This window comes from Meriones unguiculatus, chromosome 12 (genome assembly GCF_030254825.1).
Source record: "Meriones unguiculatus strain TT.TT164.6M chromosome 12, Bangor_MerUng_6.1, whole genome shotgun sequence".
In the NCBI taxonomy this organism is placed as follows: Eukaryota; Metazoa; Chordata; class Mammalia; order Rodentia; family Muridae; genus Meriones; species Meriones unguiculatus.
Window position 1 is genome coordinate 67,967,312 of NC_083360.1, and position 144,179 is coordinate 68,111,490.

Here is a 144,179-nt window from a genome sequence, read left to right on the forward strand (position 1 = left end):
GAAGATCCTCATGTGTGGACTCCTGGTGGTCTTTTGGGGGGTCTTGCAAATCAGGCACAAAAGATGGGCATATTTAGCTTACAATAATATCTCCCATTTTCACTTTAAAAAATATCAGCACTGTTTTCCAGCTTAAGAGTAGATTATTGTGGGAGCTTTTGATTTCTTTTCTTCAAATTCTTGGATTCTTTTCAAGGCAGTGATTTCACTGCACTGCAAAGCATTAGAAACTTGGTGGAGTCCTCAGGGGAGGCGTTATCCTGCCTAAAGTCCGGGGTCAAGGTGTCACTTTTCTGTGGTTGGTTTGGCCCCTTCCTTTGTTCCCCACAACCGACCACATCTGGGTCAAACTAAAACTCCTCAGCTGGAAGGTCCTTCAGGCTGAGGGGCTGCTCTTGGAGTCAGAGGCATCTCTGTCCCTCGCAGAAGCAGCCATCTTTGTTCCTTTGCACATTGCAACATTAGCCCTCCTTCCCTCTCTCATAGCACTGATTTTGTATAATACCTTGCTATTTCTCAAGAGAAAGTCAATTCCCTTTTTCCTTTTTGTGATATTTGGACCTAACATTTGTTTCTCTTTGCCCACAAACTACTGGAATTTTTCTTTCTGTGAAAGGTGAGGTGAGGTGAGGTGAGGTGAGAGGGACGGATGAGGAGAGGAGGGAGGGGGACTGCAATCAGGATGTAAAATAAATTAATGAATTAATAAGAAGAACGTTGAAAGGAGAAATACAAATTTTTATCTTGAAACTTATGAAGAAAAATGGCCTAACTCTGTGCCTCTCTTTCACTCCCTTTAGCTCACGTAAATCTCAGGATGACACAGGAAGTTATACAAGAGCAGAATGACATGCCATACCAGAGCACAACTATGTAAAAATAATTTACAAAATTTATTTTATTGCTGGTATTTAAATTTAAAGTTAAAAAAGGAAAGCATCAATCTTTAACATGTTAGTTGTGGATCCCCCTTTATTGCTAGGGTGAATCAAAGAGAATCGTCTGGAATTGGTGAAGGACTGAAGGCCACTAGTTTCTCTACCATAAACTTAAATTTTGAAGATGGATGGTTTAAAATTTCTTAGAACTTTTGTTTCCGGTATTTTATTTTACTTACCAATCTTAGTCAAAGATAAAGTCAAGTTAAATCCAGTGAATTTTCAACCAAACAAATTCCAAGCTTCCAAAGCATAAGAGTTGATTATACAAGGATGAGATATGTAAAAATCCTCTTTGTTTATGTAAAGCTTGCTATACCTTATCCTCCACCAATATCCTTTGCTAATATAAACTTCTAACAAGAAACACTCTCACCTCCGTGTCCAGCTTACAAACTAAAGTAATGAAATTGTTCAATCATTAGCCAAAAGAGTTCAACAATAAAAGTTATATGTGGCCAAATTAAAACTGGTTATTGAATGTAAGAGTTTGTAATGGAGTGATTCCTTTACTTTCTCAAACAGAACACGCATTTGTCATCACCATCCGAAGGCCCTTGACATCTTTGACAGCCAGGATTGTGTTGTCAGAGAAGAGGTTGCCCTGAGAGCTAAGCACCTTCAGGCAAGAACTATAGGGTCAGAGGCAAAGATCTAGAAAGTTTATTATTTTCTCAAAAGAGAAACAAGACCCTTAAGTAAGGCCGAGAGCGTTGTTAGCTGTGATAAGCACCTTGGGAGTAGACTTTGCTGGGATGCTGACATTACTGTGGGAATAGAATCTTCATGCCCACAAGCCCCTGAAAAGAATGTGGGTTGGTTCTAGAATTATTGAGAAACGGTGGCGGGGGGGGGTAAGGGTGGCAGCAACAGCATTGTAGACCTCAGTAAGAAGATGGTGGGCAGAAGGTTAATATTAATATTTTATATATTAATATTATATGATACTATAATATTATTATATATAATATTACATATTAATATAATACTATTATTATAATATTAATATCAGCCTGGTGGCTCCCTTAAAGCACAGTCGCATAGCCCTGTATCTAAGGAGAGAGACCATTGACCAGGAGCCAGCAGGCTCTGCTGTGATGGAGACAATGAATAAAAGTCTCATTCTAAGACGTTTACCTGAGGTTCTCTTCTCTTTCTGCATCTTTCCTCCTCTCTCTTCTCTCTGCACATGGCTTTCTTTCTCTCTCTCTCCCCCTCCCCCTGAATGGCAGCCAAGAGTTGTTCCAAATATGCCCATACATATATACTTTTTTAAAGTAAGTTTATTTGACACATTTGGGAGCCTGATGGGGGTGGTGATTCCTGCAAGATCTAGGTCAACTGTAGATGCTGAGTGAGATTTTGATATAAAAAAAGAAACAAACAAAACAAACTACCCAACCACCACAGTATAAATCCCCAAACACAGAAACCTGTTAAAGTGAGAATTTCTAGGTAAAGAGCGAGGTGAGACTAAGAACCCAAAGCTTTTCATAGGACAAGAAGAGGGATATATGTGTGTGGAAAAAAAATGATTCAGTGCGTGCAAGTGTGCTGTGAGCACACACACACACACACACACACACACACGTACCTGGCCACAGGCTCAGTACACTTCTCACTGAGGTGTAACTATCCATTTGCATTGACATATTTGAAATTTACTGGAAATATCAACTTTAATTATACAGTCGGTAGCTGGAACGGATGTCATCGTCTGGGCCATATGAAAAATTCACAAATGGAAAGCAAAGTACACGTTTAGATAAATGTTCAGAAAATGCAAATTGTGTGTTCCCTGTTCACGAGCCATACTCGCACAAGCTGTCTTCACAAAACATAATACCCAGTTTACCCCCACCCCAATTCTCTCACTCTTTCCCTCTGCCACTCAGCCTGGCCAAGAGGTATCGTTTCTCCATCATCTCCTGCTCCCTCTCCTGGCCGCCCTGGTGATGTGCAGCGACACCAGATTGGATCCCTGGGCTGTGAGCTCTGCTATGTTTAGCAGGAAGATAGTCCTAAAGAGGAAATGAAACTTTCCTCTTTCTTGTGTCTGAAGGGCAGAAGGGACTTCCGATACCCTGAACCTGGCACAGGGATACCGGAAGTCCCGTGGTGGAAGAGTGAACCAACTCCTGCATTGACTTCTGGCTGCCGTTATGTGTACCGTAATACATGTGTTCACACACTCACATAAACAAGAGAACAGAACAAAACTTAAGAATGAAGGTTGGGGCTCCTGGAGGGAAAAGCGCGTCGGTGTCTCCTGAAGGTTATTTTCTTGCCTCTTCTGTGCGGTCTTTCTGGCGAGTTCGCTACCAGCAGAGGACGGTCAGCCTGGCTGTACTGAATGTCTGTCTGCTGAGTGTCACAGGCCGCTCTGCTAGAAAATGCCCGTCGGGAGCTGGAACCGCGTGGAAGCCTGGGGCGAGGCTCGGAAAGGGGAGAACACGCCGTTCCTCTACCAGGGTGATTTATGTGCAGCCAGTGATAAGCCCGTCCCAGCGCGGGGACTCCCCACGGTGCTGGCCCTGGCGCAGCTCGGGTGCCCTTCTTTCCCACCAGCTCCCTTCCCGAGCGGATCCACTCGTGCCCCTGCCGCAGTGTTTCCCCTCCACATCCCGCCCACCCGCGCAGATGTTTCGCATTCCGTCTGACGTTTCCGGTTTCTACGAAGAGTGAACTATCACAGGAAGAAAGTGAAAGTTTCTCGAGAGCAGGTTTGTGCTTGTTTGTGCTAGTGGGCGTCCGGAGCAATGTGGGGGGATGAGGGCGGGGGCAGAAGGCACGCCCCGCTGCAGTGACGTCGTAGCGGCTGAAAGGGAAAGGAAACTGCGCGGTAGCTCTCCGAGCAGCGTGGGAGAGCGCGCCCCCTGCTGGCTCCTGTCATCCACACCCTAGGAGGCCGCAGAGGCCACAGAGTCAGATTGGCTTCAAAGGACACAAGAGGCCTTTTCTTTAACAAAAACTGACCCAGTGCCGGAATATCACCTTTCTCTGGGGTCGTATTGTTTCATAAAAGACCAAGTGTCCAGCTTCTGGCAGCACATGTCTTCTTTGGGCAATGAGCAGCTGTAGGGAGAAAGGAAAGAATGGGGTTTGGGGCCTCCCGCCTGCCATGAGGTCATAGCTGACACCATCCCTTAACTACACTGTGAGAGGGAGCCTGAGGAACTCAAAGCAGGGGTTGCAGACGAAAGCCTCATATCTGATTGAGTAAACTCTCCTTAAATATCATATCCTGTCTGATTTTCATACACTGATAAGCTTTTGCTATGGTATATATGGCAGCCCTTCCTCATACTTAAACAGAAATTGCAGACACATTTTGGAAATTTTCAGTTGAGCAAATGACCTTGCTGTATGGTGGAGCATCTTTTGGGTATATGCTCAGGAGTGGATCTTAAGGTAGAGCTATTCCCGATTTTCTGACAAAGCGCCAGGCTGATTTCCAAAGTGTTTGTGCAAGTTTGCACTCCCATCAGCAATGGAGGAGGGTTCCCCTTTCTCCACATCCTCGCCAGCGTGTGTTGTCACTTGAGTTTTTGATCTTAGCCATTCTGACAGCTGTAAGATAGAATCTCAGAGTTGTTTTGGTTTGCAGTTCCCTGATGTCTAAGAACGTCAAGCATTTTTAAAGTGTTTCTCCACCATTCAACATTCTTCTATTGGGAATTCTCTGTTTAGCTTTGTACCTCATTTTTAAATTGTATTATTTGGTTTGCTGGTGTTTCATTTCTTGAGTTCTTTACATGTTAGCCCTCTGTTGGTGAAGATCTTTTCCCAGTCTGTAGGCTGTCGTTTTTGTTCTATTGACAGTGTCTTTTGCTTTATAGAAGCTTTTCAGTTTCATGAGGCCCCATTTTTTTTGTTTTGTTTTTTATTAATTACGCTTTATTCACTTTATATCCCCCCTGTGGTTCCCTCCCTCGTCCCATCCCAATCCCTTCCTTCCTCCACCCTCTGCATGCATGCCCCTCCCCAAGTCCACTGATAGGGGAGGACTTCTTTTCCTTCCTTCTGATCCTAGTCAATTAGGTCTCATCAGGAGTGGCTGCATTACCTTCTTCTGTGGCCTGGTAATGCTGCTTCCCCCTCAGGGGAAGGTAATTAAAGAGCAGGCCAATCAGTTCATGTGAGAGACAGTCCCTGTTCCTATTACAATGGAACCCACTTGGATACTGAAATGCCATGGGCTACATCTGTGCAGGGGTCTTAGGTTATCTCCATGCATAGTCCTTGGTTGGAATAGCAGTCTCAGGAAAGACCCCTGTGCTCAGATTTTTTGGTTCTGTTGCTCTCCTTGTGGAGTTCCTGTCCTCTTCAGATCTTACTGTTTCCCACTTCTTTCTTAAGATTTCCCGCACTCTGCCCAAAGGTTGCCCATAAGTCTCAGCATCTAGATTGATAGTCTGCAGGGCAGAGCTTTTCAGAGGTCCTCTGTATCAGGCTCCTGACTTGTTCCCTCTTTTCTCCTTCTTCTGATGTCCAGCCTCTTTGCCTTTCTGGATAGGAATTGAGCATTTTAGCAAGAATCCTTCCTCTTGATTAGTTTCTTTAGGTGTACAGATTTTAGTAGGTTTATCCTATATTATATGTCTATATGAGTGAGTATATACCGTGTGCATCTTTCTGCTTCTGGGATAGCTCACTCAGGATGATCTTTTCCAGATCCCACCATTTACCTGCAAATTTCATGATTTCCTTGTTTTTTTTTTTATTGCTGTGTAATATTCCATTGTGTAGATATACCACAATTTGTGCATCCATTCCTCCACTGAGGGGCATCTGGGCTGTTTCCAGCTTCTGGCTATTACAAATAAAGCTGCTACAAACATGGTTGAGGAAATGTCCTTATTGTGTACTTGAGAATCTTTTCGACATATACCTAGGAGTGGTATAACTGGATCTTGAGGAAGCGCTATTCCTAGTTGTCTGAGAAAGCGCCAGATTGATTTCCAGAGTGGCTGGACCGGAAGCTGTGTGTCCCTGTCTGAGATGTCGGCTGCAGGCACTGCTCTGGTCCGGACACTGTGGGTGCAGCCCTCTTGAAGAACCAGGGATTCCCACAGTTTTGTAAGTTTAGCTAGGGGTAACTGGTTGATCCTTGACACAGTATCTGAGGGCTGCTGGAATGGCTCTCTGGCTTTTGTAGGTCTGAGGATGCAGCTGTGTGCCCCAGTGCCCTGTTGGTACTCAATAATGGCGGCTGAGCACAGCGCTCCTGCCTGCAGTAGAAAGCTAGACCCTAGAGTCTGCGTGAATCCAGAAAGTCTTTTGGTGCTGGGTGTCCTGAGCTTTAGACCTGATAATCCCCCCCACATACACTGTGGGGTTTCCTCCTGATAGGGACACCCAGTCTTTGCTTTGGGGATAGATGTCTGTGATGGCGAGTGGGACCTGCAGGCACAGACGTAAGTGGCTCCACCTTTCTGGGAATGGGTGCCTGGGCATTTGCCGAAACTGGATAACTTTTCCCGAGACCTTTTTGGGGTGGTGGTATCAACTGAGTGCTCTGAGATCAGACCAGCCATTTCCCTCCCTGTGGGTTTGCACCCGACAGTGAAACTCAGTATCTGGTACCCTGGGGCCCACAGTTCTATCTGAGGCAGTGAATCAGGCACACAGGCAGGGCTCTGTGCTGCCGACTGGGGCTCCTGGGGCACCCACGGAACCTGAGTCTTTTCCAGGAGATGTCTGGGTGACCTAAGGTCGGTCCCAATCATTTCCTGCACCGTGGGGTTATCTCTCAACTGGAAATCTCAGTCTCTGATGTTGTGGTGCCCACAGTTCATTGTGGGACAGTGATCAGAGCACATTGGTGTGTGGCTCTGGGCTGGTGACCAAGTGTCTGGTGGAACCGGGATCCCTTCCGAGGTTTAGCCAGATGAGTTAAAGCTGATTGAATCCTACACCGTGGTGTATCCTCTCACCTGGGAAACACAATCACTTGTGTTTTATGGCTGAGAGTTCTGACTGCTGGTCACTGTGCCGATCCTGTTGTGCTGCTGCTCAGAACGAGAGTCGTCCCGGCGCTGCCATCTTGCCCCGCCTCCATGAGGTCCCATTTAGTAATTGTTGATCTTAGAGCCTGTGCTGTGGGTGTTTTGTTCAGGAAGTTGTTTCCTGTGCCAATGTGTTCTAGGCTCTTCCTCATTTTTATTTCTAACAGATTTAGTGTATCTGGTTTAATGTTGAGGTCTTTGATACACTTGGACTTTACTTTAGTGCAGAGTGATAAATATGGGTCTATTTGCATTTTTCTACATGTAGACATTTTTCTTCCAGTTAGACCAGCACTATTTGTTGAAGATGTTATTTTTCCACTGTATGGCTTTAGATTCTTTGTCAAAAATCAAGTATCCATGGATGTGTGGGTATATTTCTGGGTCTTCTATTCGATCTCATTGATCCACCATTCTGTTTCTATGCTAGTACCATGAAGTTTTTATTACTGTTACTCTGTAGTACATAGGAAGATAACCCCAGAACAACCTCTATTGTACAGGATTGTCTTAAGCTATTCTGGTTTTTGTTTGTTCGTTTGCTTATTTGTTTTTCCATATGAAGTTGGGGATTTTTCTTTCAAGGACTGTAAAGAATTGTGTTGGTATTTTGATGGGAATTGCATTGAATCTGTAGATTGCTTTTGGTAGGATGGCCATTTTTACTATGTTAATTCTACTGATCCAGGAACATGGGAGATCTTTCCATCTTCTGATATCTTCTTCAATTTCTTTCTTCAGAGACTTGAAGTTTTTTCATACAGGTCTTTCACTTGCTTGGTTGGAGTTACATCAATGTACTTTTTGGTTTTGTGGCTATTATGAAGGGTGTTGTTTCCCTAATTTCTTTCTCAGACTGTTTGTCTTTTGTATACCGCAGGGATACTTCAGTTTTATTCATAATATCCAGAATCTGGAAAACACCTAGTTGCCCCTCAACTGAAGAATGGATACAGAAATTGTGGTACATTTACACAATGGGATACTACTCAGCAATTAAAAACAAGGAAATCATGAAATTTGCAAGCAAATGGATCGATCTACAAAAGATCATCCTGAGTGAGCTATCCTAGAAGCAGAAAGACACACATGGTATATACTCACTTATAAGTGGATATTAGCCATATACTATAGGATAAACATACTAAAATCTACAGAATTAAAGAAACTAAACAACAAGGAGGACGCTAGGGAGGATGCTTAATTCTCATCAAGAAGGGAAAACAGGATAGATACCAGAAGTGGTGGAAGAGAGGGAACAGGACAGGAGCCTACCATAGATGCCCTCTGAAAGACTCCACCCAGCAGGGGATTGAAGCAGATTCAGAGACTTACAGCCAAACTTTGGGCAGAGCGTAGGGAGTCTTATGGAAGGGGTGGGGCAGTGACAAAAGGACCAAGAGAACACAGGAGTTCCAACACGGAAACCAACAAAGTAAAAAAAATCTTGGCCCAGGGGGTCCTGCCGAGAAGGATGCATCAACTAAGGACCATGCACAGAGAGGATCTAGACTCCTTGCTCAGATGTAGCTTATAGGCTGCTCAATCTCCATGTGGGTTACCTAATAAGGGGAGCAGGGGCTGCCTCTGACATGAACTCGGTTGCCTGCTCTTTGATCACTTTTCTCAACCTTGCCAGGCCACAGAGGAAGAGGATGCATGCAGTCCTGATGAGACTTGATAGGCTAGGGTCAAATAGTAGGGGAGCAGGACCCCCCCTTTCAATGGACTAGGGGAGGGGGAGAGAGGTAAGAGGAAGGGTGATGGAACCAGGAAAAGGTGAGGGAGGGGGCCTAAAATCAGGATATAAAAGCAAATAAAATATAATTAATGTAAAAAAATAAAAATTTAATTACAATCAGGATATAAAGTGAATAAATTATAAAAATAAAAATAAAATAAATAACAAGAAGAAAGAATTATCAGACAGTTCTAATATTGTAGAATGATAACCAGTGATGACTTGTCATTGACATGCATGGTGGAATTTGGGAGCTTAAACTGTAGTTTGCACACTTTGGTTTTGACATTTTTTATTTATTTACTTCTTTATTTTTATTTTATTAATTACACTTTATACATTTTGTATCCTCCCATAAGCCCCTCCCTCCTCCCCTCCCGACCACACCCTTCCTCCCCCTTCTTCATGCATGCCCCTCCCCAAGTCCACTGATAGGGGAGGTCTTCCCCTCCTTCCTTCTGATCTTAGTCTATCAGTTCTCATCAGAAGTGGCTGCATTGTCATCATCTGTGGCCTGGTAAGGTTGGTCCCCCCTCAGGGGGAGGTGATCAAAGAGCAGGCCAATCAGATTATGTCAGAGGCAGTCCCTCTTTCCATTACTATGTAACCCACTTGGACACTAAACTGCCATGGGCTACATCTGTGCAGGAGTTCTAGGTTATCTCCATGAATAGTCCTTGGTTGGAGTATGAGTCTCTGGGAAGTTCCCTGTGTTCAAATTTTCTTGTTCTGTTGCTCTCCTTGTGGGGCTCCTGTCCTCTCTTACTATTTCCCATTTCTTACATAAAGTTCCATGCACTCTGTGAGGCAGTTGGTAATCAGAATATTTTGACAGACATATACGTGAAGCAGGAACTTTTTAGGACTTGCTTACCCTGTCTTGGCAGAGTTCTGCAGTCAACTTGTCCTACATTTAAGCTCACCCATTTTAGGCAGAATTTGTCTGTTGTGAAGTGAGGGTATTTTCTTTACCCGGGTGGCTTGTTTGCCACATTTGAAGCCATCTCCATATGGAGGTTCTTCGATGCTCATTACCTTCTTTCAGGTAGGCGGGATGCTGTCAGGAAATGACTTGTCTCATTGTCAAAGAATCTTTAAAATAATAAGAACATTTTAAATGCCATATTCTGTAGGTCTCTGAAATTTTTGAAGACTACCTATCTTTATGTAATCGCTTTGTATACAAAATCATATCTAATTGTTAAACCTATAATGTATACTCCTGTGATAAATTAGACTAGTGTCTGACATGACTATGAGTTGAATAACTAACAATTAACTTGCATACCTAATATCCTAACCACCTTTTAGTAATAGTTTAAAAGTATTGGGAGTAACCTTGACTTTCTATCAATATAGTAAAGCTTATACCAATGTATTAAAAATACTTATTTTTGCATCAATATGCAAAATCCTATACCAGAGTTAAAATTAACCTTATTTGGTAATAACAAATAAAACCTTAAGTTGAGTAGATTCAATAATCTACCCTTTTTTCTATTTTTATGAAATATCTCTATATATTCCTTGTTTTACTTTGAATAAAACCGTTAATAATAAACATCTCCTAATGACAATAAAATTTTGTAGCCACAGCAAACAACCAAAAACATACCCAACCCCCTTTAAAGGAAATTGGACACCGTTCTCATGAGTTTCTTCTAGCTGACATTGTGGACATGTAGAAATCCTGTAGGGGGCCCAAATAAAAATGGTAAATTAAGCAAGCAATAACATTTGTGGTCCAATAACATTTGAATGTTGAGAAATTTCAGGCTTAATAAAAGTCCTCTTTGGAACAGTCTAAAATGCTGCACCAGTTAAAATTAGTAGCTTTCTTCAAAGTTCTTTTGGGAGCAGGCTTTGATGAGAAAACAGCAATTGAAGCAGTTGAGGCAGGAACAAACAGAATGCTGGAACATGCAAGATGCTGGAACAGATGTGTCAATTTCTCAGCATGCTGAAGAATGATTCTGTTAGGTTTGATCCAGCATCTCTGGTGTCCAGTTCTTTTGTTCTGCAAACATATAATTCCTCACAAGCATTATAGAGTTCTAAAGTTATAAATGTATGAGATGTGCAGGATGAAACTAAACTGTAAGCCATTTTTAATCTATGTCAATTAAAAGGTTAGCATAATGCATTTTGAGGATATTATAGCCAAGGATTTATTGGCCAAATATTGTTGAAGTTCTGGCTAGAGACATTTTTTTTTTAATCTCTCAGTCAGTTTCAGAGTTGTTCCCATGTAAAGGGATCAGCAATATAAGGTACCATATTAATGAACATACAATCATTATCATGTTGAAATCAAAACAAGGTTGGATAGATCAAAATATCTTTCGGGCTCTTGCGTGCCTGTTGTATTAGACCAAGCTGCTACCTATTTCCCTAGAGAAGCCTCCCATTAGAGAGACAAGCTGGTTAGCTTGAGCAATAGAAAATGCATGTTTTAAGTAAACTTTACATAAGCTCCTTTTTAATTTAGAATATAAGCATACCGTAGGTATCTTGTACCTGTTTTGAGGTTTAGCCCTAGATTTTTATATATATTGTAGCTATTTGTCCTATCCCCTTGTTTATATAGAATGGGCAGTTATGCCTTTATAGCCAAACTTTATTTAAACTCCCTCTTACCTTTAGCATTTAAGCATACCCTAGGCATCTTGTACCTGGGCTTTACAGTGATAAGCATACCCTAGGCATCTCGTACCTGGGTTTTACATTGTTAATGGCTATTTTTTGGCTTGTCCCTTATTTATACAGGATGGGCAGTTATGCCTTTATAGCCAAACTTTATTTAAACTCCCTCTTACCTCTAGCATTTAAGCATACCCTAGGCATCTTGTACCTGGGCTTTACATTGATAGTGGCTATTTTTTGGCTTGCCCCTTTTTTATGCAGACTGGACAGTTATGCCTTTATAGCCGAACTTTATATATAAACTCTCTTAGCATCAGCATATAAACTCTCTTACCCTTAGCGCTAAGTATATCCTAGGCATCCTGTACCTGGATTTTTACATTGGGTTTGACTATTCTTTGGCTTGCCCTTTTTTTGATATGGGATGGACAGTTTTGTTTTTTAAACATATGAAAATAAGTTTTGAGTTTTTAGGACTAAACTAGGTTGGCATGTACTTTGCCATCTTTAAGCCTCTTGTGTCTTTTTTACATTAAGCATGACCAACATTTTTCCCCCGTGAAAATGTTTCACGTTTAAAAGGATAAGGTAGTTTCCAGAGCAGTGTGACAGTATCTCTCTTTACATAAACCTAAAAATGATGTGAATCCAACCTTTAGACCAGTAAGGATATAACATCTATTATTAAGAAAAAAGAATTTACATGGTAACCTTAAGGAAAATTTTGTCATTTAAAATCTTAGACTATCTCTGTAAGTGGCTAAACAGCAAGAGTTGCCATCCTGGCTTTTATTATGTAAATAAGCTTGATCCAGAATTCAGAGATCTGCCTGATTCTTTTTACTTTGTGTTGGGAAGAAAGGCATGTGCCTTCACCAACTAATTCAGATATATATAGCTTCAAATAAGTATATTTGTAACTCAAAGCCTTTAAATGAAAATCAAACAAAGAGACAAGAAATTTTTAAGTTTGGAATCAGTCGTGCCAATTTTCGCTGTAACAAACAAAGTTGGTTATTTTAGTTGATGTTTCAATAAATTGGCGGACCCTTACCAGAAAGAGCTGACAAATACCTTGCAGCCAGAGAGCTTTGAATTTTAGCCGTTATTAACCTAATTATTTGGATGAGTACTATTTTCTGTAACTTAGTACCACAATCCTTGGCTTTTTCCCCATTTTCTCCTTGAACTTTCTTGGAGAAGGCATGGAGAAGAACCAACACCATTAAACATATTGCAACCAGATCCATGAATATCACAGCCAAAATGAAGCCAAAAGATATTAAAACACCCTCTGCCATGGCAATTCTTTATTTTACATGCAGTTTAGGCCAAACTCTGTCTAGAGGTTTGTCTGCCTCCAGTTTCTTGCTTTCCTGCCATGGCTGTGGAGCTGAGCCAGTTGAGCCAGCCACAGTATAAAAGATCCATGCTTGTTTACCCCTTAGTTAAACTGCAGCAGCAGCCAGTCTCAGGTCTGCCCACAGGAGGCTGTCTTTTGCTCTCAGGCTGGTTTAAGACTCTCTCTTAAAGAAACAGTAATTGACCTGGGAGGTTTTTTGGTTTTAAGTTTGGGTTTTATCACTGGGAGCTTATTCCCCCTTCCAAATTATCATAAAATGTGATTTAAAGGGTGTGGATTCTTAGATTAGTTGGGCGCCATTTGTTGTAGGAAGTTATTGATATTTGCTATTGTTTTATCTTCTGTAATGCTGCTGTTAATCCTCAGCAGCTGTATAACCAAAATCACCACAGAGACTGTGTTTTTAGTTAACCTACAACACAATGCTGGGCAATATTTACTCCCTCCTAAACCTCCAAGCCCTCAGTTTTCTAATATTTAGATTTCCCACATTATACTTGCTTTTTGTGAAATCTTAGGTCTGGTTCATGCTCCATGTCCTTCAAGATCTCTCCTCCTGCTCTGCTCTCCTCATGCTCTCCTCTCCTTGAGCTCCTCCTCCTTCTCACCCCTCCCTGTTCTCTAGCTCCTCCCCTCTTTCCTGTCCTCTGGCTCCTCCCATTGCACAACATTGTATCTAGTTGCTTTATTTGTGTCCTGTTTACACAAGAGTTGAGACAGGATGCTTATAGTGAGTATCACAATGCAATATGCAGATTGAAACCAGAGAGTTGGGGGTGGTGAAATCAGCATTTGAATTAACAAGGGTAAGGCATATACATTTTAAAAGAACATTATACCAACAGAGATCTTTCCATCTTCTCATATCTTCTTCTAATTCTTTCTTCAGAGACTTGAAATTTTTTTCATACAAGTCTTTGACTTGCTTGGTTAGGGTCGCTCCGAGGTACTTTATGTCATTTGTGGCTATTGTGAAGGGTGTTGTTTCCCCAATTTCTTTCTCAGCCCTTTTGTCTTTTGTATACAGGAGTGCTACTGATTTTTTTGAGTTAATTTTGTATTCAGCCACTTTGCTGAAGGTGTTTATCAGCTGTAGGAGTTCCCTGGTAGAGTTTTTGGGGTCACTCACGTATACTATCATATCATCTGCAAACAGTGATAATTTGACATCTTCCTTTCCAATTTGTATCCCCTTGATCTCCTTCAACTGTCTTATTGCTCTAGCAAGCACTTCCAGAACTATGTTGAAGAGATATGGAGAGAGTGGGCAGCCTTGTCTTGTCCCTGATTTCAGTGGGATTGCTTTAAGTTTCTCTCCGTTCAGTTTGATGTTGGCTATAGGCTTGCTGTATATCACCTTTACTGTGTTTAGATATGTGCCTTGTATCCCTGATCTCTCCAATACTTTAAACATGAATGGATGTTGGATTTTGTCAAATGCTTTTCAGCATCTAGGGAGATTATCATGTGGTTTTTTTTTCTTTCAGTTTGTTTATATGATGGATCACATTGATGGATTTCCATATACTGAACCAGCCCTGCATACCTAAGATGAAGCCTACTTGGTCATAGTGGATGATATCTTTGATGTGTTCTTGTATTCGGTTTGCAAGTATTTTGTTGAGTATTTTTGCATCAATGTTCATAAGGGAGATTGGCCTGAAATTCTCTTTCTTTGTTGGGTCTTTGTGAGGTTTAGATACCAAGGTGATTGTGGCTTCATAGAATGAGTTTGGTAATGTTCCTTCTGTTTCTATTTTGTGGAATAGTTTGAAGAGAACTAGAGTTAGCTCTTCTTTGAAGGTCTGGTAGAATTCTGCACTGAAGCCATCTGGTCCTGGGCTTTTTTTTGGATGGGAGACTTTTGATGACTGCTTCTATTTCCTTGGGGGATATAGGACTATTTAATTCATTTACTTGGTCCTGATTCAGCTTTGGTAAGTCAAATCAATTAAGATAATTGTCCATTTCATTTAGATTTTCAAATTTTGTGGCATATAGACTTTTGAAGTAAGTCCTAATGATTGTTTGGATTTCCTCAGAGTCTGTAGTTAGTCCCCCTTTTCATTTCTGATTTTGTTGATTTGGATGTTGTCTCTCTGCCTTTTAGTTAGCTTGGCTAAGGGTTTGTCGATCTTGTTGATCTTTTCAAATTACCAGCTCTTGGTTTTATTGTTTCTTTGAATTGTTTTATTTGTTTCTAATTAAACATTGTTTCTAATTGATTGATTTCAGCCCTGAGTTTGATTATTTCCAGCCATCTACTTCTTTTTGGTGTGTCTGCTCCTTCTTTTTCTAGGGTTTTTAAGTGAGCCATTAAGTTGCCTGAATGAGCTGTCTCGAATTTCTTCTTGAAGGCTCTTAGTGCTATGAACTTTCCTCTTAGCACTGCTTTCATTGTTGCCACGGACCGGCCCAGTCGGGCTCCCGTCGTCCATGGGTGAACAAGGCTTTGGACAGGAAGACCCGGTTTCGGCGATGAATTGACAGACAGAGACACCTTGATGGTTTTGGCTCTGCTGCACTTTACTGAAATCAAGCTAGTATTTTTATAATGATTTCACAAAAGGCACCTTAAAATTGGCATACTTCCCAGAACATTTAGACTTTTACCAAGAATACAAAGTTTACATTTTAACTCAAAATGCTGTCAAACATAAAGCAGTGCCCACAAGAAATCTTGGCCTAAAAACTTTTTGATCAGAGCAAACAAAGAAAAAGAAACCTCAAATGTAGTTTCATTATTGCTAACCAGTGAAGAGTAAAGTCAGGAGCTAAATCAGATGCCTGCCAAAATCTTTCTCTATATCAAAATCTAACTACACCTTTGTTAACCATTCTCCCATATGTCCTGCTTAAGATTCACGATCTTCCCTAGGAACAAAGCACTGAAGGGAGGGGAAACTCCCACCAGCTGCACCTCTCATGCTACTTTTTCTTAAGAAGGAGCCCATTATTTTTTCACTATTCTTAATGCCTATTAATACTAAATCTAATTCATTACTTTTTTAAACTTATTCCTTTTACATTTTATTTTTATTAAAGCCTTTAATAATCTACTATAATTTCTATTATAGTACTATAATTTCTATTATAATTTCTTTATAAAATTAGTTGTGCTCTTTCAGGAGTCACAGAGAAAGATCAAAAAACTCATTAATTTAGCCCCAGAGCCACAACTGAAAAAGCGTAGAAATCTCAGAACACATCTCTTTGCCAGACGGGGGGAGGGGAGGGTCTGCCAGGGACCTCCAGAGAGCATAATCCCGAAGGACACATATCTCTTAGTCTGAGTAGCACTATCTCTTGACATGCTACACCAGAAGCTGGAGTGGGTGTGGCACATTGTGTCCCACAAGTTTGGGTATGTTGTGTCTTCATTTTCGTTGAATTCTAGGAAGACTTTAATTTCTTTCTTTATTTCTTCCCTGAGCCAGCTGTCATTTAGTAGCAAGTTGTTCAGTTCCCATGTGTGTGTAATCTTTTTGCTATTTCTGTTGTTGTTGAGGTCCAGCTTTATTCCATGGTGATCAGACAGGATACAAGGGATTATTTCAATCTTCTTGTATCTGTTGAGGCTTGCTTTGTGACCATCTATATGGTCTATTTTGGAGAAGGTTCCATGAGGTGCTGAGAAGAAGGTAAATTCTTTTGTGTTTGGGTGTAAGGTTCTGTAAATGTCTGCTAGGTCCATTTGATTCATGACCTCTGTCAGAGTTATTGTTTCTTTGTTTAATTTCTGTTTTGTTGACCTGTCCTTTGTTGAGAGTGGGGTGTTGAAGTCTCCCACTATTAATGTGTGGGGATTTATGTGTGGTTTAAGTTTTATCAATGTTTCTTCTACAAATGTGAGTGCCCTTGTATTTGGGGCATAGATGTTCAGGATTGTGATGTCTTCCTGGTGGAATTTTCCCTTGAGTATGAAGTGTCCTTCTCCACCTTTTTTTATTAATTTTGGTTGAAAGTCTATTTTATCAGACATTAAAATGGCTACTCCTGCTTGCTTCTTGGGTCCATTTGCTTGGAAAGCTGTCTTCCAACCCTTTACCCTCAGTTAATGTCTATCTTTGTGCCTTCGGTGTGTTTCTTGTAGGCAACAGATTGCTGGGTTTTGTTTACGCATCCATTCTGTTAGTCTGTGTCTTTTTATTGGAGAATTGAATCCATTGATGTTGAGAGAGATTAATGACCAGTGGCTGTTAGATCCTTTGATTTCGATGTTGGCTGTGGTCATAAGGTTGTGTGCTTGGTTGCTTTTTGTTTTACTGTAGTGGGGTTAGTTATTTCCTATGTTTTCTTGAAAGTAGCTAGTTTTCTTGGGTTGTATTTTCCCTTCTAGTATCTCCTGTAACACTGGATTTGTGTGTAGGTATTGTTGAAATTTGTTTTTTGTCATTGAATATCTTGTTTTCTCTGTCTATGAGGACTGAGAGCTTTGCTGGGTATAGTAGCCTGGGCTGACATCTGTGTTCTCTTAGGGTCTGTCTGCATGATATCTGTCCAGGCCCTTCTGGCTTTCATAGTCTCTGTTGAAAAGTCAGGTGTGATTCTAATGGGTTTGCCATTATATGTTACTTGGTCTTTTTTCCCTTGCAGCTTTTAGTATTTTTTCTTTGTTCTATATACTTACGGTTTTGATTATTATGTGGCGGGAGGATTCTCTTTTCTGGTCCAATTTATTGGATGTTCTGTAGGCCTCTTGTATTCTTATTAATGTCTCCTTTACGTTGGGGAAATTTTCTTCAGTGATTTTTGTTGAAAATATTTTATGGGCCTTGGAGCAGGGAATCTTCTTTTTCCTGTATTCCTATTATTCTCAGGTTTTGTATTTTTATGTTGTCTTGAATTTCTTGGACGGTCTGTGTCAGGAATTTTTTAGATTTAACATTTTCTTTGACAGATACATCTATTTCTTCCATTGTATCTTCCACACCTGAGATTCTTTCTTCCATTTCTTGTAGTCTATTGCTTATGCTAGCGTCAGTAGTTCCTGTTTTCTTCCCTAAGTTCTTTCTCTCCACAAATTCTTCCATTTGTGTGTGTGTGTTTTTTTTTTAATTTTTCCAGTTCTATCTTCAGATCTTGAGCCGTTTTGTTGATTTCCTTCAACTGTCTGACTGTATTTTCCTGTTTTTCCATCAATTCCTTCAGCTGTTTGTTTGAATGATCCTCTGTTTCTTTTATTTCATTCAGTGATTTAAGCATTTCCTCTCTAAAGGCCACAAACTGTTTGGCTGCAGCTTCCTCCATTTCTTTACGTATTTTATTTGTTTCCTCTGTTATCTTCTTCATGATCATAGATGTTAGATCATCTTCTTGAATTTCAATTATGCTGGGTGTCTAGGGCTACTTGCCCCTGGATAACTGGTTTCTGGAGATTCCATATTGCTCTGGCTTTTGTTGGTTGAACTTTTAGGCTGGCCTCTACCCATTGGGCTATCTTAGGTGTTTGAGGTTAGTTTCTGGTGGTTCCTGGAATCCTGTGGAGGTGAGAATTCCGTTGGCAGGAAGATGATTTTTCCTGAAGGAAGTCTTCTCAGCTTTTTGGGTATAGTCACTGGATGGCCTGTGTTTTTCAGGTTTTGCTACAGCATAGAGACCTGGGTGGTAACTGTGGTCCTTGCTAGTCGAGAGGGCTCTCCTCCCACCCGGCGAAGTCCTTAAGACAGCTGCCCTGCTTCTAGGTTTCTTGCTGTAAATTTAGTGATCTGCTGCTGTAACCTGTGTGTCCCGTGGTTAGGTCGGTTTTGTTAGGGATAACTGGTTGCCCCTTGGAGCAATATCTGGGGGTTGGTCTCGGGGATCCTGGGATTTTGAAGGTCTGAGGTTGGGTCTATGTGCCCCGGTACCCAAGGGGTAATCTGTGGCGGGTGAGTACTGCTGTCCTGGTAACAGCAGTCTATCTGGGGCACAGCAGGTCCCTGGGTTGGGCCAGTCTGCGGGACCTTTTCCGGGGATATCCTGGGTGGTCTAGGTCCATCCCCTTTCCTTTGTTTCTTGTGAGGGTTTCCCCAGACAGTGACTCCAAGACTCCGGTGTCCTGGGGCACACAGTTCTGTCTGTGAGGAGTAATTGGTACAAAGCAGGTCTCTGGACTGGAGGTGCGTGCACTCGCCCTCTAGTCTGTGGGAGCTGGGTGCCCTACAACTCTGTGCTCCCTGCTTGGGCCCGGAACAGTGATGGCGGCGCGTACCCACTGGTCTGCGAGAAACTTTCCCTGGGGAAAGCCTGGGTGGTCCTAGTCAGCTCTGTTTCCTTCCTTTCACTATGGGGGGCCTCTCCCAACAGGTATTCCCAGTCTCTGTTGCCCTGGGGTGCAGAGCTGTCTGTACCAGTGAGCTGTGCATGCAGCTGCTCTCAGTGCTGGTGCTGGCTCTTGGAGCTCAGTTCAGTGATGGCGGCGAGTACCCGCTGGTCTGTGAGACCTTCCTCAGGTAAAGACTGGGTGACCCGTGGCCAGTCTCGCTACTTTCCTTCCCCATGGTTTTTTTTTTTTTTTTTTTTTGCTACTGGGACTCCCAGTCTCTGGTGTTTTTGTGTCCACAGATCAGCCTGTGAAGGTGATCAGGACACAAAAGCTTATGGCTCTGTTCTGACTGGGTGGCCTGAGCGTGGACCCTACTGGTTCCCACGCCATGGGGGTTTCCTCTCACCTGGGAAACACGATCGCTCTTGTTTTAGGGCCCAGAGTTCAGTCTCTTGGTCGCTGTATGGGAAATGTTGTCCTGCTGCTCAGACACAGTGTTCTGGCGCCGCCATCTTGCCCCTCCACCCAGTTTTGACATTTTTTGATCAGATGGCCGCCATATTTAAAGCACATATGATCTATATGTATGTGTCGCTCAGTTTTGGTTGACTTGCCACAAGCTAGAGTTACCTGGGAAGAGGAAGTTTCAGTTGAGCAATTGCTCCATCAGGTTGGTCTATAGGCAGGTCTGCCAGGTATTTTCCTACTTGCCAAATGATGTAGGAGGGCCCAGACCGCCATGAGCAGTGGCATTCCTAGAGGGAAGGGCCTGAGCTATAGAAGAAAGGTAGCTGAATGTGAACCTGTGAGCACACCAGTAAGCAGCATTCCCCTGTGGTCACGGTCCCTGCTTCAGTTCCTACCTCCATGCTCCTGCCTTGGCTTCCCTCCATGAGGGACCGTTAAAGCTGCCTTTAGTCTGTTTCATCACAACAACAGAAGTGGAGCGGAATAGCGCATCTTTTACATTACTCCCCAATGGAGGATCATAACTGAAAGGTATAATAGAACATTACATATATTTATATGTATATATATACATATATATACAGAGATGTATATGTATATATATATGTATATGTATATATATATATACACACACACAACTTGTGCATATGTGCAAATATATACACATGAAAAATACATGTCGGTATCATTTTAATGACTTCTTGGTTCAAGTTTACATTTCTACTGTGAAAAGATTTTCCCAGCTGGTGCTGTACTGCCACATAGACCTGCACATCTCTGTAGTCATGTGACTCCCAACACTAGAAGTTCCTTTCATGTATGGGAAAAGCTGGGAGTGCCCAGCGCCTCCTCCAAGCCCAGGTTCTGCAGTGGTTCTGGGGTTTTACCACCTCACTCACGTGGTATCTGCTGGGAAAGAAGGAGGAGAGACCTTTGCTATGGAGTGCTTGTGGGAAATCACCATACTGTGACAGCTGGAGGCAGCTGCATGGCGACCTGGTCACAGTTTGCCCATCTCTATATGAGAACCCCCGTGCCAGTGGCAAGGCCACACACGGGACCCAGCAGGCACAGAAAAACAGATGACATGGCATTTACCCTTTGTGGAAAAGGGTGTTTTCAAGGCATGTATAACCATTTCATTTTATAAAAAAACTGGATGCAACTCCTTAATAGTTGTGTGTGCTGTATACACGCCCATGCCTTAGGAAGAGTTTCCCCCTCCCCCTCCTCCTGAGCAGCAACTCTGCCTTTCCCCTTGAGATAAAGTTACTTCTTTAGGTTAGTCTTGATTCATATATGGACTTTTCATTATTGATGGTGTTTTGTTTTTTTTTTGTTTTGTTTTGTTTTTTTAAATTGTGTTTTTGGTTCTTTTGAGACAGGGTTTCACCACGTAGCCCAAGGTGGCTTGAATTCAAAATTCTCCTGCATCAGCTTTACCAACGCTGGGATGACAGAAACATGCTCACCAGAAGTGCAGTTGCTAATGATTTCTAGAAGGTGTAGGTACATGGACGGAAGGCATACCAGAAACAGTAGCAGAAGCTTAAAAGTCTTATGAGTAAGAATCTGCATATGGATTGCAGATCTGTTGAGAGTTTTGGCGTTCACAGTGAACTGGAGCATTTCCCCTGATGACTATATTATGATTTTAAAGAATATTTTGACGACATTGATTATTGAATATACTAGACCTGATGTTATAGCTAGTAGTTGGTCAACTCAACCCAAGCCAGCCATCTTGGAAGAGGGACCCCCGACTGAGAAAACACCTCCATCAGACTGACCTGTAGGCAAGCCTGGGTCGCATTTTCTTGACTAATGATCAGCATGGAAGAGCCTGGTCCACTGTGGGCGATGCCATGGTTATATAAGAAAGCATCCAGAGGGGCTGGAGATGTGGCTTGCTGTTCTTGCAGAGGACCTGGGTTTCATTCCCCGCACCCGTGTGGCAGCTCACAACTGTCTGTAATGCCAGTTCCAGGGGATCTGATGCCCTCTTCTGACCTCTGAAAGTCCCAGGTGTACATGTGGTGAACGTACATATATTCAGGCAAAACACTCATACATAAAATAAAAATCAATACATCTTTTAAGAGAGGGAGGAAAGAAGCAAGCAAGCAGGCTGAGCAAGCCATAGAAAGCAAGCAAGTAAGCAACACTCACTCCTTCATGGTTCCTGCCTCCAGATTTCTGCCCTGACTTCCCATCATGATGGTGTGTCTTGTAAGATGAAATAAACCCATTTGTTCATAAATTGTTTTTGGTAAGTGTTTAAGAGCCAAAATAGGACACCTGATTAAAAAGAAAAGGCAGATGAGTCATTAATAATTATGACCTACTGTTGGTATAATGTGTTTTTTTAATGTATACACCTTACTCTTGTTCATTCAAATGCTGATTTCTCCCTCCCACCCCCAACTCTCTGGTTTCAATCCAGATATTGCATTGTGATACTCACTATAAGCATCCTGTCTCAACTCTTGTGTAAACAGGACAAAATAAAGCAACTAGACACAATCTTGAGCAGGGAGGAGCCAGAGGACAGGAAAGAGGGGAAGAGTGAGAAGGCAGGAGATAAGTAGGAGGAGAAGGAGCTGGAGGAGAGCTAGAAGAGCAGAGCTGGAGGAGAGATCTTGGAGGACGTGGAGCATGAACCAGACCTAAGATTTCACAAAAAGCAAGTATAATGTGGGAAATCTAAATGTTAGAAAACTGAGGGCTTGGAGTTTTAGGAGGGAGTAAATATTGCCCAGCATTGTGTCCTAGGTTAACTAAAAACCCAGTCTCTGTGTGGTGATTTTGTTATATAGCTGTTTAAGATTAGCAGCAAGCTTTACTAGAAGATAAACCAATAGTAAATATTAATTTTCACTTACAACAACCTACCAGGTAAGTCTTCTCACCTATCACCAAAGCATTTGACTAGTTTTTGGCTGGTAGGAATCAAAGAACAAGTCTCCACTTTAATGCCAAAAGAGCTGAGGGCACACACCATAAGGAGTTGGATGGGCTTTCACTGATACATGTTAGGAATGGGGACTGGGACTGTGTGCATTAGTAAAACAAACCAGATATCTGAGGAGCTTCATCCACTCTTCATCCATCTCCTCCGACAGTGCTTGTCACTTAAACTGGCTTCTCTGGTTATATCCACAGCAAACAGATAGAAACATTCAGGATAGCTGTGGTTCAGCAGTCACCATTAATAGCACGTGTTTGTAGCCACGTCCAGCCTAGGAGGAGGGAGAAGTGTTCAGGTGAGGAAAAGAGCCTGCAGAGAGAAAATGCTGAAGAATTCATATGTGGAAAGGTAATGCCACTAGACTCCTCCGTGGATAATCAAGCCTTGATTGAAATGTATGTGACAATGTGAAAACTGGGTAAGCTCCATGGGAGGAGATGATGGAAGGAGGGTGAGATTGGGAGGGGATGAAGGAGGAAGCTACAGCTGGGATACAAAGTGCATAAACTGTAATTAATAAAAAATTAATTAATTAAAAAACTTGGGTAAACTAAGTCAGGATGCCATCCTGTGTCTTTTTATTTTCACTAGCCCTTGCATGTACAGATGCTGTAATGGAGGAAACTGAACAAGGTGAAAGGTATTTGGTTGCAGAAACAAATATATAAAAAACATTTATAACCTAAAAAGATTGTCATTTGATATCTTAGTAGTCCTTAAGATTGGCCGTGATTTGCTTAAAATCAGGTTGAAGCAGTCCAGGTGTTTAAAAATGTTTTTAATTGAAACAGAATAACATCACTTCCTCCTCTTCCCTCCTTCCAGCCCCTCCAGGGTATCCTCCCTCCAATTCTCCACCCCCCCTTCAAGTTGATAACATATTTTATATGTGTGTATGCACAAACACATAAATACAGTCTGCTGAGTATGTTTTGTTGTTTCTGTGTATATGGTTTCAGGTATGACACTCTGATTTGGGTAACTGATAAGGGGCTTATTCCTGGGAGAGAATTAATTCCCCCTCTCCCAGCAGTCATTAGTTACCTGTAGCTCTTTGTCTAGGGCTGAGACCGCATGAAATTTTCTCCTTCCCACCTTAATATGTCCATTGATATGGCCATGGATTTTGCCTTGTTTACGTACCATTTCTAGGAGAGGCTGTTTCTGATCCCTTTTTCTGGAGTTCCCCGAGTTGCATATGGCTGAGCTGCGATGTAGATGTTGGGGCTGATTCTCCCATGATCCACTGATATCTGCATGGTGTCCAGATATGGTGCATTTTGGTTTCCTGTGATGGTCTCCATTGCTGTAAAGAGGAGCTTCTTTGTGCACCACTTGAATGACATAACGGGCTTAACAACGTAAATATGAGACTATGGTGTTCAACTATTTTCTGCTCTTATTGCCTGACCAAGATATGTAAATCAAGATATGTAAATCAAGATATGTAAATCAAGATATGTAAATCAAGATATGTAAATCAAGATTCTAATCCTGTTTTTGTCTTGCTCATTTGCTTTAAGGGGTAAATTTCTAGTTCGAACCAGGTGTGGTTGCTCATGATTTTAATCCCAGCACTTGGGAGGCGGAGGCAGATAGAGGCAAAGGCAGGTTTGTGAGTTCAAAACCAGCGTGATCTACAAAACCAGTTCTAGTCTGGACAAGGTGACACAGTGAGATCCTGGAGAGGGAGGGAGTACAGAGGAAGGGAGGGAGGGAGGAAGGGAGGGAGGGAGGGACGGACAGGAAAGAAGGAGGGAGATTATTTCAAGTTGGTGACTCCATTTCTGGGCTGGAACCCATCTCCCTGGAACTTCCAATATTCGCCAGTAGAGGGCAGAATAACATCAGTCACTAGAATGCATTTGCTCAGGGTCAGCATTCAGGAAATACAATTGTAGGTACTCAAGTGTCCCACGGGTTAAGATAAATCCAGACTGTAGTCATCTTTAATGAATACAGTTAGGGTCTCAGTTGGGGTCAATAGTCCCACTGTAGAAAACAGAGGACAAAGCTGTTCTTAAAATGCAAGTTAAAAAAAACATTGTTTTTGTTTTCAAGCTTACCTTTTCAGCTTTCTACAAAGTATTTGCTTTGTAGATTACTCTCCGTATTTTGCTGTTTAGATCAAAAGACAAATTGTTGTTTAGTGAGAGACTAGGCTAATGTGGACAGTCAGTCAATCCACAGCACCTATGAAAAGATCCGTGCTTATTGAATTGTGGTGACACATGAATCACAAATCAGAAGAACATGAACATTCCATTCTCTTGCTTTACTTTTTCTTGTTCAACTTGCTATTCAACTTTCCTTCCTATAAAAGACCACTACTTACGTTATTATCATTCTCCCCACTTTGCTCATTTAAAAAAATGAATTAACTATTATAGATATTTCGTACTATAATGGCTATTTCAGAGTTTACAATTTCACTGCTAATTTGAACTTCCAAAGCCATTGTTCTATCTTCTTTTTAATCTTCCAGAGGCCTGTTTCCCCTTGGGACTGTTGGTTATTGAGTTGTTATTGGCCAGGACATAAAGATGTCTGTCTTTTTTTTTAAATATTATTATTATTATTACTTCATCTCTGTGGACAACATCCTAAGTACATAACCAGAAGGGAGCAAGGAGAACCCTCAGTACCACGAAGGAAGAGGCACAGTCAGATTTTAACCTCCGGCAGGCTCTCTGACCCCACTCCACCATTACCCTGCTCAGTCTCTTGTGTTACTTAACACTCGAACTTCTGACCATCCGTACAGTTGAGAACTGTGAACCCACAGACACTAGTCAACTGGGGAGGGCAGTACTGAAGCCCTACTTTTTTTTTTTAATAGATTCTTGTTTTATGCCATACACCCCAGCCACAATTTTCCCTCCCTCCACTTCTCCTGGCTCCCCTAACCTGTTCCCCAGACCCACTCCCCACTCCATTTCATCTTCAGAAAAAAGTAGGCCTCTGAGAGACAACAACCAAACAGGATAAAACAGGATGCAATAAGACAAGGCTAAAGCTCTCATATTGAGGCTGGACGAGGCAACCCACGGGAGGGAAAGGAGTCCCAAGAGTGGGCAAAAGAGTCAGACTCGCACTGTTAAGAGTCCCACAAAACCACCAAGCTAACGGTTATAACGCATATGCAGAGGACTTGGTGCAGACCCATGCAGGCCCTGTGCTTGCTGCTTCTGTCTCTGTGAGCCCACGTGAGCCATGCTTAGTCAATTCACTGGCCATGTTCTCCTGATGTTCCCCATCTCCTCTGACTCCTACAATGTCCCCCCCTTCTGTGGGGCTCTCTGATCTTCAAGAGGAGGGACCTGATGGAGGCCTTTCATTAGGACTCTCTGCATAACATCTGGCTGTGGGTCTCAGCACCCTGCAGCCCTACTTTCTGCCAGAAAGAAAGTTTAAAGCTGTGCCTGCTGCTTCTCTTTTCCCTTACTGCTTGGCCTCCCCTCCTTGCTCCTGCACTTCATTGTTCCAGTGTGAGTGGTAAGCTTTCTTTTCAACCTGATTTAGGGATGTGGGGCATCCGTGGTCTAGACAGTCAAAGCACTTTCAATCTCTCCTGAATGACTGCAGAACAATAGTTAGGAAAGCAAAAATGGAGACAAGTTTACTACAAGGGTCAAGTGTCTCCATCCTCCCCTTTTAAAAAGATTTATTTATTTTTAGGTGTGTGAGTGTTGTACCTGCCTGTATGTACGAGCAACATGTGTTCATGATACCTGTGCATGCCAGAAGAGGGCATCAGATCCCTAGAACTGGAGTTACAGAAAGCTGTTAGCTGCCACACGAGGGCTGGGAACTGAACTCAGGAACTGAATAATCTCTCTAGCCTGCATTGGTTATGTGCTCTCCTATGGCATCTTTCCAGCCCCCTTTTCCAATGTTTATGTGTGTTCTTACAGCTATGGGTCTCTCTGATGCCATCAAGTTGGGATTACATGGAAAATCAAAAGAAACAAATTACCCCCCCACCAAAATCACTGAAGCCCAAGCTTCTACTTCACTGTTTTAAAATTAAAAGACATATTTTTATGAAGTCTCTTGAATAGAGAAAACGAGAACACCAGCAGAGTGCACATCCCTTAAAAACATTTTTTTTGACAGTGAAGTATTAGAGCCATACAACTTGACTTTCGAAATTAGTATAAAACTGACTCCAGAAGAATGTTGAAATAAAATGAAACAAAACAAAACCATTACAGCTGGAAAAGTATGGCATCTCTAATGCAGAGGCATGTTAACGCAAGTGTCGCTTCTCCGCTGAATTAAAGAATAGCTCTAATGGTGACTACAACTTGGTGAAGACATTTGTGGTCCAAAGAGAACATTGTGATACTCCTGCACAGCACTACTTAGCAACAAAAGAAAGCCGTTCATTTTACTCCCAGAGGATACGAGCTGCAAGCTAAAGTGAAGAATAACAACATGAGCATCCTTGAAGACAGAGTGAGAATGGAGCTTCTCTTTCCTGTTCACTGCAAAGCCTCCCTGCTTCCACACGGGAAGTGCTCAGAACCACCTGGCAAAGTTGATCTTTTCCTAAACGTCCCGTGACAAAAATTCATGGATACCTTTATGCTAAGATTAAAAAATTTCTGTCCTTGTCTCTTCGATTGTGAGCCTAACCTTTAAATGCTGAGCCAGTTTCCACTGCCCTGGAGGACCTACGACTTCCTTAAACCCGTGGATTCCTAACTTAACCGCAGACGAGGGTATATGTCCCTCCCACACATACCATCAAAGAAGTTCTCACTCCCCCACTCCTTCAAAGTCACCCCTTTCTTACAGCAGAAGGAGACCATTGCATGCTGTGATTACTTATTCAATTCTAGAGGGCTTTTCTATGACCCAGCTGGTTCCCCAGTAGTTGAGACAGGGACATTGATTTATTTAAGTATGCCTTAAGCACAATAGCTGGGCAGGTATGATTTAAAGTAATTTTCTAAGAAATCTGGCTACTTCCCAGCTGCACCCCCCCCCCAAGTTCCTTGCCAATATGTGTCCTGTCTGGGCTGGATCTCTTCCATCACACTATGTCCTCTTTCTGAATCTTCTTTATTCTATCTCTCTCTCTCCTTCTGCCCTCTTCTCCTGGCCTCATTGTCCCTCCCTGAGATCCCATGGAAGGAAACTTCCATTCTGCCTACTTCTGTTCTGCCCAGTATTTGGCTGTCAGCAACTTTACTAACCAATCAGACATAATTGGGGAGCAAACTTCACACAACATTGTTCAGTGTACCTGAGATTGCACTCCTCTGGATTGTAACCAGAGTTTGGGGACCAGAATTCAGCATTTGAATACATAGCACCAGACCAACTCACAGCAATTGCAGAAAACCACAATCAGTCAAAATGCAAAGAACCTACTGTGGGATGCCTGGCCCCAGCTGACACATCTATAAACATCCTGCACCTAAAGTCTAGGGAACATTGCAAAAGAGGAGAAAGAAGTCGGATGTGAGATTATGCTTTCTAGATATAACATGAAAGCTACACCAGGAAATGTCGACAACATGGCTGCCTAAACTGAACCTGAACAATGATAATACATAATACAGTTGACATGCCAACATGCATAAAGGAAACTTCATGGGTTCATACCCCCGGAGGAAGCCTTACAAGCTATTAGCAATTGCTAACAGAGTTAGTTAAGACTAAAGGATTAGTCTTTCATAGGAACAACCCCTTAACTGGTTCCACAGCATTGAGTGGTGGTTTTTGTTTTGTTTTTTGTTTGTCTATATGTATCTATAAAACAACAATAGTTGGAGAAGAGAAGGCTATGAATGGAAGAGGGATGCAAGCACAGGAGGGGTTGGAGGAAGAAGGGGTGGTAAAATGATGTAATTATATTTTAATTAAGTTAAAAAATAATTTCTGCCCTCGATGTCCATTAATAAATTTTTGTCCACTTTCTTTTCATTGATCCTGTGCTCATACAGTAGTTTTAAAATAAATTAATGAAACTAAAAAAGGGTAAGTAAATTAATGAAAATGCATAAAAAATATATTGTAGCCTTTCTTTATTCAGCTGAGCACATTAGTTAAATGGTTTGGTGGTACAAGCTACAATCCTAGCATGAATTTATCTCAAAATGTGCTCTCCCCGCCAAAAAAAAAAAAAAAAAAGGAAAGGAAAAAAAGGATGAGCACATAGAATGATTATGTGAGGAAGTAGGTTCAACCATGATAGAGAAAAACTCATAGAAAGGTTGTAACAGATGAGGAGGAATGCCCCAGAGAGCAGCATCAGAGATAAAGGGGAAACAAAAATGGAAAACGTATCACTAGTGAGGGCAGGATCACTGACCGACTCACGACAGTACAACCCATAAATGTACCTACCTGTCTCAGTACCCAATAGTGGGCCATAAAAATCACTGTCTCTCTTTCATGTCCTTGAAATGCCAGCTTTTGTTGTCACTGTCCCGTCTCCACAGTGCACAGGGCCATGTGCAGCCACTGTGAAGAAGACTGTGTATGGTTTTAAGATTCTAAGCTCTGCACTTGAAGGAATTACCGGGAAGTACTGGAGAGCAGCCCTGCAGATCACGGTTTGCGTTTGTGCTTTCCCAGAAGTGTGTGTTTCTGGCTGCTTGGTCCTGAGCTGGTGGAACTGCTTTGGAAAATTGTAGAAACTGGGACACAGAATCTCCTGGACAGTCTGAGTCACTGGGATCAGGTGCTGAAGTTTGATAACCTGACTGCATTTCTATCTGTTCCATTTCCCTCTGACTCTTACTGAATGCTATTCAGAATGAAAGATGGTTTTATTCTGCACTTTTCCTCTTTATTTTCTTTTTCTTTTCTTTTTTCTTTTTCCCTTTCTATTTTTATTTTGAGACAGGGTTTCTCTATGTAGCCCTGGTTGTCCCGGAACTCACTCTGTAGGCCAGGTTGTCTCAAACTCAGAGATCCATCTGCCTCTGCCTCCTGAGTGTGGGATTAAAGCCCGGCTTACTCCACACTCTTGTAATGATAACAATTATTATTGCTCCAACTTCTCACCTTTGTTAATGCATCCAAATTCTCAGTCTGAGGAAAGGGATGCCTAGATGAGGAGAAATGTCTTCTCTTTAATTTAGAATTCAGAGGTCAAAACACAAGGTAGAATATAATTATTATCACAAATGATCATCTTCCAACAATATTACACCAGTGCAGGTGTCTGAGCTGCAAGTCAGGGTACCTTGGTGTGGAGCCTTGCTCTGGCTTCTGCTACTCTGGGGTTTGCTGTGTTGCTTTAAGCATGATGTCATCTTTGGAGTCTTGTTTTCACCTGAGAAAAATGGATAATAGCAGCAAGTACCTTGCAAGGTTGTTTGGAGAACTGAGTAATTGTTAGGTGACAGATTTGGTTCTGAAAACTTCCTGGTTTAAATTAGAAAAAACAACAACAAAAAGTCTTCCAGACCATGAGAAGCAAAACGACCTGTATTTTCAGTCAAGTGTGGTAAATATTTTTCCTTCCCTGACTCTACTACTTCCCTGTGAACTTAAAGGTAAACAGATCCTGTCCTGGGCCTCACGGTGACATCAGCAAGGACTTTTTCCTGCCTGCTAGCTTCTGTGTTTTCAGCTGTTGAGGAAGTCACAGTCAGAAGCCCATTCAGCTTCTCCCTGTGCATTTCAAGCTAAACCTAGAAGCACCCACCAACAGGTACTTGAAAAGATTAAGCCAAATTGGAATTGGCCGGTTCTCCAGCAAGCCTCCACATTCAGGAGTAACTTTCATGGCAGATTATGAAAGTAGAAATAGCTGTGGGGCTTGTGTCTGTTGCTTTGCTGCTTGTATCTGGATAACGTGGCAAAGACACCAAGTCTCAGTGGACTTCAGACATCCTGCCCCACATTGCTTTGTGATGACTTCTTAAAGGGCTTGGCTAGGAGGGAAGCAGCCCCATCACCACCAGACCTTTCCTGAAGCAGAAACCCCTCCCCATGGCACCGTCAGCTTCCTCCCAACTCTCCACCTCCCAGCAATTGGCAACCAAGAGCAGGGTGCTTCAGTCTTGTTTCCTCTGTCCTTCAACTAGGACCTTTGTTTACCAGCTAGGATCTTTCATTCACATTTCTGATAATTCTAAGTATCTAGATGCATTTAACTTACTTAATTTGTAACATGCACAGAACTCAAAATTACCCCATGGAAACAAGTGTAAAAACTCTCCTTCCCCAGTATGGCCCCCCAAAACTGCATTACCTTCCTCCATAGTAATTTACTGCTATAATCTATTTCTCATGTGTTCTTTAGTTCTACACAGACAGTAAATACAAATAGCAAAGTTATTTCATGGTTTTGCCCAAATATACCACTTAATACATTTTCCTATATATATATTTTTGCTTTTTTTTTGGGTACTTTTGTAGGGAAGTGCCCATTCATTCTCTTCAACAGAATCATCTTCCCTTATATGAATATGGCTTGTACAAACTTCTGCTGTTCTAGTAAATTATAATAGCATTTATCAATCAGTCCAGCAGTGACTAGCACAGAGAAAAAATTTCCTGCTTCTCAGCAGTCTGTCGAATCTGTGCATTTTTCTTAATTAAACATTTAAGTATTAGATACTAGGTTAAAACAGCATGGTATTTAGTTGTAATCTGCATCATTATTATTATTAAGATGAAGTCTGTTTTCATTCCTGTGCAAATTGCTTATAGTCTTTTGGCTCTATTTCTATTATGTCTCTTGTAACAGAAATATTCAAGATTTGATGCTAGTTAATTTGCCTCTAACAATTTCTGGTAAACAAGGAATTCATTGGAATGAATGTTACATGTTGAAAAAGGCTCACTGTATCTAAGGCACAGCTCATCATATCTGACTTCAAAATTATATGAAAATTTAGCCATTGAAGAACCGATTACAAAATTTTAATGAATTTAATTTACTTCTCAAATAATTTAAAGTTGCTAGGAAACATAACATGGCACGGCAAGATGAAAATTACTGTGGCTAATTCATGCAATCTTAAGACGCAGTTAAAACACGTGAAGAAACAAAACCATGTAGCCATTTTACCCCGAAAGGGTAAATAATGCTCATATATCTCCTCCCGCTCTGACACCGTCAGCTCTTGCTTCAGTGTTCAAGGGTCTAGCCCTTGTTTGCTCAGCCATGTTGTGAGTCTGAACAGAAAGAACATACAGCGATTGATTTCTACCTGGACAACGATCCAGGCACAGCTGCTGAACCTCTGGCTTTCTAGGTAACTGTGGATCCTCCTGAAGTATGCCTTAATCTGTAACCTGAGGTTCTGCACACTCAAGCCGTCACTCTTCTGCTCTGCTTCTAGTCCGGCTTGTGACTGTACGTATTCCAGCTGTCTGTGGAGCGCAGCCAGCACTTTCTCTATATGCTTTTCCTCCCAAACGCCCTGAGAAGCGTAGGTCTGGAAGAGGATGAAGACCTGTTGAAGGATTTCGTGCAGGGCAGCCAGGGCATGTTCTTTCTGGTACTGCTGATGACCCGCAGACTGCTGAGGAAGCAAGAAACTTTTCCTGTGTGCTAGACACTGCTGGATTGATGAGATTGGAAAAGCTTTCAGTAGTTGTAAACTTTCGCTGTTTATTCTTGATTGGAAGAGAATCAGTTTTGGTTCTAGGGAAAAGATAGTAGATGAAGCCAACAGCAGCAACACCATTTCAGGGAGCTGCTTGCGAATCATGGTGACAGACGAACACAACTGATCTCTGCACACACCTTGTAAAACTGCAGTTCTAGGAAATGTTTGCCTTTCATGCATCCTAGGTTATGATGGATGGCGTTCTTTTCTGTTGCATTTGTTTCCCTGTGTGTCATTTCCCCAAGTTTATGGCTTAGGTTTTCTGGTTCCCATTTCAAGGTTTTTATGGAACATTTCCTTTACTTTCCCCATTGTGCTGGCTGTTTGAGGAAGTAACAAAAGAGCTGGCCTCCCTGAACACTTTCCTTGAGACAATTACAGTTGTCCAGTCTTACCTTCTATTACCCTCATTATTTATTACGTACAAGGTTTCACTTAACACAATGTACTTTTTAAATGCTTAGTCAAGCTTAGTCAAGCAGTCTTATTGAGAGCAAGTTTATTTTTAAGCAGTGGTATTTCATGGAATATTATTTATCACAGCCCTAGCAGTACCTAGAACACACTCAGAGTTAAACATTAAAATCCACAGGCTGATAACTTTGAAACTTCAAGTAGAACTGTAAATGTGCACAACTATTTGGGCAAATTAATCTGAAAATATATCAACAATTTGGATTGTTTTATATCTCAGCCCGTTTAGTCTCTAATATTTTAACTTATAAAATAAGATAAAAATGAAAATTATTCTAAAAATGAGGTTATAGTTTCATGATAGCAGCTGAGTATAAGCAACCAACAAGTTCAATACAATGGCTGCAGATGTGTTGCTTCCTCTATATATCTATGAAATCAGTAAATGATTGGGAGAAGAGATAGAGGCTTGGATGGTCCATTTTCCCTGGGCTAGCTGCCACTACGGTGAACCAATGGTAACAGTTCTACAATAGTAATGCCACTTGAATCACAAATACCCAGTTCCACATAGCTAAGATCCTTCTGAGTAATCCCTCAGCCTTCCAAACCAGACTTTAGAGGAAGTAAAAGACTCGGTGACCCCTTGTCTTAGTTAGGGTATTATTGCTATGACAAGACACCATGACCATAGCAACTATTGCAAAGAAAAATATTTAACTGGAGCTGGCTTACAGTTCAGAGGTTTAGTCCCTGATGTACAGACCTGTGTATAACCTTTTGTACATACAGATAGGATAGCTTCTTTGAACTTATACATACAGCTGTACATAAAGTAGCTATTAGTTAGGCCTGCATCAACTGTTTGGATTTTTTTTTTCACTTGTATATTTGGGACTTTTTCTTTTGGTTTATTAAAGTTGCCACGTGTGTGAAAAAAAAAAAACACCTGCATCATGCGCAGCACATTCTGGGTTATTATGTAATTTGGTGGAGCTGATTAAGTCAAAATTGTTCTTATTCTGCAATCACCTTTTTCCCTGATATATACTTATGCTTTGTTTTGGTTAATGTTTGCATGATTCTCTCTCTCATGCACTGTTTGTGTGTGTGTGTGTGTGTTTGTATGTGTGTAAACTACCGAACTGGTTTATATTTGAAGTGGTTTTTGTTATGTAGCTATGCCTTATGTTTTATGCGATCTGATGGCCTTGTTTGTCTCTGTGTGTGTGTATGTGTGTGCATATTCATGTTCAAATGAAGTTTTCTTGTCTTCACTTTATTTCATTTATTTTTTATAAACAGTGTCTTGCTATGTAGCCAAGAAATCAAAATTTAGATGGATAATAATATAAGAGGAATAATATCACACTAAAAGTATGCTTTATCTAAACCAAAATAAAAAGAGATTTTTTTAATGTTTTAAAAACATTACTCCACATGTAACTGTTTCAAATGTCAATCTAATAAAGTATCTCCCAGAATCACTAATTGTTACATAGACATAGCAGAGGAATGCATACTTACTTGGTATGATTGGGGAAAGATACTTGATTGTGTAAGAGTCTATTGTTTCCATTCAGTACCTTCAAAAACTTTGTCTTTTTCTTGTGAAGCTCAAATTTCCCATAGTCCAAAGCACTGTTCTCTTCCTGGTATTAGGCATGGTAGTGCTTTTGGGGGAGGGAAGAGCTCCCCTGGCATTAAAGAAAGTGACTAATGAACAGGTGTGTTTAGATAAATCAGACCATGTGTGAGTACTGGGTACCTGGTCTATGTAGCCAGTATGGGTATTAGGGGAAGAAGATGAGTGTAAGCTCATGTGCATAAAAACTTACATGTAGTTATATGTATGTGCAGAGGACCATGTCTGATATTCATGGCCCTGGGAACAGACTTACCCAGTGGCCCCGTGTAAGTACTCTGTTAGGAGAATTTGCTATACACTTACACTGCTCCCAGAGTGAAACAGCAGTGAGGTGCTGAGATACAGAAAAGGCTGATGTTAAGTATTACTCAGTATGATGAAATCAATGACTGTAGTCCGTCTTTAGCTGGTATGATTTTATATGAACTTAAGTTAATTTATTGTATATATGTTTCCTTCTATATTCCTATGAGTTTTTTTAACATTACCTTTTATCCAAAAGTATAATATTTTTAAAAATTAAAATTGTGATTCTCTCTGTGTTTGGAATATATCAAAAATAGTTCTGGTTAATGAGGAAGGCATTTAAATTCAACCAAAAGATGGCAGCATAATATAGGTTACCTGGAGTCTAGTGTCAGTTCCTCAGCAGGCAAGTGAAACCTTGAGCTTTTAGCATCTATGAAACTAGGTGATGCCATGTAATTAATACATTGGTAGATGAAATGAATGCCTTCCAGAATGATCACTAATCTCCAACACATATTAAGATCCTCTTCAGTTAACATTTTTGCTTTCTGGCCTGAACAACACTGGAATATATTTACTTGTCTTCTCGCTACCCACCCACTGTTATCTGGTCTCCCTTTGGGGGATGCTGTGGCTAAATGTATCCTGAGTTCTCTGCCCCACGTTCAGATCTCATACTTACAACCGTATTCACATACGTGCCACAAGTACTGCCCTACTCAGAGCTATTTCATGCCTCACTTTGATTTTTATCTTAGAAATTATTTTAAACCTGATCATTTGTGCTGAGCATGTCAGTGTATCTGTAGCCCATTTTTTGAGCATGACCTTGTAAATTTTTGTATGAGTTTATCTACCATAGGATTTCAGGGTAACATCTAAAATCTGATTCCTTCCCCTTTCTCAAAAATTCAGTCACCATGCCAGCTGGTGGCAGAGAGGGGCCCACACTAGTGGAGCTCAAAGAAGGGGAAGTAAGTGGTCCTCTGAAGAGATAACAAGCCAGGAGAGATCAGAGCCCGACAAGAAGAGTAAGACACATACAGAGGGATGCATCCAGCAGGAGTCATTGTTGTTGATTATTATTATTGGTTCATCTTTTAGTTAAACAGCAGTTATTCCTAAACCAGCTGTATACCCAAATCATCACACAGAGAATAGGATGTATTTAGTTAACCTAGAGCACAATGCTGGGCAATGATTACTCCATCCTACACCTCCAAGCCTGCACAGATTCTTTCCATTCAGATTTCCCACATTATACTTGCTTTTAGTCATATCTTAGGTCCAGTTCATCTCTCCTGGTGGTTCCAAGTATGGTCCTTCCCGACACTTCCCACTTCTTTCTCCTGTCCTCCAGACCAGGATGTCCCACCCTATTCTCTCCATTGCTCAGCATTGGCTGGTTGTTTTATTGACAATACAGAAAACAAATGGTGGCATGTTTACACAAACTTGTGACAGGTGATGCTTACAATAAGCATCACAATGCAATGTCAGGTTGAAACCAGATAGTAGAGTAGAGAAATCAGCATTTGAATGAACAATGGTAAATTGTATATATTCCATGGGAACATTATACCAACATTTCCCCCTTTAAGTCCAATAAAAGCCTCCTTTTCTTTCAATACAATATTATAAAACAGTATGAAAATTATTAGGTAAGATTTACATGTGCAATGTCCAGTCCATGTGCATTTGGCAATGTAGGAAGAAAGTATTTGATTATCTATCCTATCTTGACAAGTTTAGAGTTCTATACCTAAATTATTTTTTATCATTATTGGTATTACCTATATGAAAACATTTTCTTAAATTCTAAACAACTTAAGCTTAATTATGTAACTATAACTATTTGGTCTTCGACCCCACCAGAGACTTGAGAAGGAATAAAATTAGTTACTGGAGTAAACAGGAAGTGCATGTTAGCAGCACTTCCTAACATAAAAAAATGAGAGAGACAGTTTGCTGCCTGAACAATCACTCAAAACTCTCTATAGCATTGGAGCATTATCTTCAGCTTTCTGGCTCAGTATATTTGACAGACATATATGTGAAGCAGAAACTATTTAAGACTTGCTTACTCTGCATTGGCAGAGTTGGGCAGTTGACTTGTCCTGCATTTAGACTTGCCCATTTTTGGCAGAATTATGTCTGTCATGAAATGAGGGCATTTTTTTTTCCCAGATGGCTCGTTTGCCACATTTGAAGCCATCTCTTTGATGTTCACCGTCTTCTTTCAGGTAGGATGCTATCAGAAGATGACCTGTCTCATTGTCAAATACTCTTTAAAATAATAAAGATATTTTTAAGTGCTCTATTCTGTAGGTTTCTGAGGTTTTTGAAGACTTACCTATCTTTATGTAATCACATCTCTCTGTTAACCCTAGGATGTATATTCCTATACTCCTAGGATAAATTAGACTAGTGTTTGATATGGCTATGAGTTAATTAACTAACAATTAACTTGCATTACCTAATATCCTAACCTTATTTTCCCTCTGAATAAGATTAACAACTTATAACCATCTTCCAATGACAATAAACATTTATAGCCCTAGAAAACAACCAAAAACCTACCCAACTCCCTTTAAAGGAAATTGAACATTATTCTCATACATTTTTTTCTAGCTGACTTTTTGGACACCTAGAAATCCTGTTAGAGGGCCCAAACAAAATTGGGGAAAATGGTTAATTAAGCAAGCATTAACATTTGTGGTCCAGTCTTTGAATATTGAGAAATTTCAGTCTTAACAGAAGTCCTGTTTACTTTGGCAGAGTACAGGGAATCATAAGAAAGAAGGGGAGTTAGTCTGTTGGGGAAAGGATAGGAGCTCCACAAGGACCAAATATATCTGGGCACAGGGTCTTTTCTGAGACTGACATTCAACCAAGGACCATGTATGGATATAACCTAGAACCTCTACTCAGATGTAGCCTGTGGTAGCTCAGTAACCAATTGGTTTCCCAAAGTGAGGGGAACAAGGACTATTTCTAACAGGAACTTAATGACTGGCTCTTTGGTCTCCCCACCCCCGAAGGGAGGAGCAGTCCTGTTAGGCCACAGAGGAGGGCTTTGCAGCCAGTCCTGAAGATACCTGATAAAACAGGATCAGATGAATGGGGAGGAGGTCCCCCCTATCAGTGGACTTGGAAAGGGGCACGGTGGAGATGAGGGAGGGAGGGAGGGACTGGGAGTGAGTGAGTGATCGGGACACGGCTGGGATACAGAGTTAATAAAATGTAACTGATTAAAAAAAAAAAAAAAGAAGTCCTGTTTAGAACAGTGTAAAATGCTGGACCAATTGAGATTAGTAGCTTTCTTCAAAGCTCTCTTGGGAGCAGGCTTAGATGAGAAACAGCAATTGAAGCAGTTGAGGCAGGAACAAGCAGAATGCTGGAACATGCAAGATGCTGGAACAGATGTGTCAATGTCTCAGCATTCTGGAAGGATGAATTCTGTCAGGTTTGATCCAGTGTCTCTGGTGTCTGGTTCTTTTGTTCTGAAAAAAAAAAACAAAAAAAAAACACTAATTTCTAACAAGCATTATTATATAGTCCTAAAATAATAAATGTATAAGAAGTGGATGAAACTAAACTGTAAACCAATTTTATCTATGCCATTAAAAAGATGACATAATAAATTTTGAGGATATTGTAGCCAAGGAATTATTGGCCATGTAATATTGAAGTTCTGGCTGGAGACCTTTTTTTATGTCTCAGTCAGTTTCACAGTTGTTCCCATGTGAAGGGATCAGCAATTTATGTTACCTGTTTTGTTCAGTCTTCTTGATTTCTCTCTTCTTGTGTGTGGCCAAGATCTTCAGGTGGTCTTCCTCTGTCATTTGTGATTTCTATTAGTTTTGATGGAGCCCATAATTTCTCTTCTTCTATATGAACATATGCAAAACTTCTTCCCAGAGTAAAACATTCCCTGTTCTCCATTTTGGAATTAGGACCTTTATATGCTGCTCTAATTCAGTAGTCCTTTCTAAATTTCATGGTGTCTTACCAGGTGTGCTACTTATCTCATTTAAACATTTTAAAACTGATAAATCATTATTTAATCTATTTTGGGGAGATATCATACTCCTCTTCTGTTTTATCACCATCTTTTTAAAATTGCTGTTAGAAATGTTCACAATTGTTTGGATTATGTTATATCTGTTTCATGTCATAATGTCTAAAATATTGTTGAATTCCAAAGGATATACAGGCTGAAGCACCATCAGCCCTAGTTGGCAAGGGTATCTCCAAAACAGTCACAATCTTTAACAAATGTGTGACCTTAGGATCATGCTCTCCAGAATTTAAGGCAAAACCCCACTGGAATTCTGAATATGAATCTTTGGCAAGGTGCATGTATTTCAGTTCTCCAAACTCTGTAAAATGGAGCATACCAGCCACTGTATGACCTTGTTCCAAGACAACACTAAACAGGATCTGCATTTCTACTTTAACATATAGAACTTCATCCAGTAATTGAACCTTGACAATACACATAAAATTGTCTGACCAAGTTGGCCTATAGCTGAAGATCTTCAGCATTTCAATGGGCTGCCATTTTGCAATACCTTTAAACCTCTGGACTTTTCTCAACTGGAACTGAAAGGGTTAGACTAACTTTGTAACCTATATGTCTTCTAAAGCCTATAGTTTTGAGTTTTAGGTCCAGGTTAAGCTAAAGCCTCTTAGTACCTTTCCAGAGAGTGAAGAAATGTGACCCTATATGTGAGGACAGATATAAAAAAAGGGCAAGCAAGCAATGACCTTCACTCAGCAAAAGAACGACCAGACCCTTGTCCTTGAGATAGCGTTTCTTAGCAACAAACCTAGACTTCTTCTGAGTAGCTTTTGACCTCCAGCCAAGAGCCCGCAGCCCTAATCTTCAAGGATGAGCTAACCACCCCCACCTTCAATTGCAGCTGCATCCACACTTGGCAGGACTGGCCAAGCTTGAGCACCTAAGACTAACCAATTATCTTACTTTATAGCTTCCTCATCCAATCCTAAATTGCCAAAACTAGAACTTCAAATCTCCCGCAATTTTTCTTTTAAAAACCTAAAGGCCTTTGTTTCCCGGTGCCACTCTTTGCTGACTGGCGGGGGTGACCCCGTTGCACAATGGTTAATAAACCTCTTGCTTTTGCAACAAGTCTGGGTCTGGGGGAGTTTCTGGGAAGGGCGCGATTGAACTCCTGAACTGTGAGACCCCAGGTCTTACAGAACCACCGCTTTTAGTGTATTGTAAGTTCCAGATTGGATTTCTCTGAAGGTTCTTTATTTTGATTGAAAGATTCCCCCAACCTCTCTTCTATGGCCTTTATTTTAGCATCTATTTTCTCAATCTCTTCTTTCTCCAAGTCTGTCTTATCCTGATCTCTCCCAAAGAGGACATACAAAACTGAAATCATCAATGAAGAAAATTATTTGTATGCTAAGAGAAACAAACTCAAATGGTACCCAGAAGAAGCACATTGTGTCTTCCTCCATTTTCAACACAGAAAATTATCTTTTTAAATCTCAATACCTTTTCCTAAGGACTTTACTTTCCTAGACCCAGCTTCCCTTTCAGACATTACCAGTTCAGATGCTTCTCTGTCTTTGGCTCTTGCTTCCAGGGAGAGGTATTTTTTCTGCCTCTTTCACTGGATCCTCAACCCTTCCTCACTCTGGGAAGTTACTGGGTCTACAAATGTTTACTCCTCAGACCGTCAAGAACCCCTTCTCAAAGGGATTTTGCTTTCTGCCTTGGTTAGCAAAGTCTGGCTTTGAGAAGTTCACTTGTTAAAGAGCCACTTTTTTTCTCTCTACCTAAAGAAACTGCCTCTCTGGGGTTTGTATGTATCAATTTTTGTTTTACTGAAGCCTGCTGGAGGCCTTGCTGCTCTGCAGGGGATCTGTCTAATCCGGAATCTGTGAGCTCCTAGTTTAGGAACTGCAGTTACTTTGTCTTTCCTTCCTTCCTTCCTTCTTTCCTTTCCTTCCTTCCTTTCCTTCCTTCCTTCCTTCCTTCCTTCCTTCCTTCCTTCCTTCCTTCCTTCCTTCCTTCCTTCCTTCCTTCCTTCCTTCCTTCCTTCCTTCCTTCTTTCCTTCCTTTCTTTCTTTCATTTATTTATTTTGATTATCACTTATTCAATTTGTTCTTTTTTATTATTTTTCTTTATTAATTACACTTTACTCACTTTGTATCCCCCCCCCCCCCGTGGTTCCCTCCCTCCTCCCGTCCCAATCCCTCCCTTCCTCCACCCTCTGCATGCATGCCCTTCCCCAAGTCCACTGATAGGGGAGGACTTCTTTTTCTTCCTTCTGATCCTAGTCAATTAGGTCTCATCAGGAGTGGCTGCCTTGTCCTCTTCTGTGGCCTGGTAATGCTGCTTCCCCCTCAGGGGGAGGTAATTAAAGACCAGGTGAATCAGTTCATGTCAGAGACAGTCCTTGTTCCTATCACAATGGAACCCATTTGGATACTGAACTGCCATGGGCTACATCTGTGCAGGGGTCTTAGGTTATCTCCATGCAAAGTCCTTGGTTAAGAAATAGAACAACAAAAAACAAAACAAAACAAAACTGCTCTATAGTTTTACTTTTTATTTAAGTTCTTGCTAGATTACTGTAAATTCTGCCACATGTCAGCATGCTATTTGTTGTTGATTATTATTATTATTTATTATTGATTTATCTTTTAGTTAAACAGTGGTTAATCCTAAACCAGTTGTATACCCAAATCACCACACAGAGACTAGGATGTATTTAGTTAACCTAGAGCACAATGTTGGGCAATGATTACTCCATCCCAAATATCCAAGCCCACAAGTCATGGACTAAGAATGGTGAGGAAAAACATTCTACAAAACCCATGTCTTGAAATGTTTCAAAATAATGACAAAGAAAGACCCAGAAACTGTCTCAGCCTAAAGAGAAACAGATGTGACAACCAGATAGGAAGCATTATGTTGTAAGGGACTCACTTGCTATTCAGGGCATCAATGAGACTAGATAGGTAAACCTAAACAGGAAGACTGGAACTGTATGGTCCAGTGTCACTGCCACGTTCTGAATGTGGTGATTCATTGTGGCTGTACAGGGGATGTGTACTTAAGGCAACAAATACATAGCAATATTGAAGCGTCACCCTCAGCTCCTCTCACTTAAGTGGTTTTGAAAAGTTCTTTTCTGTCTGTTCAAATTTTGTAATCATTTAAAAATTAAAAACAGTATATGCATACTTTTAAAAAAATAGTATCTGAGAGCGATCATTGAGGCCAAAGAGGCTAGAATATATTTTTCTCTCTATGTGCACAGCGTCATCAGCTTTCAGTTGTTTCAATTTAGGCCAAGAATGGCAAGCACACAGTAAAGACAAAGGTCATCACTCTTGATGAAAAGGGTTTAACACGATGTATAAATGTGTCATCCATAGCATGTGATAGGTAACGTTTGATTTTGCCTGCTCTACTCGCTTGCATGCGGTTTTGGGCAAGCTATTAATTTCCCTGTGTCTCAGTTGCATCAGTGTTAACACAAGGACAACGGTGGTATCTCGCTGAATGATTATGATACCTAAGATGAAACACTTAATATTCTGAGTATAGTGTGATATATGGTCCATGCTCAGTTAATGCTATTATGTTATTTGTGCTAGACACGACATAATTGATAGAGTATAGCAGTCTTCACGCTGAGCTAGAATAGTGGGTTTTTACATATTTTGCAGCATCTTTCTATTAATCAGTCACAGCCGGAATCAGGATGAAGTCTATTTTATTTCCATTTCTTCAGTAAATATCATTGTGAAAGACTAAGGACTGGACCCTAGCAAGCACGCAACCCATTCTGGTCCATGTGATTTTAATTCATTGCAACAAAATTTTATTGATTGGTTATTATGTTCTTGGCTTTGTTCCAGGTCTTTTCAGTGATCCAGAGATGGAGCTCTGTAAAATGGGATTTAATTAAATTAGACTGAACAACAGGATGGAAACAGTAAAGAACAAGCTAATTATACAGCATATTAAAAATTAAAATATTCCAGAATAGTAGGACACATCTTTTCTTTCCAAAGTCATGAGCTCCCTGGGTGTGAACGTCCCATGCACAGAACAAGAAGTGCAAATAGTCTATGAGGAGCACAGAGAAGCAGCATTACTTGATGCCCAAAAAGAAGAAATACAGTGAAATAGAGGGTCCAGCTCGGAGGAGGAAATCTAGGCACTGAGACTGGTGGTAACATGGACAGAAGTGCTTGAAGACATGTCAGAGTTAATGACATTATTACTGATGTTGAATGGAATTGTCAAGAACATTAAAGGGTGAAGCCCACATTTCAGTCTTTATAAAAAGCAATGGAAAAAGATAGACTATGAACAAAAATTTGACCACTACACAGAAAAAATAATTCAGTGGCAACGGGATTGGAAACCTTTGTTTTTCATAGTTTTTTAAATTTAAATTTTACTTTTTTATTCATTATATATCCTGATTGAAGGCCCCTCCTTCAACTCCTCCTAGTCCCAGACTCCCTCCCTTCCTCTTCTTCCCTATCCCATATTCCCATGTCTTGTCAAGTCTCATCAGAACTGCCTGGATCCTCTTCCTCTGTGGCCTGGTAAGGGTGAATCACCAGAGGGAAAGTGATCAACGAGTAGGCAACTGAATTCATGACAAAGGCAGACCCTGTTCCCCTTACTCGGGAATCCACATGGATACTGAGTTGACAATTGGCCACATCTGAGCAGGGACTCTAGGTCCTCTCCATGCATGTTCATCAGTCTCTGCAGGAACTCCTGGGTTCAGATTCTTTAGCTTTGTTGGTCTCCTTGTGGGGCTCCTGTCTCCTCCATGTCCTTCTATCCCCACCCCCTCTTCTTCTATGAGACTCCCTGCCCTCTGCCCAAAGTTTGGCTGTTCCTGAACAGAATACCAACAGCTCAGGCTCTAAGATTAACAATTAATAAATCAAGACTTCGTGAAACTGAAAAGCTTCTGTAAATCAAAGGACACTGTCAACAGAACAAAATGATAGCTTATAGATTGGGAAAAGATCTTCACAAACCCTACATCCAAGAGAGGACTAACATCCAGGATATACAGAGAACTAAAAAAATTTGACGCCAACAAACCAAATAATCCAATTAAAAAATGGGATATAGAGCTAAGAAGAGATTTCTCAACAAAGGAATATCAAATGGCAGAGAAACACTTAAAGAAATGCTCAATATCCTTTGTCACCAGAGAAATGCAAGTCAAAACACCTCTTGAGATTCTATCTTACACCGATTAGAATGGCTAAGATCAAAAACTCAAGTGATAATACATACTGGAGAAGATGTGGAGAAAGGGAACCCTCCTCCAATGCTGGTGGGAGTGCAAACTTCTACAACCACTTTGGAAATCGATTTGGCACTTTCTCAAAATATTGGGAATAGCACTACCTCAAGATCCAGCTATACCTCTTCTGGGCATACACTCAAAAGATACCCCACCATTCAACAAGGACATTTGCTTAACTATGTTCATAGAAGCTTTATTTGTAATAGCCAGAATCTGGAAATAACCTAAATGCCCCTCAATGGAGGAATTGTGGTACATTTATATAATGCAATACTACTCAGCTATTAAAAACAAGAAAATCATGAAAGTTTTTCATTTTTTTAAGTGACCAATATTCTGTTTGAAGAAAGGAGACAAAATGTTGACATGATTATTGGCTTTCTGACACAGATACTTTCAAATAAAAAAAAGAAAATAATAGCTAAAATTGAAAGTCTACTACCCATTAGATACTTCTCAAGGAGCTTTAGACATCTGGTCTCTGTTACTTCTTTTATTTCTGTTACAGTCATCAGGACTCTTTGGTCAAATACAGTAAAACAGTACAGATTCCAACATATCTAAATTGTGCTGGAAGCAGCCCAGATAGCAAGGAAAATATTTATTCAACAGATGCTCCATTCTGGAAAAATTAAAAGACCTCAGTTTTTCAACAACGACCATTAAAAGACATAAAAAGGAAAGATGTAGGCAAACATGTCCATCATGGTCTGAGCATATGACATCACATGGCCAGGAGTAAAACAGGAAGCCCAGCAGAGAAAGGCCGATTAAGACAGTGTGAAATGAGGTGGAGGAAAAGATATATATGAGACCCTGGGTACCACTTGAAATAGATTCTTAATGGATTCAAAAATATCCCATTAGGAATGGTTAAGAAGTAGTTTGCATGCTTTCAAACACCAGCTTCATTCTGTGTTTAATGATGATATTTTTCTTTTTCATAGTAGAAAGTATATATGACCAACTAAAATTATTTAATTAATACTTCATACAAGTATAATTAGTAATATAAGTATAAAGGAATTATAAAATTTCATTCATGTCATCCACGCAACTACCATGGGAAGTAAGTGTACTATCACAAATTCAGAAACTCAGATGTAAAAATATTAAATCCAGATATTGTGTGCATCATTAATTGGACAACATAATGTTATATCTAATACTTACAATGCTATTGGCAGGTAGATCTTACAAAAATAGGATTGCATTTTTAAATGGAAATGTAAACACATACACACTGATTAGAAAAGTTAAATAGTGGTTTCAAACAGTTGGCACTCTATCTCATTATGGTGTTGAGGAACTGACAGGGTAAAAAAATCATACTCCAACTATAAATAACTGTAGAAATAGACAAAATATAGGACATATCTACTTTCAGCTACTGGATAATAGCCAGCACAAGACAGAAATCCAGAGAGGTAGAAGGTAGTGAGCCTTTCTGCCTGGGGAAATTTCTGTGGTGCCAGGAGGAGAAAACTCCATCAACAGACTCACTGGATGGAGAAGGCAGAGACTGGAGTCTGGAAAGCAAAACATAAACTTGCAAGGCAGACTAACTAATGAGCAGGAGATGACTGGATTATTCCAGACACCTTCCTTCCTGAATGCCTCCCAGGTTCTCGGATGGATGGGAATGGATCAGGAAAGGCTCACAAAGGCCAGCAAACATAACCTTCAAAGAAAAAAAAAATTCAGGGCAATTTTAAGACAAACTCACAGTCTATCTGGATTTTTCTCAAGTTCCCACCAGCCACAGGGAAGAAATCTTGCTGATTATGGAGAGCATTCTGTAAAGATTCCCCCAAACAAAATTGTAAATGTAGGACTAAGTCCTAAAGTAAAACCTACTCTAAGCCTGCTCTAAAAGAACTTGAGAACAATACTTTACAGAATCAATGGTACACAGGTAACACAGCTACATACTAGAACAAGAGGGGAGTTAAACAATATAAAATTCAGCACACAAAATATCAAACTGCAGTTTATTGTTAATGTCTGTCATATTGAAGACTACTTATAGATACGATGAAATAAAACATGACTTGAGTCAGAAGATGAGTTAATTAATAGACAGTGAGCAAGAATGATTAACTTTGCAGACTGCCATGTCAAAATAGCTTTTACAAATACACTTCATATGTTCAAAGATGGAAAGGAAATTTGGCATATGCCCAATGCAAAGATGAATGGAAACTAGCTAATAAGAACCAAAGAGAGGAGCTAGAGAGCTGGTCCAGTGGTTACGAGCATTTTCCTCTCTTGCAGAGGTCTTAGGTTCATTTCCCAGCACCTACATAGCAGCTCTCAACTATCTGTAACTCCAGTTCCAGGGGATCTGATTCTCCCCTCTGAGCTCCAAGGGCATGCATATGTATGTATGTATGTTTGTTTGTTTATATATACAAATATATATATATACATATATATATACATGTATACACATAAAAACATACAACACACACACACACACATATATATATATATACATACAGGCAAACACTCATACATATAAAAATAGATAAATAATCTTTAAAAAAGAACCAAGAGAAATGCCAAAATTTGGAAAATGGTATATTTCAACATGTTGCTAGATAGGAATAATAGTCCAAAACAGCGGAAACAATTTTACCATAGGTAGAATGGAAATTCATGAATGCTACGGTCTTTCATTTTCTCACAGTGCTTCATACTTTGTGGGGTTATGTAAAATGCTACAGCCACCAATTAAGTATTAATTTACTCTTCAGAGGGGCTAGGAGTAGAAAGTTAAATGTAAACTGATAAGGGGAAGAAGAGTTTTTAGTCTCAAAACAGATATGTGAACATGTACAAATCTGAAAAAAAAAAAAAAAAACAGAAAAAGAAATAGAAAGGCCTACCTCAGACACAGTGATACTCAAGAGCACAGGAAAGAAAGTGCTATTGTTCTATTTGGTAATACATCCATTCATCTTTTTGAATAGATTGTGGGAGAAAAGCTAGAAATTATCAAATAGAAATCAAGAAGCTATGTGTGTACTACTGACTAGAGGGCCTGAACCAGGCTTAGGGAGAGTTGTAGTGACATGTGGAGGAAGAAGATGGTCCTGGTTGCCAAGAGGGCTTTTGAACTAAGTATGGGGGCGTGGTTAAAGCTATCAGATCAGATGACCCGAGGGAGAGTAGGCATAAATGAATACTATTCTTCTGGCATAAGATTAGCAGGCATTTTAGGTGGGACTATCACAGATTATGGCAATTTACCTAAGGAAAACAATAGATAGCCAACTGGGATAGATACTTTTTATTTGTCTTCTGAAACGTAAGGATGCTTTAGAAAAATCTTGGCTTTTACGTCATTACAAAATGCAGCCTGAAATCCACTAGGACACTCGGAAAATTTGTTCAATTTAGTAAGGCTTTAATTTTGTAAAAAGAAGCATTCTCATGATTTTGCAGAGTAATCATAAGTAGACAACAACTATACATTGTCTAGTAATAGTAATTTAATACTTTCTCCCACTCTTTTAGTGACCCTCCCTCCCTCCTGCCCCCTTCACCCATGTTTTCTCTAATTCTTGAATCCTAAGAAGTTCTCTTTTTGAGGGTAACTGAGCAAAATTCCTACTTGTGCCATTTCTTACTTTCCCAAAGAAATATTTGAAGGATTAAGAGAAACAACCACAGAGAAATTACTGGAACCTCTGAGGTCTTTGTCACATTTGGGATTTGTTAATGTGAGATTTGAGAAATAACTCAGTTATCTTCATTTATTGGTCGAACAAAGAGAAAAAAATAAACCAGAATACAATGAAGTATTAAAGAGCTCTGACCACTGCTGTTTGCTTTCTTAAACTAAGCTATAGTTCTGCAGGCTTTACACAATTACCAAGAGACAGAGTTGTCTGAAATCAATACTGCACACTTGTGTGAGCACTAGAAACCAGACTGCAAGACCAGTGCCCAACCTGGCTCAGAGATTAATGAGTTTGCTGAGCAATGAAGTCTGACTACCTGGTCACACCTTTTTCTTGGCACAATCAGCAGCCAGGATGAAGGCTGGAGGTTATGTGTGGAGGTTATGACCTAAAATGGTCAACAAAAAATGCTGAGATCATGTAAGTGTTATCAAAAGATTAGATGGGAAGCTGTCCAAATGACTTTTTGACCACTGTACCAGGAGCCCAAGTTCATGTGGATACCAGGTACTATTGTGAGCTAACAGAACTGCTTTCTCACATACACAAGGCACTATTCCACGCAAACAAAACCAAACAGGAAGCAGGACGAGGTCTGACTACTTAAACACTTAAAAAGAACTAAATTAAGGTAGAATGCTAGTTCTGCAAATGTCTTTGTAACCACTAAAAACGTGTGCCTCAAGTTTGCTGAGGGAAGTATTGAACATATTTCTTTTTTTTTTTTTTTTTTTTAAAGATTTATTTATTTATTATGGATACACAAGATCTCATTATGCACCAGATCTCCTTATAGGTGGCTGTGAGCTACCATGTGGTTGCTGGGAATTGAACTCAGGACTTTTGGAAGAACAGACAGTGCTCTTAACCTCTGAGCCATCTCTCCAGCTCCCTGAACATATTTCTTTAAACTCAAGTTGATTTTATCCCTGGATTAATTACATTTGTTGACACTGGGCCAATTTATCTTCACGATCAACTTCCTAAGGGCATCCTTGCTTGATGCCGTCCATCTGTCAGTGTCAGATTCACTTTGACTAGCCTAGGAAGCAACGAAACCCAATCTGTACACTTCCAGTCACACAGAAAGTCAAAAAGGAGACCATTCTAAAGACTGTTGTTCAGAGTGGCCCCAGCTGAAATTGAAGAGTCGATGGCATAGAAATGGTAACACATACCCAGTAACAGGCAGTAATTGGGACAGAGGTAGAGTAAGCTGGAAATCGGTCAGTGTCGCTGATAAGCATCTTGTATGGTAATAGTTCTGCTCTGTGGGAAAAGAATAAAGGTTCTTAACAAAATCTTACACATGGAAACAAATGTTCTCTTTGTCACTGCGACTGTGCAGAAGATACAGCTAAGTCCAATAATGGAACCATTCATATGCCTTTGGAATATAAACTGCCTCCTCTTTGTCACATCCATCCTTAAGGTCAGAACAAGATTAAGATCACTTTGGAATAAACCAACTCCTAGTTGGAGGAGTATTGATAACTTTCACGATTGCTTATAATTGTTTCTCAGGCCTCAGAATTGTTTGTTTTTTCTTTAATAATCAGTATCTTTTTTTGTGTGTACAACAAAGAAAATAGAATTGTCAAAGAAAATCATCTGTAGAAGTAGAGGCTTGGCACGGAGGATTTTTGCTTCTTGAAACAGCACTTGTAAGGCTGAGAAAGGTAGATCAAGGCCAGCCTGGAATGGGCAGTACACACACACACACACACACACACACACACACACACACACTAAAGAAGTGGGAACTAGATGCTATGTAATGACTGGTATTAAGTATTGAGATAAAAATTATTATAGTACTTAATTTTGAGGTTATCATGTGGACTTTTCAGCCTGTACAACTAACACAAGATGATGGTCACTTCTTTTGGATTCATAGTACCTTTCCACATGGCGAAAGAAAAGGTGATTCTTGTCTGTAGTTGGTGTTGTGGTGTTTGGATAGGCATGTGCATATGTATGAGTGGGGGTCAAAAGCAGACATTAAATACTTTCATCTTATTTTTTTGAGAGATGCTACTTGTAGTTTATCAATTGGCTAGGCTGCCTTGCCAGGAAGCTCCAGGGATCCTCCTGTCTCTGCTTACCCTGCGCTGCGAGTATAGTTTCTACTGCCATATCAGGCGTCCTGACATGGACATCTGGACTTTGAATATAGGTGCAGCAGGTACTTTACCAACTGAGCCATCTTTCTGGCCCCAGTGGTTATTTTTTTGTTGTTCTTTTCTTTTCTCCCCTTTCCTTAATGTTTTCATCTCCTCTCCATTCCTCTCTTCTCTTCTTTTCATCCCTTTCCTTCCCACTCCCCTTCTCTTTAGAGACAAAATCTCATGGAGCCTAGGATGGCCTCCAAGTCATAGGTGAGGCAGACCTTAAATAATGGATCATTCTGCTTTTACCCAAGACTACAACATCTGTTTCCAATCCCTTCTCCTCCCTTTAAGGAATATATCAATAGACCTGTTCACAATTATAAATACATACACCAGTGAGCAAAGACACCACATCTATGTGAGAGAGAGGAATGCTAGAAAGGGCGGAGCTAAGATTGTAGCTCAGTGGTAAGATACCTGCCTGGCATGTATGATGCTCTGGGTTCCATCCCTAGAACCACCAACGCCAAAAATGATAGGCACAAAGCAGTCTGTAATTTATTGAAGGATAGGCACAATCACCTTCTAAAAGAAAGGCAGCGAGGGAGCTGAAAAAGTGGCTCAGCAGTTAAGAGCAGTGGATACTCTTCCAGAGGTCCTGCATTAAATTCCCAGAAACCACATGGTGTCTGATGCCCTCTTCTGCAGGCATTCATGCAGATAGAGCCCTCACATACATAAAAAAATATTAATCAATATAAAAGAATTCACTTTTGGTGGGGGAGAGAGAAGGAAGTACTAACTATCCTACAAGTCTAAAACTTTTACATTGCACTTTAGATTCTTTGTCATCTTGCTTGTCAGATGGTATATCATTAAGACCATTGGTTCAGATACAGTGGAACAAAGGTTTTCTAAGTTGAAGCTAGGTGCTTTTCTGCTAACATTAAATAACAGGCTTTCTCTAGATCATATATACAAATAAGCTAATGAAAAGAGCTTTTTGTTGTAAGCATTCCCCAAGATAAAATTGTCTCAAACCACTGGCATGAACAATGGCTTGTTTATCTTGGCTTTTCCATGCGGTATATGATTTGTGTATACCATATAATTAAGGTCGTCACAGCAGTAATTTACGATGTTCAGTTTACAGTGCCATGACTGCTGAATGTGTTAATCTTTAAAAAGTCAGAAAAACAATAGACTAGGAAATTAATTTATTGGCAGGTGTGTTACTTAGGGCTCTTAAAGAAAAAGGAAGGGAACCAAGTTTGCTTTTTCATCTGGGACTTGAACAAATCGAGGGCACTGGATGTAATCCATGGACTAGAAGAGCACTGTACTTTAAAAGGTAGGTGTCTTTGGCAGTCTTTTATTTCTTTTATATTTGTTATTATTATCACCTATTATTCAAAGGAAGATGCTTGGTGTGGGGGGTTGTGTAGGGAATGTGTAGGAGTGTGAATGCTATGACACACGTGGAGGTCAGAGGACAGCTGGTTTTCTCCATCTAACTTCATGTGGGTTCCAAGGATCACACTTGGGTTGCTGGATTGGCTTGGCTGAGCCCTCTCAATGGCCCATCTTTGGTGGCCTGTTCAAGCTTGAAGCTCTACCTTTAGTGTGTGATACACAATTGATTCTGAGACTTTTCTGGAAGGCAGTATTGTCATTAATTCTTCTTTGTGCCCTTTTTTCTTCTCAGCTTACTATATCACAATTTTGTTAGTGACAGTTGAGTTTTTATTTTTTAAGGCCATAACACTTTGTTTCACTTAATGCAAATCTTCCCAGTCATTTCAACCACTGTGTGCTGAGAGCAGAGACATGACAGCAGTGATTTGACCCCCTAGAAACCGGTTTTAGGGTTACATTACATTGATCTTCCCAAGCTATCGTTCCTTTCAGTTCTGCTGAGAGGGAGAACAAATCATTAACTTTCGGATTATTTTATAATTTTGTCCTAAAGGAATGTCCTAAAAGGAATTAGGAATAAAATCCACATACCAGAACACACTAGCAAGGGATTAAAAAAAAATAGCTAGAGGCCCGAGAAATGCCAAAGAAAATGCTGCTGCTCACTACTGCTTTCTAAAACTCACTCATCTGATGTTAAAAAGTAAAGTAATAGTCACAGAGAAGGTGAAGGGTGGAGAAAGGAGCGTATCCTTAAAGGTGTTGTTTTTGGTGCCTGATGCCTTCTGCTTGCATGTCTTATAAGTTCATACACTGCACATCTTCTCCTCAAGGTAGCCTGAGACAGAATCTGATCCTTACACTATCCAGACATAACCAGAATAGCTTATATGAGAACGTTCTCTTGGAGAGCTGTCCACGGGAGTGGTTACAGTATTTCAGATGCATTGCACACGTGTGCATATTGGAGGTACTTTTTTTTTTTTTTTTTTTTTTTTTTGAGACAGAGCTTGCTATGTGGCCCCCACTGGCCTGAAACCTGCTATGTACAACCAGGCTGGCCTCAAACTCAGAGATCTGCTGGAGTGCAGGAATTAAATGTGTGCATGTCTAACCCTGGAGGGTTTTGTATGTTAAAGAGAATGTTTGGTACTCGGATACTGACGAGATAAATTATGACGCTAGAATATACTCTGGGCATTGTAAAGATCCACAAAACACCTAAAGCACCATGTTAAAGCACTTACAAGATCTGTTCCTTTCTTATAAAACAGCTGAATAATAAAGAGCTGTTCATCTATGACAGGTGCACAATGCTGTTTCATAGGCATATGTGGTTTATAGGATTAAGTCACATACAAAATACCTTTAGAAAAAAAAAAGAAATCGATTTTATTTGGGAATATCAGGGAATTTTTCATTGAGGAAAAAAATCAATTTTGGTATGGATAGTTTCACATCAAAAAGGAACATGGAAAGATAATACACAGAAGAAAAGAAAGTATGAATGAATATGAGGTTTTTAGAACAGTTGCTGAGGTGGAGATACTTGGGAGATGAGAGAGAGACAGTGCAATGATTACCATTCACTGTCAGCTTGACTGCTTTTAGGGCCACCATGTGAACACACCTCTGAGTTTGTCTAGGAGGGAGCTTCAGAGAGGTTTAACCAAGGGAGACAGGCCCATTCTCTACTTGGGCAGCACAGTTCCATGGGCTCTGGCACTGGACTGAACCACATGGAGAAAGCAAGCAGGTGCTGGCATTAATCTCTCTCTCCACTTCCCGATTAAAGATGCATCATGACGAACTGTCCCTACTCTGCAGCCACGTCTTTCCTGCCATAATGATCATCACCCAAACTGTAAGCTAACACGGACAGTATCCTCTTAGACTGTAAGCCAACATAAGCTTTGTTTGTCAGGAATTCGGTTATAGAAGTTAAAAAAAAAAGTAAAAGCGACTGACACAGGTTTTTTTGTTCAAGCTTGTGGAGAACATTGGCCAGGCTCAATCCACAATGATTTAAAACTATCAAATAAATGCTTTAGGAGGACATTTTTAGCAAGGGTATGAAGTAGATTTGGGATGTATGTGTGTGTGTTGGGGAGGGGTGAACCGGAAGCTGGAAGGACTGGAAGGTTTTACAGTGTGTAATTGGCAGCTGGGTCAGGCAATGTAAGCAGGAATAGGAAACAGCGAGTATATATGAGAGAGGCTGTAGAGATGGAACTCACAGGATATGGAAACAGGCAGTTGAGGCCAGGTGAGAAAGAGAGCAAGATGACATTTGGTTTCCAAGGTATACTGGTGATAAAGCATTATCTTAAGATGTCATTTGGATGGAGTGAGTTTTTGGCTTTCTACAAGTTGAGCTGGCGGTACCATCTGTATAATAAAATAAAAGGCTGGCGGTACCATCTGTGTAATAAAATAAAAGGCAACTGGAACTGCAAAAAAGTAATAAAACAGAGGTCTGGGCTAGAAAGATGGTGTATGCAAGAGCTGAAAAACATGACAAAGATGCCAAGGAAGAAAAAGAAATCACGATGCAAAGAAAGGGAGAGGAATAATTTAAAACATGCCTAAAGAGGAAGTGGGAAGGAGAAGGCAGGAGGAGACATCTAACTACAGTTTCGGTTTCCTTCTGGCTTCTAAGTGAAGAATGGCCCTGAAGCAGAGAGGATGCCAGCTTCAAGAAGAGTGTCAATTATAGGATATGCAAGAGGGAGGAAGTGAATGAGCCTATGGAGGGAATCTGAATATTCAAGGAAAAAAAACTTCACAGGGCCTGGTGGTACAGGCCTTTAATCCAAGAACTTGGGAGGCAGAGGTGGGCAGATCTGTGAGTTTGAGGCCAACTTGGTCTACATTGCAAATTCCAGGCCAACCAGGGCTACTTAATGAGACCTTGTTTCAAAATCAAAGCAAAACAACAAATTATAAACCTCTTCATTTAATGGGGCAATGACTTTAGATACTTCAGTGGCTCGTTGCATTAATAAAAGCTGTGCTGTGTAACCAGGCTTAGGAGACGTGTGTGGTCCCTGCTTGTATGTATATCTTATACAATCTGTTCTTCCCATCACTACTATGAACATTCCAGATGTGCGGAAATCTGCAGCTTCAGGGATCTCATACATGCGCTCTGCCTTGTGGTGACACTCCCTCACCCCTCTAATTTTAACCTCAACAAACAAAAATTCTTCTTTGGGATTATAATTTCCTTATTTCCATACATTATATCACTCTAACGCCTCACCTGGCTTGTTCATCTGTTTTCTTGGACTGAAAGTCGTGGTAAAGTGCTACGTCTCATTATAAGAGAACGGATTAATAACTTCCGGAGGAACAACTGAAAGAGTCCATCTAACAGAGGAAGCTGGGGAAAGGTTTTCTTTCTATATGTGTTCACGTGGGCACAGATGTGCATGGGGGCAGGCAGCTAACATCAAAAATCTTGCTCAGTCTTTTGTTCTCCACCTTGTTTTGTGAGACACCTTCTGTTGTGTGAGGCTTTCACTCAACCTGGAGTTCATATATTAATAGGCTAGAAGGCCCTGGTGACCCTCCTATTTCTCCTTCTCCAGTGCAGGGATTACAGGCAGGCACTGCTGTGTGTGGCTTTTTTTGTGTACGTAATCATGTGCATGAACTCGGATCCTCAAGTTTAAACGGCAAGCATATTGCCAACTGAGACAGGGTGAGAGGATTTCACACTTCTCAAAATACAGGTAGAACTATCACATTTAATTCAAGTGTTGAGACAAATACATATGTGTAAAGTTATATAGCTGAAAACAATTATAAGCACAACATGATTAACTTGCAACGTGTTTAAAGAAATGTTTAGAAAAAACTCACCTTAAAACTGGTCATTTTAAAGTGGGAATATCTTTTCTCTTTTAGCTCGAGGCTTTATCATTGTACTTTATCGCCCTACTTTTTTCTTAACCTTTCTCAAGGGTGATTTTACTTTCCAGCAAAGCAGAGTTGGATGTGCACAACTATTCCTCCTCCTGGCCCAGCCACAGATGAAATTAAAGGTTTTCATGCTAGGTCTCTCAAGTCCATTATGTAAAATTAATTTGGAATCAGTAAATCAAGTCACTCATTTTTTTCTTTTCCTGTGAAGTTAAGCAATCAGACAGGACATTTCAAGGTATGCAAACCATTAAGCATGGCTCATTTCCCAGGCACTCCATTTTCCCTTTTATTTCCTCATGCATACTTGATTCTTCTCCCTGTAGGTATTTCTAGACTACTTGTCTAAGTTTGGGAAAACTGTCTTTGATGATGTCTAATTCATGGGTCTCAAGGCAGGTACATCGGCCTCATAAAGCAAAAGCTCTTACTAGATTTTTGTTTTTGTTTTGCATGTAGACTAAGATGTTGCAAGTTTTCTAGACCACACAGAAAGGGTTTCCTGCTTTGTTGCATATTGCAGATCTTGGGCCTTTGTCCAAAGCTAGTTTGACAGTGAAGACCATCTTATCTTCAAGAAAGTACAAACACCCAGTGAATTACTCCAACTAGATTCACTAGTCAGCTTCTAAATGAACTTGCTTATCATTTATGAACAATGCTTTTCTAAGACACTTTCCTCATGATCTGAGAAGTGATATTAACCCTTACTGGCAGATCTATGTGTATGTGTGTGGGGGGTTGCTGATTGTGTGAATAATTTTTAGGCATAGTACATCAATCCTCACTTTAAAAATCTCTTCGTGCACAAACAATACACACATCTCAAAATAAACCATGAACTGGAGAAACTTTAGGTAAATTTTTTTTTTCATGTTTTTAATGAGGCTTTCCCCAGCTGCTTTACTGCATGGTTTTACCTAAAATTCAGTTTCCCAAAGTCTGAGCCATATTTTCCTAATATCCGTCATATTCACTGATCATACGTTTCTTAATGTTTTGGTTAACTTAATTGACTTTCAAAACATTAAAGCAAAGTTGCATTTTAAAAGGAAGCTTCGGTGCGTATTTTTCTGTTATGAAATACATTCACGGGGTTTAAGAAGAATGAATACATGGTTCACATCTCAGTGAAAACTACAAGCTGGATACTGGTTTTCCGTGGTTTGGAGAATGTTGATTCTTTAGGAGGTGTGCCACTGCGGTAGACACTCTGAACCTTGCCTACCATGTCTAGTCTGTGCCCCTCGAGAACAGAGCTGAAACAAGATGAGCCTCCCTCCTATACAAATGCGTCTGACCTTCCTGTTACACACCAAAAGTAACCAATTAGGGTGTCCTGTAGACAGGATTAAAATAGAGTAGTTTTGTTAAAATCTCAACCATTTCCAAAGCAACATTTTGTTGGGGGTGGAGAAAAGAGTTGGAGAGATTCATAAACAATGTAAAATTAATTAAATTTAGATCTTCCTTTTAGTTATGGAGTTTGACACTTCATTGCACTCTTTATACATCTTGTCCAACTTGAATCGCATGAGCCATTAAGACAAGAGTGAGTCACTAGTCATTATTGAGGTACTCTTGATTTCTATTTACTTCTTAAACAGCCAAGAACTGGACCCATGGCCTGGACCATTAAGGAAGTGCTCTTTCACTGAGCTACACTCCCAGCCTGGCTTTGAATGTTTTTATGTAGTCCATACTGACTTTCAAATAATGATTCTCCTGCCTCTGCCTCATGAGTACTGGCCTTTTAGGCATACACTGCTTCATCACTCCATTTAATCATTTTTGTTTGTTGTATGTTTTCGTTTATTTGCAGTGCTGGGGACTGAACCCTTGGCATACTACAGCACGGAGTTACATCTTATCTCTCTCCTCATTCCATGGCTTTCAACACTGTTTTCCCTGGGACAAAGTAGAAAAGAAGTACTTCATATTGGATGAGAACAAAAATTATTTGCCTTTGACTCAGAACTCTAGTTTTTTCTTATTGAACTGGAAAATAGTACAAAGCAAAAGAACAATGAAAAAAAAAAACCTAATTAGATCTCTGTGTGTCTGAGCATATATCTCAGTGGGAATATGGAGGTCAGAGGACAACTAGAGAAAATTGGTTCTCCCCTTCGACCCAGAGAGTCCTGGAGGTCTGACACAGGATGTCAGGCTGGGCAGCAAATGCCCTTGTGTGCTGAGTCATTCTGATGGCTTTGAAAAAAAAAATTAAATAAAACTAATTCCTACTAAAATCTGTAACTAGCCTCTTTTTATAGATTATCTCTTATGTTGATGTATAGTTAGTTTTTTACAGCTGTTATTTTTCTTTTACCCCCTTTCTTATTCACATAATCTTTTCTACCATTACCTGTACAATTAAGGGAGTCAACTAAAAGATGTGCCCCAAATCATGACTAGTACAAGAAAATGATAGAGCTGGGCCTTCCTGAATCCTTCTGCATTTCAATCTGCAGCTTTCTCTTACACAACACTGCTTCCAAGTGAAAAGATGACCTAACTCATAAAAAATAGTCACAAAAACATCAATTTAAGAAATATATTAATTAAGATATAACCCCTTGGGTTTCAGAAAGATTTACAACTGTTAAGAGTCCCATAAATCTTGGGAATTCCCCTCCCGCATAATTAGACCTCGTCTGTAGCCTCAAGGAGTTCATGTATCATTTTCATTTTGACAGAAATCCTACAGAGTAGCGCCTATATAGAGATGAAAGATTTGGGTCAACATTTTGTCAATCAGTAATGAAAATAAAACAACTTGGAAGTTGTAACACGAACCCCTGGAGCAGAGATGATGGGAGTTAAGAACTGCACAGAGGCAGCCTGGGGTGCACCGCTCCCGAGTGCAGTTATGTGGGCTGTTTATGTAAGTGACCTCAGAGGATAAAACACGGTCACAAAACATTGTTCCAGTTTTCATAAGCAAAGACACAGTGGGAAAACAGACTCTTTTCATGGCTGTGGCTAACTTCCATACTGAAAAGCGTACTTTTAAAATACACTTGCCCTGTGACTTGGGACCTAGGTTGAGTGTTTTCAAAACAGGGCATCTTCTCAAATGAAATCCAGATCAACGGGGTGCTCATCAAAAATCAAGATCCTTAAGTCTCAATGAACACTTATTAAATCCAGATCTCCAGGGGACAGTTTTGGAATCCACATTTTAAAACAAATTCTGGTGGCTAAAAATGCAGTGTCACTCAAAAATCCAGGACATGTAATAAGTGCTGGTAAAGTTAGAGCATTGACTTATTAGCATCTCTTTGATGTTTCTTCGTGTGAATCCCTCCCCCCCCACATGACCATTCACTTGGCAGAAAGAGGTGTTTATAAGTCACAATCAGACCCTTTCAAATGAGGAGAGCTTATCTAAGCTTCAAGTTCATTTCCACTTGGAACCCAGCTTATCAGCTGCCCTGAGGTCAAGGGAACACTGGATAGATATCTCTACAACTGATGCAGTCAGAACTCTGGAAAAGGCAAAAGAATCCCAAACTCCAACAACGTTTATAAGTTAAGTACGGGTGGAGATCCATTTTTAAAATCTCCACAATAAACTTACAATAAACTGTAAGTTCTGGTCTATTAATTCATCAACACTTTCTTTTCCCCATCAAAATAATAAATGAACAAAGCAACATAGCTGTCAGGTTTCAGCTGTTAATTGGGTTACTCAAAGCCTTCACGTTACATTTATAATGTCCTCCCAGCGTTGGTGGTTATTATGCTTTATATCTTTATTTCTAGAACTGAAAGAACAAAAAAGGGTGACAGATTCACAAGTACTAAGAGAACTAATACCTAAGATCAGAAAAAGTACCTAACATTTTTGAAGTCATTTAATTATCATATTGCTTTGCAAATGTTGACTACTCTTTGTGAACAGAGTATTTTTTTAAAAATGTAGAGCAACTTGCCACACTTTTGTGCTGTCCACCTCTTAAATTAAGGGCTTTGTTCAATATACTCTCAGAGGCATGAGGAAGACATAATGAATGTTTTCTGGATGCAGTAGTTACAACACCCACCCAAGAGTGACTGTTAGTTTCTTCCTTGGAAAAGCACCAAGTTAATATAAAATTTAGTGCATTAAAAGCAAAAAACTTCCTACTAAAACCTTAATGCTTTAAAATTAAAATATCAAATATTCTTATTCTAATGAGATAGCAGATGCATAAAAGGCACAAGTTGGTAGATAATGAATAACCAGAAATAAGAAAGGTGAGGAGTGTGAAAAAAGATTTGAGATCCATGGTAATAACTTTTTGGTCTCAACATTTCTATGTCTTGATATAGACACAGCCCTATAAGTCTGGAATTTACACTTAAGATCACCTGCTTCTAACTAAAGAAAATAATTCTAGGCAGTAAAATAATTAAAACTCACGGAAATTTTACCAGTATGAACACATCAAAATTTTTTGAGATAAAAATGCTTACATATGATTAAGACTAACCTCACTAACTACCTCGAGAATCCTGTGGGGTCAGTAGTATCTTGCAACAGAGAAAATTGTGGTTTAACTAAGAACTCAGAAGCGAATCCCATGGTGAGACTGGAAAACATTTATTTTGAATATGATGGCTTTTCAATACAATATTGTGTCTTCTCTGAGTTGGTAGACTCAATGATAACTTTATTGTGGCTCCTTTAAGATGTCAGGTTTGCAGGCCTAGAAATCAATACTAACTTATTTATTTTCTGTTACTTATAAACCAGTGTTTCATCAGAGCCATTCACGATATGATAAAAATCTAATTATCTGACACCTTTATTACACAATAAGTTCAAGATAAAGTTTCAAAGACACAAATTGAGGATTTACAAACGCCATGGTTAAGGGATACAGTGAATGAGTGAAGATTGGTATACTTTAAAGGACTCATAATCTGGTACAGGAAATAGGCAACAATCAAGCAAACAAACATGTTTGGGTAGTGACTGATGTTTCTGAAAAGACAGAGCAGGGTCATGAGATGAACGGTGGCTGGGCGCATGAAAGGTTTTATAGACAGTGCCACTATGAAAGAGTTCTCCTTTGAGACCCAATGATAAACAGAGGCAGGTGGGTGAAGAGGCAGGGACATCCCTGGTGTGTCCAAGAACAGCCCCCACAGGCCAGTGTGGCTAGAATGGAGTGAGGGCCTTGGTACATGTCTAGAGAGAAGTCAGGGTGAGGCAGATCAAGTCACAAAACCCCTCCACGCAGCAAGACATGGAGGAATGGCCCGGAGGTGGCCGAGCTGCAGTCAGACAGGAAAGATGGCAATATGTTGGCATAGCAGGTTCTCAGCTCAACAGCTATGCCAGCATCTTGCCTCCTCTCCAGTTCCCAGTCACAGGACCAACAGCACGCGTCTCTGTTGTTCCACTTTTCCACAATCTCTCCTTCCACCTGAGGGAGGGAAAACACAGCCGTCAGTTGAAAACACAAGCTCTTTCCTCAAGCAACAACACACCCTTCCTTGGAGTGCCCAGTTCTGAAGCAATTAATTATGCACAAGGAGGTTGTGGCTAGTTCCTATTTTGGATGTTCCTTGAATGACATGAATCCCAGAATATTGGCTGCCGGTGAAATGACAAGCAGTTCTGAAAGAAAACTAAGTCATAAACTCTGGCAATGATGATTACAGCCACACTCACAGCCCATAGCACTGCAGTGACCCCAGTACACTACTGCATGGAGGGTAAGATCTTGCTTCATTAATCTTGGCCATTTGGATGCGCCTCTCACAGTGAATGGTTACTTCACTGCCTCATGAGCTCTTACGCAGAACGCTATCTGAGGCAACAATTCTCAGGGTGGAATATTTCTCACAAATACAAATGAAAAAGCTCTATGTTCAAAGACGCTCAGCACAATATTGGCCTACATAGTGAAAGACTAGAAAGACTGTGAATGTCCATCCATACGACAGACATCAGCTAAACGAATTATGATGCAGGTATAAAACAGTGTTTCCTGGTCTTTATAGAAGATTAAGACATAATAATGACATTAGGCATGATAATTTGTATATCAAATGTATATACACAAATATTGGAGATTACGCTTATAACATTTTTCTTGAAGGGTACACAAGTGATTATTTAAAATAATTAGAATTATATGTTACTTTTGTTTTCCACTCTCATGGGTTTCTGTTAAAATACTATTTACGAGCAGTAAGTGTGAGACAGATCTACAGAGGTGAAAAGTGTTACTCCCTTGGCTATAGCTAACACCAACTATGTGTTCTAGAAACAAAAGTTCAGCATTACACATACAGCCTTCAGTGACACATGTGAAGGGCACGGTGTTTCTCTTGGTCAGCTAGGTTGTGAACCATCTACTGCACAAGCCCCCTTACTCTTTTGCCCTGGAGCCTGGTAAAAGAGTGGAATAGATACTAATTGATATAAGAATACTGAAGAGATGATACTAATTACTGTACGGATATTTAATAGCTCCTGGTTCATCCAGCACAGCGCATGGTTCAAATATGAACGTCAAATGCGTAGAGACTAGATAACAAAATACACACGAAGACTTCATGGAATAAAGTTTCCCAAAAGAGCTTTTTCGTCTTCCTAGTCTTTCATACTTGCCATTGAGAGCAAACACAGGCTACATCACTTTAGAGGGCGCATGCTACACAATTTAAAACACTGTGACTTTTCAGATTCATTTTATAACATGAAAATTTCAGATTCATTTTACAGAGAAGCATGAATGTTGGGGATTATTTGATTTACCAGAGACAATAACTATCTGAGAACTCACAGGCTGTTTGATGAGGCTCATCTAGGGGAAAAGCGGGGTAATAGAGTAATTCATACCCTCTCTCCACTTCCAGTTTCCCCCCGTATTTTAAAATGCCTCAATTTACAGTTCAAACTTCCGGAAGACAGTTCTGCACCCTGCCTCAGTTTCCCCTCTGTTGCTTGGATAAAATAACCACAAAAACTCAAGGGAGAAAGCATTTCACTGTAGCTTACAGTTCATGGTGAAGGTCCCCGTGCAGGGAAGTCAAGGCGGCAGCAACAAGAGGCAGCTGCCCGCGTGGTGTCTATTACCAGGAGGTTGCAGAGAGTGTTTCTCAGCTCTCTTCCTCCGATAGGTACAGGAAGTGGTCCTACCCAAAACTAAGCTGGGTCTTCCCACGTCAACTATAGGAAACAAGATGTTCCCCACAGGCATTCCCTGAGACTCATCACCCAGGTGATTGTATATTTTGTCGGGTTGACAGTTCACTCTAACCATTACACTACCCCTACTAAGAAAGCTGTTACCATTGTTACTTGTTGTGTGTGTATGTATGTGTGTTTTTTTAAATATAGTGAATCAAGGATACCAAGTGACTACTGGTAATATATTATAACATAAACTTCAAGCCTAAGCATAATTATGTTTCAACCAGAAAATAAAACAAGACAAAAACTGGATTACAGATCCCTGATTACAAGCCCTTCACGGTTAAAGTTGAACCTTGGAAAATGCTGGCAGTAGAATGTCCTGAAGAAGATGCACGGGCCATTTATGATTTCCTTACCCTAAAATGATTTTTTTCTTTTGTGTCTCAAACCTTTGTTAGTATAGTTATCAAAATAAAATTCAAACTAATTTCAACGTTGAGACCAGCAGCCTGATTTCCTTTGTAAGCAATTGATTCAAAGCCATTCTAGAAGCAATGCCAGCATGTCCTAGACACGTGGGAGCCAGGAGAGAGCTAACAACACTGGCTGTATTTCCTATGCAGAGATAAGGAAGGAAATCAGCTCGACCACAGTGACTAGCTGTGACTAGCTGGCATAGCTGTACTTGATCTCTCCAGAACCGGAATACAATTTACTTAATGTGTCATGTTTAAAATATTTTTTCCTAAGGAAGGCTGGGATGGGGGTTGCTGATGATTACGAATAAAGGCTAGAATGTACTATTTTTTTAAGTACAGCATTATGGAAACATTTGTGGTCCAATCAAGAACGTAACTGTGGGGGAAAATAACATTTACTGAATATGTTGGGATTGCTTTTGGGAACAGACAATTTAACAGGATGTGCTTAAAGCTACTCCCTAACTGATAGAAGCCAGATGTGTGTCTGCCTTGCATCTGGTGGGCTGCAAAAAGGAGTATGTATACATATACTTACATAGATACATATATGCACACATTAAAAAATATATATAGACATATTATATACAACCATATGCATATATATATATATATATATATATATATAGGTTACAGTGGAAACTATGATTTCTTAGATATGGGCAATGATAATATGAAGGTCATTGGAAGGGCTCAAATCTACACAAGAACACCTTGAAATAATGACAGACATTGTGTAGTCACTGTTCATTTACATATAAAAATGTCCCAGTGAGAGGGAGAACTACAAGGTGGCACGGGAGAATCAACTCCTGAGTCTGTGCCTGCACACACACATACACACGCACGCGCACACACACACACACACACACACACACACACACACACATAAACAGACACAGAACAGATAAAGGCTAAAAGTTAATACGTGAGATCTTTTAAAAGAGTTTAATTTTGGAGAAGGTTTCGTGTGCTTTCCAGTCACTTCCCTCTGGTGGGGATGCTTTGCCCCACCTCAGTGGAAAGGATGCACTCAGCCCTGATGCGACTTCATGTGCTGGGGTGGATTGGTGGAGGGAGGGCTCCCTTTTTCTGAGGAGGGAGAGGGGGAAGAGAGAAGGAGGGTGGGAGGAGAGGAGAGGGTTATGATTGAGATGTCAAGAGAATTTAAAAAACATTTAAAAAGTTTTTTTTTTTTTTTTTTAAGGACAATTTAAGCCAGGTGTGATGGTGCACAGTTGTAATCCCAGCACTTGGGGAGGCAGAGGCAGGCGGATTTCTGTGATTTTTGAGGCCAGCTTGTTCTACAAAGCGAGTCCAGGACAGTCAAGGCTACACAGAAAAACACTGTCTTGAAAAACCAAAAAAAAAAAAAAATTACAAAAGAAAATTAAATACTATCACAGGTTTCTCAGAGTGCCTTTTCAGCAGCAGGACTATATACAAAATCTTGTATATGTACAAGACACATCCATGGCTTATATAATTTTAATTTTTATGTAATTCTTTTTATGGAAGAAAACTACTAGACCGACTTGCTTTAACTTAGGAATGGTTAGGCGGTTCAACTGAGGGACTGCCCTGCCTGCCCCTCCTGACTGCTGAACGAGGAACCCATGCTCTTCCCCCAGCCCAGGCAGTATCTGTCCTCCAGCTACACACACTGGCATTATCAGGCGTTTCCTCTCAGGGAGTCTCATTTATCATTCTTGGCTTTTTTTCCTTATTGTATATGTTCTTTACAGAGGTAAGAAAGAAGAAATATATCTACCGTTACAAGAATTCAGGACAAACCAAAAATGGTAAATAAACCTAAGCCTTCACCATCTCAATTTTTAAGAGAATTCTATACAGAATTAGTTTTTGACCTGTAGAAAATGTGGAAGACATCCTAACAGGAGGAGCTCTAGGAAAGAAGGCCAAAATTATCTGGGTATGGTGGCGCAAGCCTATAATCAGCATTCGGGGAGGCAGAAGCAAGCCTATCTCTGTGAGTTCGAGGCCAATCTCGTCTACAAAGCGAGTCCAGGACAGCCAAGGCTTAAAAAAAAAAAAAAAAGGCCAAAATTAAGCCATTTTGTATTTGCCTAAATTCATACAGACAAATACTCATACTGTAACAGTATGAGTATTTCCCCTACATAATCTTCAGAAAAATGGCAGCGAGAGGTATCAGGCCCTGTTCATAAGTTATTACATTGATGCTGACAGGGTCTAGTGACGTCAAGGAAGTTAGCAAGGCCATCAGTTCAACACCGTGGGACATCTGTTACATGTGAAACACTGCTGGAAGCAGGGCTTGGGCATCTGGTCTCGGTGAGTTCCCAAGTGGGAGCTGGGGCACAGGTGAGTCCTTACCTCTTCGGCTGGACAGAGCTGGCACCAAGTGTTAGAGAAAATAAGAGCAAAGACAACATCCAGACCCTGCCCACGTGACTCTGCACTAGTCGTCTTGGCCTTGAGTGAGCGGCAGGACTTACTTTGGTCGAAACGTGTGTGTGACGTTTACACAGTTATGTTGCAAGTATCATAATCAGCGTGTGACCCAGTTCACATGACAGGACTGCAATCTCATTCCAGCCTGAAAGTGTACTGGTAATTTCATAATTAGTAAATTACCTAATTCATCTAAGCCCATGCTTACCAGAGACAAGCGATACCCACCTTTTATGGTCACGGAAAGACTCAAATGAGATGTTATCATAATAACTAAATATGATGGTGTATACACAAGTTTTCAACAACATCTGCCACGGGAAAAGATCTTTTTTTATCTTTTTTATTTTTTATTAATTACAGTTTATTTACTTTGTATCCCCCCATAAGCCCCTCCCTCCTCCCCTCCCAGCCCCACCATCCCTCCCCCTTCTTCACGCATGCCCCTCCCCAAGTCCACTGATAGGGGAGGTCCTCCTCTCCTTCCTTCTGATCTTAGTCTATCAGATCCCATCAGGAATGGCTGCATTGTCATCTTCTGTGGCCTGGTAGGGCTGCTCTCCCCTCAGGGGGAGGTGATCAAAGAGCAGGCCAATCAGATTATGTCAGAGGCAGTCCCTCTTCCCATTACTATGGAACCCACTTGGACACTGAACTGTCATGGACTACATCTGTGCAGGGGTTCTAGGTTATCTCCATGCATGTTCCTTGGTTGGAATATGAGTCCCTGGAGAGACCCTTGTGTTCAAATTTTCTGGTTCTGTTGCTCTCCTTGTGGGGTTCCTGTCCTCTCCAGGAACTTACTATTTCCCATTTCTTACTTAAGATTCCGTGCACTTTGCCTATCAGTTGGCCTTAAGTCTCAATGTCTGCTTTGATAGTCTGTAGGGCAGAGCCTTTCAGAGGCCCTCTGTGGCAGGTTCCTAGGTTGTTTCCTGTTTTCTTCTTCTGATGTCTATCCTCTTTGCCTTTCAGGATGGTGATTGAGCATGTTAGTCTTGATTAATTTCTTTAGATGTTCAGGGTTTTAGTAGGTTTATCCTTTGTTATATGTCTATATGAGTGAGTATATACAGTGTGTGTCTTTCTGCTTCTGGGACAGCTCACTCAGGATGATCCTTTCCAAGTCCCACCATTTACCTGCAATTTTCATGATTTCCTAAGATCTTTATTACCACCTAACATACAGCCCTTTGTTACTTCTACCCTTTCGTATACATGTTAATAAATAGGTGATTACTGTGGGCTGGATATTTGTGTTCCCCACACCCCTCAAGTTGAAATCCTTCCTAATTCCCAGTGTGACTGCATTTGAAGATGGGGCCCCTAAGGCAATTAAATTTAAAGTAATTAAAGCAAGGCTATAAAGGGCAACAACCTGATCCAACAGGGTTTGTTACCTTGTAAGAAGGGACACACCAGAGTGTTCGGTACACACCACCCCCACCTCACGGGAAGGAAGTGAGGAAAAGCCTGAAGAGACACCAGGAAATGGCCATGCGCAGGCCAGGAAAGCTGTCTCATTGGAACCAAGATCGCCATTTTTTTCTAAACAGGAGTCTAAGCAGACTAATGCCATGATGACAATGATCAATTCCGTCTGATAAGACTAAGCAATACTATGTACACCCCAGCTATTTTCAGTGGTTCCATCCTGCAGGGCATTTTGGTGTCCCTGATGAAGGTATACCGGCAACTTGGCTTTTCGCTCTAGTAAAATCTAATGCTCCGAGTCACCAACAATGACAGGGCAGTATTCAAATCCAAAGACCCCCAGAGCTTCAAGATGAGCTGATTCCAGATGGGGTTTCAAGAAGGAATGCAGCCCGGCCACACTAAGGAGGCTTCTGGAAGTAAAGTCAAAGTGAACAGGCAACAGGCCACTCTCGGCTGAGTAGTGGACCCAGTGGACACTCTGCAGGAGAGAACAGACATGCTTTCAGCCACAACAGCTGCCCTTAGTTCTTACATTATGCAGGCACCGCATTGTTAATCTGTTATTTCCAAGTTTCCCAAAGCCTCATAGGGTTAAGCAACCTTTCTCCATTTTATTCTCTTCATAAAACTACACAGAGCTGCATGAGGTGGCTTACACTCCTGGGAGGCTGAGGCAGGAAGACTGCTTTGAAGTCAAGGCCATGCTGACGCACATACATAGCAAGACCCTGTCCTAAAAAGCAAACAGGCAAAAAGGGCGTGTATCCTACTACGTATCTCTCTACTGATATCTAGCCATGTTCTCACCCCAGGAGGAGGTGCTTGTTCCTGAAGATGGCCAGGAAGTCTCTGCTGTGATGTGTGTTATTTGTAGAGCCAGGTATATTACTACAATTTTTTTCTTTTCTTTTTTTAATTGGCATGAAAAGTCATTCACATAGTCTCAGCTTTTCTTTTCTTTTTTTTTTTTTTTGGTTGTTGTTTTTGTTTTTTTCTTATATGGAAAATGACTGTTTTGATGATGATGCCATTCTAGAGAATGTTTGCTCTGGAAGGGCCTCTTGGAACCAAAGCAATTTCATTTCCTGACAAGGTCCACTAAAAGATTTCATAAACACATTACCTTCTTTAGGACAGAAATCTGGGATAAGGCTCTTTCCCAGTCCACTGAGGTGCTCAGCCTAGAATTAGCAATGCAGGAATTTTAGAATAATGGAAAAAGATGCAAAAGATCTATGCCTAGCTATTTACGCACTTAGGCTATACAAGTATCTTTATGAAATTCACCAAAGCTTATTACATGAAAGAAATAGGTACTTTCAGAAATAGTACTCTCTTGAAATTACACCTAGAAATCTTATTATAATTTATTATCTAATTTAGAATACTTCAGCTGAGCCACTTCAGAAACACTAAATATATGATTACTTGTGGTTAAAATACACATTCTCCCCAATAAACATGAATATTATAAATATTTATTTTTGCATCCAGAACATGCTACTCACTTAAGCCCACAATAAGACATCAGTGGGTGACTCATCAGAAACAGAACTGTACATCCAAATCACCTATGCACACAAGAATTTGTGTCTCACTAGAGTTCACTGCTGAATTTATTTCCTATTTACAAAATCTTAAAAACATAATGATAAGCAGTTTACCCAATTTCCATATCACAAAATTGGAGTCCTTCCTCAAGATAAGTAGTGTGCTTTCATTTCCCCTGGCTTTTACAGTCTGGTGGAGCTGAGAGCACACCTGTCACTGCCTGGGGCTGGAGTCAAGCTAACCTGCTCTTTCTGGGAACTTCAGCTTTTACTAGACCCCACCAGATCAGAAATTCTCAGCCCTTGCTACCTACTAGAATCCCCATGTCTAAAAACTGCTGCGCTCTGTACATACACAGCACAGTGAACAATTTAGACTCTGCAGAGAGCGCCAATATAGTTACAGAAGTTCTCAGGTTGCAATGTGTATTTGTGGTAGATATCACAGGCATTGGGCTCTCAGAGAGCTGGGTGGTTACATCACCACCAATTCATTATAACTAGCTAATAAAACAAGTATAGAGAAAGCGTGAGAGGAAACCTCCATAACCTGGGAACTATTGGGAGAGGGCTCCATCCTCAGACATGGAAGACAAGAGTCTATAATCATGAGGCTATAAACCCTGGCATGATCTCATCGCCTCATTTAAGTGCTCAGAAAAGGATGGGCACCACTCCGAACACAGAAGTTTTTGTGTGTGTTATGTTGGGCATCTTCATGGACTTTCGTTTCATGAGAGGACTCGGCGGCCATAAACAGCTTGAGTTGTATAGCAGAGGCATTCTTCACGGTCTCTACTGGGGTGGTTTGGGAACACTCATGAAAACTGGAGTTGGCCCACATGCCCTACGGAGAAAGAACTGACAGTAATCAGGGCGATGCTTGCTCTCTGTGGTTATACACCCACTCCTGTCACTGCTGACCTCTGTGGCCAGGAGGTGTTTACTCAAGGTGGCCTCACATCCGCAGTGGTTTTTCCCTCTCTGCATTTCTCAGGTATTTGATGGCCCCGTGGTTTTTCCCTTCCACCATTGAACCGGGCTACATTCCTTTGCAGACAATTCAGGTTACCTGTTAAGTAAATATAATCAACTCATATCCCCATTATAGCCTACATTTGAGGCTCCAAATTTTCATTGTGGAATTAAAAAAAAAAAAAAAAAAGCTAAATGTGTACCAGTACTCTTCTAGGCTTACCCCTCCTAAATGAACACTCTAACACTCTACCATGGAGGAAGCTTCCTTAAAAGAAAGCAGGAAGACAGTTTTTTGACTTCTTGGGCCCCGCTAGGAAAATCCTTGGTAAGAGACCAGAGGGAGAAAAGCTATAGTGCCTACTCCTTGGGCTCATTCATTCTCTAAGGGGGTCCAAGGGTCCAACTGCAAGGCAAACAGCTTCTCAAAAGGGCTTTTGTCCTTACAGGTTCTTACGAACTTACACTTAAGGGTGGAACCATTTTCTCTTCAGACAGGCCCCTGCATTCCCCACACTCTGTGTTTCCTTTTAAAATCACACCTTTATTGAACTCCTCATACAATATCCTAAGTTGCTATTTCCTGAGAGGATACCGACATGTATTTCTTCATCAAAAGATACTTGTATGTGTGTGGTAAATGTATTTTGTAGTGAAATAGTATGTTTACTACTGTCTTTTGAGAAACCCAGTTTCAAGAGGTGCCATTATTTTGGACAGATAAGTTACCATCACTACAAAACAGAATGGATAACGCCTGGACCACATTTTCCTCCCTGCACCAGAAGAAGCTCCTCAGTCACTGCTGGGTGATAAGAGTCCGGAGGAGAGATGAGGAGACAGATGGGCTAGAATGGAGACCACTTTCCAACCAATATGGTAGTATTTCCATACCTAACAATTATACCAGTTAACGTTAAATTGTATATAATGGTGTCCACCCTGAACGATTAATCAGAGCAAATAAATACAATAGGAAAATTATATCATCAATAATAACTTACAGTATGTTTGTACAATAGAATGCAATGAAGCATTAAAGTATAACATATTTATTGGTATGTGAAGACAGCATAAACTAACAAAATACCAAAGCAGTTTCAAAATAGTGTAAGCTGTAAAAATCTCAATATTGTTGAAATAAGTATATACAAGTAGTACAGTAATAACTGGTTTTAGTTTTTAACTTTAAAAATGTATAGCAGACTGTGGAGGATGCATTCCAAGACCCAATGGGGTCCTATAATACTGTTATTTCTAAATCTTTGGTAAAGTTTTAAATTATAAATTAGGCACAATAAGATATTAACAGTAACAACATTGAACATTCACAGGCATGTGCTATCATAAAGTGTATTTAAAACTCACTAGTTCTTTGCTTCTGGAATTTTCCATTTAATACCTTCAGGCCACAGTGGGCCATAGGTAACTGAAACTATGGAAAGCAAAGCCATGATAAAGGCAAGACCTCTATTATATATGTTTTCAATTTTCCTCCCATTAAGCAGAATTTTTAAGAGCAAAACCAAGCTATTGCTTTAAAAAACTGGAACATGATTTAAAAAAGGGCTACATTAATAACCGAATGACAAGAACTCTTAGAGATTGTGGTAAACACAAAATTTCATTTCGTCTCAATAAAGACTTGTAGCTTAACTTTTACATTCCAGGCCATAGAGGAGCCTAGTGCAATTCAACATTGATAGCTAACAACTACATGGAGACGGTAAGCAGAGAAAATGAACACGATTCTATAATACAAGCAAAAATAGAAATGTCTATGATGTAAAAAGACAAGGGAAAACAGAAATATTTTGACTGGAAGGCTTTACAGAGGGAGATGCCTATGCCAGACAATCGGATGCAGACTGAATGCAGAAGAATGATTCCAGAGTTTGGGAAGGAGAGGCAGGCAGATTGGGAAGACTGAGTTTGATCAGTTCACACTAATCGCATGCAAGCCCAGCAATATGTATAATTAATGTTAATCAAAACATTAAAAAAAGAGGTGGAGGAAGGAGAATCAGAAACTCAAGGTCACGCTTGACTCTGCAGTAAATTTAAGGGCAACCTGAGATGCAGGAAGCCTTTTGTCAACACCGACCAACCAACCAAATCCTAGAAAAGGCAAGATGGAGCTTTCCTAGGGAAGAATGAAGACTCACCACATGTCAACTGCTCAAGCATAAGATAGCAAGAAACTTAAAAGAGCAGAGTCTGCTGTCTTTAATCTGAAACGTAACTTGCAAAGATCTTGCATTTGACATTTATGGAATACACCATGTGACAAAGCATGAACTAATGTTTGCTTTTAACCAAGACCAGATTACAAAGCAGAAACTCAAGGATCCCATAGGAAAGAGCCAGCACTCCTGGAAGTACCTTCTTGGGGGTAGTTACTTCCTGGGTCTAGTACAGGTTATTCCTAAAGATATTTGCAGTATCTTTCTTTTTATTATAGTGTAGCAGTTTCCTGATCACACAGAAGGAATTAAGAATTACTCATGCAGTTGATATTTATCTACTTCCACACTACCATGATGTTGAATAGTTGAATATTAACTCACTTTTGGTATCAGTCCATGGTGTGGGAGAGGGTTGCAATTAGGAAATAATGTGCTGCATTAGAACAACTGCCTGAAAAGCAAAACTGTCAATGAAACCAAGTTTCAGAAGTTCACCATGGAAGTTACTTTAAAAATTACAAGCTATTTTAAACTTCTAACATATATTCATATTTTTTTGTTTTAAAAACATGCTTCAGTGCTGTTTTAGACCAGTCATTAGGATGGACTGACTGAGCTTACTACTGTTATGTTCTGCTTTTTCTCAGGTTAAGCATGAAAAAGTAATGGTCGAAAATCTAGAGCTACTTAATGCGCATATCAGGTCAAAGATCACAGCAAAGTCTCAATAGTACAGAAATCAAATTAAACCCTGTCCATTTTACTTACCCCTAAAGGATTTTATTTGGCCAATTCAATATAGTCAGTTTTCTTCAGCATGAACTAAATCATTTTTCTTAGAAGTGCATTACTTTAACACACTTAGATCATTCCTCTTTGAAGCCCAGGCGTCTTATTAATAAGGCCATTTTAATAGTTCTATTTTAGTTCAATTATAGCTCAATTTTACACCACCTGCCTCCAGTGAGATATTCACTACAAAAAGGCAAAGCTCACTTGCAGTTCCTTTAAAGTTTTGAAATGTTAATTAATATTCAGCAAACACTTTGAAGATAAAATGTAAATGTCTAGAATAATTATGTTTTATTTTTTCCTGGGCTGGGCATTGAAACCAGGGCCTTGTGCATGCTGCATAGGCTCTCCACAACTAAGCTATAACACCATATCTACTTTTATTTTGTTTATTCACTTTGTATCCCAACTGTAGCGCCCTTCCCCATCCCCTCCCAATCCTACCCTCCCTCTCTCATCTCCTCCCATGCCCCTCACCCAGTCTACTGATAAGGGAGGACCTCCTCCCCTTCCATCTGATCCTAGCCTATCAGTTCTCATCAGGACTGGCTGCCTTGTCCTCTGTGGCCTGGTAAGGCTGCTCCCCCACCTCAGGGGGAGGTGATCAAAGAGCCAGCCACTGAGTTCATGTCAGAGACAGTCCCTGTTCCCCTTACTAGGGGACCCACTTGGACACTGAGCTACTGTGGGCTACACCAAATCTACTTTTTTAAAAAAATTATTTTTATTTTTTATTGTAATTACAGTTTATTTATTTTGTATCCCAGCTGTAGCCCCCTCTTTTATTCCCTCCCAATCCTACCCTCCCTCCCTTGTCTCCTTCCTGCCCCATTCTAAGTCCATTGATAGGGGAGGTCCTCCTCCCCTTCCATCTGACCCTACCTTATCAGATTTCACCAAGACAGGCTGCAATGTCCTCCTCTGTGGCCTAGCTAGGTTGTTCCTCCCACGGGGTGGTGGGGAGGCCAAAGAGCTAGCCACTGAGTTCATGTCAGAGACAGTCCCTCTTCCCCTTACTAGGGAGCCCACTTGGATACTGAGCTACCATGGGCTACCTTCGAGCAGGGGTTCTAGGTTATCTCCATGCATGGTTCTTAGTTGGAGAATCAGTCTCAGACAAGACATCTGAGCCCAGATATATTTGTGGAGCTCCTACTAAATCTACTTTTTATGGTAAAAATAAAATCATTGAGCTGCCATTCTATAATTTTTATTTTTTTTACAACTGTACTTTTATTTTTGTATCCATGGTTCAAAATCACCTCAAAGCCAGAGGGCGCTGAAATATAAAATAATTACATTTTGTATTTCCTTTCAAGTAAATGTAGGGTCAAACCAAAGACCAAAGACAACCAAATGTACTTTAGACACAGCATTCCTCTCTCCACAGCTGTAGGGGCCTAAGCACATGTAAACACTTATTCTGAGCATGAAGAGGATAAGGTGTCACAAAGCAATGAAATGGAAACTGACCAGGAAGGGTTTCAAGTCTCACTTCTGAATCTTGAGGTCCTGTTATCCCCCCAAACTATAAATCAGAAGAAGTGGATACACCCCACCCCACTCCCCTTTCTCAGCATCGGCACCTGTGCTTCCCAAGCTACATGCTCTATCTACTCTACAGTCAGCTCGTCTCGAACCGTGATTCAGACTGACAATGGGAAGCTGATCAATTGTATAAGTAATTTTAAATACTTGTTTGAAACAGGTCTTACTCTTTAGGCTTGTCTGGATCTAACTCTACAGCCCTGGCTGGCTTTGAACTTATTTTAATCCTCTTGTCTCAGCAAGTGCTAGAATTATAGGCTTGAGCCACTGCACTGGATTTCAAAATTTTAACACACTTTTAAAAGATGATATTTCAAAACACAAATTGCCAGAGGATACAATGTTGAAAACCACATCTAAGACTAGAGTTTCCATTTCTTGTAACTACGGAAATTTCCTTGCAGGAAAATTGTGCTGTGCTGAGGGAGGCAGCTATTCACCCCTCTGCCTATGCATAAGCCTTCAAGCTAAGCGACCTTCCACAGAGTTATTTTGTTTATTTACTTGTGCATTTATTTAGTGTATCAAGTCACTATGTGGTATTTCTAAGTTATGACACCATTTCCAAATATTCTGGAAATGGCTCTAAACAAACTTCTGCTTTACATGAACTCTGTAGGTATGTGAAGAGACATCTCCACTAAAGATTATTAAAATAAAAATACAGATCAGCTGTGAGAAGTTGCTGACATGCTTTTTTTTTTTTTTTTGCAACATCAACTATACAGCCAAACTTCTTTATGTGAACACGAATAAACATACCCACTTCGTTAGTAGGAAAATTTTACTGTGTATATACTAAATGGCAAAATTGTATTGTTTTAAAATAAGTTTTTCTCTGCAGTTTCTTAATAGCTGATGTTTAATTTGTATACCTATTTTACATTTGTATACATTTGTCAGGTGAAAGGGGGTCATGAGCAGAAATAAAGCCTACTCTAGAAAAATCACTTGGCTTTTGTGGGAAATGATGCTCAGTTAACTACATCCATGGCAGACTTTCAACTTCATATGTAGATATGTATTTACATATGTGTATATGTGTATATATACACATGTGTATGCATGTGTGTATATATGTGCAATATCTATATATCTATATATATATATATATACTATTTATATAGAGCCCATTGGCAAAGCAGACACTGAATTTAAATTTTTTTTTTTTTCCCTAGCTTTGAAGATGTATCAAGACTGTAAGAACTAGGACCAGGATCCCTGTTTCTATACAGTATCTACTAGCCAGGCCTGGGATGCTACACCCAAGAAATCTCAACACTATGGCTGCCTAAACAGGGCCTGCATAATGACGCCAGTTAACATTCCAATATAGATGGTGGAGATGTCACAGGGCCCCACCTTCAGATGAAAAACAACCAGAAGCTTTGGAGAGGGAGAACAGATTTTCTCCAGGGAGGACTTCCGTAATAGGCTCAGGTTCTCAATCCCAAGGGCTCAGTCCTGAACTCAGGTACACATGAGCAACTCTCAGTGGTCTCAGCAGGCTGTGTATGTTTACATATGCGACGATAATAATTACAGAAGAGCTCACGAATTTGAGAGGGAAGAACACAGAGAGAGTTGGAGGCGGAAGAGGAAGGGTTAGGAATGAGGTAAATATAGTACTCATGCATGAAATTATCAAAAAGTTAAAGAAAATTCTTCTTTATCTTAAAGAACAACTTTTAATTCTATCTTTAAAAAATATTTTTGACTTTTTAATGTTATTTTCCTATTTCCTTTGTATTTAGTGGCATTCCCTAAAATGACAATAATTGTTCTGAGACTCATTTGAATTTCACAGTGCACTCAACAATCTGAGAGATAAATTATCAACAACACAAAGGCAGCCAGAGCTGGCTAAGGGAATAAAACACCAAAGGAAAAAGAATTATTCCTTTAGAGCTCGGAGGTGTAATATTTTGCCAATAAATATGTAAATTTTCATATATGTATTAAATATCAGCTGAAAGTCAGTAGTTCATAAAGGGCAAACATTCATTTGTAAGTTTTAGTTATTCAAAACATTTCAAATTGGAAATGAATGGGTTAAAGAATCCCAAGATCTGGGAGAACATGGAAATTGCTGCTGCCAAGTTGCTGGGCCATCGACGTCATTCTTCAGCCTTGACTAGCATGCTCCGTACTATGCTGGCTGAGGGGGAATATGAAGACTGCAACCTGAGGCCCTTCTTAAGTACGCCGTGCTTTAGACTCTTCACTGACCAAGAAGAACCTTTTCCTATATTTTCTAGTGCCACTATGAATTGTTGGACATGTTAATGTCAACATCCAAAGAGCAGACCAGAAAACACACGCCAAAGCCACTCGTGGACAGAGGTATGACACAAGGCTAGCAGTTGACGTATTTGATTGGGGAAAGTGTGGTCAGCTCTGGCTTGATAAGGATCAGGCCTTCCCTCTAAGACAAATGAATGTTTTTAAGGACACCACTCTCTGAGGTGCATTTCTCTGAGGTTTTAATAAACTGCATGCCAGAACAGGTACCTTCTTGGATAAAGGTAACATCTGTCTTGTGTTCACATGCAAATGTGGCTTGCTCTGCCTCACTTGTGGATTATTTCTTGAAAATGAAGTCCTGCGTTAAGCAATTCTAGGAAACAATGAGAGCTTATAGCCACTAATTTTGGGAGCTACAGACTGAAGACTCAGGGGCAGAATAGCTATTGGTGGGTAATGTATAAGAAAGGCCAAATCTACATGACACTTCACTGTGGCTGGACTGTGGTACAAAATGGAACGAGCAGTAAGTGGAGTTGGACGGGTACCCTCGGTGAACCCCTTTTCCTTTGCTCCCCAAACCAAGACTAAGCCGGAAGCCACAAGTGTGCAGTCAAGAATGTGGCTAACTAAATGACTATGCAACTGAGGTTTGCTTCTTAAACTTCTATGTGTGTTCAGACAGAAACTGTTTTGAAAAATGCAGATCTGACTGTGGAGGTTTGAATGAGAAGGTTACCCCGAAGTTTACCTACTAAAATACTCAGTCCCCAGTTTGTGGAACTAGGTAGCAACAATTAGGAGGCTGGCCTTGTTGGAGGGCACAGGTCACCGGGACAGGCTTAGGGTTTCAAAAGACACTTCTCCCAAGATTCTCTTTGCCTCCTGCTTCTGGATGAAGACATGCGCTCTCAGCTGTTCCTGCCACCATCATGGACTCTAACCCTCAGAAACTGTAAGCCCAATTAAATGCTTTATTTTATAAGCAGCCTTGATTGTGGCGTTTTTATCACAGCACCAGAGAAGCAAGTAAGACACTGGCTTTCTCTAAGGTTAGGGTTCAGGGACAATTAAACATCTGACCATTTAAGATACAATGAATCCTTTACTGCTGCTTATCTTCATTATCTGGATAATCACCCTGTGAAATGTGTCGCCATGTGCATTTCACATGTAAGACAATTAAAGGTCCAAGAGTACAGTGTTCTGCCAAGAGCCGCAGAGCCAGGAAAAGCAGAACCAATTTCAATCCAAACCCAGTTCTGTTGCAGGCCAGAAACAAAAGTGGCCTTTCTTACCTAGTTTCTAAGCCTCTTATTCTCAATCTTCATTCCTTAAGGTTTTCGGACGCTTCCCCCTTCCATGAGCACTTTCTTTATCCTCATCGCAGGCCTTCACTTATTCCAGAAGTGTAGAGAGAGAAAACAGAGCCAATAACTAGCTCAAATTGTAAAATGGTGTTTGTGGCTCCTACTCCCTGACAGTGGCCATGTTCCCAGCACATGATATATGGTTGTGTTTCTTTCTTCTGTTCTTACTTCTGACGATGTTTCTACAAATTCTTGCAGTGTGACAAGACAATCAGATCTGTAGCTGTAAATCAGAAAACATCAGTCTGGTGCCTAAGTGTCTAAATATGTGACTATTGGCCTTCTCAAAGAACTTACTGAATTACACATTCTCTACCCAAAGATGTTCATGAAAGTAGACTTGAAGTGTTGAAGGATGACGACTGTCAAGATAAACTAGTTGTCCAACCTTTCTATTAATAGGAAGGACCTAGACTATTAAATATGTATGTAATTACCAAAAGAACAAAATGGGAGAGAGAGAGAGAGAGAGAGAGAGAGAGAGAGGTAAGAGAAAAGAGGGAGGGGGAGACAGAGTAGTTACATTTCTTATGGGAACCAGTGTAAAGAAAGGTATTCCTACATTGTGAACTGGTATCCAATGGGTACACAACTAAAACAATGTTTCACAAAGCAACAGGACACAATGAACAACTCACTTTAACATTTCTCTATCTCCCTTCTTTCATTTCTTAAATAACACTCAGGTTAAATCAGATCCACAAAGCTGATTTCATGATATCCTAATGGGTTGGGCTGTGAGGCTGAAAGGCTGTAGCTGAAGACTATCAAATCCTGTGCTGTCAGCACCTTTATCTCTTTCCCACAGCAGATAGCATTAATGCATCCCAACATTCTTTCTGAGTTCAGCCAAACTAGTATTCCCAGCAGCGAGTATCACTTGGATGGACTCAGTACAAAGACATCACATGACCACTAATTGCTAAGGAGCCAGGGAACAGGGACGGAAACACTTACTTCTCTTGTGTGCCCTCATTATAACTCCAGGGTTTATATAGAGTCTGGCACAGTAGACATTGAAAAATGGAATCAGAGGGTAAACTTTGGCTCCACAGACCTTTCATGGACCCTTTCTGTCCTGACTTGTGCCACCTTGCTCTCTTTCAATATAAATCTTTCAGAATTCAATGATCTTGAGTACTGGACATTCCCCCGACCCCACCCCCGTTCTCCAGGCTGTACCTTGTAATAGTTATCTGCACAAAGTCACTCAACAGTGTCTGTTTTTCCCTAAAAACAACTGGTTTAGACCTATAGATCATGAAGATAAAGTCATCAGATAAGCTGGTCCAAGAAGGAATATGGGAAACTTACAGGCAGGGACCTGAGCTGGATACTGATGTACATTCTCTCTTTTCAACTCAACAGCATGATCAGTTTCACATCATTACCTCATTTTACTGGTGGGAAACCAAATCCTTAGAAAAAAGAAATACCGGTCATATGATTAGCATGTTTAGCAGGGCTAAGATTTAAATCAATCAATCTCCACCTCCCTCCCCAGCCCCTCCAGCTACTCCTAAAAATAGAATATAAAATTACAAAGAAACAATGACCAAAAAAACCTCAAACTCATTTGACTGGTGTGAATCTAACAGGTTATCACACTGAATAAACAAAACCCAATACCTCAGTAATATGCTTCATCATATAACTTTCCTTTTTCTTTACCAAATCTTTGTGAGTTATTCATTACTGGGTATGTTTTTCTTGGCAGCTGTTAATCTTGGCCGAGACATAAATTCTTACTGTGAAACAATTCAGATATGTTAAGTTCTCTATTACACAGAGAAAAGTAAGACTGTCTGTGTTTATGTGTAGATGAAGGGTCAGGTCCAAGGGGAAGTATAAAAGAGAAACAATACATGAATTGGGGGTATTTATACAGGGCAAGAAGTTAAAAGCAAATCCAAAATTGTAGCCTTTGGCTCTCACTTGAAGCAATGCGAGGAAATGCTCTAAAAGAGAGTAGAATGGGTCAGGTAACTCACATGTGCCCCAGCTCAAGTACTTTCTCATGTGTAGACGTGGGGTCTGCAATGTTCAATTTGCCTAGTCACGAACATGAATCATTGAAAAGCCCCTAAGGAGGTCTTTCAAAAACGTGTTTCTGTTACAAGTTTACAACAGTAATTCTCAACCAGGAGCAATTCAAGGGACATCTGGCTACAGCTGAGGGTATTTTTGGTTGACACAACTGAGTGACGGTCAGGAAGGTTATGGAACTGTATGATGCATTGGGGATATCTACTGCTTACAACAAATTACATGGCCAAAATGTGACAAGTACCAAGGTTGAAACCCTCTGCTGCAGACTCCTCACATCTGTAAAGCAGAGATGGTAAGAGTGCCTGCTTGGATGATGGCTTGTTGTGAGCCCTGGTCCGCTTTATGTGGAGCATTTAGAATAACCTTGGTGTTGTGAATGATGAATGAAAGCTGTTATACCTGTATCTTCATCACCTAAGTGTAGAACGTGGCAGAGATGTATTTCACGGTGTGGTCCACTTACTAGGTGGATCGGGGGGTACTCTGTGGCCAAATCAATTATGAAAATGGTGAGAAAAAAAATCAAACAACTGTAACACAGAAATTATCAAAATATTTATTTTTATTTTATGGGCGTTTATCTGCACATCACGTTGAGTGCCTGGTGCCCACAAAGGCCAGAAGAGAGCATCAGATCCCCTGAAACCGAAGGTAAAGACGGCCGTGAACATCCGCCTGGGTGCTGGGGACTATGAACTCAGGTCCTCTGCAAGAGCCTTAAGTGCTTCTAAATGCCGAGCTTTTTAAAAAAATCTTTAACAAGTGAAATATATTGCATCCAGTTTTTAGAAGGGAAGTGACCAGTGAATGCTATGTAGAACTTTATAGAAAACACTCCAAAGGAAGATGTGTTAGAAAGGCAAGATTACACATTTATAGACTCTTGAATCTACCATTTCTCCTTTCAGGAGCTTTGGATAATAGCTTACCTTCCTCAGTAGTCATTAGCCCCAACGAGAACCTGGACCCCTCCATTTGAAATCAATCTCTCTCTCTCTCTCTGTTCATGTATGTGCAGGTGCATGTGTGCACAACTACATATGTGCAGGACAAAAAAGTTATGTTTCGTTCTAATCTTATATTTTGAGACAGGGTCTCCCATTAAACACGAAGCCAGCCTTTAGACTAATCTAGCTGGACAGAATCCTACCCAGTTCCCCTTATCCCCAGTCCTGGGGTTACAGGTATGCATGGTCATGGCAGACTTTTTATGTGGGTGCTGGGGATTTGAACCCATATCCTCTTGTTGTCAGAACTCACTGAGCCATCTCCTCAGCCCCAGAAAGAGTTTTAGGCCACAAATATTCCTTGAACACATGCTTTCTCAATGGTAAGGCCACCATGATCAAACAAAATGAAGAACAATGCCAATTCCCAGGATGATTATTCCTCTAAATTTTTATTAATTGAGGAAGCTCAAATACCCAACATTTGAGATGAACACGATGTAGAAATTAAATACTAAGTTATCTGCTGTGCTTTGTGGATGAACCCTATTTCTTTAAAACATAAAGTAGGACTAAAAGAGAAGTCCATGGATGCAAAAGTAGCCCCAAAAGACACCCCAGCATAACCTTCTCAATTACTTGTTGTTAGGTGCTAAGTCAGCAGACAGTATGGCACAAGACTGAGGCTTTAAGAACTATGACAGCTGAGGACAGACACACATACATTAGGCATCCAGTGAGTGCTTGTCATGGAGGGCTGAGCAAAGGTCCGTGGGGGCAGAGAAGTCCCAGTTACTGTAACTTTTATGGGTGAAATGCACTATGGCAAATAGAATTTAAAAGCAAAATACAAGCATCTGCCTTTTGTATGTGTTTCTAGATGAGCTCCCTGACGGTTCTTGTCTGGGCATCATCTAGGTGGTCAGAAGGCATAAAGGGTGTGTGTGTCGCTTGCCTTTCACTATGACAACAGCAAGAGACAGTAGTTATTTATTTTTTATATATATATATATTTTTTTTTTACTTTTTTATTTATTACAATTTATTCACTTTGTATCCCAGCTGTAGCCCCCTCCTTCGTCCCCTCCCAATCCTGCCCTCCTTCCCTCTTCTCCTCCTATGCTCTTCCTCCAGTTTACTGATAGGGGAGGTTCTCCTCCCCTTTCATCTGACCCTAGCCTATCAGGTCTCATCAGGCTGCACTGTCTTTCTCTGTGGCCTGTTAAGGTTGCCTCCCACCCCCCAAACGCTGTTTTGTTTTGTTTTTTAATTCTGAGATATGTTCTCACTACGCAGTCCACACTGGCCTCGGGCTCATGAGCAAGCATGTACTGCCATGGCTGGCTTTTCTTTAAATGCAGGTTCTGGGATTTGAACTCAGGTCCTTAAACTTAAAAGAGAAGCACCTTCTATCTACGGAGCTCCCAAGTCCTTATGTGTGATTTTTTATTAGCAGATTAAAGACAGGCCTAACATAGTTCTCATGATGACCATCATGTCAAAGGTATGCCATACATAAATCATCCAGAACAACTGTAATGTGATATTAACGTATCCAAATCCATCATGATAAAGTCACAGTTACGGTAAATATGACTGCAGTTTCCTGCCTCACTTATAACTGACAAAATGCCAAGCTTCAATTAGAGATTAGTAAAAGCCAATACAATTTTTATAGTTTTATCAACCTCATGCCACCTTGAATTCTATCTGCAGCCTCCCCGTGATCTACGGACTTTAAGCCGGAAACCTTGAATTCAGATGATTTTCCGAAGGCTTAAGAATGTTGAGCAATGAAAAGAACAAAAACAGATTCATCACACTGTCTAATTTCTTTTCATTGGAAATAATTCCAGAAGACTCTTCCGCCACTACAGAATAAAGCTGTGCGTGTAAACAATCTCTGTGTATATGAGCTCTTTTGATATTCTTGGTGAGGAAGGCATTAGTTTAGGTAATCCCACTTAACAAATGAGGAAGGCAAGGCAGTGAGTTTTAAGTCTTGTCCAAGCTAACACATATGGAGGCTAAGTGCTGAGGTAGCGCTGGAATCCATGGGTTCATAGTCTGAGGTCTGTGTATTGTCCCTAAGTTTTGCTTGGAAGCTATGAGGGGTGGTGTGGAGCGGGATTTTATAGATATATATATATGTATAAATACATACACATATATATGTATATATACTATATATTATATACTATATTATATATCATATTATATCTATATAATTATATAGTATATATACATATATGTATCTATGTATCTGTGTATGTATACAAACACTCATACATACATACAAATATATGTGTATATATACATATTATACATGTATATGTATACATACACACGTGTGTACATATATATGCATGCACATATATATGCATATATACACATATATGTATATATACAGATATACACATATATGTATATACATACATATGTATGCATGTATGTGTACACATACATATTATATATACAGCAACTGTAAGCAGACCGCTGCTCAGACTGAGCAGTCCCAGTAGCTAACGGGCAGTATGTCCTGACTTCCCTGCTCGTTCACGAATATGATCATGCTTAATCTAGCATCAATTTTCAGAATGCCAGGTGCTCTGGGAACTCCATTTCTGATATTGTCTGTTCCAGTGATTTCTTTCAGTGCTAGAAATTTCTGTGTTGCCTTTAATAGTCATAGGCAAACACAAAATGAAAAACAGTGGCTTCCACTCTGTTTTGGTTTTTGCAAACCACCTTAGAATATTCTTTTGTATTGGGATTGGTTGTCCTTAGGATGTTTTTCTAAAACCCAGCTCTCAAGCTCTCTCAGAGGTATTGCTTTCTTGGAACATACCCAATGTGTTCTAATGAGTACCGATGAGGTGAAAAACTTAAAAATTCTAATATTCTTGCTGTCTAGATGTCATTCATACATTATGAAACTTATATTCTGCATTTATTTTTTACTTTAAATTCTCTAATCTTTTAACCTTTTTGTTCTGACCTTTGAATTTATTCTGATCTTGCTCTCCACATAAATATTAAGTCATCTATATTAAAACTCTCCTCTGTATTACAATCACTGCTTTACTTATTAGCCTGCAAGCTCTGTCCACTCTTTAGGCAGATGTTTCTCTGTTTTACCATGTCCCCCACACCGACTTTCAGACACAACAAAATGTTAGCCTTGAAAGGGGTCTTTGTGCTTGTACAAGACCTTTAACCCACCACAGAATACAAGCTAATTTGTCCCAACTTCTCTTCTGTCTCAGATAGATTCCAGTGGGAAGATTAGATGAGAACCTTAAATCCAAGTATTGCTGGACCTGAAAGTCAGGGTGTGCATGGTGTGTGTTGACACACATATGCCTCGACACACATGTGACAGTCAGAGGACAGCGTGTGGGAGTCAGTTCTCTCCTTCCACCATACAGAACTGAGAACATCAGGCTTGGAAGCAGCGGGCACCTCTCTCTACACTTCATCAGCCTTGTTACTACACAAGAACTGCATACATTAGAACTTTGAAAGTAAAAATGAAAGAAGGAAGACAGAGAGAGGAAGGAAGGAAGGAAGGAAGGAAGGAAGGAAGGAAGGAAGGAAGGAGAAAGTTATCCTTTTATTTACTTGTCAAGGTTCAGGGGAAAATGTTCCCAGTGTTTTTCATGGAATGATCACCAGAGATTTACCATCCATCTAAAACGGTACACATTGTTCCCTAACAGACCATCTTTTGGTCATTATTGCATCTTGACGGACGTGGACTGAGGCTTGACCCAATTCTAAAATTTAAAAAAGAACACACACACTATGACATAATGATTTCCCAAACCAAAAATGCTTCACAAATAATCTGCTTAAATATCATGAAATATGGAAAATCAAAAGTGGAGATGAGGCAGGAAACACACAGGGTCAAAGGATGAGACCGTGACATTTAGGAGATTTCTGACGTCTTTAACCTGGCCAGGCTAGTTTTCTTTTTTGGGCTTTGGTATTCTGCCCGTTTGTATGAGTGTGTCAGAACTGTAGTTACAGACAGTTGTGAGCTGCCATGTAGGTGCTGGGAATGGAACCTGGGTCTTTTGGAAGAGCAGCCAATGCCCTTAAGCGCCGAGCCATCTCTCCAGTTCTGCCAGGTCAGTTTTCCAGGTTTCTGGTTCGTAAAATAGAAACATCGCAGCTAAATCACTAGCACTGTGGAGATGGGTCTTCTATAGCACAGACAAAGCACAGCACACAGAAAATGATTGCCAGGCGCAGGCAGGTTAACTGCTGTAGTTGGTACTGCTCTGGCAAATAAGACAGGTGAACATTTTTTTATTCGATTTTGACAAAAAGCTTTGCATGTTGATTCCCTGGCTTAGAAGGCACTTCTCTGTGTTAATATTTGGAGGTGGGTTCTGAACTCTAAGTGAGTGATGATGGCTTATACTGTTTTTACATTTTAGCATTTCCAGCATGAATTATTTTTAGCTTAGCTAATTAGTGCTAAAGTTTGTCAGCTTGCCGTTGTTTCTTCCTGCTTCTAATTTGGAAAATTTTGCAAACAAACAAACAAACAAACAAACAAACACCCAGAAACTACTAACACTTGTGATTGGTAAAATGAATTCTTCAAAACAAAGACTGGCTTAAAGAATTTGTTTCTTAACAGAGACTTACTTTTCCATTTTCATTTATTGTTTTGATTGAGTATTAACCGAAACAGGACATTCTGGACATCAGCTGTGAACAATTATCGAATGTATTTATCTTAATGGGAAAGCGATTCTTTCAGATTCATCCTCTTTGTCATTACTTCTGATGTATGGCCATTCTTCCAGAACTTGAAAACTCCCAAACAGGAAAAAAAATCACATTAATTTAGTTCCTTAAAAATTATTACAAGTGGTCTTTATTTTACATCTTTCTTATCTTATTTTCATGTATTTCTTTTTTTGATCAGAATATTTTCAGTTAACTGGAGGTCAAAAGTGATAAGTCACTAGAAGGAAACATCTTTGGGCTAATTTGACTTAAAATTTAATAAGATAAGAGGATTTGAGTGAAAATTTCCTTTTATATAAAACTAGAAATTTGTCTCCATAAATTAAAATCTTATAAAATTTCTACCTCCTTAGTTACTGGAAGCAATCAGGAGCTAGTCCTCAGATGCCAACTTAGGCATAAACCATTATCTGTTACTTTGAAATACAATCCAAACTTTTTCTTTGTTTGCGCATGTTGCACTTAAAACGTCACCTTAATCCCATCTCCAAAGACAAAAACAAAACAAAACAAACAAACAAACGAGCTGGGGGCTTTAATCTGTCATTGGGGCTATGGAGTAGAGTGGTGTTTTAGAATTATTTAAGTCAGGCTGAAAACTGGGGTTTACTTTTATTTTATTTTTAGGTTTAATTAAGTCCCACGCTCTACTCATTGAAGAGAAACCAGTTTTGAGTTATGGCATAAAACAGGAGGAGAATCACCAGGCAACAGAATGACCAGCAGGAATGCGAAAGCTCTGGTCTAAAGCTACTTGAATCCTCGTTTAAAAGACTCCACTAACCCTGTAGGGCCAAAGAGCTCTGACTTCCATCCATCTGCCCACTCACTGCTCCTGGGTCTTATTTTTAATCTGGTTTTGTTTGCTTTCAGTGCTGAGGATTGGACCCAGGGCTTTGTGGGCGCAAAGCAAGTTTACTGTTCTTATTTAAGACTCACAAAAAAGAATCAAGTTAGTGGAGTTGAAATAATCACTAAATGGCCAGGCTTGAGTCAGGAAACAGTTAACACACTCCACAGGTGACTCAACAGCACTTTGTGAGAGGGCGTGTGCTCTGTAATTTAGCCATCGCAGGCTGTGTTAAGTTCGTAGCACTCATCCGTTTGACTTTTGGACTCACAGTCCCTCGCCCATACCGAAGCCCTAGACTACCCGCAGTGCAGTTTTCAACTTAGATGTATAACAATATTGGTCTCAGCTAGATAGTGCACGTCACATTTAAATCAGGGAGAAATAAATAAGTAAACCGCTCGGCCCACAAGTTCCGGAGCATGACTTCCAGGGATGAATTCTCTGAGTTGTTCAACACATGTTCGATTTATTAACATGGTCAAAGACTACCGGAGGTTGACAATTAAAGATATCAATTGTCACGTTTTAGACACAGAAGGCTTTCTCCCCAGCCCCTTTGCTGCCATCCTGGTTCAGAATCAGAATTATTTCCAAAGAACATCAGCTTAAAACACAGCGAAGACAATCCATCAAAGAATTACTTCAGCAGAAGAAAACATACCAACTTGAAAAGTTAAATTTACTACTTTGTTATACTTTTTCCATCTTCCAAATTGTATAAACTGAAGTGTTTCTTTCTCACCGCCCCCCCACCAAAGAACTACAATGCGATCCGTAAACAATTCAAAATAAGCAAGAAACTTAAATGTGCTCTTGAGCCCTATATAGATGCCTACGCACTACCCACTGTGGAGGACTTATAATTAAATCATACTATGTCTTGAAATTTTTTCCCAATTAGTTTGAAAGCAGTTTGAATAAGGCTACTGCCTATACACAAATGGCACTAATTTCCCCATTTGGGTATAAGTCTTTTAACTCCATTTGTTAGGCCCCCGGGAAAGGAAGCGGAGCTGAGTTGGACAGGGATGGATTTGCTGTGGAACATGAAATCCGATTTGCCAATGGCAGAGCTGACTCCAGCCTCTACTGTCTGTCAGACTCAGTAAAGGGCGTTAAACGCTCAGACTTCTTGTTGTTCTGAATTCATGCAGACTCGGGTTTATGGGGTAGGAAGAAGATCAACACGCATCGCTTGCCTTATTAATTTTCCCCACGGTGTCTAGCACCGGAATGATCTGTCAGAAGCAGCACAAAGAAAGAAATGGAAAGTGAGCCAAAAAAACACCCATAGTATGAGCACTGACAGTCAATAAAAATTGTATTTTCCCTGCTAAAAGTGTATTTTTAAGTTACTAGAATTACTGTTTTGCTCCGAAGAGTGGTGCTATTTGTGATATTGAAATAATGGTGTCTTAAAAGAGTATTTCTCTTAAAATAGAAATGACTTAGTTAATTCTGTGTAATTTGTAAGTTGGCTTCAAGTGCTCGGTAGCTAGGATCAGCTAGAAAATATAAAACAGAACATATCTGATAAAGTCAGGATCAGGGTTTCAAGGTTTTTGGATAAGTTTTCCGCCTCTACTGTCACGCATGCAATAACTATATATTGGTTAAAATGTTGATTATACAATAAAGTAGAAAATGCTAGAGAATCCAGAGACTCTAGAAGGAAATCTTGTCCTAAACTCTACCGTTTGATCTCCTTACTACTGAAGCCAACACAGATTTTCCTCATACCCGTGCTTAAATTTTAAATTCATGTCAAACCTCTTCCCGATATTTTTGATAACGTCTCAGAGTCTCCCACACAGAAGAACATAGAATGAAAAATAGCCTGAGATTCTGCAATGAGGCAAGCGCATTAGGGCACTTACATGCACAGAAAGAAGAACTGATCTTCTTTCTACACAATTTATTGCCATTCTTTAAAAAAACGCAGTGAAACTGTAGCTCACAATTCAAAAATCAAATCGGCCACTTTTTACATAAGCTGGCTGTATTAGAATCAACAAAGTTTTTTTTTTCTACATTACAGAACTATGTTATAACAAAATGTATTACTCATTAAAACTTTTGAAACATTTGGGGGTTACTTTTAAGCTAAGTTAGTCACTAACTACATCAGGAAGATGCTGAAGCATTATTAGTCCTTTTTTATTTACGATTAGAGAATTACATTTCCTAAAATGTCTTCAAATTCCATATTAACCTTTAATACTATATTTATCCCTAAAATGTTAATAATCAGGCTACATTATAGTCTTTTTACAGTTTAAGAGCCCCACAATGTTCAGATGATAAAAGTACATAGACACAGATGAAATAGTGGCAACTATTGAAAATTTAATGATATATAATTAAATTTATATATATCAAAGATGTCAATACCTCAGCAAAACACATTCTACAAAAACTTGTCGGCGAAGAAAATTATTTAAGTCAATTAATGTTCTGTAAATTACCCTAAATAGTTAACAACTGTATTTAATAGAGCTTCTGGGGTAAATCAAGAAAACTGATTTCAAACTGAGTAAAAAAATTACACACAGAAAATGTGTTTTTCTTGCTTTCCATTTTTCTTTCCATTTCCATAAGGATGTTCAAAGAGTAAACATTTCATAGCTTTCTTCTTATGATAACCTAGTTAAAATTTCAAAACAAGCTGAGTGCATGCTGTCAGTCACGTATTTTGTCACTATTACATAGGCTTCAGAACGTATAAAACTTCACCAAGCGCCTACTAGAGACTTCAGTTTCTTGCTTCTCACACCTACCATGAAACCAATAGCTGCATACATAATAAAGACCCAATATGATGCAAAGAAAAAAGTTTCCATAAGCCCTACCCCCAAATCTATTAAACACAAAGCTAAAAACGACTATCTGGGGGCCAGCCTAGTCTGCACAAGTTATGACGGAGAAAGACAGCTAACTATATTACTCTTTGGTGGGGCCGACTATACACCCTTATTTCCATCTTTTTGATGATAAAAGTCAAGGTAAAGGCCTTACCTAAGGAACTGACTCTGGAGACACTGAAAAAAAAAAAAAAAAAAAAAAAAAAAAAAACAGAAAAAGAGTGGAAAACAACCTAAAAAGTTAGCCCCTCTTCCAACCAAACACAAAAAACTCAGGAAATCTCAAGCTGGCCGTCACTTTTAAAACACTTAAAGCAAAAGTCAAGTTACCAAAACTTTCTCAAAACAAATTACAAAAACAGAGTGTTGTGGAAACTTCTGCCCACCAAGCATTTTAATCCATAGGTAATAAACTTTGCTCCAAAATCTTGCATACAGGCCCCTCACCCCCACCACCAATTGCACCTCAATGGCGCCAGAACTTCAATGAGGAAGCTGAAAGACCGGATTCGGCTCTCAGAACAGGTCCCCGGGCAGGAGGGTGTCTGGCTTGAGCCACAGCTCCAACCCCGGGCGCAGGTTCTGAGTCCGCATTCCTGTGCTATTAAGGCGGGGACAAAGCTGCCCCCGAGAAGCTTGTCCCCGTTTCGCTGCCTTTCTTACACGGCCACTGTCTGGCTTAGGGAATCCTGCAGCGGCTGTCTCTTCGAGAAGCCGAGCATTTCCAGGTGGGGTCAGGGCTCACGAACACCCTTTCCCCGCCGTACGCCCTGAAAACAAACGAATCCTCCGGGTTGTGCGCCTGATTTCGGTTCCCTCCACCGGAGGAGCCCGGGAAGTTTCCAGGCACCGGGACTTTGAAGCGGTGCGTCGGCTGCTCGGGGACTCCCCGGCGGAGAGCGCTCGCGCCCACCGCGCACCGGATCCCTGCGCGCTCGAGGATCGCGCGCGGCCCGGCCGTGTGGCCGAGCGCAGGCGGCTGTGCGGGACCGCGCTCCGCTCCCCACGCGCCCTGCTGGGCCGCCGGCTCCCTCACCCACTCCCTCCCATCCCCGGGCGGCTCGCCGCGCACCCACGCCCGCTCACCTGCTGTCTCCCCGCGCCCCGCGCGCGCGTCTGCGTCCCGCGTTGTGCGCAGGTCGAGGGCGCCGCGGGCTGTGCCACCTCCGTGCGCCCACACCTGCCGCGCGGCTCGGCGCCCCGCCCCGGCTCCGCCCCGAGGGGACCCGGCCGCGCCTCTGCTGGGCCAGCGCGGATTGCTCACAGCTCCGGAGCGCCGCGGCCCGGCGAGGTATGCGACAGCCACCGCCCGTGCTGCAGCCACCGCATGGCCACCTGCGGGAGCCAGAGCACTCCGGAGGGGGGTACTGGCGGCTCTGCCAGCAGGCGTTCTCGGAAACCCTGGCGAGTGGTACAGCCCTGGGGGCTCTCAAAGGCATTCAGGCCGGAGGGGAGTTCTCCCATGCCTAGTATTCCGGATCTTGCGCTTCAGGAGCAGCCTGGTTGTTCTGAACCTCTCTACTGTCCTTCTGTTTGGATGAATGCTCCCATGCACTGCTGGGTCTCCAAGCACGTCATTTTTATTGTCCGATGAAATTCATGTGTTAACACTATAGTGTACAAGCAGAGACGTGTGCTTCCCCAGTCCTTTCTAACTAAGTTTCAGTTACCTAAAGGTAGAGGTTAAGTTGTCCATCTTGGAAAATCTCAAGAAAAATACAGAATTATACACAGCAACATTTTTTTTCTTTTCCTATAGTCTGCAAGCACAGCATGAGGGTGAAAATTGTCTTTGTGCAAGTAAATGCAATTACATTTTAGCAAAGGGCCCATTACCCCCAAGAAAAGTTCTACAGGTGGGGTGAGGAAAGGAGATGAACAAGAATCATAATGATGTTTTATTAAGAATGTGATAACATCTCAGTGTAAAAATCGTTTCTTTAACGCAGGTGAAAATTACTCACCAGATGCTCCCTGATGAAGCGGTCCTCATTTGCGTAGCCAAATATGGAAAAGGCCAAACGGCTGATTTCTTACTCCAGTCACACTAACATGAACATCTGTCTGAGCTCAAGATTTACGCGAGAGACCCAAGTTTAATTTTTCCTTATAAAGCAGGTGCACAGAACGTTTCTATGCTCTCTCCTACACTGAGGATGTGTTGGGAGGTCAGTGACTCGGAATGGTTAATTGGGTTGCGTACACAGTAGTAGGCATCATTACATGCCATCTTAAAATGGCTCTGACTCATGAACTCCATCTTGAAGAACTGAAAACTCTCAAGCTTGGTCGACTACTTTGATCAAGAATAAGAATCAACAATGAAACACTGTTAAAATGGTCCCGCAATTTTTGAAAAAAAAAAAAAAAGTTTTAAAGTGTATAGCCATAGGATATTAGGAAAAAAAAAAAATCAAATGCTTCCAAAGCATGAAAAGCATGCCTTAAAATAAGAACCTACAGTCAAATGTTTGTTTGGGGGAAAACATGTAGTTAAATCTATCTATAGGAAACCCAAAAGCACTCTTTGAAGTGCAAAAATATTACTCTAGATTTATTTATTGAATCAGGATATCATCATATGTAGGTAGCCATTTAAACATAAACCTTTTGATAAGATGGTGGGAAATCCTTTTATATGAATCTCATCAGGAAAGGCTGTCAAACTCCAACAGAAAACTCAGTCGATGGCAAACACTTTGTTTATGGCACTTTTACAAAAGGTTTTAGATAGAAGCCTAAAATAATATTATAGATAAGATTACCTAATTGTTTACGTAAAATTATGTATCATGATACTTTGAATAAAAACCAATTAAAGAAGAGATAATATATCTCAAATTGTAAATATCAACCTAAAGAAAAACAAGCATTTGTCTTTCAGACCTTGATCCAGGCAAACAAGTTGTTTGTCCCCAAACAAATACAAATGATGGTATCATAATTTTGAACAACAAAGTGCTGCACAAAGCATGGAAAAGAGGCCCTCATCTTATCCATTAAAGTTCTGATGAACTTCTAAATGGAATATACCAAACGATTTTAGTGTCGATCATTCACCCAAGCCATTGGTAATATTGCCAGTTTCTTAGACTTTAAATATGATTAAAAAATTAAAAAATATAACAGTGATGAATAAAACACTAAATCTTTGAAAAAACAATTGTGGTTCCTTGTTCGCATTTACAAAATCTATGAAGTTTTTGGAAATTTAAAAGAATTGTCTTCTAGTTTTAATTTTTTGAAAGCTCCAATCCCATGCCCTTTATTTTTAAATAATACTATCAGATGTAGAAGGAAAGATGGGAGTCATGCATTTTGGGTTATGTGTGCAGGGAGAAATAATAACTCTAATCGAGACAACGTTATGCTTTGCACATTAAATATCACTGGTAAATATGAACAAGCCAAGGGTGTTATCTGACATTGTGTCTTTTATTCCATGCTGAGTTTTAGAATGCTACCTTAGTGTTATTTTCTCTGCACATTTACTCAAAAACACATATTTTGTTTCATCTAATTTCCATACAGAAGAATAGTAAAGAAATGCATAAATTGGACTGGAGAAATGGCTCAGTGGCTGTTCTTCCAGAGGTCCTGAGATCAATTCCCAGCAACCACATGGTGGCTTTCAACCATCTGTAATGGAATCTGATTCCCTTTTCTGCTGTGCATGAAAACAGTGTTCATATACATAAAATAAATAAATAAATCTTTAAAAAAGAACATTATGCAAAGAAATTATTATTTAAAAAAGAAATGGATAAATTATTGAAATAAACTGAGTGAGGAAGAAAATGAACCATATTCAGTTTTTCTTTTATGAATTTTTTATAGAAGCCCGTTCAAAAGGTGTTTGGTTCCATTCCATTACAAATGAAATGGGACATCCAGACAGCTCAGTGGGTAAGGGAAGTGGGTAAGCTTCATGACCCAAGTTTGATCCCCTAGACCCACATGATGGAAGTGACCAACTCCTGAAAGCTGTCCTTGGACTTTCACCTGCGTACCATGGCTGGAGCATGTGCATTTACACACACACAAACACACAGACAGACACACACACACACACACACCCCTCAAAGGCTAAATAAACAAATAAATATAGGAATAATTTTAAAAAGTGAAATAACATATTTGGATTACCTTTAGGTATGCAAAATCTATTAAACACTAAATCAGTTTGCAGAATTTTTCAGCATTGCTTACTCAGCTACCATTTTAGGGAGTGTCATGAGACTTTTTGTTATTGAAAATATAATGAATAACACCAGCTATTAACACACAGTGGTTAACATGCAGAAATCTCTGAATCTCACAAACAAATCTTTCTGATCCATGGTCTTGCTTATTTTTGAATCATCCATATTTTGAGACCACAAATGGTAACAGTGAGAAGGAAGTAGTTCTCAACTCCAAACACTCGGAAGCTAAGAGTAAGGCTACACAGACTTGACATCAGTCACAACCTGGGCTGAGATGGTGTAACTATCTGTACTATCTAACTCTGATTTCATCTCTTGAAAGCAATATCATAATAGCTTCAGCCAAGCTACAGATGCAAATCATCCATATTCATTACTTGTAATGCACTTCACAACTTATAGAGACATCAAATGATAAGTACCACAGAAGCAGAGAAGCACTGAAACCCAACTGTAATAAACTTAAGATCATTCCAAAAGAAAAAAAAGTCAGTCATTCTTCTTACCCAAATTCTGGTGATGGCTTCCAGTCTGGTAGATTTAGTTTAAGGGAGTGATGATATGGAGTGGCATAGGGATATATATGAGAGAAAATGGGAGGGGCTTCTTGGAAGTGCTTTGTGTGATAGATGTGTGGGATTGGATCCACAGCTAGGGACTTCCTGCTCCCTGGGAGTGTACCACAGACTAGCAGCATTGGCATCACCTGGGAGCTTGCCTAAAATGGCGCTGAGCCAGATTCAGCCTTCCAAGATGCTCAGTGTGAGCACACACCGACATCTGTGGAGGGCTGTCTGATGAGATGAAGAACTGAGATAAATGTTGCCTGTCCTGTGGTTTTGGCTGCCGGAAAAACAGAGAAATACTCATGCTATTAAAAATCCTTTTTTTTTTTTTTTTTAATGAGGGCCTCAAGTGGGGCAAAAGATTTCTCTAGGTAAGGATTTTTAGATGAGTCTTTTTAGATTGTATCAGCACCACAAGCAGTTAGACACATTTGTCTGGAGGATGCAAGTGGCCTTTGGTGTGTGTCCTGGATTGTTGTCTGTTTTGCTTCAAGTTCTTCAGAAGTAGGCAAAAAATCCCTGGCTCGGTCTCTTTGCAGGTTTTAGAGACCAAAAAATAAAAAATAAAAACAAAAACAAAACCCAAAAACCACGATTCTGAACGTGTACTTTCCTTAAAAGGCAGTTGTGTTTGTCATCTTCTTAAATAGTCTGTTGCTTGCTGTTTGGAAGCTCCTTTTATAACTAATCAAAATCCTGTCTGTTTAAACTGAGCTTGTGTTCTGGTTATTCACAGCATGATACATAGGTCACTTAAAAAAAAAAAAAACCTTCAAACTCATTTGGACAAACTATTTTTCCATCAAGAAATTTTTTTCTTAAGAACTGGAAAAGCACAATGGTCAAGCTAAACTGACAAAAATGTTGGGATGCCCATCTCTTAGTGTGTGTGTGAGAGAACATAGTAATCAAAGGGGGGGCGGGAATGGAACTCGTGGGTTCTTCCAGTACTGTCAGGTCAGCCCTTGAAGACTTTTAAATACCACCCTAAATTTGAATCTAAAGAACATGGCCAGTTATTTAAAAAAAAAACGCAGTTACTTGCAAAATAAAAATACAGAAGCGATGCATTGTGCTTTGAATCATTTTGAACCAGTATACACGATAATCAGCTGATTCCATTGTGAAAAAGGGAGTTCTAAAAGTCATGTTTGAAGGAACTGTTGTGTTTATAAACTAGGTCAGGCAATGGGTAACTTCTTATACTGGCGTATAGACTACAAAGAAAAACACAGTCAGGCCTCATAACACAGCAGACACCCCTGGGTCTCTCACTGTGGATAAATCCCCAAGATCCTTGTTTCTTGTCCCTTGATTTGTCAACTAGAATGAAACAGTGAAAATACCGAAATGCTGACCTCTGTAACCACTGCAAAATTAAACAGAATACTGTATGAATCGGTTAGCACAGTTTACATGGCATTGCTGAAGGAGAGCTTGGGGAGGTGTCGTGGGACACGACTCTAAAAGGTGCTGCTGTGCTGTACCGCACCACGCACATCAAAGCTTTCAGATGTCTCTGGGCTGTTGGTTTTAAGGCTAAAAAGCCAGCAACGTTTGGAACCACATCAAGGATTCCATTCTATTCCCACTCCTCATCCAGCGAATGACTAGTTAAAGGGCCATGCCAATGTACATGTCGGATACAAGAAAAAACAAGTTCATAGCCAAGGAAACCTGGCACATTCCTTAAATCCTTGTCCAGCCATGGGAAGAGAGCAAGAATCTAAACAGAAGTTCAATTAAGACACAAATTTGCGTGTATGTGTGTTAAAGAAAAAGTACAGATTATCTTTCTTTATGGCCACTACACACACACACACAAACACACGCACACAAACACCCCTCCCCCAAGGAACTACCTAAAACAAGAGCTGGATATCTTTAGAAATTATAGCCAGAGGCAGAAGTCATTCGTGTTGCTTGGATGTGATTTTTTGTGTGTGTCGGGGGGGGGCTGTCTTTTCAACACTCAGGAGGCAGAGGCAGGTGGATCTCTGTGTGTTCAAGGCCAACCTGGTCTATATAAAGGGTTTCAGGCCATCCAGGGCTACACAGAGAGATCCTGTATTAAAGTAACAAAAAAGGAGTCTTTTCCCCAATGCTGCCTGTTTAATCAATCTGTCTTACCTGACACATGCATCAACACATTCTCGAAGCTAGACTTTTCCACGAGGTCCTCACCCAACTTTGAATCTTTGCTCAGTTGTTCTGTCTCCTGTCATCTCACATTTGGAAAACAGAATAAAACAAGTTTTTCGGCTGCTCTGCCTGTCCTCTGCTCACCTTTCACTGACAAGCACTCTGCCTTCCTTTGCTTTGCCCAATTACTTGGTCCCATTTTCAGATAGCTTTTCAACAAGTTCAGAAATAAATACCTTGTCTAACAGTTTCATTTTTCAAACTTGGTATTCTATTTTATGTGTCCTATGAAGATAAAGAGAAATAGACAGAGGTTCAAGATATCTTGTGTATTTCTAATGTATTAAATACTATATGAGTCCCCAGAGCTTTTTATATTTTTTTAAAAGAAATACTACTTTTTCCCACAATTTATTTGTTATATATCATAATTGAAGCCCCCTCCCTCAACACCCCCAGTCCCACCCTCCCTCTTTCTTCCCCCATCTCCTTCCTCTAGTCCACTGAAAGGGGGAGTTCTCTACCGTTGCCATCTGCCCATAGCTTGTTAAGTCTTATCAGGACTGCCTGGATCCTCTTCCTCCATGGCCTGGCAAGGCCGCATCACCAAAGGCAAGTGATCAAAAAGCAGGCAACCGAGTTCATGATAGAGGCAGCTCCCTTCACTTGGAGATCCACATGGAGACTGAGCTGCCATGGACCACATCTGAGCAGGGAGGTCAGGTTCTCTCCAAGCATGGTCCTCAGTTGGTGCATCAGGATGGGAGCCTACTATAGAGGGTCATCTGAAAGGGTCCACCCAATAGGAGATCCCAGCAGATGCTGAGACTCACAGCCAAACTTTGGATAGAGTGCCGGGAATTTTATGGAAGAAGAGAGAGATGGGGATAGAGGGACCTGGGTGGGACAGGAGCCCCGTAAGGAGACCAACAAAACTAAAGGATCTGAGCCCAAGAAGTCCTGCAGAGACTGATGCTTTTTATATTCTTACACGCATTATAGTCCATGCCTTTCCCTATTGGACCCTCTTTCACGTGTTCTGCTCTTTAGTAATGGATAGTTTGCACAGCACAGTCATAATGAAAATGAGAAATTTATACATTAGGTAAAATTTTTAAAAATTTAATTTATTAGGGAAGATGCTCAATCTTCATTCAGAGGGACAAATGCAATAGACATTGGAAGCAGGAGAAGACAGGGACCAGGACAGAAGCCTACCACTGATGGCCTCTGAAAGACTTTACTGATCGAGGTATCAAAGCAGAAGCTGAGACTCCTAGCGAAACTTTGGCCAGAGTGCAGGGAATCTTATGAAAGAAGGGGGAGATAGAAAGACCTGGAGGGGACAGGAGCTCCTAAACGAGACCAACAGAGCCAAAAAACCCTGAGCCCTGGAGGCCCTGCAGAGACTGATATCCCAATCAAAGTCAGTGCATGGAGAGGACCTAAAACCCCTGCTCAGATGTAGCCCATAGGCTCAGTCTCCAAGTGGGTTCCCTAATAAGGGGAGCAGGGGCATGAACTCAGTGATAGGCTCTCTGATGACCTCCCCCTGGGTGGTGCAGCTTTGCCAGGCCACAGAGGAAGACAATGCGACCAGTCCTGATGAGACCTGATAGGCTAGGGTCAAATAGAAGGGGAGGAAGACCTCACCTGTCAGTGGACTAGGGGAGGGGCTCCGGGGAGAAGAGGGAGGGAGGGTGAGATTGGGAGGAGATGAGGGGGTGGGACACAGCTGGGGTCTAAATGGAATAAATTATAATAAATGATAATAAAAATGGCACTGAAAAAATTTTAATTTATTTAATGTGCATTGATGTTTGGCCAGCATGTGTATCTATCTGTGCAGACCCTGGAGTTACAGACAGTTTTGAGCTGCCATGTGGGTGCTGGGCTGGGAAATGAATCAGGGTTCACTGGAAGAGCAGTCAGTGCTCTTAACCACGGACCCATCTCTCCAGCCCAGGTATTTTGTTTTGTATTGTGTTGTTTGCGTGGTTTTTTTTTTTTTTAAATGCTCTCATTTTTTTCTTCTAAATTAGAACGAGTAACTATGAATTGCTCAGCTCCAACTGGATCTTCTGTATCACACCTTCTCCACGCGTCAGCCGGAGAATGCTGCGGAAGACAGGGCTGAAATAGTACAGAAGTCAGGGGTTGGGGAGGACTGCTGCGAGACAGTGTCTCCCGGAGATGATGTTGCTATTACATCCGGGAACTCACAGGACCTTTGGGTGCCCACGCAAAACGTGTACAAGACCAAGCCAGGCTGTGTAAGAGCAAGCCCATCCAGACTCCTGCGTGGGTTGGGGAAGACTCATAAAGCCCTGTCACTAGCTAAAGAGTTTCGGCAGTTGGAGGGTACCGGGGAAGGGAGGGAGAGCCAGTTTTCTTCAGTGGATGCCCTACACCCATGCGCATATGGATAGCACTGATGGGATTCAGTGGGCTATGGCAAGAGGTCATGAAGTCGTGAGGAGACACAACGGGATGTCAGGAAAAGGCTGTGATGGTGTAGATATAATCAAAATACATTATACACGTGTGTAACATTATCAAATATGAATAATTTTTTTTTAAAAAAGAAAACCTATTTCTATTATCTAAAATACACTTTGAAACCCCAAGCCACTATTTTGGGGAAGGTTTGAATAGAAAAAAAACCTGAAGAATTCTAGATTCATTCACATATAATCTCAGGAAGATGCTCCACACTGATATCAAAGTTCCCATTGCAGTGAAGAGTTCAAAGATGAAATTCTCTGGGCAGCTACCAACGATGAGACATCCAGTGGCAAAGTGGACTCCAAGTGATGGCATTTCGTCCACTAGGTCTTTGCTAACAAATTCACAACATTTCCTTAACATTTAAAAAATAACTACCCATTTCTATCTCATATCACTGCTAGTTGAATAAAACACAATGAGATAAATTGATGTGCAATGTACATGTTAATAAGTTACTGTGCAACTATTACAAGTTACCGTGTACCTGAGTCAAGTTTTAAAGTTGAAACGGGCCCTGATTCATAAAAAAAGTCAAAACTTCCTTAAAGGGCTAATTTGTTATGTGTTGCATATATAACAGCAGAGTAAACCTTGATTGTGAATTGGAACAAGTTAAGCCTTTTCAGCACAAACATAAAACACAAATATTTGTGTGTGTGTGTGTGTGTGTGTGTGTGTATGTTTGAGAGAGAGAGAGAGAGAAGAGAGATCGGGAGGTTACCCATTGATTGTTTGCCTGCTATAATTTCCCTTACTAGGCAGCGCTAAGTCTATAGAGATATATAAATGAATATTGTGGGATATTTTTGAGCAGGGTTAGCCTCATGTCACACAGTGTTTTTATGTCATTTTACTCCAACAGAGCACAGTAGATTATTTTCTTAGATGTGAGAATACATGTGTGCTAAAGAAAGAAAACAGAAAGAATATACTTTTCCAAGGGCTAGAAAAAGATAAAGATAAAACCATATATGAACTGAGCAGGCATATAGTTAGCATGTATAAGTATAAAAATATAGATCTAAGAAGATAATTGATGATATTGTTTTTTGGATGTTTGTCATTAAAATAATTAAATGAAGGAGCTTAGACATACTCTGTGAATTTTAGAATCCATGAAATTTGACAAAGAATAAAGACAAAAACATTATTTTTAATAAGAATCAGAAACGATACACAAACATAATAATAGTTATAAACCCCTTCCATTTTCAGAGTGATTCATTTATATTAACCATCAGTCCTGCTCTTTTACATGCTAACACACCAGACAAATATTGTTTTGATAATTGACTATTCTGGTACCACAAGAGGGCATTAAAATATATTAGCAATTTCTAGTTAACAGAATGCTATGTATGATACGGATACACTTTTAAAAGAGCTTTTATTGCAGTTTTTTTTTTTTTAAACAGAGATGGGGAATAACTTTACACATTTGTGAACTTCTCTATGAAAGAGAAAAGACTTGCGTAGGTGCAGCCTGAAAACTGAGATAGTTTGGACTTAGTTGGATCCTTGTAGTTAATGAGCTATATTGGGACATAGAAGTTCTGAGATGAGGCATCTCTAGCTTTTCAAACAAGAGAGCCACCAAGAGAGGCAAATTTCCAGGCTGAGAGTATCTATTTGCTTGTCACATTTCTTTTTCTCTTGTAAGCTCTCAAGTTTGCTACACACACCACTGCTTTGTATAAACACTCACCATGTTCCAAACTAATTAGAAAAGAAAACAGACTATATTCCTATTAAATGTATTAAAAATATATAGATTTCCTTAAGGAATCCTTTTTTTTTCTGCCTTGATCCATGTTAAATTTTGTGAAGAGACAAACCCAGAGGTTCAGAAATGATATCTCTAGTTTTCACCATTTTATTTAAGTGCATATAAGCTATGAGAATGTAGTTATTGAAACATATTAGTCATTTTTGGTCTTTTTTTCATTCTGTTGTAATTCATATGTTAAAGCTTTGTTCAAATCAGATTAAGTTACTGATTTGATATTAGCCAACACACTCTACTTGACGCGTTCTAATGAAGAGATTGTGAGCCTTGGGGGCCCTGCAGAGACTGATACCCCAACCAAGGACAAAGCATGGAGAGCACCTGAAACCCCTGCTCAGATGTAGCCCATAGACTGAATGCCCAAGTGGGTTCCCTAATAAGGGGAGCAGGGTCTTTCTCTGGCACAAATTCAGTGACAGGCTCACGATCACCTCCCCCTGGGGGTTGAAGCCGTGTTAGGCCACAGAGGAAGACAATGCAACCAGTCCTGAAGATACCTGATAAACCAGGGTCAGGTGGAAGGGGAGGAGGACCTCTTCTACAGTGGACTAGGGGAGGGTCATAGGGGGAGAAGAGGGAGGGAGGGCAGGATTGGGAGGAGACGAGGAACGGGGACACAGCCAGGATGCAAATTGAATAAATTGTAATAAATGCTAATAATAAAAAACAATTTAAAAAGGAAGAAAAACAGAAATGTAGCGAGTGCTAAATTAATATGACGTCATTATTTTTCTCCACTGGAATACAAATTCCCGTTTTTAAGTGCTCTCTTGGAAATGTGTTCTCCTCACACTGCTTCGTCAGCTTATTTTCAACAACATCTTTTAAGATGCATTTACAGTACGAGGTCATCGTCAACGACTTCTAGTTAGGGAATTGCAGAAAACTGGAGATGGGACGGCCCAGATCTCTAAAGACCAAACTCTTGCCAAGTGGAATTTCCTCTGTAGAACAGTGTTATTTGAGCCTATTTTCTTGCACATTTAAGTATTTTAGAAATTGCTGTAAGCCCTAGCACCTCTCAAAATTTTGAGGTATTTTTCCATTTCTCTTTTTGCCGTCCAACATAGTGCATGAATGTAATTAGCTAGAACTTCCTGTTTGTACTATGTGCACAGTCTTCCTGGCTATTGTTTTTGGAGGAAAAAACATTTTGCTGATATGAAATTAAGAAATGAGAAAATTGACTGGCTTTGCGATGACAAAGTAAAAATAAAGAGGAACCGAACTCTGTAGAGATGGAACTTAAAAGTATTTAAATTTCATGTCTGCTGTTCGGGATTTAGTCTTTACTGTTCACAGGGGGGCTGAAGCACAGCTATTTTCCCTTTAGAAGAGCCAGGTTTCAATAAGACAGAGCAAGAAGACTGCTACTGCCATCCACAAGGGATTCAACTACTTCCTGGAGGCGGGGGGGGGGGGGCACCTTGAGAGTGAGTGGAGGAGGAAGAGGAGCAGACTTTCTTCATACCCATCCACAGGCAAGGGCAAAGGAGAAGACAGCAGAATGAAATTCCGGAAGAGGAGCAGGGGAGAGAGTGTTGCTGAAATGGCACCACAGTTGGACGCACAAGAGTAACTCACCAGTGGTTCTTTACCCACTAGACATCTAAAGCATACTCTGAGTACAGAGGTGTAAACTAACACCCCTCAAACACTGAGCTTCCGGCTGGTGGGCTTAACTAGTTAGATCACTTAGCTAGGTAAACAGTGTTGAGCAGCGTTCTTCGTTTAGTGGTGAGATCCCCAGGAAAGTTAGAGGAGTGAAGTAGAGAGAGCTGCAAGCAGACTTAGGGCTTGAGGGTACGCCAGATTCAGTCCCTGCCGCCCGTCCTAACGGCCATTGGCCGCTGGGAACCTTATAACATCCTAAAAAGGGAATCCAAGACAGTCAGGACTGTTGCACAGAGGAACCCCGTCTTGAAAAACCAAAACAAACCAACAAACAAATAAGTAAATATTTGTTTTTTCACCTTACTCCATAGACGTATAGGGTAGGTTTGTAACTGGACCCCACTCTTCCTAGTTACATACAGTGTTTCCCAGCACCAAATTATATGCTCTCTGTGTAAATAACCTACAGATTTGCAAACTGTAGGTGGCATTATAGCAAAAAGTGCTCAAATTGGAATCAAACTCTGTAAAACTGGGATCCTGTTCAGCTTGACCCCTGACTCCGTGCAGGACCTTACCAAGTTCACTTGTTCATTGTCACGTGGTTGCTGGGCCCTTACTCTAACTCTACCTTTTACTGTAGGTACAGAAGACAAGCAGCAAGCAGAATTCTTACATTCTTCATACGTGCATTTAAAAATCAGCAGATATTGGAAGTGGTATGTTACTTTAGCGGATGAGAGCACTTTCTGCTTTTGCAAAGGACACAGGTCCAGTTCCCGACACCCACACTGTGGCTCACAACCATCCTTAACTCCAGTTTCAGGATATCAGATGCCCTCTTCTGAACTCTGAGGGCACCAGCCATGCACATGTTGGGTATACAAACACAATGGCAAAAAAAAATTCATATCCATAAAGTAAATAAACGTTAAAAATTTAACAAAATAAGTATACTGAGTATGTTAAGTGTGACGCATCTAAGGAGAAAAAGCTAAAGAAGAAGTAAGAGTGATAGAAAGTTTTATAAAGGGTGCTATTAAAAGTCTCTCTGATAGTAATAGCTATTGTGTACAGGGAACAGTAATGCTAAGTATCAGGTTTCAACGGTTTCGGATCTTACACTAAGAGCCGATCAATGAAAGTTGACTTTGTTTGTACTCACGTAAATATGCCCCGTGGCTTCTCTGTGCACTTGATGAATCAGTTCTGTTCATTTCCAGATGAGAACACTGACAAGAAACTTAACCAAAGCCACCAGCTTCGAAGGACGTGGACTTGGACAGTTTGTTCTAAGTAAGCCTTGCTTCCTCAAATCAGCATATTCTGCTTGAGAGAAGTTTTCAAGTTACATTCATTTAAATGAAATTAGGAATTGTTATGTATTTGGGACAGAATTTGTACCACTAGATCCAGACAAACCGTATTTCATTAGCACTGTGTGTCTGCTGGGGCTGGCTGCTGTTCCATATGCGTCCCCGCTGCCTCACCCTGAAGCTCATCTGTCTGTGCATGTATTTTCTCTTTTTGCTCATGGAACGAAACTCTTATCGATTCCCTTTCTACCTTTGATGTTGGTCTGGAATCATGCCTTTTGCCTTTGTCTGAATCAGGAATTCATGAGATGGGACACGTCTGTCCATACGTATGTAAAGACAAGCCTCCTAGTTCACTTTCACGTGTAAAAGGAATGTCCCAAAGAGACAGATAGAGTCAGATTCCTCGAAGAGAAGATAGATTACAGCAATCATACACTTGTGGTGATAGCTTCTAGGGATGGAGAGCACCAGCCACATCTAAAGAGCCTCAGCCACTTAGTTCCAGGGAACAATATTTGAGCTTGCTTAGCAGGATTGTCTACTCTGTTCTCTTCCTAGAGCTTCATTTTAAGTTGCCTTCGATGTTGCATAGGTTGGACATGTAGGCAGCAGTTCACGTGGCAAAGAACTGTCATAATACCATAACCAACAAGAGCTCAGAAAATGGCTTGTTGGATAAGAAGAAAAATGATGGATTCTTACAGATATTTCTGCAGAATTGGAGGCCATATCTATAAGGAAAAAAAAAAATCTCCACCTGTGATTGCTGGGCATGAAATCAGTCCTGATTCAAAATTCTTTACAGCTCCTCTACTTTGGTCGGAAAGTCCACCATACTGAGTTTGGTTTCCTTGTAAAATAACATGCCCAGAATTATTTTTATGACATCTATTAATATGCATGCACTAATTAGAACTGTTTAAAATCGTTCATGAATATACAAGTCAGTATATTTCTTCTCATGGTGATCTAGCAGACAGATCTATTAAATAAAAATGCTCCCCAAGCTAGTTAGTGTCTAGGTGGGATGTTAGGGTAGGTGGAAGATTGAAGCTGGGAGCCATGATGTTCTGAGCTCCCTAGGTAGAGATGTTGTCTCATTCAGTTCTTCATTTCTAAAGTGGATCACCGTCCGTATCATACAATAGTTGTTTTTATGGGTTATTAAATGCCTTGCCTCTGCTGAAACTCAGTAGAAAACCTGACGGTGAAGATTATCAAACTTCAAAACTCCAGAGCTAGCCTTTAACCTAGATTCAGTTTCTGTCGGAATATAATCGTTATGATGAAGATACTGATGACAATGATAATGATGCAGATGAGGAGACAACCGTCAAAGCTTACTGAGCACTTACTATGTGCTTAGGACTGTGAGCATGCTTACTAATTGTGATACCATGACACCTTCCCAATTCTTAAAGTAACAGAGAGTACAATTTATGGTGTGTACCATCTGTGAGCAGCATTTTCTTTGCTGGGCATACTTCTGTCCACAAGGAGCAAGGAGGGAGAGGATTACTGTGTCTGTGGCTACATGTCATAATTGTGCAATACTAAGCTATCTCCATGGGGTATGCAGATATATATTCTCCTCCGATTCTTGAAGACTTGAGCGCATTTGCTTACTCTGCCCAGGCAGAAAGACTGCACTTGCACCTGCATCTGAACTGTTGTTGAAATTCAGAAGCCCCACGTTCAAATTACTCAGTTCTTTGCCTGAAAAACTGAGCATCCTGTAAATACTAAATGTTTTGGGCAGTGCTCAAGACCAGAAACATGTTCTCCCTCTCAAGCAGTCCCCATGTTGCAGTTAGAAAGAAAGTCACTTGTGAACAAGATGAGGTTAAAGAGTACAAATCTGTTTTATCCTTCGCACTCTAACAGAAACATGTAGTTCTTTGTCTCAAAGAAAAATGGAAATTGTTTTTCTTTCCACTACAGTATTAATTCCCTTGGTTAGAGACTGAGAAAGCCATTGGTCGATTTCTGACCTGTGAATAAGCAAACACAAAGAGAGAGCACACGCGAGAGAAGCTGGGTTTGTTGAACAGACATTGTCCATTCCAGACTGATGACACAACTTTGAGTTAAGAATAGTGAAGAAAGACAAGGCAGTCACACAGAACTCACCACAGTCTGGTTATTAACTCCCAAACTTCTGGATTCAGGGCAGTGTCTTCTCGCTGCTGCAGAAAACCCCAAAGAGAAAGCTTGCCTTTTCTGTCCTGTACCTCTGTCCTCAGTGATTGCGGACAGGAGACTTTCATTTCCCCATCTCCCAGCTTAGGTCTCCTTTCCTTGGTGATGTCCTGTTCATTTGCTTTGTTTTGGTGTCTCTGGGAGGCCTGCTAATGCTGGCCTCAAAGATCCCAAATGATGAGATAGAAAGTTCTGAGAGAGTATTACACAGGCTCTTCTTCTCCAAAGCCTTTCTTTGCTGTGCTCCCTGCCTTGTTTTACACATTCTTTCTCTCAGGTAGTGCCTCTTCAGCCAGAGTTATTGAAGTCATGGAATCGGATAGTTGGCATGGTACTAAGAGTCCTCAAGCCCTATTTTCAATGCAGAAATCCCTCACAGCAACTTTTACTTATTCTTATGTGCCCATTCTTGGAGGGGCAGTTCATTAGACTTAGTTTGTAAAAAGAGCCTGCTCATGATTTCAGATCTTTACTCACTTATATTTCTAGCTAATGAATGTGTGCCACATGCTTAAATGGTGAGTGTATTTCTTTCTCTCCTCCCTGACATCTCTGTTTCAGGTTTGGAATCCCTTTTCCTGAATATTATGGAGAAATTAAAGTGCAGAAGTGGACAGTGACTATAAAAATTGACAGACACATAGGCTTCACTTGGTTCATTCATTCCCTCACGAACTAGATCATGCTATGAGCCAGGCTTTGCAACGAATCCTGGGCAGAGATGGTATTACACATAGTATTGTCTTCACGGAGTTTACAACTCACTAAGAAATGCAAACATGAGAAAAATGTTTGTCAACAGAATCAGTGTGCAGTGGGGGAACAACTTCCTATATGGAAGAATTGTAAGAACCACTGTGGTTAGACTCACAGCATGGGGTTGGAGTCCTCTGGGATCCATCAGGGCGATGCTGGGCTCTGGCCTCTCCTCTGACAAAATACAAAACCAGAGGGGGATCTCCATCTGTGGGTCAAAAGGTTCCAGATACTTTACCATCATTGCCATTCTCTTCTGCATGGATCCTTGGTCTCTTTCTGCTTCCAACGCTGTTGTAGCAGCAAGCACCGCCTCCAGGTAAGTCCCAGTGAATCTGCTACAGGCTAGGCCACCCCTGTCTTTGCACTGGACAGTCTACGGCTCCGTGCTGATGATTCATTTGCTTGACTGGTCAGTTTGTCACTCAGAATTGAACTGTGTAGACCTTATGGTCAGTGAGGACCAATCCTTGCTTTGATTTGGCACTTTGATCCTAGTTAGCTACACAGAACTTGGTTAAAAAAGAACCTTGGGTTGAACTTCAACAGCTAGAAATGACTATTTATCTTCCATTTCTCCACCATATATAGTCTATCTGATCAGATACTTGATTACAATGTTTTCTTTTCTCTCTTTCTTTCTATACATTTACTAAATATGAGCTTGGAAACAGTTTAAAAAATAATAAGTTAATAACAGTTCAGATTGAGATAACAGCAGCTTACCTCGCTCGCTGAGCTCCTCTGTGGTTGGGAGCAACTGCACTATACTTTATAGCTCACGTTGAAGCTCATTATTGTTAGGTCATAAGAATCTATCTTCAAATTTCATCAGATTATCTTTTATGTGCTTTTTGTTTGGGGATATTAAGGTTCCCTGGTTTTCACTTCATAAAGAAAATGACTGCCAGGCATAGTGGCATATGCCAATAAGTCAATCATGTAGGAAGTAGAGGCAGGGGAAAGGCCAGCCTGGAGTTCATGAAACTCTGTCTCAAACAGCAACAACAAAGGAAAAAGAAAAAAAGTGAGCATAGGCCACCTTTATGCTTAAATGTTTGCCTGCATTTAAAAATGTTTCCTCACGTGACCTTTAAACATACACTTAAAGCCTATTTAACACATGTATGAACTTCCTTTACCAAACCACCTGGCAAATATAAAAATATGTCTATGTTTTATGCATGTGCGTTGAAGTCAAATAAAATTTTCCCATACTGCTTTGAATCAATATTAGTATATTATTGTCTTAACTTTCATCTTAACTACTATGAAAGGCAAATTTTTAAGAAAAACAGCTTATTTCTTTTATTTAGACATCTGGTTCTCTTCTTTTTCCCATGAATGACGGTTTTATTGATTAGTTACAAATTTATACAATTTTTTCAAATGTAAAGGTTTGAGCCTCTAGATTGCCATAGAACTTATGGTATTCATTTCAGTGTATTTGTAAATTTTAGTTTTGTTTTAGTTAGTACAACACTGTAACAAGTACAACCAAGCATTTAAAACAGTCTTACCCCCACAGACACTGTTTGTCTATGACTGCAGTAAAAATTCAGCCATTTCCTCTCCTGATTTAGTTTCTCTTCAGTTTGACATAGATAATCTTAAAAAGAAAAAAACAAAAAGAGAGCGAAATAAGATTCCTGAGCTTCACTCTAAAAAACAAACAAGGCAAACAAAAGATAAAACAGAAGAACAACAAATAAAACCCACGTAAATCCTTCCAAGCACAGTTATAACTAAGTCAAGGAGAGTCTTATTTCTCTAATAAAAGTATGTGGGTATGAGTTGGGGCCCACAAAGACTAAATCTGACACTTGTCTCAGTGTGTGTGTATGTGTGTGTGTGTGAGAGAGAGAGATGAAGCAGAGCTCTGGAAAGGAATCTAATAAGTTTCATTTAGTTTATTCCTTTCGGGGGGTGTGATAACTTCTCAGCCACCATTAAAAATGTTGATATGTATTATATTTTTTTTTGTTTAAATTCTAGTTGCTAATGAATTCTTTTTAGTGAAACTTTTGGGCCCCAAAATGTCTGAAGCTCTCTGTTCATCTGTGAATGGGTGAATGTTTTCATCTTGCAGTACTTTGGTCAGGCTAACTGCTAGAGAATGTTGAACAAGGAGCAGCAGTTCCTGAGAGACTCTTGAAATGCTGAATTCTGTTCCATTTCATCATCCTGTCTCAGGTAAAAACAAACTGATTTTTGAAAAAAAAAGGTAAATGTGCATCTAAATGTGTTTGTTCCATGTTGACATGAGTCCCCATAGTGTGCATGACAAACAGAAAAATATGTGATGGGTGAATTTCACATATTATACACTTTTCAATAAACATATTTGGAAATCAACATGTCCCTGGTATTACAAAAGGTACTGGCCACACAGACTAAAACTCTCTTCATACATTGATGAAACACTATGGAACTTTGTGAGTAAACCATCTGAGAAATATTTAATTGAATTTTACCCCTAAGTCTAATTTTGCCTGCTGCACTGCTCAAACACTAAGTTTCCCAGAAACAAAGAACTCACCATCCAGTGCCAAAGTAAGGATGAAACGTCCTCTACAAATGTGCTGTATGACAAGCTGAAAGAGTTGGAGAAAATGACAAATTCTTTGAACCAACTGAGAACAGAGATAAGGATTCTAATAGCATCACAATTCCTTTAACAACTGGATACTCTATGTGTTACTGTGATGATGTAAACCAAAGAAGACAGTTCCCGGAACACTTATCTGACATTTTCCCTTGAAAGAGTTGTTGATTTGTCTCAAATCAAGTAGACTTTTGATGGCTTTGCTCTCTGCAGAACGTTCCTTGAAGTAACCATGCTTTCAACAGCAAGGCCAAATGTCATGGTTATGTCCTGATAATCTTACTATTCAGATATTTCTGTTATAATTATTTATCAACTTCCAGATATATATCCTAAAATTTTGACTGAGATAAGAAATTGATTTTAGAGAATGGAGGCAAAAGTGGTGATTGTCTCCTGACTTCTTGCTTTATTTGAGAGAATAGGAACTTATGTTCTATGATTGACAGAACTGCAGTTACTAACCATAATTCCTACAACTGGCATTTGCCTCCTAACCTTTGGCAGAATCCTAATTTGAGGAGCACTGCTAGAGAAAGAGTCATCATTTATCTTAATGACATGTTTCTAGCCTTTCACCAGGATTCTCAGAATAATCAAAATTTCAATTATTTATGCTCATTTTTTTTTTCCCAAATCAGACTTGACTCAAGCAAATCTCATCATTTCATTGGAGGCATTTTCTTCCTGAAGAAACTACTGAAACAGGTGGAATTTAGAGTTCCCACACAACCTTTCCACACTTTGATTAAACAGCCATCTTAAGCCTTGTATAGACGATTACCTAAGCACATTGGCCTGCGTTCTCTTCTCATTCACTTTTTATACACGACTTTCTGTGATCTCTCTGCAGAGTTTGATAAGTAGACCACTGGTAAGTTCACCTTTCCAGGTTGGTTCTAAGATGTGTCTATGTGGGAGACCAAATAGAACAGGAAAATTAAACAAGGAAGAAAAGCAAGTGTTGGGAAAGGAAAGGCAGCAGAAGGGTTGGGAGAAAGAAAAAAAAAAGAAAGAAAGAAATCAAAACATAGAAAAGGAAAAGTGCCAGGGCAACACAAGGGTGTTTTAATTCACTTGATCATTTTCTGAGTCTCCTGAAAGCTACGCCACTATCTTCGCACCAACACGTAGATTTGGTCTCAAGTCAAGGCGTGGGAAGTTTTCAAAGGAAGTCTGGGAAGGGACAGAAATCTGTCCTAGCTTCTGATCACAGTAATGTGACACACTTTATTGCTGGGTCATTGTTAGTTTAGAAGTAGATGCCAAAGCAAACACTTGCAGAAATGATATCACCAGTGGCAGGATTAAACCTTTTACAGCCACTCCTGAGATTACGCCACCGGTCAGAGCCATTTTCACCACCATTTCCTATCCCCGCCCGCTCCCATCACTCTGTGCTCCCAACGGCACAGCACATACATTCAGAGGGGCATACACTTCATTTAACCTCTGAGCACGTGAACAGGGTTGTTTGGGACCGTCAGCAATCAACTTCAGTGTTCTGTCCGGAGTAAGGAAAAATCCAAACCAACCAGAGAATGTGGCGTGAAATCTGAAACTGATTTTAACAGGTTGTAAGATTCAGCTGACATTCAACCCGCATATTTTTGCTTGCTGTGGGTTTTTTTTTTTAAAGCACCTTTCATGGTGACTTTGCTTCTCTTTTTTTTCCTTTAGTCTGTAGCTCAGTTTGACCCATATTGAAACGAATGCTGACTATTCCTCCCTTAAAGTGACAGCTTCTCTCTCCTTCCTTGAGCATGTGACACTAAAGCACCAACCGAGCATCCAAATAAAATGAACAGGAAGAGTTGTCAAGTGCTGGAGGAACTAAACTTCCCCCAGATTAAACCCCCAACCCTGTTTTCCTGACCTCACAAGGATTTTTCCTGCTCTCGGAACCTCTCCCAGCGCTCAGAGCAGCGTTTTCTGTTTGTGGCTTTGCTTTGCCTTTCGAAGAGAACCAGAGGGCGTCTTTAAGCCAGCAAACATTCTCAGTTCTTCACTCCCTGTATCTCACTAAATAAGCCAGGAACACATTTTACTGGTTTCTTTGAAGCGGAGGCGTGGGGGTGTGGAGAAAGGCTGAAGGCCATCAGAAAAGACTGCCTTTTTAATGCCCTCATCATCCCATGGTGAGAGCTTTACTTGAACACAGCTGCTGCTGACTTAGGAAAACAGCTTTCTGGGAATAGGGTTTGTAACAACTTGCCTCAGAGCAGACAAACTGTGAAGCAAATGCATCAGAACATTATTTTGGCTTGTAATCCATTTTCATGTCCCTTGGGTCTTACTGTTACTGTGAATTGAGATGCATTTCAAGGGCCACACTCAGGGTAACCTCCCAGACCTAAACTTTTACGTCCTGTCAGAAGACAGTGTAAAATTAATGCATGCTAGTCTGGCTGTGCCCTGTTCCCACTTCTTATTCCTGGATGCAGTATTTCTTCCTGTGTGTATGTGCAGGGGAAATGTGTATGGTGTCATTTACTGCTATATTCAAGGGGTTTCTACTTTACGTGAGGAATAAAAAAGGTTACTTTTAATTAGGAGCAAGAGTAGATCAATGACAGACTGTCCACTGTTAGTTCATTTTGAAAGTTAGAATTTAACACCTCTGAGTGATGGACTTAAAAATAAGACACACCACTATCTGTAACTGTGAACGAAACTGTGAACATCGTGACAGCGAGGCAAACCTTCAGGAGGCACTCCTCTGTTTCACTTCTTATTCAATTTGAAAGAAGCTCCATTTTGTTCTACTTTAGTCACAGGCTTTCTTGTTCAGCCCAGCAGCCCTCCACTCTTTCTCCCTTCCCTATTGCTACGGCGTGCTTTGGAGCCTCAAACAGGAAAACAAACTTTGGAAATGTGAGATAGAGTGAAGGTATCGTATAAGGCCAAACACACTAAAAAGAAACATTTGCACAGGTAATCATGTGCACTTACATGCATGTGTGTGCACATGCGCACTCACACACACACACACAATGGACTACTTTGAATACCTTATAACAGTGAAATCAGGCTGACTTTTTTTTTTTTTTTTTTTTATCTCATCGTACCACAGTGTGGATATTTATGGTGACAGGTCTTAACATTTGTGCATAAGCCACTTCCCAAATTTTAAACAAAGTGCATAGTGTTAAATAAAGAAATATCTGGCCCTAATTTTACCAATGTTATAACAGCATCAATCAGGTTTCTCAGTCCTTCATTGCAAAATTCATTTCATGAGTGTTGATCTGTTTTTAAAACTCATGGGCATACCTACCCTGTGCAAAATGCTGGTTAATATTTTATGCTTGGCTGGGAGTGTGGCTCAGTGGCAGGTCACTTGTGCAGCATGCACAAGTCTGTGGGTTCTATTTCGAGCACTGTACAGCAAAGGGAGAAGAAGAAGGAAAGAGGAGGATGGTGACAATACCTCAGCTTCTGAGGCAGCTGTGGTGATCTACACTTAGCAGCTCAGCCCTTGAAAGGCTGAGGAGGGAAGCTAATCATGAAGATGAGGCTTGCCTGTGCTTCATAATAAAGCTGAGGCCAACCTAGGCAACATAGTATGGCCTTTCTTTTAAAAAGCCTCCTTCCCCTGCCCTCCTGCCCCCTCCCCCCCAAATTTCAAATTCTGGATCCAGACTCCTAGAGTTCAAATACTGACTACAGCACCTACATGACTTTGAAAAAAGTGCTTAAACTTCTGCTTTCTCATCTGAAAAATGGCCACATCAGTAACTTCTATTTCATGGAGCTGCTGAGAGTGTTAGATGAGCAAATGCATGCAAGATGCTTCAAACTGCCTGGTGGGTAGGGTCATTCAACTCGCTTTAAATATTACTATTCAAGTGCTCAAAGGCTCACTCTTTGGGGCAGGGGTTGCATTAATGGCTATAAATTACTGGGGTTTCTAATTGTCTATTTCACTCATATAGTAATTGTCTATAAGTCTCAGGTTAGTGCAACTTAGGGACATGGTTCCTACTATTAGGAAAAGAAAATTAAAAACTGTTTCTAATTGTCTATTTCACTCATATAGTAATTGTCTATAAGTCTCAGGTTAGTGCAACTTAGGGACATGGTTCCTACTATTAGGAAAAGAAAATTAAAAACTGTTGGCCTAGGAAAATTTCGCTGCATATAAACTTATACATGTAAGTTTATGTGTTGTTGCTAACTCAGATCTAGTCATTCACTTCCTTGCCAAGTCTGTTCTTGCAAGTCTGTTTTTTTTTTTTTTTTTTTAAGGTGGTGTTTTAACAACGAACATTGATTAGCTTCTTGGCAGCTGTGGCCTCCTCTCTATCTTCTCTGTTTGCTAACATAGTTTCTGGAACATTCTCTGCCTTGTATTCTGTTCTCTATAACTCCAACCCTTTCTATGTGCGCAGACCTTCAACGCCTACTCTGTCTGTCTTTATTTTTCCTTCCCCCGTGTTCTCCAATTTCTTGTTCTGGCCTGGAAGTGGGAATAGACCCCGTAATACGGATGCAGGGAGAGGCGCTCCAGTTCAAAGAGCTGCAGAATGTAGCAAGGAGTCTCTTCTGTTTGATTATAGAAAGCATCATATAGGAACGATTAATTACACCTAAAACTTAATTTATGACCCAAGAGGAGATCTGTATGATGGTAACATTTTCCTGGAAGTTAAAAGTATTTTCATCATTCTAATTTCTTACAACTACAAGTTAAGTGGCTGGTGATATTTTCAATGTCTTACCTTCAAAAGACAAAAAAGTCTCCAAATGTTCCTAACTTTACTTTGCTCTAGTAGTTTTCGGATTTATTTGTAACATCTTTCTAGAAGTCTATGCCGTCAGAAGCTTTAGAAGATACATTATTAAATTATTCTCCAACTTTTTACTACTTCCTCAGTTTTCACTCCAATGTTTTTCCCTATCAATTCAACACTTCCATACCTGCATTCAAGCTTCATGTCACCACCATTAACCTCAAGCCAGAGGCTTGGGGAGAATAATGGAGCTTTTTTTCACTGATCAGGGCTGAGTAATGAAGTAGTTCACCTTCCCTGGGGCTCATTGCACAATGTATCCCTGCCATCTCTGGTCTGTTCTGGAAGTGGTCCAGGCCCGGCCTGCTGCCAGCATGACCTGGATGCACTGTTCTTGCCAGACCCCGAGACTTCTGTCTGGAAGGGAGTTAACACGTGCTGGTAACAGTGAAGCCTTCCTCTCTGGTCTGTGGGTTGGGAGAAGTCGTCCACTCCCTTAGCACAGTTGTGGGTCAAGTGTCTATAATTTTTGAGCTTGACTTCATGCTCAAAGTGAAAGATTTGGTCTCTGCCCTCCAGGGGCTGACCAGCTACCTGGGAAGCCAGAAAGTAAATGGTGACTGTGTAATGTGAGTCACTTCATAACTGAGGACGGATGGAGTGCTGGGAAGTACCACCCACACAGACCCCCGTGGAGTCTTTGGGACACTCTGGTAGGAGTACCTTTCTTGTGGTTGAGATTCTAAGCCAGCAGCATATCCTGACTCCACTGATGCTGAATAAGGGCAGCATCACTTGAATCCTCCCTTTACTGTTTACCAGACAGAAAAAGTCTTTCAAATTCTTCCATTTACCATTAGTGGGAAGCAATTTTCCTTCCTTAGCAAGCCCGTAAGACTCTTCCTCAACATGCCTGCGATACTTACCAAAGGCTAACTTGCATCACAGCTAGTTAAGTCTGTTCTTTCTTTTCCCTCCAAGTTAGAAATTCCCAGAGAACATGATCTCTGTTCATCTCAGTGCCTTGAATATAGCTGATGCTCAATAGACATTTTAAAAATGAATCAACAAAAGAAACACTTTCTGATGAAAGGTCCTGAATGTGAAGTATCAGCAACTACCTGCTATGACTCATTTCCTGTTGATTTTAGATTCTTCTGCCAGAACAATTTTAGCAGATACTAGAAGTTCTTACCCATGCATACTATGCAAAAGAGAAATATTACTGATTATGGTGACTTGTCTTTATTTTTAGTAAATGTACCACCCCCAGAACCCTGTGATTTTTAGTTTTATAGCTTGAAGAAGAAGGCATAATAAAAACACTGGGTTAAATCTGTTTCCAAAACTGCTTAGTTAGCACGCATAACCTTGACCTCGAAGACCAAGTGAAATAAACGGGTGAAAAGTATGAATGTACAATACTTCCTGGATTTCTACAACAGTGATTCTTAGTAATTGTAAAACAATGAGAGGGACAGGAAGTGGACATTCACATAGAATTGCATCGTGCGCTAGTCTGTGCGATTGCTGTCATTTAGACTGTTTAGTACCTGCAGGCACTGGGTGGTTCTGTCATCATTAACCCTATTTTACTGATCACAAGATGGATCAGAAATTTGAGTCCCCCAAATTAGATGTTGTGGATCTCTCATTTTAATAAACTTTTAATGTATTATAAGTAAAATTAATAATATATTTTATTACTTCCTTGATAGTTTATACAATTTTGATCATATTCACCCTTAATCCTCTCCTTCATTCTTCCCATACCCACTTCAGCTTCTCCAATCCCATGTCCTCCTCTTTCTTTCTTTCTTTCTTTCTTTCTTCCTTCCTTCCTTCCTTCCTTCCTTCCTTTCTTTCTTTCTTTCTTTCTTTCTTGTAACCCTGCAAATCTAGTTTGGGCTGCCAATATACTCCTGGGTGTGGAGCCATTCACTAGAACATGGTTGAGCTACTACATCCTCACAGGATGCTGACTTTCTCTTCCCAAGATGCCATCAACTATCCATAGCTCTTCTGTTAAAAGCTGGGGCTTGTGACCTTCACTCACAAACTAGAATGTTGACTGGCTTGGTCATGTGCAATTAGCCACAGCAGCTGCAAGGTCATGAGTACAGGGCTCCTATTATATACAGAAGACACTCAGATCCTCTGATCTCAGACTCTCATAGTCTTTCTGCCCTCTCTTCCATGATGATCCCAAAGCTGTGGCTTCACATCTGTGCTGAATACTTTTTAGACACATATTCTCTGCACTTTGGTCAGTTGTGAGTTTCTGTATTAACTACTTTCCATTGCACCAAGAAACCTCTCTGATGAGGTGTGAGAGCTGAGTTATTCTAAGAGTGCAGAGAAATAGATTTAGAGGGCAGTCTGGTGTTATGTCTATTTAGCAGAATACTAGTAGTAGGTCCAAGGGACAATTGGTGGGGAGGTAGAAGAAAATATTAAGGGTAGGGGATAGTAAAGCACAGGCGAGGTGAAGGGGAAGAGGAGAACAATGAGGAGGTTTAGGTGGAGCAAGAGATGTGCAAGTAGAGCAGATGAGGGTTTGAGGGAAGAAAAACTAACACTCATGATCGTTTTTTAAAGCCAGAAGGAAAAATAACTTTATTTTTTTTTTTGAGATAGAGTCTCACTGTGTGGTCCTGACTGGCCTGGAACTCACTCTATAGACCAAGCTAGCCATGAACTTACATGTTTATATAAAATTTGGGACACCCTGCACAGAGGAGATTACTCCTCTCAGAACCCATAAATTGCCAAATAAAAAGCCCAGTGCTGAGTGTGTGATGCCTCCTCTCAAGCTGTTAATTGAGGGTGTTTCTGAGACCCCCCAGGAATAATACAGGATATTGGAAGTGCTCTTTGTCAGCCATCAGAACTGATAGTAAGATCCTACAGGTGAACATACCACATGTATTGGCCACAGGACATGAAGAATTCAAGGTAGTACTGGTCAAGGTGCTTCTTTCTTGCAGGCTAGATTTCATAGTACTGGAAGGTGCTATGTGGACAACTGAGGAAAAATCTTCAAGAATCTTGCCCAGTGTGGACCCAGTAAACCACAATAATGACCAGTGTGGATAAAGAAGGCCATGGGTGCAATTAGTGGCATGAATGTTACTGGGGTAACCAACCACTTTCTAACTAGAATTAAGGCCCACTACATAGGAATAGATGCCTACCTGGTATGGGAAATCTAGCCAAGAACCCATGATTTGGAAGTTCACAGGCTCCTGGGGTTGAGCATTCAGTTTGTTTAGCTATAAAGTGAGTGAACTGATAGCATCTTCTTCATGCACATGTAAAATGGCATGACACGTATAAAGTGCTTACTAGAATGTCCTAATAAATATGGTGTGCTTGCCCTGTCAATTACACAAGTCAGAATTATTATCACCAATCATGAATAAAGAAATAGCTTCACAAGTAAATTACTTGGCCAAACCCAGGGAGCTATTGACTAAGGGATCTAGGATTGACTCTTGGGTTATTGGTTCCAAGGCCAATGTTTTTTTTTTTTTTTAATTACACTCCAGACATTCTTTTAAGTACTTAACATAGGAATTTCCTGTTGTTATTCTCTGTATTTTCAGAATGATGGTCTTAGAGCATAATGATGATTTGAAAAAGCAATGGATTAAGTAGCCTGACACAAGTAGTACTAAAATAAAAATATGGCAATCTGCTACCTCATTCTCTTCAATTCATTCATTCATTTCTTCAAGAGTTGGTCATGGAATCTTCTTGTCTACTCTATATTAGAGAGATATAGTAAGCATACAATTATTAGATACCGTTGTGTATAGTATATAGTCTATAGAATGTAGAAAAGAAGGAATTTATATGAAGGTGGTTTGGAGACAGGGTTCAGTGGGTAAGATTACTTGCCTCACAGATGAAGGGTGAGTCTGGATCCCTAGTACCTATGTCAGAAACACAACACCAGCACTGCACAGCAGAGATAGGAGAAGCCCTGGGGCTTTCTGATTTCCACCCTAGTTCCATGTTTAGTGGGAGACATCATCTCAAGGAAGTAAGATGAAGCATGGCAGAGTAGCACACTAAATACCCCCCACTGGCCTCCACACACCACCACCTCCAAACTAAATTTTAAAAGCATTTGGTAAGGGTCAGTTCTTGGTGCTCATTGTGCCCCACTCTTCCTTGGTGCTTTTGGTGAGGTAGTTGCCATTCCAACTACCAGAGCTCTCCACAGAGCTCTGGTGAAGCCCAAGTTCATAAAAAAGATGATCAAGCAGTTCACCCAGCACCCTTCAAGTACAACCTACAGAGAAACCAGAGTATCAACAGTAAAGCACGGAGAAGGTTCAAGACTAGATGCTGATGCCCTTCTTTGGTTATAGAAACCAAAGAAAACCAAGCATATGCTACCCCAGGGCTGCTGGAAGTTCCTGGTCCACAACATCAACGGGCTGGAAGTGCTACTGATGTGTAAGAAACCGTCACTGCACTCACAATCCTCCACCCAAGAACAGCAAAGCAGTTTCCATGGCACAGCAGTGGAAAAGAAATGCAGCTGGCCATCAAAGTCACCAATCCCAATGACAGGTTTCCCAGAAAAGAAAATGAATAACTGGCTCACAGGCATGCTTTATTTGAGTTTAAATAAAGCCACACACACACACACACACACACAAACACACACACACACAAAACCCAAAACCTGCCAATATAAAAACAAACAAACAAACAAAAAACAACCAAGCAAACAACAACAACAAAAACTTTAGTTAGATCCAATGAGCTGAACTATAGGATAACAAAGAGGGCAAGTAATTACTTCAAACAGCATGGTCAGCAAATGCTGAGGAGGTGACATCAAAATTGTGCCTCAAGTTGAGGTGATGCTTACAAGAAGATGCAAGACAGTGAACTTTGCTACAGAAATGATGTGATCCAAGGATCCAGCCGGATCTCAGTCTCTAAGACTTAAAATGAAATTACTGAGATGTCACGAAATGTGGGTAGTAGCCCGAGAAATGTCTATATGCTTTATTTGACTGGCTAGCTCAGAAATCATCACTTTTTATTTACATGCTCATCTGCCCATCTCAGGAATTTGCTGCTCTACTTTTCCCAGATGCTCCTTCCTTACTATTTCATCCTTTGTCATGGCTTTCATTCTTGGATGCATCATTAGGATCACAGTAGGGAACAGATTTTCTCTCAGATGTGTGAAGTCGTTTTAGAGAATAGGTTGTTTCCAGGGTAACAAGTTTGTTAGAAAATCTAACACATGACATTGGGATGCCCTTCCATGCTTCTGCCTGTAGCTTTATTAAAGATGAACATGAAGGAAAGCAGTGTAGAAGGGACATTTCCCTGTATGGATAATCAGAGGGGAAGAGCTGGAACCACACTACTACAATGAGCAAACTAGGAAAAATAAAAAACAAACCGTTGCTTCTTTTCCTGGTCCGCTTCATGGGTTGAAACCACTGGGATGCCAAAAGGAAAGGTATGCAAGAAAAAAGTATACAGACATCAGTATTCTTGGGCACACTCACTCACATACATACAAACACACACACACACACACACACACACACACACACGCACAAACACTCTAAAGAAAGGCTTCAAGGTGAAGATTGCCCAGGTCCAGGACAGCACTCTTGTGATAGGAACCTCCAAAATATAGCATGAAAGCAGAGAAAGTGTTGAAGAAATACCCTGGTTTCTCTTTTATCTAGCCTACTTCCAGAATCTTCCATTGGCTAATCCAAACCACAAAGTGGCCCAGACTGGGTATAGGTAGTGGTTTATAATTGTCTGAGATCAAGAGTAAGTCAGAGGGTGTCGAAGAACCAAATGGGAAGGGAGGGAATGGGTCAGGGAAGAGGAAATCCTGCTGCTTTCTAACCTTAACCATGGACCCATATAGAAACCAGCACATTAAATGGAGCAATTCCAAATGCCTAAGATGTAGTGATCCCATGTGTAACTGTCATGAGTATTTATCACAGTGAAAAAAGAAGTGGAATGGAATCTTTGATTTCTTCTGATCTTGTTTTTGGAGATGCTCATGTCCACTTCCTCTACTTCTGCCTCTGCTGAAGAGATGACTTTTTTTTTCTTCTCACTATGCCCAGCCAGCATAATGGTTTCTGCTTAGCTGAACCTGAGGACTATTAGACATTTCAGTGGTAGCCTGCAGCCACCTGTCTCTAGGTCATTTTCTTTACTTAAAATGCCTTCTTTTGAGCATCTTACCCAGGGTCCTCCTTCTTGCTGAGCTTCTTTAGGAGTACAGATTTTAGTATATTTGTCCTATGTTATGTGGATAATATCTACTTATAAGTGAGTATATACCATGTGTGTTTTTCTGCTCCTGGGATACCTCACTCAGGATGATTTTTTTTCTAGTTCCCACCATTTGCCTGCAAATTTCATGATTTCCTTGTTTTTAATTGCTGAGTAGTATTCTGTTGTGTAAATGTACCACAAGGTTTGTACCCATTCCTCAATTGAGAGACATCAGGGCTGTTTCCAGATTCTAGCTATTAAGAATAAAGCTGCTATAAACATGGTTGAGCAAATGTCCTTGAATACTTGAGTATTTTTTGGATATATGCCTAGGAGTGGTATAGCTGTATCTTGACGAAGCACTATTCCTAATGGTCTGAGAAAGCACCAGATTGATCTCCACAGTGGTTGTACAAGCCCACCAGCAATGGAGGAGGGTTCCTCTACTCCATAGCCTCTCTAGCATGTGTTGTCACTTGAGTTTTTTATCTTAGCCATTCAGATGGGTGTAAGGTGAAATCTCAGGGTTGTTTTGATTTGCATTTTCCTGATGACTAAGGACGTTGAGCATTTCTTTAAGTGTTTCTATGTCATACGATATTCCTCTATTGAGGATTCCCTGTTTAGCTCTGTACCCCATTTTATAATTGGACTACTTGGTTTGTTGCTTTAACTTCTTGATCCTCATTCAGAAAGGCAAATGGGATAGACATTGGAAGAGGGAGAAAACAGGGAACAGGAAAGGAGACTACCACAGAGGGCCTCTGAAAGACTACCCAGCAGGCTGTTAAAGCAGATACTGAGACTCATAGCCAAACTTTGGGCAGAGTGCAGGGAATCTTATGAAAGAAAGGTGAGATAGAAAGATCTGGAGGAAAGAGGAGCTCCACAAAGAGAGCAACAGAACCAAAATATCTGGGCCAAAGGGTCTTTTCTGAGATTGATAGTCCAATCAAGAACCATTCATGGATATAACCTAGAACTCCTACACAAATGTAGCCCATGGCAGCTCAGTCTCCAAGTGGGTACCCTAGTAAGGGGAACAGAGGTTGTCTCTGACATGAACTCAGTGGCTGGTTCTTTGATCACCTCCCCCTTATGGGGGAGCAGCCTTACCAGGTCACAGAGGAAGACAATGCAGCCAGTCCTATGAGACCTGATAATCTAGGGACAGATGGAAGGGGAAGAGGACCTCCCCTATCAGTGGACTAGGGGAGGGACATGGGAGGAGAAGAGGGAAGGAGAGTGGGATTGGGATGGAGGAGGGAGGGCATGAGGGCAGGGCTATAGCTGGGATACAAAGTGAATAAACTGTAATAAATTTAAAATAAAATTTAAAAAAATCTCAAAAAAATGCCTTCTTTTGGAAATGGTGGCACTAGCCTGTGGAGTGGACCCATAGTAAAGAGTGACTTTTCTTATTCCTTAGTTGGTCTTTGTTTAAGATGGCGCCACACACCCTGCGTATAATAAAGGTGATCTCTGACATTCTCGTTCAACACCTGAAAGAGTTTACTGAGGCAGATTGAACTCATCATGAGGCAGAAAACAATGCTCAATGGAAAGCTGCTCGTGCTAGGCTATGCAGACTAATATGCCATGCAGATAACAAGTCTTTAGAAAAGAGTGTAGCTACACTTGGAATCTTTGAGTATCAATTGAGCTCAGCACTGTTAGCAGTGTATAAAATTTGTGGACTCTGGACCACGCTGGTACTTCTACAAAATAAAGTTTGCAATAATAAAAGTGAGGACAGCCATTCACATACTGACAGAGTACCAATGGGAAATCAAACACTGGGCTCATGAGTTCTTGCTCTGCTACTCAAATGTTTTTAGAGACATTACTTTGCTCAGAGTCTCTGCGCCCCTAAATTAAAAAGATTCAGAAGTCTTTTGAGTACCACCTTATTGTGTTTCTTTGAGTATATATCATTTATTCAAACAAAAAAGCATAAGGCTGACATTAATAATGCTCAAAGAAATATCTAACTATTGGGAAAGGTTGCTGACTCACAGTACAAGAAGAAAAAAAAACGATAGGCTAGAACCTTCTGCTTAAATTTCCATTTAATTGCAGTCAGTTGGTTCCATTAATCAAAGCAATAATCATTCTCTTCTTCAGATTAGCTTCTAAAGCCTCTAAGCTTATTGCCCTGCCCTCTGCTCCATTCCACTTCTAGCTTTCTTTTATGGTCTTCAGAGAATCACTTACTAGACTATAAACATAAAACATTTGTATCCTGTTAAAGACATTGTTCAAGGAGTTCATCAAGATCCCTTGTGTACAGAAGTCTGAAAATGTAGTCCTTACTCAGCATATCATGCTGTAACTATGGCTCAAAGCATGTTGATGCAATATGGACTTTCATGCTACCAGACTTTCTAATCACTTTGCAATGCAATGCAGTTAGACATCAGCATTGCTACCACAGATACTGGGACAAATCCCAGGCTCTACCCAGCTCCCCTCTTCTCTGAATTTCTTGGTTCCTTTCTCTGTTTTTAATAGAGACTTTCATACATGTATATAATGTGTTTTGATAAGTTCACCCTCCAGTCTCTCCCCTCCAATTTCTCCTCCAACCAGCCCTACTCCTCCACCCCAGCCCCCAGAACATTTTTCTCTGGGGAATCTGAACAATACTGACCAGTGACTTGGCAGGCACTTCCATCTCTCAGCGACTTTACCTCAAACCACAACATGTTTGCAGTGAGATTGACAGATTCCATCTGGAGCCACAAACAGAGTGAGCGGGAAATGAGGTCAGTGCAGGTAAAAAATGCGCATACCAGACATGTGCTTTTTCTGCACATCCCCGTTTCATTTAGCAAAATTGGAAACATGAAAAGAACAGCCATGATGGGCCAGGCATGGTGGCACACACCTTTAATCCCGGCACTTGGGAGACAGAGGCAGGTGAATCTTAGTGAGTTTGAGGCCAGCCTGATCTACAAAGTGAGTTCCAAGACAGCCAAGGCTACACAGAGAAACCCTGTCTTAAAAAGAACAAGAAGAGGAGGAGGAGGAGGAGGAGGAAGAAGAAGAGAGCGAGGAGGAGGAGGAGGAGGAGGAGGAGTAGTCATGGTAAAGCACAATGCTGGCCATGAAGCTTCAGAGGCCAACAAGCCAGTACTAGTTGCCATAATCACCAGCTCTGGCTTCAACTAGACCATGACTACCTCTTATAATGTATTCGGAAGTGAGTTCTCCAACCTTCCTTTCTCTTCAAGGAGTTTCCTGGTAACCTTCTGATACCTGCCTTTTTTTGCCTGTGTAAGCTCAAATGCATTTTCATTTCTGACTAAGATGCTAACTAATATAGTTTATTTATGCAGTTTATGATTTCTCATCACGCAACAAAAGACCACTGGCTTCTAGCTACACAGCTGGTCTTATGTCCTGCCCCTTCAATTGTGTGGTGTGTGTGTGTGTGTGTGTTTTAGGTAAGAGGTTTAGCTTTTGTGGGCCTTCCCACAATATTACCCCTTCCTAATTTTGTGGTATGATAAGCTTTCTTTAAGACCCTTTCTCTGTGACTTGCGTAAGAATTCTGTGAAAATAGGCCCCTTTTATAGAGCTAGCTATAAACAATCCCTCCTGTCACTCTTACAACTGTATTTTTTTTTAACATACAGTCTTGTTTAACAGGATGGTGTTAAGCATGAGATTCCCCCTCCTTCAGCCTCCTGAGTGTTAGGATACAAGCCAATATAGTTGGTCCTCTCTGCACAGATTCTACATATGTGAAGATTCAGCCAATCGGGAATCAAATATGCATGAAATATTTAATCTGAACTAAACATGTGCAGCCATTCTGAAATTGTCACTCTTCTCTAAACAATACAATTGTTTCCACAGAGTCTTATATTGGATCAAGTATTCTAAGTAACATAGAGATGATTTAAAGTATACAAGAGGATGTGTGTAAGTCATGGGCAAATACTATACAATTGTAAACAAGAAATTTGAGCCTCTGTAATTTTTAGTATCTTCAGAAGGGATACCCCGGAACACTAGCTGTGCATGGACATCACAGTGTTCTCTATTTCCAAAGCTTTCAATAAACCTTAAGCTGTGTCCCCAATACTGTCCATGTCTGATGACCAACTACTGTGTCTTCCTTTCATGCCATGCCTTGGAACTCTAACTATGATACATATCCTTCTAAGAAAATCACTCCCAAGTCTGGAGTTATGAGTAAAAAAAAAAAAATCTCTTGGCTTTCAAGATTACTCAATCCTCTCTTTCATGTTCTGCTTTTTGCTAAGTATTCCCACGCTTCAGAACTTCACAGTGTATAGCAAGAGCCAAATGAGATCAATGAAATGAAAAATCAGATTGAAAAATACTGTATGATGATTACTGTCCAATAGTGGGCCCCCCAAAATTAACTACTAACGTTACCCTTGCCAAGTAAAATTCAGACTGGCCCTGGGTTACTATATACTATCGGGATGCTGAGAAGCAAGCCATCCTGGAAAATATGACTGACTGGGATTGCAATAATTTAAGGAACCCCAATCTAACCACATAAGTTATTTGGAGAAAAAAAGAGAAGAGGAGAGGAGAGGAGAGGAGAGGAGAGGAGAGGAGAGGAGAGGAGAGGAGAGGAGAGGAGAGGAGAGGAACCATTTTATTTCCTGATATCCCAACCAAGAGCCAGATGTTTTTATTTAGGCCCAGTAGACACAGAGAAGAAGAACTGAGAAATCCTACTGGAACAGTAATCTAAGGCACTCACTGTGCTATCACTATCACCAGTTGAGTTGCTACATATCACAGGGGCAGCTGTTTTCTCTGTGCTTTGCCAGATATTGCTTTATGGTGTTAAAATTTATGATGATGTGTTTCGCTATTAGCAACTTGGTGCTATCATTAGATGAATAGAGGGAACCTGTATTAGTTTCTTTTCTGTTGTGATAAAAATACCAACAACAACTTATAGAAGAAAGAGTTTATTCTGGCTTGTGGTTCCAGAGGGTGGAAATCCATATTGGTGGGGTGAGCATGGCAGCAGGTGACAGAGCAGAGAAGCTGGCTGATCACATTTTATCCACACAAAAGGAGTAAACAGAAATAGAACAGGAAGTGGGGCAATGGTATAATCTATCAACGTTCACCCACTTCTTCCATCAAGGCTACACCTCCCAAGGTTTCCATAAACTCTCCAACTAGGGACCAGGTTTTCAAACACATGAACCTTTGGGGGATATCTCTCATTCAAACCACCACAAAGCTAGCTGTTACTTGAAAGTGCATTTATGACAATTCATGGTAACGTGTAGGGCTTCACTTTGCAATGTCCACTCAATACAACAGAACATAACTAGCAGCTATGTAGCTCCTGCATTGCGTCATCTGCTGAGGACATGGCTAACAAAGCAGAGACATCACTCCCCTGAAAGTGAACTTCATCTGTTGTCATTGGGGTTGTCTGGACTCCAAGTGCTGTGCTGTGCACAGGTGATGGACTCTGTTGTAGTCATTTTCCTTCTTTCCTTTTTTAAAGGACCTAACTCAGATGTGTATTCAGGGTGAGTGTGATAGTTTATACCTATTGTCCCCGACCGCAGGAGTTTATGGCAGGAGGACCAACATGTGTTTGAGACTAGCCTGGAAAACATTGCAAGTTCCAGGCTAGCATAAGCTGCAAAGGGAGACTTGTGTCTTGGTTCCTTTCCTATTCCTGTGAAAAGACACATGATCAAGGCAATTTATAAAAAGAAAGCACTTAATTGAAGACTTGTTTACAGTTTTAGAGGATGAGTTCATGACCATCATAGCAGCGAGCATGGTAGCAGACAGCCAGGCAGTCATGGCATTGGAGCCATAGCTGAGAGCCTAGATTTAATCTGCAAGTTGGTGGAAGAGAGAGAAACTGTACCTGTTGTAGGCTTTGGAAACCTAACCATCTACCCCCAGCGACACACCTCTTTCAAGAAGGCCACACCTCTTTTTTAAAATTTATTTGTACTTTCTTTTTAAAATTTATTTTACATCCCAAGGGTGCACCCTCCCTCTTCTTCTCCCAGCTCCCTTTTCCTTTACCCCCTTCTTCTCTCCCTTTCCCCCAGAAAAGGAGAGCCCCCTTCAATGGGTATCAACCTTCCCTTGCACATCAACTCACAACAGGACTGAGCATATCTTCATCTCCTGAGGCCAGGCAAGGTAGCCCTGCCAGGGGGAGGTAATCCAAAAGTAGGCAATAGAGTCCATGTTAGAAACAGCCCTGCCCCCTTCCACGCACCAGGCACCCCATATGAAGACCAAGCAGCCTGTCCATTACATGTGTGCAGGGAGCTTATGTCCAGATTATGCATGCTACTTAGTTGCTGTCTCAGTTTCTGAAAGCCCTCATGGGACTGGGTTAGTCATCTCTTGTTGGAATTCTTGTGAGGTTCTTGTACTCTTCAGATCTTTCCATCTTTCCCCCAACATTTCCACAGGACCCCTGGAGCTCTGCCCCATGCTTGGCAGCAAGTCCCAATATCTGTTCCCATCTGCTGCAGGGTGGAGCCTCCCAGACCTCGGGAAAGTCCAACCAATAACTGGCCCAACCTGAGACCCACCCCACGATAGAGAGCCAGCCCCTGACACTAATAATGATACTCTGCTGTGCTTGCAGACAGGAGCCTAAGGCCATGCCTCTTAATCCTTTCCAAGGGCGGGGGGAGGGGGGACCTAGCATTCAAATATATGAGCCTATGGAGGCCAGTCCTATTCAAGCCACCACACCCTATCTCGATATTAATAAAAATTAATAATACCATATAGTTGGCATTAGGCTGAATTTTTTTTCAGACATAATTAATTTGAAAAAAATGTACTGTTAAAATAATAATTAAGAATATATCTGAATAAATTGTATTGGTTTAATGAAAAAAAGCAGAGCTTAAAAAATGTATGAAATGAGCCAGTAAGGCTAACAATAATGACAACAGAAATCCAATACCAGGCACAAGAAATTTTCTTTTAAAGTAGTTGGTCGTGTAATCCAGGTGGCTCCCAAACAATAGGAGCTACTGCCCTTGTGCTTTGTTTTCTCTCAGAGGTTGAAGGTTTGCCTCCATTGCTGAAGACTAAAGACTTTCATGATTTGAGCTGGATTTAACCTGAAAGCTTTCTTCCTGTGGTCTAACTTTCATCGTATCAGAAAATGCTATGCCAGCTGTCGAGAAAGGATAGCAACGAAGGGTTCCACCTGGCTATGACACTACAGAACTACAACAAACGGCAGCATGTCAAAAGACTGCTAGGTGCAGCGGTGGCACCTACATGTGGGCGGTAAACAATAGTTCTCTAGTTGGACTTAAGGACCACCAAACAGGAGGGAAATCATGTTTCATACTGGGAACATAGCCAAATTACCTGGGCTAGTGAGGTCATGGACCCAAACAAAAAAACTACTATTGCCTCTTTGCTAGAGCAGAATGATTCCTTAACCGTATTCTAAAGCTTATACCCACAGATAAGTGTGTTTATCACCTTTTATCAAAGAAGTTTCTCTCTACAGCCAATAGAGAGCATCACAAACAAACAAACAAACAAACCAAAAAAACCACAACTGGATACAATGCAGAGATGAGTGGATTATGGGGAGCCTAGCCCCCCTGAATACATATATATTACAGTTCTTGTATCTCTAGTTCAGGGAATATCAAGGAAGAGGGCGGAGAGAATTTTAAGAGCCACAGAATCAGGAAGTCTGCTCTGAGACAGTGTCTACTAGAGATGGCTGCACAAACAAGACCTGAACAATGACACTGTCATTACACATGCTGACCTGGCAGAGGAAAATCTCACAGGGTCCCACGCCTACACAGAAAAACCAAGAGAAGGAGAATTAGCCTGTCCCAGGCATGAGCTCCCAACCCATCATCCAATACAGAGTAGCCATCTCCGAAACCGTATGCACACAAACAACAAAAACAGACGAAGCGGTTCATTTTTATATATTTGCGCATGCACACGCGTGTGTGCAACATACATATATACAAATATTGGTGTGCAACACTAATAATCGAGGCATAAGAGGCTACCAATCTGAGAGTGAGAGGAGGAAGAGGGAGAGGTGAGCTGGAGGGAGGGGCTGGAGGGAGAAAAGTGGCTATATATGAAGCAGTGTAGAATTCCAAATAATTTAAATGTTCTGTTCAGTGTCCCCAACCCCCTGTCACAATAAGAAATGGATGAATCTTTTGTAATTAATTAAAAATAAAATACCTAGCATATCCAAAAAACATCAGATAATGGGTATAAAATAGTACTGACCGGCAGGTAGGTATCTGGAGGGCATGATCTTGATCATGTCATCATAACTGCTTGTTACTTAGTGAAACGCATAAGGAAGGCTGCTTTAATTTTTAAAAAGACAAGAAAAAGGGTTATTGTTACTCTCCATTCTGGAAAATTGAAATCTGAGATGGATTCAGATTCTAATTATAGCCATGCTGGAAGAGTCCCATAGCAGCATGGAGTACTGACTGATGTCAAAAGACTCGCTGTGTTGGGGGCTTGGGAAAGGGGAGAGGTAGCTCTCTCTATAAAGCTTCCAAGACTGAATCTTGTAAGCACTAGACTAATTACCTTCTCCAGTCCTAACCACTTTCAAAGACCCCACCTCTAAGTACTATGGACTGTGTTTCTTCTCTTTCAACAATGTAAAAACAACAACAGGTTTTGGAAATTAACCATGAGCCGCCACTGGGCAAAATACTGACTACATGCCAAAGATGCAGGTTGTTTTGGAACTTAAAGGGCAATGAGGATGTAGTTCATTGGCTAAAACGCTTGCTCAGAATCCAAGGAATCCAATTAAAAAATGGGGAACAGAGCTAAACAGAGAATTCTCGACAGAGGAATATCGAATGGCAGAAAAACACTTAAAGAAATGCTCATCCTCATTAGCCATCAGGGAAATGCAAATCAAAACGACCCTGAGATATCACCTTACACCCATCAGAATGGCCAAGATGAAAAACTCAAGCGATAACACATGCTGGAGAGGTTGTGGAGAAAGGGGAACCCTCCTCCACTGCTGGTGGGAATGTAAACTGGTACAACCACTCTGGAAAGCTATCTGGCTCTTTCTAAGACAAATAGGAATAGTGCTTCCTCCAGACCCAGCTATACCACTGCTAGGTATATACCCAAAGTTTGTTCAAGTACACAAAAAGGACACTTGCTCAACCATGTTTATAGCAGCTCTATTTGTAATAGCCAGAACCTGGAAACAACCCAGATGTCCATCAACGGTGGAATGGGTACAGAAATTGTGGTATTTTTATACAATGGAATACTACTCAGCAATCAAAAAGGAGGAAATCATGAAATTTGCAGGCAAATGGTGGGATCTAGAAAAGATCATTCTGAGTGAAATATCCCAGAAGGAGAAAGACAAACATGGGATATACTCACTTATATAGACCTATAAGATATGATAAACATAATGAAATCTATACACCTAAAAAAGATAATCAATTGAGTGGACATGGGGTAAGATGATCAATCCTCATTTAGAAAGACAGATGGGATGTGCATTGAACGTATGACAGGAGTCTACTGAGCGCATCTGAAAGACTCTAACTAGCAGTGTTTTCAAAGCAAAGACTCATGACCAAACCTTTGGCAGAGTACAGGGAATCATAAGAAAGAAGGGGAGTTAGTCTGATGGGGAAAGGATAGGAGCTCCACAAGGACCAAATATATCTGGGCACAGGGTCTTTTCTGAGACTGACATTCAACCAAGGACCATGTATGGATATAACCTAGAACCTCCACTCAGATGTAGCCTGTGGTAGCCCAGTAACCAATTGGTTTCCCAAAGTGAGGGGAACAGGGACTATTTCTAACAGGAACTCAATGACTGGCTCTTTGGTCTCCCCACCCCCGAAGGGAGGAGCAGTCCTGTTAGGCCACAGAGGAGGGCTTTGCAGCCAGTCCTGAAGATACCTGATAAAACAGGATCAGATGAATGGGGAGGAGGTCCCCCCTATCAGTGGACTTGGAAAGGGGCACGGTGGAGATGAGGGAGGGAGGGAGGGACTGGGAGGGAGTGAGGGATCGGGACACGGCTGGGATACAGAGTTAATAAAATGTAACTGATAAAAAAAAAAAAACAAAAAACAAAACAAAACAAAAAAAAACGCTTGCTCAGCATGCACAAGGCCCTGGGTTCCATCCCTAGCACCACAAAAATAAAATAAAAACCATATTCTGACACTTGCATCAACTAACAGTACAAACAAGACTTTTCACAATACCTGGAAGCACCTAGATATAGATTGGAAGAAAAACACTGGAGTGAGGATTTGGGGTTTTTTGTTTTGTTTTTAACTAAGATCAGATTTTCCCATTAGCTTTTTATTTTTTTTTTTCTACTCTGAAAAACTGTAACTAATTTAGGGGTTTTCACAGTGAACTTAGTAAGTGAATCTTCAGTGGTATCTCATCAGTTTTAGTAAAGTTTTATTGAATCCTCTAATTTGAACATTGCCATCAATAATATATTTGGAGGTTGTCGAGATGGCTCAGCAGGAAAGGGTGCTTGCCAGGCAAGCCTGGCCATGTGAGTTCAACTCCTGGAAACCCTTGAGACAAAGAGAACTGATTTCACAAAGTTGTCATCTAAACATACGCACACATACACACAAACACACACACACACACAAACTTATAATAAATACATTTTAAGCATAATTTTTCATATTACCCTTCAGCCTGTTTGTAGGAATCTTATGATTTTTGTCCACTTCCACTTTCAAGACATAATTCTTCTGTGTTGGCATTTTGTTGTCATTGTTATTTTATTGGGTTCTTATACCTCTACCTCCCTTCGAACCCTCATTCCACCCTAATTCCTTCCAGTCTCCTAACACTAGGTAGGAGAGAAAAAAAGGTTATGTAGACCTTTATAGGTTACTTCCTGCTGACATTGGGACATTGGGTTCTCTGGGGGCAACTCTAGCAAAGCAATAACCTAGCAATAGCAAATGTAATAGCAAAAGCAGCAGCAAGACAAATCATCATCATCATCATCATCATCATCATCTCATCATCACCATCATCATCTCATCATCACCATCATCATCTCATTATCACCATCATCATTATCATCATCATCATCAGCTGCAGCGGCAGCAGCCGCAGCAGCTACCTCTTTGGAATGCCTCCAGCTCCTCTTGGGGCTCGGGCATTCATACCCTCTCAAGATTCCCAGAATTCCAAATGAATATGAGCTGCAGCTGGCAAAAAATCACATCCCTGCTAGTGCACGAGGCAAATCATAATCACCTGCTGTATAGCAGCCTCTTATCCCACACCTGGGATTAAAACAAAAACGTATTCATATAACATAACTGCATTTTTAAAGAAACCGAAACTTTCACTATACTTCTAAGTCATGGACCTTAATTTCTCTTGGGAACCTGAACCATTTCACTGACCACGTTTTCTGCACTCGGGTGCTGACAAGCTACTGCCAATCATGCCCTTTTCTCTGCGTGCTTATGTGGTGCAAGCACACGCACTTCTATCTCTGTCTGCTCTTTGTCCTCTTCATGTTTAACTAAGGGAACTTTATCACAAGTCTCCTCCACATGTGTGAGGAAAGGCAGTACCTTAAGAGTGTGCACAGGAAGCAAACTGAAGGTCCTGGAGAAAGACAGTTCACAATAGCAGCAGATGCCATTTCAGACAATAGGCTGAGTAAATGTAAAACTACAGTTTTAAAAAACGAGGTGTTTTAAGACTGGTGAAAATTTTACATTCTAATTGCTCTTGCTACATAAAAAGCAATTTGAAAAAAAGCTAAGTAAGAAATTTTCAAAACTTAAATATTGTTCTACTTTTTGTGATTTTAACACATACCTCTGGCATATTACTTATATATAAAGCATTATAGATTATGTTTAGCGAAAAACTATTTCAAAGTAATTTCTTCAAAAATGAAATATAATCTAAAGTATTCTTTACTCTCTAGAAGCTAACTTTTTTCTTCTATGAAGATATATTCCTCTCCTTACAGTAACTTGCAAGCCATTTTTGGTAGAACATGGTTTCTTGGTTTCGGTACCTGGTTAACAGGTGCAATTTACACTGACAAAGGTGAGTTTAAGACAATAAATTATAAAGATGAAAAGATTGTCCTGTCTTGCTCAAGCAGCCATCTCCCCTGGCCTACATCTCACACACACCAGCCCCTGGGAACTGTGTCATACAAGACTCTGCAGCGTTTGGCTCAGTGTTTTAACTTCCATTCCCCCAAGATATGCTAAGAAACCAAAACACCTAGACACATCAACAGCATTTCAGATGAATCCTGAGTAGGCGAACATTTTAATGTCCTCCTACTAGATTCTTGCCATCCAGTCAGTTCATGTCTCTGGGTCTCAAAATTCAAGGCAAACAATATATTCCATTGCAGATAATCTCAAAAGATTTCATTAGGTGACAATGAGACAGGCTCAGATGAGGACTCTGAAGGCTGTAATTGTCAATATTATTAACAGTCTGTTACTTGGGGAGGAAACAAACTGTGACATATCCCTTTGTGAGCTTGATTGTATGTGTAAAACAGGGCAAAGACTGCTTGAAGAGCAAAACTATCCTGTAAGCACTTCATTGTTTCTAATGCTTGAGACTAAAGTAAACAGCTAGACTTTGGGCTTAAGAGGCTGGTTGCCGTAAGAGGGATTAGCTTTCTGGCAATGCCCCAGGACATTTTAAATCACATTAGTGTAGTTCTCAAAGGAGCTTTGGCCTTTTATGGAACACCGCACAATCACCCCTAGATGTCCTGTGTTCCTTTGATGTCTATGCTAGTTACCTCATCTGAGAGACGCACCTGGCTGAATTAGCACTGCTTGTCTCTGAGCTACCACCTGAGATTGACAGGAAGCAAGGCCAGAATAGGCAAGGCTATGATGGTTGTATTATAAATACAGCTTCTAGAGGGCTAACTACGTGAGTAGTGACATGTGTTAAATACCCAACGCCTGCCAAACCACTTTCTTGTCATCAAAAGGACCATTTCATAGATACAAATGAGGTCAATAGCATCAAGTTCATGTATGAATGAGTATTGATTACAAGCTGACCTAAATACTCACCATTCATCTTTCGAATTGTAGTCAGAACACTTCTCCTGATACTGTTGGTGGGTTGGTGTCTGTGAAACTGTTCCCAGGCCACTGTTTCTTCTACCAGTTGCAGAGTTCTGAAGAATATAGATTCTTTTTGCATTTTCACATGCATATTACTGAGCATTACTGTTTAGTAAATGTGAATTAACTGAAGAAAAAAAAAAGAAAAAAGAAAAAACATTCTGTTTAACATAAGGCCCTGCATAGACAGGGTTAGAAATGTTTTAGTCACTCATTTCCCTTTTGATTTGTTTATGAGAATCTTTAAATATAGAGAAAATTAAAATGGAGATTAAAAACACCAAGTTAAACCAACAAACATTACAGTGGGCTGTGCTGCAAGGCAGAGAGATTAAACAAATTACCTAAATGTGCAGCCCTTACCAATGGTAGACTCAGAACTGAGATCAACTCTGAGTCTCCATTTAGCATTGTCAAATGATGTGTAATAAATCATCATCTTAAATCCAGAAAACCCTTTCTATGTTGTTGTTTCTGTTGGTTTCCTATAGCAACTAAGACTTCAGTGGGATTTCAACTCATTTGTGGGAACCCACAGGCCTCACACCCTAATCTCCTTTCCATCACTCTCCCAAAAACCTTCCCTGAGATGTTCCAGAAAGAAATATAAATTATCTTTGAGGTTTGTTCTCCTTCTGATTTTCCATTTGGACATTCATTTTTCTCTTTGTCAAAGTCAATTAAAAACAAAATGTAAACTAATTTTTAAATCAATCATTTTTTTAGATAATTATGGCATCAAATTAGAATCTATCTACAACTGCTTCAAAATATTAAAACAAAAATATTAAAATACAATTATGATACATCTTTTAAATGAGAGTGTTTGTTTGTAAATGGCTTATCAGTCTTACAAGCTAAAGGTGCTAAAGATGAAAGCTATTTAAATGACCCTGTTGAATAATTAGAATTCAAATCTTTATACAAAGAGAGAAAATAATTCTGTTTCTATAGTATTATTTATAGTTTCCACCTGGAAAAATTAATAAATAAAATATTCTCAAAAATATGTATAACTTACAAAGTTTAAATAGAATTAGCTTATGACAATATAATAAGTATATTTATCATTTCAAGCATGGTTCTGATAGCTTTGCTTATATTAATTTGCTTAATTCTTTTTAAATTTATGTTTAAATTTATTCACTTTATATTCAGCTGTAGCCCCCTCCCTCATTCCCTCTCCCATTCCCTCCTAATCCTGCCTTCTTCCCTCTTCTCCTCCCATGCCCCTTCCCACTGATAGGGGAGGTCCTCCTCCCCTTCCATTTGACCCTAGGCTATCAGGTCTCATCAAGACTGTCTGTATAGTCTTCCTCTGTGGCCTGGTAAAGCTGCACCCCCCCCCAGGGGGAGGTGATCAAAGAGCCAGCCACTGAGTTCATGTCAGAGACAGCCCCTGTTCCCCTTACTAGGAAACCCACTTGGAGACTGAGCTGTCATATTTCACTTAATTCTTAAGTCACCTGATAGAGGAGACACCAATGCTTTATTTCTTTTACATAACAGCACTATCTAGAATGTTTCACACCTTCAAATGGCAGCCATGTACTATATATGAAATATAAGTACTTTATATACTCACTGTGATTAATATTCGGTGTGTCCTTGAAAGATTAGAAACTTCACCAAATCAGCAAACTGAAGAGCCACAGGAAGAAATTGCTTACAGTGGTGGAGCTGATAGGCAAAGCTTCTTCCTTAACCCAAAGTCCAGGCTCTGTCCACAAGGCTCAACCCCTCTCTGACAATGGGCAGAGATCTGGCCTTACCAGTGCCTAAGAACTTAAAGAATTACTTCATTCTGCCCTTACCGCCGTCTACAGTAAATCTGGATGCTAAAGATTGTGACTATCACCGCCATATGTAACAAAGGAATTAACTAAGAACAAATTCAGACTCTCCATGGCTGCCATGACAATGAAGAGAGCTGAGTGAAACTGTCAGTCCCTGATGGCACACAGGCTCAGCACTCAACAAAGAATAAGACATAGACGGACAAAGGGGGGCTGAAAACCACTTCTTCTGGCTGGGCAGTGTGTGAACAGCTCATGATCACTTCCATGGCTAGGCCAGGGGCGACGCATAGAGCCTGCATGCCCTCCATCAGCTCATGATAGCTCAGCAAAGCAAGCAGCCTCATCGAAACCACCTTAGCCTTTGTCCTGTTTCTGACACTCCCCATTAAAACACAGATAAGAAAGCTCAATGGCTTTTCCTCACTTGGAAACCCTACTCTCTCCCAGAGGTGTGTCCTTACTTTTCCCTGATTGTCATTTTTGCTCAATTTCCTATTTTTCTGTAATGGTCTTTCATAACACTTGCTTCTGCCTCCCATCCTCCCACAAAAGTCCATGTAACTAATCCTCTTTTGTGTGAGACAACAGACTCTGAGCTGCTACCCAAGGTTGATCTTTGGTGACACATATGTCCAGCATAGCAGGTCCTTAGGTAATACACACCTGAGCTGGGAATGTTCTTGTTGTACTAAAAAACTGCATTAGTAGTGATACTTTCTAAAGCAAATGTGTAGCCACAAATAGACTTCATCAAAGACATGAAATCCTGGCACCACAAGCTAACTGCAGGAAACAACAAGGAATGCAACAGAGAGGGGATTCTTTTCTGTAATAAAACTGCTTTGAAGTCATGGCCCCTTATCATGTGATATGGATAAGTTACTCAGCTTCTGTATCTGTCATTATAGTACTCAGCTTATAGGCTTGTGGTGCTGAGGTTATCAGAACAAACAAACAATAAATAAATGTGACTAATACACACACACACACACACACACACACAAACACACCTCTTGCTATTGACACTATTATAAAGCTATTTCTTCTGAACTGAACCATTCCCTCTTGGCAGATGGGTAGCTCATAAACGCTAATGACAAGGTTCAGAAAACAAGAAAATTTACAAGACTCACAAGGCCCTCCTTGGAATTGTAAAAAGCAGTAAACATTTGACAGGAGGACTCTCTCCCACAGAGCTGACTTCAAGTTGGGCAAGGAGTTCAGGGATGTGGCTTTCCTGAGCCATCATTCATGCTGGAGTGGGCCTATTGATGATGTAGCTGCCTTTGAGTTACTCAGGCTCCTGTAAGTAATTCCAAAAGACTGACTGACTTACCTAGACAGACTTGGGTAGAAACATTTCTTTGGTCTGTCATCTGTGCTTTGTCTGGGGTGAATAGACTTTGATTCACATCTTTCCAGGAAAAGTCACACAACAGACATATGCTGTATGTCAGCAAAAAGAGTGTTTTAGTGAGAGCTTGTTTAAAGACACATTTTTAAGCCGAGAAAATTTTGAATGGTTTCTTACAATAGCTCAAAGCTGTAAGATCTGTCCATGTTTCCTGACAATGAAATGTTTACATTCTGAATATTTCCTTTTGGGAGCCCTGCATTCTTTGAACTAGTAATTTTATGGTTAGTCTCAATTCCTGAGTACCTATCTTAATGAAAGGCACAAAGAGATAAATGATCCAAAACAATAATTACTGCTGAAGATTTTTGTTCTTGGACTTTTTACAATTTTGCTTTTGAAGATTTTCACTTGCAGGTTGATCTGTACGTCAATTCACTAAATATGTAGTCGATGCACATCCTAGTTTGAGCACTGTACTGCAAAAGAAATGCAGTTAATGGCAGAATCTATAGTTACTGTTATTTTTATTCATATTATTTAAATACTTTTGAATAGTCTTTCTGCGGTTAAGTAAGAGTTTTCATCTTATGGCTTCTCTGAGGTCTGTTAAGATTTCAGCACATTTTCTTATATAACCACAGATTTTTAATTAAAAGAAGTGTCCCTGATTTAGCTTACTGAGTGTACAATATTGAGCTTAAAAGGCTGGCCAGCATCTTTTGGGTGCATGCTAAGGAGTGGTATAGCTGGATCTTGAGGTAGTGCTATTCCCAATTTTCTGAAAAAGTGACAGATTGGTTTCCAAAGTGGTTGTACAAGTTTTCACTCCCACAAAAATCTGAGCCCAGAGGGTCCTGCAGAGACTGATGCACCAACCAAAGACCATGCATGGAGAGGACCTAGAGCCCCTGCTCAGATGTAGCCGATTGACAGCTCAGTCTCCATGTGGGTCCCAAGTAAGGGGAACCGGGGCTGCCTCTGTCATGAACTCGGTTGCCTGCTCTTTGATCACTTGTCCCTGGGGATGTGGTCTTGCCAGGCCACAGAGGAAGAGGATCCAGGCAGTCCTGACGAGACTTGATAAGCTATGGCCAGATGACAGAGAAGGAGAACTCCTCATTTCAGTGGACTAGGGGAAGAGGATACAGGGAAGAGAGAGGGAGGGTGGGACTGGGAGGAATTGAAGAAGGGGACTTCAACTGGCATATACAATGAATAAATTGTAATAAAATAAAATAAAATAAAATAAAATAAAATAAAATGAAAGAAGGCTGGACAGCACAAGGCTGACAGCAGGGACCTGGAGGTTGTTCAGAGGCTACCAAGGGCTCTTAGGTCAGATGAAAGAAGAGCACATGATTAGTTTCACACTTTAGGTACAGGAAGGATTTCAATGGGGGGAACCAGTAGGATGTCATGAAGACAGTTCCTGGAGAAGGGAAGGCCAGAGACAGCAAGGCAGAGAGGGGAGGCTAGAGCACTGACTGAAGTCATGGTGCAGAGAGGAAAAACATCAACATCCTCCCTCTGGGGCCAGCAAGATGGCTCAGCTGGGCAAAAGCACTTGCCACCAACCTTGTCAACCTTGAGTTCAGTGCTCAAACTTAGTGTGCTAGAAACGGAAAACTCACTCTTCTTGCAACGTGTCTTCTTGCATGTCATGGTATGGGAGTCTGATGCACATACAAAAATGAGTCAGTGTAAAAACTGTACTACATTTTTTTCTGCTTTTCCTTGGAAATAAACAACTGCAGAGAAAATACAATGATAAAGGAACAGAATAAATTGCTTATTACTTTTTTTATATGATTTGGTGTGTGTGGGTGTGTACATGTAGAATTTAACTCTATTGAAGAGTAAATTAAAAGTGACTCTGATTGCAATAAGAATTCAAGCACATAATACCATGGATTTAAGAGAAAAAAAAATCTTCAAAGTTTTAATGGGGACATGGTGTCTGTTTCTATGTTTTTGACCAAGTTATTTTCTAACAAATAACACTGATTTTTCAACGAGTCCATAAGAAGGAACACATTCTATGAGAGAGAACCAGCATGGGTTTGCATCTGCTCCTCTCTCATAGATATATTGGTACATTTATTAATCTACGGGCAGATACACAAAAGGACTTCTTAAAAAGAAAAAAGGCATGTGAGGAAATGACCCAAATGGTGAAGTGCTTTGGTGGGAGCCTGGGAAGGGAGTTCATGGGAAAGCATGGCTTATACCTGTAATGCCAACACTGGCATGTGGAGACATGACGATCTCTGAGGCGCGCTGCTCATTCACATTAACCAAATTAGTGAGCTCTAGGTCAAGTGTGAGACCCTATTCCAAAACATAAGGTGAGAGCAAATGAGGAAGAACTCCAATGTTGACCTCTGGCCTTCACATGCATGCACATATACCTGCACATACACACATACACACATACATACATGCATGCATGCATACATACATACATATACACACTCACACACACAAGTGCTAGTAAATTCTAGCTCTCATGACCCAGATTTTATTTTTTAATTTATTGTCTTTTAAAATGTGTTTTGCCTGCATGTATGTCTGTGTACCAAATGTTTGGTACCCTTGGAGGCCAGGAAAGGCTAGAGGTACAGATGGTTGTAAAGTATCATATAGGTGCTCAGACTCAAACACAGGTTCTTTGGAAGAGCAGACAGCATTCCTAATCACTGAGCTACCTCTCTACCCCACCTCTTCCCTCTTTGAGATGAGGTTTCATTATGTATTGTTGGCTGGGCATATTGTTGGCTTACCATATAGAGGAGGGTGTTCTTGGATTCTGAGATCTACCTGCCTCTGATCCCTCAATGTTAAACTTAAAAGTGTGTGCCATGATAGCCAGGCTCATAACTTAAATGGTGCATCCTAATTGGGAGGTATTTCTTCCCTACAAGAGAGACAAGTTTTCTTTTCTTTTTTACACTGACTGTTGAGTAATCTCTAATTCCAGAGTGTGTCCCTGACCTCCATAAGAACATAATTTCCTTGTTGTGTAGTTGAGCATATATATGCCTAAGAGTGGTATAGCTGGATCTTGAGGAAGCGCTATTCTTAATTTTCTGAGAAAGTGCCAGATTGCTTTCCAAAGTGGTTGTACAAGTTTACAGTCCCACCAGCAATGGAGGAGGACCTAAACCCCCTGATCAAATGTAGCCTATAGACTCAGTCTTAAAGTGTGGTTCCTAGTAAGGGGAGCAAGATCTCTGGAATGAACTCAGTGGCAGGCTCTCTGATCACCTCCCCCTTGGGGTGCAGCCTTGCCAGGCCACAGAGGAAGACAATGCAACCAGTCCTAACAGGCTAGGGTCAGATGGAAGGGGAGGAGGACCTCCCCTATCAGTGGATTAGGGGAGGAGCATAGAGGGAGAAGAGGAAGGAAGGGAGGGGGAGATGGGGTTGCATCTGGGATACAAAGTGAATAAATGGTAATAAATAAAACATTTTTGAAAACAAGAAAATAATTTCCTTGGTTTTTCTTTCCCTGTTTCTAGCCCACTTTTCTGTTTTATTTTTCACAAAGCTCTGCTAAAACATGGAATACCCTATTGTGTTTCTTTCTTTCTACCAGCATTTATTTATATAATCAATGGTGGGCTTTTCTGTCCCTCCCTCCCATGCAGGCATCACTGGAACCCTAAGGCCTCTCCAGGTGGCATTGATTAATTATTTGCACATCACCAAAAGAGCCATGCTTGCTCTGTACTCATTCTAAAACTATCAAGGAAGGATGTGGATGACATCAAGGGAGGATTTTTACAAGACTCTGTCTAGACTGCCAAAACAATCTGTGGTGGAGAAAATTGCATAAATATGGGCTACCAGGAAACAGGCATTTTCCTTCTCCCCTCCTTGTGGTCTTTTTTTGGTGTGGGACACAGTGCAGCCTGGGCTGGCAACTCTGCAAATTATACTCTTTGAATCATGTAATAATAACTCAGGGACCAGAATGATTTAATGCCATATGGTAAGTCAGTGTGGAGATCATTTCAGACCAAACAAATAAACAGAAGCAGCAAGTGACTTTGAGCTCGTTTTAAATTCCAAATTTCTCAGTTTTATCTGAGGCTTTGTGAATATTCTAGACTCTCTAAATAACAAGAGATGGACAAACGATGACCCGTTTTTCTTCTTTAGTTGCAGAACAGGGCCAGGACTAACCTATGGGCATGGTCTTAGTTGGAGTTTCTGCTGCTGTGATAAAACACCACATCTGAAACAATTTGTGGAGGAAAGGGTTCTCGGTGTATAGCTTGTAGTCCATCATCCAGGGAAGTCAGATCAGGAACTCAGTATAGAACGTGGGGTCAGGAATGGATGCAGAGGACGTGGAAGAGTGCTGCTTGCTGCCTTCCTCCTCTTAGATAGCTCAGTTTGTTTTCTTATACAACCCAGGGACCACGTACCAAGGGTTGGCACTACCCACAAGGGGCTGGTTCTTTGTACATGAATCGTTAATCAAGATACTGCCCCAGAGGCTTGCCTGCAGGCCAGTCTGATAGAGGTTTATTCTTAATTAAGATTCCCTCTTCTGCAAGACCTCCCCTATCAGTGGACTTGGGGAGGGGCATGTGTGGAGAAGGGGGAGGGAAGGTGGGACTAGGAGGGGAGGAGGGAGGGGTTTATGGGGGGATACAAAGTGAATAAAGTGTAATTAATAAAAATTAAAATAAAAAATAAAAAACAAAACAAAACAAAAAAAAAGATTCCCTCTTCTAACATATGTGTAGGTTTGTGTCAAATTGATGAAAACCAACCAGAATAGGCATATATGAAACTGTTTCTTCCTGCACTTTTAACTGCCCTGGAGTTTGGCAGAGCCTCATACGCTTATGGTAATGGGAAATAAATGGTTCCCTTGTGCCAAGCAATGAACATTATTCCAGAAACACAAAGACCCACTCCCCTAAGGTGATCACTTTGTCAGTCTAAACCCCCTAACCACAACTAAGACAATTTAGTAGGTTTCATCATTGAGTTTTTATTCTCTCTCACTCTCTCTTCCTCTCTCTCCCTCTTCCTCCCTCCCCATGTGCTTGGAATAATTTTTAAAAAGAGGAAATGGATGCACTCTTTGAGGCTCTGTAAACCTGGGTAGCATTTGCCTCTATTTAAATGCAGCATGGCATAAAAAGATGCAGTTACACAGAATCGAATTTCAGATCCTAATGAATCTTCCCTTTTCCTCTGGGCTACTGTTCTACTCGGGGCCTTTCTCCTTTCACTGATGATCATCATGTTGCTTTAGTTCACCCAGCTCCTGTTGGGGTCCCAGACCACCCAGGGCCTTGCTTATGATTGTGAAACGTTCACACTCAAAATAGGTTGAGCTATTAGTTTGCCTAAAAGCTTAGTGAGTTAAAACAGCAATGAGTTTCTCTCTCCATGAGTGACACCTAGGACCTGGTAGGTGTCTCCTCTCTTGAGACTTCTTATGGGATTACAATCAAGTGGTAGTTCAGTTCCTGTAGCCTGGGATGGTTGGTACCTGGGTGCTTCTCCACAGGCATCTCTCATCTTCCAGGGCCTCTATGTGCGGCTTCTCTCCGAGTAGCCTGGAATTCTTCCATGGTAACTCATGGCTCCAGTAGGAAGGAAGCCAAAGCTTTCAGGACCAACTTAGATTCTAGGAACTGGAACATTGGCTCTGACTTTGGTTTGGAGCCATAATTAAAGAGTAACTACTGGGACACAAGAGAGGAAGAAGGGAGATCATAATTCATTGACTGAAGGCAATCCATTGCAGTCACTGACATATTTCTCCTGAGAGACGCACACCTTCTGTTTCCCTCTATTCTAACACATCTGAATTCTGCCATGCCTTGCAGGGAGTTGGACTCGACCAACTCTCCTCATTATATAGCACAATCCCTTCCACACCGTGCAGAAAGAAGGAGAATTTGTGAGTTGAATAGGAAGTAGAAGCTAGGTAAGGAAAGGCTATACTGAGGTACACAAAGGCTTAGAAGTAGAAAATAATGTGATGTGAATTGTTATGTGTTATAGTTTGATAAGAATGCCCCCCCCATAGGTTCATGCATTTGAATGCTTGGTTAGCAGGTAGTGGTACTGTCTGGAAGGATTAAGAGGTTTAAGGATTAAGACTCATTGTTGGAGGAAGTGTACCACTGGGGGTAGGCTTTGGAGGTTTCAAATGCCCAGACCATTTTGTGTCTCTCTTCTTTCTCCTGTCTGAGGACCCAGATGTGGAACTCCCGGCTCCTCCTCCTGGTTATGAAATTGCTCAGTCTGGGGACACATAACACACTGTGCCACAGTTCAAGGTACCACCTAGATAGTTTAGTATGGAAAGCAGCACACACCATTTATGAAGTTTTTATTAGCCCATTGTCTGTGCAATGCCTCTACACTTGTATGTAAAGCAGAGATGTTCCACGAAGAGAAGAACTATTCTATTAAAGTCCTGTAGGTGCTTGCCATTCAGAAATCAGAATGATCATCAGACTTGTGCCAATATAAAACTTATACTAATGATGCAGTTGACACAGACAAGACTTCATAAAAAACAAATGAGTCACAGAGAAAATAGTTTCTCATAGAGCAGTCAACTCATTGTTGCTGACTCAAATCAGTCTGCTGCAGCTTTAAACAAACATAATGAGGACATGTAGTATGGGAATAAGAGAGAAAAAGCATTTCCACCACCATTACTGTGAAAGGTGTAATGGGTACATCTGTACAAAACTCCACGGAGAGATGACGTGAGTTTTCACATTGAGGTGGATAGAATAAGAAGGCTCTGGAAGGTGTGCCTGCATCTTAGAGTGGGAATTTTTATTGCTTCCTTGGCGAAACACAAAATGTTTCATTCAGTAATAGAGAATGACTCACCTACAGAAATCACACTGAAACAACAGGCTCCAAGAGGCTATGTAGAATCTGCAGGAGAACCAACACAGATCTGCACACTCAGGATATTTTATGCAGCCAACTCCGGCGGATTAGAGATGGTGCAACCAGTAACCATTGTGGACTTGGGAAAAGTAGAGCTATGTAGTGGAGGTTGATCCTGTCTCTGCTCCATTTTACGATACGAAGGCTGATACCTGAACAAATTTAAGTATCAAGGTGACTCAAGTTGATGTCAAAGGTCTGTTGTGAGTTTTAATTAGAGGCTGGTCCTCTCTTTACCTTTTGTCCCCCATGTTTGTAAACCTAAAGCACATATTCAAGCTGAAACAAGAACCTAAATACCTAAATAATTTCAAAGATCAAGATTTATAGGGTACATGATGACTTGCTTCCCTGAGAAAGAAGATGCCTAGGAAAATCCACGTCAGGAGTACTGCATTTAAATTTCCTGCAAACCCAATTTTGACTATTAATAGAGCCCTCAAATGTGTTGTTTTGGATTCAAAGGACAGATAAAACAACTTGCAAAATAATACTTTAAAAGCCCACTCAACTTTATTTACATAATTAAAGTCCCAGAATGGAAATATATTCAACTGTGCTCTTTACATAAGAGTTTATTTACTGTTGCCTCCTACATCGTTTTCAGTTATTAACTAAAAATCAAAGAGGAGCTCTTGAAAAGAAAAAGGGATGTAGTTATTTGGAGACATGGCTTTTGCTTTTCACCTCTAAGACTGATTATAATAAAATTAAATTAAATTGGTGGATGATAAGGAAAACACTGATACAATGGACAATGGAAGAAGAGGGGGAAAGCTCCTACCTCCAGTAGCTTAGCCTGAACTTCACTAAGTAAACTATTCTTGGTGGACTCCAGAATGTGGCTGTATAGACAAATAGCACCCTGTTTCCATAGAAGCAGAACGGCCCAGTTTTCCATAGCAGCAACTTATTAGCAGAGCTCAAGCTTAGTGCAGAAAGCTATCCCAAACTCATAATGTCAGTAGACTTAATTCCAAAACCAACTCAATGGCACTCTTCAACTATGAGTGGCATTTGATTATTCTTCTCTTTAAAAAAATTTATTGAAGATCTTCATAGTTCATGGTTCCATGGTCCTTAAGGAGATCTTCATACAAGTATATGTTAGACATTGGCATATTCTCCATGTCCTCCAGTCCCTCTTTCATATCGTTGCTGTCACCAATGTACTTTGTTTCCTGAGACAGTTTATATCTACTTTCAGGAATATATAAAGAAATATTTTGTGTACCTATATTAAACCTAAAAACTACAAATCAATGAACACATGCATTTGTCTTTCTGAGACTGGCCTGTCACTTTGTTGAAAGTGTTTAATAGATCTAAGAATTTCTATTAGAATCATGACAATATTTTATGCACAGAGTCATATCTTCTGTAAACAAGGGCACCTTGATTTCTTTTTTCTCTGTGTGTATCCTTTTTATTTCTGTCTGTTGTCTTAGTGACTTATATAATGTTACTAAATAATAAAAGTGGAGCAAGTAGGCATATTTCTTTGGTCCTGATTTTAGTGGAACTGCATTGAGTTTTCATTTAGTATGATGTTGGCTATAGGTTTGTCATATATAGTCTTTATTGTGTTAAGATATGTTCCTTCCTTTTTAATTTCTTCAGGATTTATACCCTGAAGATGTTGCATTTTGTCAAAGGGCTTTTCCACATCTATTGAGATGGCCACATGGTTTCTACCCTTGTCTGTTTCTGTGATTTATTATAACTATTGATTTTTGTATGTTGACCCACCCCCTGTGTCTCTAGAATGAAGTCCACTTGATCATGGAAAATGATATATTTTTTTAAATGTATTCTTGAATTCACTTTGCAGGTATTTTAAAT

General features: G+C 40.5%; 2 protein-coding genes and 1 long non-coding RNA gene across 7 annotated transcripts in view; 1 reads left to right on the forward strand and 2 right to left on the reverse strand.

The window, feature by feature from the left end:
• Positions 1 to 1,060, forward strand: part of LOC132646747 (uncharacterized) — a 3,604-nt gene extending 2,544 nt beyond the window's left edge. Inside the window, exon 3 of the long non-coding RNA XR_009584994.1 lies at positions 801 to 1,060. This is a non-coding gene — a long non-coding RNA (uncharacterized LOC132646747). The remainder of the gene's footprint in view (positions 1 to 800) is intronic.
• Positions 1,061 to 31,338: 30,278 nt separating this feature from the next.
• Ifne (interferon epsilon) lies at positions 31,339 to 32,392 on the reverse strand. The gene has a single exon (XM_021629812.2). The coding sequence runs from the start codon at positions 32,135 to 32,137 to the stop codon at positions 31,481 to 31,483; it is 657 nt and encodes a 218-aa protein (XP_021485487.2). The 5' UTR covers positions 32,138 to 32,392; the 3' UTR covers positions 31,339 to 31,480.
• A 2,945-nt stretch (positions 32,393 to 35,337) lies between these two features.
• LOC110550707 (uncharacterized) lies at positions 35,338 to 89,845 on the reverse strand. Of its 5 annotated transcripts, none has more exons than XR_009585150.1 (4): positions 89,451 to 89,845; positions 78,205 to 78,308; positions 48,466 to 60,152; positions 35,338 to 37,771 (listed from the first exon to the last, which is right to left on the reverse strand). XR_009585150.1 is itself a non-coding variant. In XM_060365833.1 (3 exons), the coding sequence occupies exons 1-3, from the start codon at positions 89,801 to 89,803 to the stop codon at positions 37,697 to 37,699; spliced, it is 519 nt and encodes a 172-aa protein (XP_060221816.1). In that variant the 5' UTR covers positions 89,804 to 89,845; the 3' UTR covers positions 35,338 to 37,696. The 5 variants fall into 5 exon arrangements, 3 of the variants coding, with proteins under 3 accessions (XP_060221816.1, XP_060221817.1, XP_060221818.1); XR_009585151.1 differs by lacking the exon at positions 89,451 to 89,845 and adding an exon at positions 84,546 to 87,729; XM_060365833.1 differs by lacking the exon at positions 78,205 to 78,308 and having other exon boundaries at positions 48,466 to 48,556.
• Between the last annotated feature and the right edge of the window lie 54,334 nt (positions 89,846 to 144,179).

What these genes read in the sequence shown, in the direction of transcription:
- Ifne (XM_021629812.2), bottom strand. Translation starts at nt 32,137, where the DNA reads ATGCATGAAAGGCAAACATTTCCTAGAACTGCAGTTTTACAAGGTGTG.
- LOC110550707 (XM_060365833.1), bottom strand. Translation starts at nt 89,803, where the DNA reads ATGCCTTTGAGAGCCCCCAGGGCTGTACCACTCGCCAGGGTTTCCGAG. An exon ending in GGGGCGCGGGGAGACAGCAG is followed by an intron (nt 48,557 to 89,450) that starts GTGAGCGGGCGT and finishes CTTTTCCCACAG; the next exon opens with AGCAGAACTATTACCATACA. An exon ending in CAATTACTGCCTGTTACTGG is followed by an intron (nt 37,772 to 48,465) that starts GTATGTGTTACC and finishes TTTTTTTTTCAG; the next exon opens with AACAAAAGAACCAGACACCA.